The sequence below is a fragment of the Nycticebus coucang genome, chromosome 3 (genome assembly GCF_027406575.1).
Source record: "Nycticebus coucang isolate mNycCou1 chromosome 3, mNycCou1.pri, whole genome shotgun sequence".
Classification (NCBI taxonomy): Eukaryota; Metazoa; Chordata; class Mammalia; order Primates; family Lorisidae; genus Nycticebus; species Nycticebus coucang.
In genome coordinates, this window is record NC_069782.1 from 75426876 (window position 1) to 75571054 (window position 144179).

The window sequence follows — 144179 nt, forward strand, 5'->3', positions numbered from 1 at the left end:
AACCTGAATGGTTTCCTCCTGAGATCAGGATAAGACAAGATGCTCAGTCTGATATCTGCTATTTGACATTGTATTGAAGTTTCTAGGCTGTGTATCTATAATGGAAAGGAAGAAGTTGAACAGATTCTGTCCTTACAGATGGCTTGATTTGTGTGGAAAAGAAATTTTTTTTAATGCTTGATTCTCTTCTTTTATTTTCCAGTTTTCAATATAATAAATTGGTTCCCTGTAATTCTCCAAAGGTGATCACTTTTTAAAAATATCATTATAAAGTCATGGATTTAAACATATATGATACATTTTGATTATTTTTATTAAATCATAGCTGTGTATTTTAATGCAATCATGGGGTACCATGCACTAGTTTTATATACAATTGGAAATATTTTCACCACACTGGTTAACATAGCCTTTCTGGCTTTTTCTTAGTTATTGTGTTAAAACATTTATATTCTACATTTAGTAAGTTTCACGTGTACCCTTGTAAGATGCATGGTAGGTATGGTCCCACCAATTTAGAAAATTTGATGGAATCTGTTAAAAGCTACTAAAACTAATAAGTATGTCAACCACATTTGCAAGATACAAGATAATATAAAAAAATCAATTGTGTTTCTATATACTAAAAATGAAAAATAAAATATTAAAATTTTAAAACAGCACTATTTGTAATAGAACCAGAAATATTAAATACTTGGGGATAAATCTAACAAAAGATGTGGAAAAACCTGTATTATTAAAAAGTAGAAAATATTGCTGAGCGAAACTTTAAAAAAACCAAAATAAGCAGAAACGTATAACTTGTTCATACATTAGAATGTTCTGTATTGTTATGATGTCAATTATTTCCAAATTGATCTGTAGATGAAATGCAATCCCAATTGAAATTCAAGAAAAAAAATTGATAGAAATTTACAAGCTGGTTTTTAAAAGTTGTGTGAGTGCAAAGGATCTAAATTCACCCAAACATCATTGAAAGCGAAGAACAGAATTAGAGGGGAATGCAAACTAATTTTAAGACTTATTATAAAGGTACAGAAATTAAACCAGTGTGGTTGGCAAAAACATTAAAAAGTACATCTGTGTAACAGAATAGAGTCCAAAAATAGACCAACACATGTACAGAACAACTAATTTTGACAAAAATGCAAAATCAATTGATTGGAGAAACAATAGACTTTTAAACAAATGGTGCTGGAACAAGTGGATCACTAAATGCGAAAATAATGAGCTTTGGTTTATATACAAAAACTAATACAAAATCTCCAGATTAAAATATTCTGGAAAAATACAGAAGTCTTTGTAATATTGTGTTAGAGATTTCTTAGCTATCACACCAAAAGTATAGTCTACTTTAAAAAAAGTTAAATTTGACTTCATCAATATTTAAAAAATCTGCTTTTGAAATACACCATGGAAAGAACAAAAAGACAAGCCATTACTGGGTGAAAATACTTGCAGAGCAAATACCCAATAAAGGACTCGTATCCAGTTATAAAAAGGACTCTTAAAAGGTAATAACAAAAACTACCCACGGAAGAATAGATAAAAGATTTAAACACCAAAGGACAAATTACGCAAGAAAAGATGCTCAATATTAGCCATTTGTAAAATGCGAATGAAAGTCACCGTGAGATAGCACTATGCCATTATTAGAAGAGCTCATACAAAAAGAACAGCCACTCTAAGTGCTGATGAAGCTTCAGAGAAGCTGGACTTTCATGCTTTTGCCTGGGGAGGGGGGATATGAAATGGTACAATTGCTCTTGAAAACAGTTTTTTGTTTCTTAAGTTAAACATGTGAAGTTGGACAATTAAGTTTGTGAACTTGTCCTAGAAAAAGTGCTACATTCATGCTGAATATTACTATAGTCACCAGATGTCCAAGGGGAGTACTGCAAAGGTGAGTGTAGTGATATTCAGCAATGAGGTAATGTAGTACTTTTTCTAGGATGGGTTTGCAAACTTAATTGGCTGACTATTTGCTTACCAAAGGATTTGGCCATTTCATTCCTAGGTATTTGCTCAACAGAAATGAAAGCCTATGTCTGTATGAAGACTTGCATGTGAATGTTGATACGGCTCTTTTGGGTATTAGCTGAAACTTGGAAACAATCCAGCTTTCCATCAACATGTTAGTGAATAAATAAATTGTGACATATTCATACAATAACACTACTCTGCAATAAAATGAAATAAAATATTAATACATGCAACACCATGGATGAATGTCAATATAATTATTCTGAGAGAAGGAAGCCAGACTTTAAAAGGGAACATAGGGTAGGATTCCATTCATATAATCTCTAGGATATGAAAACGAATCATTAGTGACAGAGAGATGATCAACTGAATTGCCTGGGTATGGGGCAGAGTAGAGGGATGAGTTACTAACTGGTGTGAGTTCTCTATCTCAACGGTGGTGATGTCTTCATGAACAAATGCATAGGTAACATTTATCGAATTGTATACTTTCCAATTTGTAGCATGTGAATCATGCTTAACAAGGAGGTTAAAAATTAAAACAATAATGAGATACCATTATACACCTATGAGAATGGCTTACATACAAAACAGTGACAACACTAAAAGCTGGTGAGGATATGGAACAACAGTAACTCTCATTAACCGCTGGTGGGAATGCAGAATGGGACATCCACTTGGGACAACAACTGAGCAGTTTCTTACAAAACTAAATGTACTCTTACCGTATGATCCGGCAATTAAGCTCCTTGGTATTAACCCAAAGGAGTTGAAAACTTAACATGCACAAGGAAACCTGCACACAGTTGTTTACAGCAGCTTTGTTCATCATTGCCAAGACTAGGAAGCAAGGGCAACACCCTTCAGGAGATGAATGGATGAATAAACTGCACCAAGACAATGAAATATTATTCAATGTTAAAAGGAAATGAGCTATCAAATCATGAAAAGACATAAGTGAAAGAGGCCAGTCTGAGAAGGCTGCATAGTGGGTAATGCCAACTCTATGACATTCTGGAAAAGGCCAAATTGTGAAGACAGTAAAAAGATCAGCGGATACCACCAGGGGTGAGGAGGGGCGGGGGATGAGGTGGCACCAGGGGACTTTTAGGCAGTGGTGCTGTTCTGTATGACACCATAAAAGTGGATAAAGGTCATTAAAATTTGTTCGAACAATTGGGAATTTAAAATACCAAGCGTGAAGCATTCTAATGCAAGCTGTGGAGCCAGGGTGATAATGCTGGGTCAGTGTGGATTCATCGGTTATAACAAACGTACCACTCTGGGGATGCTGATGGTGAGGGAGTCTGTACATGTGTGGGGACAGGGGTGTGCAGGAACTGTCTCTACTTTCTACTCACTTTCTCTGTGAACCTAAACTGCTCTAAAAAATAAAGTCCGTACAAAAATAAAGTAAAATAAAATGAAATAAAGAGAGGAAGGAAGAAAGAAAAGGAGAGACAAGGAACGACAACAGAGGAAGAGAAAAACAGAGAAAGAAAAGAAAGGAAGATGGGAAAAGGTGAAGAAAGGGCCCTCACTGGATTGGGGTGGATTAGCGGTGATTAGAGGACTAGGAATGTTCTGGAAACTCTTGCACCTAGTCCACAGTGTTCACGTCTGCATGACCCATACATTGCTGATGGAAAGCAGCTTGAGTCCTAAGGAAGAAGGGTTTTCCCATTTCCAAAGGCTCTGCCCCTATTCCTGGACAGGCTTTTCCAACATTTTTATGGCCTCAGAAGAAACATTTCATTGTTACTTCTCTCTGTAATATGTCCACACCATGGCAGAGAACTTTCTTTTAGTTCTTAGCGTGGCCTACCAGGCCCTGAATAGCGAGATTCTGCTCACTTCTTCAGCTCTGTCTTCTGTCTGAAAGTGCTCGTTCAATAGGCTCTGACCTTCTCTCTTCACCTAAAACCAGCTGAGCTCATTTCTGCTTTAGGACCTTTGCACATGCTGTTCCTATGCCTGGAATACTCTCTCCTCAGCATTCCTGAGTCTGCCGAGGTCTGAAGGTCTAAGGCAGTGGTTCTCAACCTGTGGGTCACAACCCACAAGAACTGTATTAAAGGGTCATGGCATTAGGAAGGTTGAAAACCACTGGTAAGGTGAAGGTTACTGACTAAGGAGGCTTTCCTTCCCCACCCCCCAACTAGATTTGATTCCTTTACATCAGTCACAAATTTGAGTTCCAATCCAATATTAATTTAGAATCACAGAGCTTACCTTAATAAAATAGAAGATGAGGGCAGTGCCTGTGGCTCAAAGGAGTAGGGTGCCGGCCCCATATGCCAGAGGTGGCCGATTCAAACCCAGCCCTGGTCAAAAACTGCAAAATAAATAAATAAAAATAAAAATAAAATAGAAGATGAGGTTTGCCTTTTTACTTCATCTCATTTGCAAAACCACTTCCAAGTTCATATGCACCTGTGTGTACAAGCAGACACCATCCTGCCAGCTTGTCAGCTCCTGATACCCAACACCCTCATGGGTCCTAACCCTAACCCTAACCTCAGCTTCCTTCCTCTGACAATGTCACATCACCAAACACTAAGCTCCTAGCAAGTCACCTGTTTGACACAGCTTTGAACTCGAGGATGTGGAAGTTCTCTAGATTCCCTCCTGACTCACACAGCTTATAACCAGCTGCTGCCCGCTGTATTGTAATGCAACAAGAGCCTTAAGTTGGAAATCTGAGAGCAAAGAGCAGTGACCTCAACCATGAACACAAATTCAACACAATTCCCCATTGGAGCTTGTGGGTTCTTCTCCAAAACCCACAGGCTCAGCTTCCCAGCTTTGCCTTGAGTCTGTCTATAAATTACTTTTATAGGAACATTATCACGTAATTGAAAAGCAGTAAGGCCCTCCTAGACGTGCAGCTCTCCTGTTTTTGTAATCTCGCTGTGAGTGAGCTTCCACTCTTGCTTCTCCCATCTCCATCCAAGCTACTCAAGCCCCTTAATACCACCAGATAGATTTTTCCTGTGGTTAATTTTTAGCTTAAGAACATAGAAATCTACTCTAAATGGAATAACGTTACTACCAGATTATTCTTATAGCTAAGTATCTGTAGGGAGCTAACGACTGGGCCAAAGAACGGGAATAACACGCACGTGGATTTTATTTGAGTGAATGCTTATCAACAGGGAAGCTACTGCCTCCTTATCTGAAGTCTCTTCGCGTTTTATGGACACATTGCTTTCAAATGCATGAGCCCTCAACTGGGCTTCAAACTTTGCAGACTGCTTTGCTCTTAGTTCTGATAACTGGAAAGTAGTCCCAGAGCTGGGCTCCCGCTCCTGCCCCCTAGGGGCGATATGGTCCCCTGCAGTGTGGCTGCAGAGCCCACCTGCCTCAGGGCATCCATCCCTCCCTGCTGGCTGCTCCGGCCTGCAAAATACCTTCCTCTGTCATTCTCGGGGATCTTTGGGCTGTCCGCTTCCTATCTCCATCCAACAGTCCAGGTCTTCTCTGTTTCCAAAACGAACTGAGACTAAATCTGACCCTGTCACTCCCTGTCTAAAATCCTTCAGGATAGCTGTTGTTGTTCACAGGGTGAAGTCCCAGATCCCTCCCTGGGAACCAGAGGCACAGAGCCTGGCCTGCCTCTCACACTGGTCTCCTGACCTTCCCCGTCTTCTCCTAAGGTCTCCCTGATCTGTGACCCCCAGCCCTGTGTCAGAGTCCCCCCCACACATGTCAATGGAGCCATTTCCTTTCCTTTATTGCTTTTCTCTCCCTGCCTAACTAGCCTTCAGGATCTGTGTGAGTGTGTGTGTGTAACATGGGGGTGAGGGGTGCATAACAAGTAAACTTGTAAATCTCTTACTCCTTTAGATTTTTCTGGATTACAAATCAGGCAATATGATAGAAGAGCCTGAGCCACTAGACTTCTGTGTTCTGTTACAAAACAAAACCGGTGTCTCTGATCTGAGTTATCTGTGGAGGTGATAGATTCGTTCCATCACTTTTCTGATCACACACTATCCCCTCTCATCTGGGGAGAGACAGAGGGGGAATAAGAGGAGGTGGGAGCTGAAAATGCTCAGATGTCTAAATAATGCCCAGGGCAGGAGAGCCACCTTCCCATGGCTCTCTCTCTGCAAGGAGAATTTATGGGGCTAGACCTCCTTTTCTTTTTAGAATTTTATATTACTGTTTAAACCCATAGCTAAAATTGTATTTGTTTATTTAGTGCAATGTAATATTTTGAGCATTGTAGAATGACTCCATCTAGCTGATTGGCATGTATGCATTACCTCCCATGGTTATGGTTTTTCTGGTGAGAACACCTCATCCTCACTTTTTCCTCCTATCTAACTGAAATTTTCCTTTCACCCTCATCTCCTTAGCAGCACCCCTCACAGCCACCCCCCTCCCCAGCCACTGGTAACTATCCTTCTACTCTCTGCTTCTACGAAACCAACTCCCTTAGATCCCACAGGTGAACTAGTATTTCTAAAGTGCTTAGAATAGCATCTGGCACAAAGATGGCTGGATACAAATGTTAAATAAATAACTAAACAAGCAAAGAACAAAGAACATTAACCTTGACTATGTGAAGTCAAGTGTGAGCTGGTAGGTCTTGGGTGGTGGCAGAGGGGAAGGTCAGGTAGGGGAGAGGGGGCAGACACAGATTGCCTGGAAGGGCCTTCAAGAGGGGCCAATGTTAGGTCCAGCTCTCCTAGGCATTCCTAGCTTTCACAGTGGGACACCAATCTTCTATGCAAGCTCCTCACCACCATTGCCTTTGCCATGGTGCAGGTTCAATGCACTCTTTTCCCAAATGCAAGAAGGACAAAGAACTACAGCAGCCTGTAGGAGGTACCATGCCTTACAGAGCCATGTGGTACAAGGTGGCTGCGGCTTCCTCTCTCTCTGTCCCCAAGGTCTTCTTCCTGACTCTATATCAATCATGTGACTGAAAAGTCACGTAGACAACCTATCCCCAGGCAAAGCAAAAGGCAAAGGCCACTTTCACGCAGGTTCCAAGGCCAGAAGTTTCTAGGCAGGAAGAAGTAGATAAGAGAAATAGGCAGATGCACCAGGAAAATTGTGAGGCTCCAGAACCAACCATTGTAGCCAAGAAACCCTCGTTCCCTGCTGCTGGGAGCCTTGGACCCCTCTAGGATATAACAGGGGTATTGGGAGGGGAGGGTGACACCACTGACCCAGGCTCCCTCTTTGTGGAGATGTGTCTTATCTCAGCCAGGAAGTCCTCCTCCTTTCTCTCCTGTGACGGAAATTTCACCCAAAGGAAAATTTCTATCCTGTCTAAGAAACTCCTTAAGTCTTCATGCTGGAATAACCTCTGGATAGCAGGCTCTGCCTTATGTGGTCAATTCAGTCTTCCCAAGTGCCCCAAATACCATTGTTTCTTTTAGTAAGATCTAAGACAGAAGTGCCCTCTCCATCTGTATTGTGGTGAGATCCAGGCATAGGGCCAGCTAGGAGCTTTGGCTCTGAGAAGGACTGAGTGACCTTGGGTTGCCCTGTGAGTCCATTAGGCTTCTCAAGGTTGCTGGGCTTCACAGAGAGGGATGAAAGGGACCACCACTGGCTGAGGTTCCTTTTTATTCAGCCGGCCTTATTTTGAAATAATGTAAGTTCTTTATAAAACTTTCATTGGAGAAAAGAATGATAGGAAAGCTACTATAAAAACACCCAGAGTCTTGTCAAAGTGAGAACCAAAGACCTAATCCTAGGGTCTGGCTCATTCCTTCCCCTGTCTGAAACCTTATACAGCTGAGGGCATGTGTGTTGGTGGGGGTGGGAGCTTTGGGTGACGCAGGCATAACAGGGCTGAAAATTCCCCCATGAAAGGGAATGCGAGTGACAGGGAGCTTCCCATATCATGAAATGTTGACTCTGGAAGTTTATGGATAGCTAGGCCCCGAGTTCAGGAGTGAGGGAACAGTTTGGACCTGGATTTCTCAGTGGGGTATGTCTGCCACTGGCCCTAAGACTCTGTACTGTCACTGTGGGAGGCTTGGGACCTGGGCTCCTTGCCCGCCTCTGCACTTGCTGTTAATGACAATGGACAGGTTCTACCGTGGCCTGGCCTCTTGCTGCAAGTTCTAGAGGGCAGCCCCTGGTCTCCCTGCTCTGTGGTGTGTAGGTGGGGGACTCTAAGAGGGTCTTCCCTGGTTCTTTTTCACTCCTTCCCCAATGAAAGTGTCCCTCAGTGACCTACCTGCCCTTCAGTTTCAACCCAGTGAGCATGCAAACAGTCTTTGGTGAATGACACAGTGTGTGAAGAGGTGAGTGGTGACCTTGGCTAGTGCCTATGTGGCCCTGTCAACCTAGGTGAGGTGAGCAAGCAAAGCAGTCTCCTTTCTCCCCTTTGCTTCTCTCAAAGGTAGGATGAGAGGGCAGAAAGGTGAAGAAAAGTCTTAGCAGAGTAATAGGACTTTCTATATGCAGAAGGGGAATCTTCTATACTCAGTCTTGGGCTAGAATCCTTATGTCTCTCCGCGTAGTAGCACGGGGCTCACCTGCAACCATTGGAGGGGAATGGGATTCAAGCCAGGCATATGGAAATGTCCTCCTGACCTGGGTCTGCTCACCTGACCCTCCCACATGACAACTCAGTCCAGGGCCAAATGAACTCAGGGGCAGGAACGTTTGTACTTAGAAAGTGTAGATAATGTCAGGAGGACACAGGCTGGGTGTTTCTGTGTAAGAAGGTGGGTTTGCAGATGGAGCCATTATTCTGGGGGACCACGGGGAGGGAGGGCAAGGCAAGACCCGGGAAGAGGATCTGTTGTACCTGGAGTGTTAATTTGTCTGAGAATAACTTTGAACTTGACCATGAATTTCCTGTTACCAGTTCATGGTACTGGGCTGGGTGACTTCATGGCAGAAGTAAAGGACCACCCACTTATCAATGAGAGGGTGTCCATGGTGCAGCCACATGGGACCTAGGAAAAATGAGGCAGAGCACGAGGAAAAGGAAAAGTGGAGTAGTAGGAGGCAACAGCAGGCGGGAAGAAATGGGATGGCCCCAGTGTCACACTTCCTCCAGGCCCCACTTCATGCCTCACTGGGTCCTTGTGGAGCATAGCTTTGAGCACAAGGACAGCATGAAGGTTGTTGTTAATGACATTGCCATATTTGGGGAAGGTGACCTCAGTGCCTTCCTCCAGGTACACTTGATGTTAACATATCACATCACGTCCTGGGCACAGTTGGCACATCAGGGTTGGGTGATCTTCACACACTTGGCAGAGCTGTGGCACACCTTCTCCAGGGACACTGGGGCAAATGAACCACAGTTGGGTCCTGATTCTCCCTCTGAGTGGTGAGGGGATTTTATTCAATTTTATTGAATTGGACACAGTCAAGGGCATCCAATGGCCTTCCATGCTCTTCCTCTGAAGGGCCCAGCTGGACAGCTGCTCACAGAGAAGATGATAAGGAGTCAGAGCCACCAAAGGAAGAGGAGAATGTGCCTGTGGGTCCCCTTGAGTGGAACCGCCATGCACAGCCCATGACCTGGGGACATTCAGGGCCGTGTGGCCCTGTGCCGGCTCCTGAGCCTAGAAAAGCATCTGCCATGAGACAAAGTGGGGGCAGCTAATGCAGAGGTTGACCTCTGTGTCTCATCCTTTAAGTCTATGACAGATCCACCTGCAGCGTAAATTTCCTTCTCCCAAATAGAAGTTCTGTGGCTCCTCATTAATTAGTATGTGAAAAAGCTGGGAAGAGACCTCCAAGGGTCCAGTTCCCCTGCGTAGTATTTTCCTGAGTTTCAACGACTTCACACCACCACAAAGTGGTGGCTGTCAAAGATGGGGTGGCTGGTTTTGGGTCAGGAAGAAAGTTGTTCCAAATGCCAGGTTTTGCTTCTCTTCAAAGATCTGGAGCCTGAGGAAATGAGAAAAGATTTATATGCAGGGGGCCAATGAAGGGTCAAGTTGTGTCACCTTATATATGTATTTTAGCCCTAGCTGCCAGTGCCCCAGAATATGACCCTATTTTAAGAGGGCCTTCCCAGAAGTTACCAAGTGAAAATGGGGTCCCTGATCCAATATGGACACGGAGACCCACACGGAGGTGTGACTATGTGAGGAGACACCGGGAGAAGGTGCCCATCTACACGTGGAGAGTGGCCTGTAAGGAAACTGACCCTTAACCTTGTACTTCCAGCTGCCAGAACTACTAATAGACTTCTGCTGTGTAGGCCACCTGGCGTGTGTCCAGGTGACGTCAGCCTTAGACATGAATATGGGGATAAGTGGAGAGACCCATGAACGCAAATGTGCAGGTGGAGAGTACGGGAGTGAACGTCCCCACCGTGTGCCTACCCTGCTCCCAGCAGTTTCTGTGCAGTCTTTTCTTACATCTGCTCATGAGGAAAATCAGTAGAACTCATAAAAGCATGGATTTCATTAGCTGAATATTGGTGGGAAAAATGAGAACATGATCTGACTAAACTCTCTCCACAGGCCTGTGTGCTCAGCCACAGCTCACCGTGTGTTCACTTTCCCTGTGCAGAACTCGGTTTCACGGGCAGCTACAGATGCTGAACACGAGGGAAGGGACCTCAAGTGGTGCCCAACACCAGGTCTCATGGCCTACATCCAGTTTCAGGGAAGTCTGAAGGATGGCTGTGCCAGCACCTGTGCTGGGCCTGCTAGGATCACACATTTTTCTCTGTCTCCAGGCTCCATGTAATGGGCTCTTCCTTGCAGGAGCAACACCCCAGGCAGGTTTTACTTGTTTTTTTTTTTCTTTGTTTTTTTGTTTTTCCTTTTGAGACTTACCCTTGGTAGAGTGCTGTAGTATCATAGCTCACAGCAAACTCAAACTCTTGGGCTTAAGCAATCCTCTTGCCTCAACCTCCCAATAGCTGGAACTACAGGTGCCTGACACAATGCCTGGCTAGTTTTAGAGATGGGGTATCGCTCTTGATCAGGCTGCTCTCAAACTCCTGAGCTCAGGAAATCTACCCACCTCAGGCTCCCAGAGTGCTAGGAATACAGGCATGAGCCACTGAGCCTCATCTCCAAGGCAGATTTTAACACAGAGAACTGCGCTAGCATGGGTGGGGGAGGCAGCTCGGTCCCACAAAGTTTATGTGGTGGAAATATAACCCACATTGTAACAGTGTTCAGAGGTGCAACCTTTAAGAGGTGATTTAGGTTATGAGGGCTCTGCCTTCATAAAAGATTGATGTTATTTTTGTGGGTGTGGCTTAGTTAACTCAGGAATGGGGTCCTGACAAAAAGGAAGGATTTGGCTCAATTTTCTCTCTCTCACATGCGTGCCTGTCTTCCACCATGGGGTGACCCTTCCCAGATGCTGGCACCATGCTCTTGAACTTCCCAGCCTCCAGAGACATGAGCCACATAAAATTTTATTGCTTATAAATTACCCAGTCTATGGCACTCTATTATCACAGCTGAAACTAGACTAAAATGGAGTCTTTTCATCAAGAAATTTTATTATCCCTGGATGTCATATTGGAAATGAGTTTCTTATTTTCCTGGGGTCACAAGGACGGGTTTGAAGTCCACTGAGAGGTTCAAGAGGGCATTTCTGGGACATGAGCCTTCTCACCTGTCTCTGAAAATCAGGGTAAGATCCTTTCTGGGAAGAATAAAGTCGAGAAAGGGCTTGGTTATCATTTATGCCTGGTGTGGTAGGTGTGTGCATGGCCAGGGACAGAGGTGATGCTGTGCCTCTGCAAGGATTCCCACTTACCATGCCTTATGTGATTCAGAACCGGGATAGGATCATTTACCAAGATGCTCATTTCTGTCTTCTCTCTGTCTTCCCTTTTCTTATCCAGGAAGTTCCAGGCTTTTGGTCTGGGGTGTGGGGTTGTTAATAGCTTTTAGGTTTCATGGCCCCAAACAGAAGTCAGGAGATAATGTTTACATGTTCTGAGGCAGCATCCCACGTGGGAAGGGAAATCAGCCTGGAGTGCTGGGTTGGAGAAGGAGGGGTGTCCAAGGGCAGCCATGGCTCAGGGACTTTGGAACAGGAGGGAGAAATTCTGGGCCACAGCATCAGTGTCCTGCCCGGACATTCCACAGCCAGTGTCTGTTTTGGTCCAATTGGGCTGCAGTGACAAAATATCAGAAACTGGGTAGCTTTTAAACAACAGAAATTTATTTCTCACAGTTTTGAAGTCCAAGATCAAATTGTCCACAGATTCAGTGCCTGGTGAGAACCTGTTTAATAGGTGACTGATATTGGGCAGGTCTTCCCACCCCGGTAAATAAAGACATATAATTTAATTTCAAAAAATTAAATTATGTGATATTTCTCTCACCTTACCATTATATATTAAACCAAATTCATAGGGTTTATAGGGAAGTGGGAGGAGTCTGGGGGGGTGGACGTTTGACAGAGGAGGGAGGGCATGAGGCTGGATCTCCCATAATGTGCACATTGTGAGGGTGTATAACATGCCCCCTGCAGGAGGGGCTCTCCTACAAATGAAACTTTACCCTGGAAGGGAGAACAATGCAACCTAAAAATTGTACCCACATATTAATTTGACAAAAAAAAAAAGAAACTAAAAAAAAAAACCAAATTCATGCTTTTTTTATTAATTACATCTTTTAACACTCACAAGTCTTTGTAGTAGGCATTTTTGAATCTCCTTTTACAGAAGGGAAAACAGAGGCACAGGAAAGTAGGCATACACTCATTGCACTAGCAAAGAAGGAGTCAGGGACAGAGAACCCCGGATATTATGACAGAACATTTAATAGAAGTTACGGAAAACGCTGTATAGTGACTCGTGTGGATGACAAGTCTGGGATGAAGTCTGCAGTCGAGCAGCTGGGTTGAAGCAGAGACTCAGATCGTGTCAACAAGACTCAGTTTCCCTAAGTCTCTCGCCCTCTTCTGCTGTGCCGTTCATTCTCCAGCTTGCTGTGAACATGCCTGTCAGCTAGTTCAGCGTGAGGTTACCTTGGTGCACGTTATAGCCTCAAATGTGATGTCTCCCTCCTGAGACTGTCACGCAAAAGCCTTGTGGCTCCTTACAGGTTCTAGTTGGGTCTTACCCATCTCTGAACCAGTCGCCAAATTAATTTTGCTTAGTAGAACTAAGCAAACTACGCTTGCTTTCCCCTGTCTCTCAGCTAGCTGTACTTCTGCCTGGTTACCAAACATTTCTTAGTTGTTTTGAACTCGAAAGAGATATCATGGTACACAGTCAAACGACTTACAAGCCAGATTATCTGTCAATGCAGGGAATATATAACATAGATACAAAATGGATTCTACTTCTATAATTCATTTTAGAGAGATCGCCAATACGGTCGGGCACAGGGCCCACTCATTGCTGCCACCAGTGTGGAGTAACTTATCTGCAGTAGATGAACATGGCCACAAACAGCAAAATGGAAGATGCCAAGTTAATAAAAAAGTGGGAGAAAGAACTAATAGAGATTGAACAAAATTACAGTTCTGTTTACATTTGAGATTCATGTTTGTGAGTAAAGAAAGATGCTTGGGCTGAAGCCCCCACGAGGTAGGACCACGTCTCTGGCCACACATTATTAGCTGCCTGTCAGGTGAATCCATTGGACATCTCAACGGATGACTTCTCAAACTATTAAAAGATTATTCTTAATATGATATAACCATATCTGTTACAGAGAAACAAAAGGAACACTTGTTAGCAATCATATTTTACTTATTAATGATGAGTAAAATGTGTCTTTTCACTTGTTTGAAGGAATCAATGTCTCCCCCATGAAGAGGCAGAGAAAAGATGTTGAAATTAACTTAGATGCCAAAGGGGTGCATCTGCAGGGCAACAGTAAGTTGCATTTCACTGACTGAACACAATTAATGTGCATTTTTATAGGCAAGAATCACTTACATTATTGTCAGTTTCTCATAATTTACAGATTGGTAAACATCTCCAGGCCAGTGGGGGTGAGTTATCCTCTCTGCCTCCCATCGCCAAGTCTCCCACATTCCTCTGACACTCTGACATGCTCAACGAGCATCCCATGTGGCAAAAGCACTTCTGACCACTGCTCATGCAATGCTGTTATGTTGGATCCCAAGGAAAGCTTTCTCTGCACCGCCAACCCTCCCATGGTTGTTAGTGGGCTTTTCTCCTTGTCCTTGTCTGAATCCCTCTCTTGTTAGAACTGAGTAGTTCACATAGTTCATGCCAGTCTAGGGAGCACCCACCGCACAGCACTCAAGGTCACCTCTCCCTGCTGTCCTAGACCACCGTCCTTGCCCTAGGTGGTCACATTTCCCGCTGTGTGCTTGATTTATTTTTTTATTTTTTTCTCTTGATTTTTTTTATTAAATCATAACTGTGTACATTAATGCATTTATGGAGGACAATGTGCTGATTTTGTATACAATTTGGAATGCTTACATCAAACTGGTTAACACAGCCTACACTTCACTTAATTATTGTGTTAAGACATTTATACTCTACTCTTTTTTTTTTTTTGTAGAGACAGAGTCTCACTGTACCACCCTTGGTAGAGTGCCGTGGCGTCACACGGCTCACAGCAACCTCTAACTCTTGGGCTCACGTGATTCTCTTGCCTCAGCCTCCCATGCAGCTGGGACTACAGGCGCCCGCCACAACGCCCGGCTATTTTTTTGTTGCAGTTTGGCAGGGGCTGGGTTTGAACCTGCCACCCTCGGCATATGGGGCCGGCGCCCTACTCACTGAGCCACAGGCGCTGCCCTATACTCTACTCTTAATAGATTTGACATGTACCCTTGCAGTATACACCACAGGTGAGGTCCCACCAATTACCCTTCTTCCACCCAACCTCCCCCTTACCTCCCCCTCCTCTTCCCGCCTTCATCCTAGACTATAGTTGTGTTTTATCTTTCATACAGAACTGTGGGTGATTATATATTGGTTTCATAATAGCACTGAGTACATTGAATACTTTTTCTTCCATTCTTGAGATACTTTACCAAGAAGAATATGTTCAAGCTCTTTAAATGGAAATGTACAAGGCAATATCCGCAGGCCTGCCACTATTCAGTATGCAGCAAGCAGACTTAGGCTCCAAGGTGGGGTTCTGTCTTGCAAAAAAAAAAAAAAAAGAAAGAAAGAAAGAAAGAAAATAATCCAAGATTCACAATATGAAGAAAACATAAAAAAATTGTTTTCAGTAATTAGAATGCATAGACTATAAAACTCTGTCCTTATATAAGAAAAAAAGAGTGAAACGAGACAATGGGATCCCCAACATCTTGTTGGTCTGGATAGGACATTAGTTCATTATTTGTAGGAAAAATAGCAATGGCCATTTATCCATTCTCACCCATATGCCAGTGCTCTCTTGGGAATTGCTACATGTGTTATACTTAACCTTCCATGATGCCAGAAGGAAAAAATATCATTCACATCTTGCAAATGAAGATAACCATGGCTTAATGAAGTGGAAACGTTTGTTCAAAGCCACAATTAGTAAGAGGTGGGTCCTGGTTTAGTGCCGTCTCAGAGTCTACCATTCAGTCTTCACACCCTTCAGTAAATACTTGCAGGGTGAATTCTCCTGCGTTCCAGCTGGCAGAGTGAGAGACAATGACTGTTTCTGCTGTAGTCTAGAAACCACTGCTCTGGAAGGTTAGCCCGAGGAGCCTGCCACTAAAGCAGAGCAGGTGTCCCAGCTGACTGCTTGCAGTGGGGGCAACTTGCATGGGGTCAGGAGGGAAGCGTGGAGGCACCGCAGTGAGCAGAGGGTCACCCATGTCCAAACACACATTGCTGTGGGACTCTGCCACTTTGCTGGGAGGGATCCTTGTGGAGCAGAGGGCAGATGAGGGGTCAGAAAGAGCCCCAATTGCATAGGCAGTGTTGCCTGAGGCTAATGTTTCAGAATAACTCCTCAACAGACCTCTTCAAATCCAACAAGCCCCTGGTCTGGTCCTCATCCCAGTCCCTAAAGTGTTAGGAACTTCAAGATGTGACAGGAGAAACATTTGGGGACAAAATGTGCCCTGGGCGAGAAGGAATCTGATGCTGCTATTGGAAAAAAAAAATGGTGTGTGTGCAGATGGTGCCCTGAAATTAAAAAAAATAACATGCCCTACCACAGCTTCAGTGTGTGATGTGTCCAACCCCTGTTGAGAAGGCCACATCATGTGTTTGAAGCCGAGACCTAGAGAGGTTTCAGGCATTTGCCCAAATATGCCCAATATGAAGGCCTGGGTCAGAGGGCAGTAATTCCTCAAGGACAAAAACAAACCGTGCAACCCAGCGCACAGCTGGGGAAACTCTTTTGAGCCTGGGATTGCCCTCTTGGAGAGCAAAACTCTCTGCTGGGGCTGGACAAAGAAAACAGGTTCATCTTGTAGTGGTGACATTATTTTTTGCTCACTGGTTTCTTTATAAAATATGTGTAGAGGATCCTTGATTGGGGGTTCCAGCCCCTGAGCCTGATGTGGGATGTCGGCATGCACGGGGCCCGGCTCAGCCTGCTGGGGGACACTGGCAAACTCCGAGCCCCAGCCAGCTGGGAAAGCAGCATTCTGGCCTGGGCAGGAGGGAGCCAGGCCAGCTCTGCAGAGGTCAGGCTGGGAAGGCAACATGAGAACCCCCTGACCTTCAGCATGTACCTTAATCTCCATAGACTTGTTTCCTCTTGTAATTCAGGATAATTGTTCTTTCATCAAATGTGTGTTGTGAGGTTTAAATAAATTTATATATTCTGATCTAAATACCAATATAAATATATATGAATAGAATATAAAAATAAATACACTAACATTATGCATATGCCTAGGAAATTATGAATTATATGGCGAAGTGTATTATAAACTGATACTCCACTTAATGGAGCCTAACCCCTTTGATGGATGGGTAGTGGTGGGGCTGGGATTTGAACCCTGGAAATCAGGATCCAGGGTCTGGACCCTTGGCCTCTCAGTTCTGCCCCAGCCCCAGGCTCTCCATGTCAGTATGAACTGCAGACAGGGAACAGGAAGGTGACTCAAAAGCGGCTGACCCTTGGCCACAGTCGGCACATGCAGGCGGGAATGGGGGCTGCATCCCTTGATGTAGGTGTGCAGCTACAATTCTCTCTCTGCTGCTCCCCAGAGCAGAACTTGCATAAGCATCTACATATCCCTGCCTTGGTCTCTTCCCGTGCCTTGGGCATGACCGCACCCACCCTGGAAAGCCTGGCCATGGTCCTGGGGTGCTCGTGTGCAAGGTAGGGGCAAGCTGGACACACGACCAGTGCTTGGTGAGTTCCTGCCCAGCAGCCTCCCTGCCTCCCAGCATCGCTGCCTCCCCACATCCTGCAGGAACAGGGCTCTTCATCAGTTATTGTTTCCTACATTTTTTGCACAGAAAATAACTTCAGAGTCCCCTTCCTCATTTCTCTCATCTTCCTTTCCTCATTCACAGCTTCCTCGTCTCTTCATCAGTGACCTCTGCAGGTTGCTCCTCTCCTGTCCATCCCTAAAGAGTGGAGTTTCTCTATGTCCCGCCCATGTTCATCTTCTTGGTCCCACCCTTCATACCGTCCCCTCAAAATCTGCATGTCCATACAGGGTATCCATAATTTTTTAATTGCACACTAATTTAAATTGCACTCGAACCTTCTGGACACCCAGTATGTCTATATCCAATGGCTCCTAATTCTACATGCTCAGCCCTCGTCATCCTCCTGAGCTCCTGATCCATATTTCCAAAGACCACTGCTGCTCTCATATCTTACTGGCGCAGGACTAAATTGGGACCCTCCTTTTCTTCCCTGTATTAAGGTTCTCCAGAGAGGCAGAACCAATGGGAGATAGACACATAGGGGAGAGAGGGTTTGTTAATGGAATTAGCTCACTCAGTTACAGGCACTGACATGTCCTACAATGGATTGTTTACAATCTGGAGAGCGAGGAAAGTAGCAACAGAGTTCAGTCCAAATGCAAAGACTTCAAAGCCAGGGAAGCCGGTGGTATAACTCAGTCTGAGGCTTTATAACCTGAGGAGCTGCCAGTGCAAGGCCTGGAGTCCAAAGCCCAGAGAACCAGTAGCCCTGATGCCCCAGATCAAGAGAAGAACGTATGTCCTAGCTCTAGAAAAGAGAGAGAATGTGCCTTTCCTCTCACTTTTTGTTCGATGTGAGTGCTTACTGATGGGGTGGGGCCCACACACAGTGGGTGAGGCTGGACTTCCTCAGTCCACTGATAAAACGCCAATCTCTTTGGGAAACCTCCTCACAGACATATCCCCCGTGATCTCCATCTCCCCATTGCTAGCTTTGCACCCTCTCTTATGTAATCTTTGAACAAGACCAAGTGCACGTGTGACTCTCCTACGTGGAAATCTGTCTGAGACCTGCCTCCATCCAGTCTGAAATTCCTCGTGAAGTCACAAGGCCTTGTCACCTGGCCACTGCATCTGTAATTGCTCTGTCCTTGTCCCTCAGCCACCTGCTCCAGATTTCCTAACTAGGTTTGGTCCTGCAGCGTTCTTAAATTTTCACCTCTGCGCTTACACCCAGGTTGCCCGAAAATGTTCTTTCTCCTCCTTGTGCACTTGGCAAACTGGCCTCCATCCCTCTGGATTCAAATCAAAGATGGTTTTCTCTCTGAAGCCTCCCATTTTATATCCATAAAGAGATGGCATCTCCTTCATCTTTGAAACTCATTCCCTACCTGCCACCTTTTTGACAAATTATGAAACATTTATTTTGCAGAAAAGGAAGCTGAGTACGGGAAATGAATGTTATGACACAAACTCAAGGTCACATTACTGAAAGAGTCTACGCTGGTATTTAAACGTTGAAAGCATGAGTCCCAAACTGCTCTGTAATTTGAAATTCAGGAAAACAGAAAGGTATGTTAGTCTGGGGTTAGCCCACGGTGGACAAGAGATTGCTATATTCTCCCAGTGTGCTGGGAGCCTGCAGCAGTGAGGCGGGCAGACAGGTGGAAGGCCGGCTTCAGGGACAGCCAGGACAGCTGCATGGGGTCACGTCTCAGAATGCTGTACTCTGACGAACTTGAAATCCTTAATAATTTTTTTATTTTTTTTTTATTGTTGGGGATTCATTGAGGGTACAATAAGCCAGGTTATACTGATTGCAATTGTTAGGTAAAGTCCCTCTTGCAATCATGTCTTGCCCCCATAAAGTGTGACACACACCAAGGCCCCACCCCCCTCCCTCCGTCCCTCTTTCTGCTTCCCCCCCATAACCTTAATTGTCATTAATTGTCCTCATATCAAAATTGAGTACATAGGATTCATGCTTCTCCATTCTTGTGATGCTTTACTAAGAATAATGTCTTCCACTTCCATCCAGGTTAATACGAAGGATGTAAAGTCTCCATTTTTTTTTAATGGCTGAATAGTATTCCATGGTATACATATACCACAGCTTGTTAATCCATTCCTGGGTTGGTGGGCATTTAGGCTGTTTCCACATTTTGGCGATTGTAAATTGAGCTGCAATAAACAGTCTAGTACAAGTGTCCTTATGATAAAAGGATTTTTTTCCTTCTGGGTAGATGCCCAGTAATGGGATTGCAGGATCAAATGGGAGGTCTAGCTTGAGTGCTTTGAGGATTCTCCATACTTCCTTCCAAAAAGGTTGTACTAGTTTGCAGTCCCACCAGCAGTGTAAAAGTGTTCCCTTCTCTCCACATCCACGCCAGCATCTGCAGTTTTGAGATTTTGAGGTGTGGGCCATTCTCACTGGGGTTAGATGATATCTCAGAGTTCTTTTGATTTGCATTTCTCTAATATATACAGATGATGAACATTTTTTCATGTGTTTGTTAGCCATTCGTCTGTCATCTTTAGAGAAAGTTCTATTCATGTCTCTTGCTCATTGATATATGGGATTGTTGGCTTTTTTCATGTGGATTAATTTGAGTTCTCTATAGATCCTCGTTATCAAGCTTTTTGTCTGATTGAAAATATGCAAATATACTTTCCCATTGTGTAGGTTGTCTCTTTGCTTTGGTTATTGTGTCCTTAGCTGTACAGAAGCTTTTCAGTCTAATGAAGTCCCATTTGTTTATTTTTGTTGTTGTTGCAATTGCCATGGCAGTCTTCTTCATGAAGTCTTTCCCCAGGCCAATATCTTCCAGTGTTTTTCCTATGCTTTCTTTGAGGATTTTTATTGTTTCATGCCTTAAATTTAAGTCCTTTATCCATCTTGAATCAATTTTTGTGAGTGGGGAAAGGTGTGGGTCCAGATTCAGTCTTTTACATGTAGACATCCAGTTCTCCCAACACCATTTATTGAATAGGGAGTCTTTCCCCAAGGTAAGTTCTTGTTTGGTTTATCAAAGATTAGGTGATTGTAAGATGTTAGTTTCATTTCTTGGTTTTCAATTAGATTCCAAGTGTCTATGTCTCTGTTTTTGTGCCAGTACCATGCTGCCTTGAGCACTATGGCTTTGTAGTACAGACTAAAATCTGGTATGCTGATGCCCCCAGCTTTATTTTTGTTACAGAGAACTGCCTTAGCTATACGGGTTTTTTTCCGGTTCCATACAAAATGCAGAATCATTTTTTCCAAATCTTGAAAGTACGGTGTTGGTATTTTGATAGGAATGGCATTGAATAGGTAGATTGCTTTGGGAAGTATAGACATTTTAACAATGTTGATTCTTCCCATTCATGAGCATGGTATGTTCTTCCATTTGTTAATATCCTCTGCTATTTCCTTTCTGAGGATTTCATAGTTTTCTTTATAGAGGTCCTTCACCTCCTTCGTTAGGTATATTCCTAGGTATTTCATTTTCTTTGAGACTATGGTGAAGGGAGTTGTGTCCTTAATTAGCTTCTCATCTTGACTGTTATTGGTGTATACAAAGGCCACTGACTTGTGGACATTGATTTTATATCCTAAAACATTACTGTATTTTTTGATGACTTCTAGGAGTCTTGTGGTTGAGTCTTTGGGGTTCTCTAAGTATAAGATCATGTTGTCAGCAAAGAGGGAGAGTTTGACCTCCTCTGCTCCCATTTGGATTCCCTTGATTTCCTTGTCCTGCCTAATTGTATTGGCTAGAACTTCCAGCACTACGTTGAATAGTAAAGGTGACAGAGGACAACCTTGTCTGGTTCCAGTTCTAAGAGGAAAAGCTTTCAGTTTTACTCCATTCAGTAAAATATTGGCTGTGGGTTTGTCATAGATAGCTTCAATCAGTTTTAGAAATGTGCCACCTATGCCTATACTCTTCAGTGTTCTAATTAGAAGCATGCTGGATTTTATCAAATGCTTTTTCTGCATCTATTGAGAGGATCATGTGATCTTTATTTTTGCCTCTGTTAATATGGTGGATAACGTTTATGGACTTGCGTATGTTAAACCAGTCTTGCATCCCTGGGATGAAACCTACTTGATCATGATGTATGACTTTTTTGATGATAAGCTGTAATCTATTGGGTAGGATTTTGTTGAGGATTTTTGCATCTATATTCATGAGTGAGATTGGTCTGAAATTCTCCTTTTTGTTTGGGTCTTTTCCTGGTTTTGGTATCAGGGTGATGTTTGCTTCATAGAATGTGTTGGGGAAGATTCCTTCTTCCTCAATTTTTTGGAATAATTTCTGCAGTACAGGAATAAGCTCTTCCTTGAAGGTTTGATAGAATTCTGGTGTGAAGCCATCTGGACCAGGGCCTTTTTTGGTTGGAAGATTTTTTATTGTTTCTTTGATCTCGGTGCTTGAAATTGGTCTGTTCAGGAGCTCTATTTCTTCCTGGCTAAGTCTAGGGAGAGGGTGTGATTCCAAATATTGATCCATTTCCTTCACATTGTCAAATTTCTGGGCATAGAGTTTCTGGTAGTATTCAGAGATGATCTCTTGTATCTGTGGGATCAGTTGTTATTTCCTCTTTATCATTTCTGATTGAGGTTACTAGAGATTTTACTTTTCTATTCCTTGTTAGTCTGGCCAATGGTTTATCTATTTTATTTAAAAACTAACTCCTTGTTTCATTAATTTTCGAAATGATTCTTTTGTTTTCAATTTCAGTGATCTCTGATTTGATTTTGGAGATTTCTTTTCTTCTAGTGAGTTTAGGCTTAGATTGTTCTTCTTTTTCCAATTCCATAAGATCTCTTGTGAGATTGTTGATGTGCTCTCTTTCTGTTTTTCGAATGCATCTAAAGTGATGAATTTTCCTCTCAAAACTGCTTTTGCAGTATCCCACAGGTTTTGGTAGTTTGTGTGTTCATTGTTGTTATGCTCAAGGAAGTTAATGATTTCCTGTTTTATTTCTTCCTGCACCCATCTGTTATTCAACAGAAGATTGTTTAATTTCCATGTTTTTGGGTGGGGTCGAGCATTTTTGTTAGAGTTGAGTTCCACCTTTAGTGCCTGATGGTCTGAGAAGATACAAGGTAAAATTTCAATTCTTTTGATTCTGTTGATATTTGTTTTGTGTCCCAGGATATGATCAATTTTGGAGAATGTTCCATGGGGTGATGAGAAGAATGTATATTCTTTATCTTTGGGGTGGAGTGTTCTATATGCGTCTATCAAGCACAGTTGTTCTAGGGTCTCATTTAAATCTCTTATATCTTTGTTTAATTTCTGTTTAGAGGATCTGTCCAGTTCTGTAAGAGGAGTGTTAAAGTCCCCTGTCATTATGGTATTATCAGATATCATATTGCTCAGACTGAGTAAGGTCTGTTTCAAGAATCTGGGAGCATTTAAATTGGGTGCATAGATATTTAGAATTGAAATGTCTTCTTGTTGTATTTTTCCCTTGACCAATATAAAGTGACCATCTTTGTATTTTTTGACTTCAGTTGCTTTAAATCCACATGTATCTGAAAATAAGATTGCAACTCCTCTTTTCTTCTGAATTCCATTTGCCTGAAAAATTGTCTTCCAACCCTTGACTCGGAGCTTGAATTTGTCTTTTGAAGCCAGGTGTGTTTCTTGCAGACAGCAAATGGATGGCTTGTGTTTTTGAATCCAATCAACCAATCTATGTCTCTTCAGTGGGGAATTCAAGCCATTAACATTTATTGAGATAATTGATAAGTGTGGTAGTATTCTATTTGTCTTATTTTGTGAGAGTCCATTGCTTAGTTTTATCTTTTGCATCAGTGTGGAGGTTAGGTTCTGTCCTTTAATTTCTGAGTTCTTACTTTGCTGCTGATTCATTGTGGTGGTCAGTGTGCAGAACAGGTTGAAGTATTTCCTGTAGAGCTGGTCTTGTTGTGGCGAATTTTCTCAATTTTTGTATATCCGTAAATGATTTGATTTCTCCGTCAATTTTTAAGTTTAGCTTAGCAGGGTACAGAATTCTGGGTTGGAAATTGTTCTGTTTAAGTAGATTAAAGGTAGATGACCATTGTCTTCTTGCTTGGAAAGTTTCATTAGAGAAGTCTGCGGTCACTCTGATGGATTTGCCCCTGTAGGTCAACTGGCGCTTACCCCTGGCAGCTTGCAGAATCTTTTCTTTTGTCTTGACTTTGGACAGGTTCATCACAATGTGTCTTGGAGAAGCTCGGTTAGAGTTGAGGCGACCTGGGGTCCGATAGCCCTCTCAAAGCAGTGTGTCAGAATCTTTGGTGATATTTGGGAAATTTTCTTTTATAATATTCTCTAGTATGGCTTCCATTCCTCTGGGGCATTCTTCTTCCCCTTCTGGAATTCCTATAACTTGTATGTTGGAACGCTTCATAAAGTCTCATAATTCTGACAGTGAAAATTCTGCTTTCTCTCTCTTCTTTTCTGCCTCTTTTACTATCTGAATTATCTTAAGAACTTTGTCTTCTACCTCTGAAATTCTTTCTTCTGCATGGTCTAACCTGTTGCTGAAACTTTCCATTGCATCTTTAAGTTCCCTAATTGACTGTTTCAGTTCCTTCAGCTCTGCTATATCCTTTTTATATTCTTCGTATCGTTCCTCTCATATTTGATTCTGTTTTTGGATTTCCTTTTGGTTATTTTCCACTTTATTAGCAGTTTCCTTCATTGTTTCCATCATTTCTTTCATTGTTTTCAACATGTGTATTCTAAATTCCCTTTGTGTCATTCCTAACATTTCTGTATAGGTGGAATCCTCTGCAGTAGCTACCTCATGGTCCCTTGGCGGGGTTGTTCTGGACTGGTTCTTCATGTTGCCTGGAGTTTTCTGCTGATTCTTCCTCATGAGTGGTTTCTTTTATCTGTTTCCTTGCCCTAATTTTCCTTTCACTTCCTCTTGCTCTTTAAGTTCTCGTGCCTGTGGACTAAGGGTTACAGGACCAGAAGGGTGAGAAGGGATGCAAAAAAGGGATGAAAGAAAGGAGGACTGAGTGATAAGAAAAGAAAGAAAAATAGAGAAAGGAGAGGGGGTGGGTAAAAGGAATATTGACAAAAAGAAGAGAGGCACAGAAAGAGGGAGATAGAACAATATAGGTGTACAGTAGGTTACTTTGACACAACCTTAAAAAAAAACCACCTTCTGGGGGTGCCCAGTTGGGTGGTTCCCTTGAGGTCAGCAGCTCTTTGCTAACCTGATCAGACACAGTACCCCACCTCCACCCAGTAGAGAGGAAAGACAAAAATGCTATAAATCAAACCAAAACAAGCAAACAGAAAACTTTACGCGATAAAATTGGGTGAAAAACTAAATAATAGCAGTAGAAACACTAGCAAAAATGAAGTTCTAATTATTGAAAAAGACAGCAATGGGAAATTATAATTAAACTACAAAAATTGAGAAAGAAAAAGGATCTGTATGGAAAAGGTTGAACTTATAAAACAAAACAACATCAACAACATCAAAATAAACAAACAAAAAAAAACAACCAAACCAAAAAAAAAAAAAAAAAAAAACACAACCAAAAACAAAGCAGTATGTATATGTTATTGAATATTGTCTGGGCAACACATGGTCTTCTGGGGTATGAGATGTTAATCACAGTTCTGATACGACTGGAGGCTGCTGATTTCTCAAACCCCAGCAGGTAGGCACCCTAAATCTCTCTTCAGCCCACTTAAAAGGCACTTTGAACTTGTTCACTTGCTGAGCAGAAGCTTTCCCAGGAAAGTGCTTGTCGCTGGATTCACTGCTGAAGTGACTATCCACTTACCCAGTGTGCCAAAACCGGTCTCACTCTGTTCCTGAGGGTTAGGGCTGCAAGGCGGCTCAGACCCCGCTCTTAGGCTACTTGGTTGCTGGGTTACCAGCTCCCACCTGATTCTAGCTCTGCGACCCTGAGGGCGGAGCTTGCCAGGGCAGATCGCTCACAATGGCTCCCTGTGATCCACCGCCAAACACCATTAGCTCCGTCTGGCTCAGCGGCTCAGACTGGGGCCAAAGTTCTCCACATTCCCATTCAGGCTCTCCCCAAGGCAGTTCAACTGAGTTCCAAATCCAAAGACACCAAAATAGTTCACAGGTAAGGCCTTTCTGGTTTGCAGTCTCGCTGCTACTGAACTTACAGTTACGGGCGGGTTTAGATGGATTGAACACACGCAACCACTTGTCATTTTTCCACTGTTTTAGTCCTCCTCTTGGGGTCCAGAAGTCTCTTGCTGACTCCCTGTATCCGCACAGGGGTGATGATAGGCAGATCCCACCAGCCAGAGATGCCTGGAGTTCTATCTCCCCAGACTCACGGTGCCCAGATGCAAGAAAGCTGTTACTTGGCTGCCATCTTGCTCCGCCTCGAAATCCTTAATAATTTTATCTTCACATTTGTGATTTGTAAGTGAAGTCCAGTAGGTCACCGACCTTGTGCTTGAGCAGAGACAGGAGACAAGCCGGGTGTCCAGATCAGACAGAAGGGAAAAGACACAGGGAGCACACAGCTACAACACACAGCTTGTACAGCACACGGCACTAACATCACAGAGCACACAGCACACATAGCACCTAGTACACAGCACATAGTACACAGTGCACACAGGACATAGTACATAGCTGACACAGTATGCAGAAAACACACAGCACAGCACTAGCATCACACAGCTCACAGCACACACAACTCACCCAGCTCATAGCACACACAGCACACAGAGCTCACATCACACATAGCACGCAGTACACACAGGGCTCAGGACACAACAGCACTGGTGGCAGCCTCTGGGACCTCCGAGAGAGGAGGGGCTCCATGCAGAGGCAGCTCTGGGAGGCTTTCGGAGCCTTTTAATGTTTTGTTGTGTAGTGATTAGAAAATACCACTATTTCCTCATTACATTTTATGAGTAATAAAATGTTTTTAAAGGGTAAACTTTACAGCTTTTCATTTTTAACTGCATTTCTTTTCCTGCATTTTGAACAAGGGGCCCTATATTCATGTTGCTCCACAAAATCTGTGGTCTGCCCTGCAGATGGGACTTGAGAGCACAGCATTTTCAATTTAGAAATACAGAGTCCAAGCAGCCAGGAGCTCAGGAGATGACATGAGAACACAGAGAGAGGTGGGAAAGATCAGATGGAACTAGTGGAGAGAAGTAAAAGTTAGGCAGGTGTGAGAGGGGAGGGCTGGTTCTCTATATAATGGACATAATTTTAGTCATAGTGATAAAGAAAGAAATAGCTGCTAGAACTCCAGGGTCAGCAAGTAGCCTATGAAATGAAAGGAGACAGAAGAATTGCCAAGATAGCCTGATGTGTAACCCAGAGTGTTGAAAAATATATTTCTTATTTGATTTTATCGGGCTGGGTGATATCTAGGACGTAGGGAAGATGAGTTATTAATACATAGCAAGAGATACTTTCATTGACAAGAGAAACTTGGAAAAGGCCGAGAGCCCTACTGCCTATTAGTTGGAGAGAGGGAGAGCCGAGGAAAAAAAGAAAAAATGCTTAAAATGCTTATTTTATTTATTAAGGCATCTTAAAAGATCTCAAGGATATAAATATAGATACAGATACAGATATAGAAATATGTACCTACACAAGTGTGTACACACACGTGTAAATGTGTAATTCAAAATTAAATAGATGAAAGATATTCTGCTAGCCTTTCGTATCCATGGGTCCCACCTCTGTGGATTTAACTAACTGCAGATCAAAAATATTCCAGAAAAGAATTTATCTGTACTGAGCACGTACAGACTTCTTGTCATCATTCTTCAAACAATACAACATAGCAACTATTTACATAACATTTCCATTGTATCAGGTATTACAAGTAATCTAGAGACGATTTAAAGTATAGGGGAGGATGGCACAGGTTATATGCAAATACTGCTACTCTGTTTTACATCAGGGACCTGAGTATCTGCAGAGTTGGGTGTCTGTGGGAGGTCCTGGAATTCATCAACACCCCCCCAGCCCCCGCCCAGAGACACTGGGAAAGAAGTGCATTTAAAGTTATATGTGTTATATGTAAATACATGATCTATACACATGCTATACATATATATCTATACATATCTATATCTCTCTATAAATATTTCTATACAGAAAACTACCTTGAATCTATAAAATTCAGACTGGCGCATTGCCCCAGATGGCCTGTGGAGGTGAGATGTGAACTCAGGACTCTGTGGCTCAGAACTGAAGGAGTTGGGCGTGAGGAATCAAAAGACACACACAGATCATGTGGAGAGCTCTGAGGAGCTCCGACCGAGTCCTTCTTTTAAGCACTCCTGGAAGGATGATTTATAGTCTCTAGAACAAGGCTCCCATTTGGGGGCTGAAGCCACTGTGGGAGTCAGTTCCTCAGGTGCGGGCAGAGGTGGAAATTTACGGTCTGCTTGACCTGGAGGAATTGGTTTCCGCTCTGCTGGTGTGGCCTCAGCTCTTAACATTTCCTGCAAGTCATTTTCTACTCCAGAGGCATCTCCTTTAGTGTTGGAGATTCCTAATGGCAGGAGAGCTGTCCTGGTAGAAACAGGAATTCTCTGATCCTTGGTGGTGCGCAGCTTAAGTATACGACCCGCCTGTGCCGACAGAGCTAAGCCTGAGGTTCCTTTGCCAGGGAACTAAGAGCAATGTTGCTATCCTGTCAGTAAAAGCAAAACTAAAGCCTTTTCACCCAGGGAGCAATCAGCAACTTTTAATGGCTGCTGGGGAGTGGCAATGTACAAATGTTGCTCTTTAGAAAGTTCTTGTTCCATGCGTTAAAGTCCCCTATTGTACTCAGGGAAAGGGAGACTCCCCTTCCTGAGGGTATCTCTGGGCTTCTTACCTTGGCTGATGGATGTCAGAGTTTTCCCTGAAATCGCTCTTCCTGTGCCGTGGCCTGGTCAGGTTGGCCTGATAACTGTTCTGATCACGTTAGGGTCACCAGATGAAGGAGTTGGTCACTAGGCATGAAGAGCCTGGCACAGATTATATGTGCAGAGGACTCCAGCAGAGCTCCTCAGTCTTTACCCACTAAATCTTACCCACCAACACTGTCAGTGTCCTCGCTCCTGGAGCGGAACTCCTTCACAGAACCTGTGCATTTTACTCTGCCTACCCTGTTGCCTCACGGGGGTCTATCTCCTTTGAATCTGCCATAGGAATTCTGCAATATTTTAGACTGATTATATTGTTTTAGGATGTATTTTGAAAATTTTAAACAGAAGATTTAAAATATTACTTTATCTAAGGTAAGCACAATCCAAAATATTATTTTAAAAAATGAAATAGGTCTCAGCATTAGTAAAAAACTGAAATGTCTGAACCAAGGCATGTGTCTATGAGTTGTACGTACCACCAGGAACAAGGAAAAGAGATTAAAAAAAAAAAAGATCTGAATGGGTCACAAAGGAAAAGGCTTCCTGGAAAAGAGAGAGAGAACAGGATGATTGAGACTGTGGGGCTGTACAGTGCATGAGACAGAAAGGAGCCTGTCTCCAAAGCGGTCAATATAGAGATTTTATAAGCACGGACCCACGTCCTTCTCTCTCCTCAAGGACAAACTTCATAAAAATTTGATATAACATGTTATCTCCCTTTCTTCAGCTCTAATTCACTCTTCAATTCACCACTATCTGATTTTGTCCAAAAAAATCCACGGAAATTGCTCTTGTCAAGGTTTCTAACAATTCTTATAGGGCGGCGCCTGTGGCTCAAGGAGTAGGGCGCCGGTCCCATATGCCGGAGGTGGTGGGTTCAAACCCAGCCCCGGCCAAAAAACCACAAAAAAAAAAAAAAAAAAATTCTTATAAGGTCAAGTTCAATGGTCCATTTTCTGCCATCATCTTTTATGTCATGGCAGAATTTGGCAGAGCTGGCTCCCTCTGCGTTCTAGCGATGTTCTCCTCCTCCAGCTTTTATGATGTCATACTTACAGCTTTATTTATATGGATCTTTTTTCATCTTTATTCTATTTCATAAAAGATTCTATCTATTCCTGTATAATTAAAGAACATCTACATGTCAGTGATGCATAATTGTAATTCCTTCATAGCAATAATCCTATTTTAGGATTTATTTATTATGACTTATCTTTTCTCCATTAAAGTGTCGGTTCCAATAATCATACAACTTTGCAGATTTGGTCATTAAGAGGTAAAATAAACAGGTTCAAGTTCTCAAAATTAGTAAATGATAGAACTAATACTTGATCACAAATCTTCCAAATTCTAGAGCTGCTGTTGTTGTTATATGTGACTGTGTGCCTCCTAAAACAAAAATTGGAGGCGATAATTGTGTCTTAACATAACAGAATAGCTTGAAGTAGAGCAACATTTTACCAAGAAAAATTTTAAAACCCAAATACAATGTGAAATAGGCAGAAGTTGAAAGCGTTAAACAGATGACAACACAGATAGGAATTAAGTTGAGGAAATCCCTGAGAGAAAGAAACCACATACAATAAGCTCAGTACTTGGTGGTTTTCCCCTCAAGGTATTTCCTGAAATCTATATCTATATCTATATATGTATATGTATATATATATATATATTTGAGGATTCATTGAGGGTACAAAGAACCAGGATACATTGATAGCTTGTGTGCACTGGTCTGTTTATCGCAGCTCAATTTACAATTGCCAAGATGTGGAAACAACTTAAATGCTGACCAATCCAGGAATGAATTAACAAGCTGTGGTATACGTACACCATGGAATACTATTCAGCCACTAAAAAAGACGGAAATTTTACATCTTTTGTATTAACCTGGATGGAAGTGGAATACATCATTCTTAGCAAAGCATCACAAGAATGGAATCTTTTTTTTTTGTTTTTTTGCCAGGGCTAGGTTTGAACCCGCCACCTCCGGCATATGGGACCGGCGCCCTACTCCTTGAGCCACAGGCACCACCCACAAGAGTGGAATCTTAATTGTAGAAATAAAGTGGGTAAGAAGCAACGAAGGAAGCATTGAATAATAGCAGAACATGCAGTGCTGCTATCAGACTGAGAAAACAAAAAATTGTTGTTCACTACTCACCAAAGACGAGGAGTTACAACTCGTATCACAGGAACTAGGAAAGACTAGGGAAAGGTCGTTAGAGACTACTATGACTAACTATACACAAATAAATTGAAAAACCTAGAACAAACAAATCAACTCCTGGACACATACAGCTTACAAAGATTGAACCCATGAAAAAATAGACAACCTGAAAAGCCAACCATGAGTAATGAGATTAAAGGATAATAAAGTCTCCAACCAAAGAAAAGCCAAGGACCTGATGAATTTATTGCTGACTTGTAACAAACATTTAAAGACGAGCTAATACCAGGTCTATTCAAACTACTTCAAAAAACTTGAAAGGAGAGAATACTTCTAAACTTATTTTATAAGACCAACATTGCCTTGATACCAAAAACAGATAAGGTTACAGTGAAAAAGAAAACTATAGGCCAATATCCCAGTCAATATTGATGCAAAACGATAGCCGATTGAATTTAACAACACATTAAAAACATCATTCACCATGGTCAAGTGAGATCCATCACAGGGATGCAAAGGGTTCAACATATGAAAATTAATTAATTAATCATTTCAACAGAACCAAGACAAAAATTATATGATTCATCTCAATAGGTACCAAAAAAGAGTTGATAAAATTCAATGTCATCTCATGATAAAAGCTCAGCAAATTGGGTATAGAAGGAACATAATTCAATATGATAAAGACCACATATAACAAACCATATATATGTGGTTTGGTCCTTAAGAGGTAAAATAAACAGGTTCAAGTTCTAGAGCTGCTGTTGTTGTTATATGTGACTGTGACTTTCTTATGCTGAATAAGAAAAAAATTGAAAGCCTTTACACTAAGATCTGGGAGAAAACAAGGATGCTCACTTTTACCAATTTTAGTCAACATAACTAGAAGTCCTGGCCAGAGCAATTTAGGCAAGAGAAAGAAATAAAATGTATACAAACTGGAATAGAAGAAGCCAAATTATCCTTGTTTGTAGATGATATCATATACAGAGGCAGAAACTCTGTAAGTTGACCAACCAAGGGGCTCTAACAAACTTGTCAACATACAGAGGTGGTCAACATAAGGAACCAGGCCTACTGAACTGATATGTACATGTGGTGCATGTCCAGTATATGAAAATCAGGTCAGCTTAAGGAGGTGGTCAAGTGTGGGGGTTCCACTGTAATTGAAAATAACTTAAGACTCCATCAAAAAAAATGCTTATAACTGGTAAAAATATTCAGTGGAGTTACAGGATACAAAAATCAACATACAGAAATCAGTAGTATTTATTTGTACTAATAAAAACCAGTCTGAACAAGAAATCAAGAAAGCAATTCCATTTATAATAGCTACAAAAAATAAAATACCTAGGAATCATTTTAATCAAAAAGTGAAAGATCTCTATAAGGAAAATTATAGCACATTGTTGAACAAAATCAAATAGGACACACAAAAATGGAAAACTATCCCGTGCTTATAGACTGGAAGAATTCATATTATTTTATTAAAATGTCTATACTACCCAAAGTGATCTGCAGATGAAATGTGATCTCTATCAAAATACCAATGATATTTTTCATAAATTTCTTTTAAAAATTCAAAAATTCATATGGAAACACAAAAGACCCTGAATAGCTAAAGCAATTCTGAGTCAAAAGAATAAACTGTAGACATTACACCACCTGATTTCAAATCAAATTATACTAAAAACCTATAGTAACCAGAGCAGCATGGCTTTGTCATAAAAACAGACATTTAAACCAGTGGAATTGAATAGAGAACTCAGAAATAAATCCATACACAGCCAACTCATTTTTTTTTTTTTTTTTTTTTTGGAGACACCCTGGGTAGAGTGCTATGACATCATAGCTCACAGCACCCTCCAACTCCTGGGCTCAAGCGATTCTCCTGCCTCAGCCTCCCAAGTAGCTGGGACAACAGGCACCCCCCACAATGCCCGGCTAGTTTTTGGTTGCTGCCATTATTATTGTTTGTCAGGCCCGGGCTGGCTTTGAACCCGCCAGGTCAGGTGTATGTGGCTGGTGCCTTAGCCGCTTGAGCCACAGGCGCCAAGCCTCAGCCAACTCATTTTTGACAAAGGCACCAAGAACATACATTGGGAAAAGAACAGTCTCTTAAATAAGTGGTGATGAGAAAACTGGATATCCATATGCAGAAAATAAACTGAATCCTCTTACATTCCTATATAAAACCCAAATTAAAATCGATTAAATACTTAAATGTAAGACCTGCTATAAAACTATTAGAAGAAAACTTTGATGAAACACTCCAGGAGGTTAGCCTGGGCAAAATTATTTTAAGTAAGACCTCAAAAGCTTAGACTACAAAACCAAAAATAGACAAAGGGGATTACATAACACAGTGAAGAGTCAACCTATAGAATGGGAGAAAATATTTGCCAAATATCCATCTAACAAGGAATTAATTAGAATACACAAGGAACTCAACTCAATAGCAACAAAACAAACAACGTATTTTTAAAATAGGCAAAATATCTGAATGGTAATTTCACAAAATAAGATGTACGTAGGAAAAAATGCTCTACATCACTAATAATTAGGGAAATATAAACAAAACCATACTGAGATATAATTTCACTCCAGTTAGAATGGCTCTTCTCAAAAAAGACAAACATAACAACTGCTTGTGCAACTGTTGCAGAGAGTAATACTATTTTTACTCAAAAGGAAAAATAGAATTGCCATATAATTAGACATTTTGGATTTGTACTGCTGGGTACATATCCAAAAGAAAGGAAATCAGTGTACTGAAGAGATATCTGGACTCCCTTATTTATTGCAGCCAAGATATGGACTCAACTTCAATGTCTATCAGTGGATGATCCATTTCAGTGGATGAACCAATAAAATCCTGTCTTTTGCAGCAACGTGGATTGAACTGGAGGCCATTATATTAAGTGGAATAATCCAGGCACAGACAAACAAATAAAACATGTTCACACTAGTATGTGGGAGCCAAAAAAGTTAATTTCATGGTGGTGAGATGGAGTTGATGAACTTTTCCCTATTTCTTACTCAAAACTCTAGACATGACATAGAAAACAAACATGAGAATAGGCTGAATGGTGGAGAGAAGAAGCAAGACTGCATAGGGCCCTTGAGACATAGTGGTGGCTTCCCTAGGCTTTCTTTTCACCTTTTATATTTCAAGCTGGGTTCTGGGGAAAAAATGGCAACCTAGAAATGCCAAAGGCAATAGGCAAAAATGCTCCAAGAAAAGATGCTTCTTCTATCTAAGGAACAAGGAAAGCAGCAACCTAGCAAACCAGCTAATATAGACCATAACTACTCTGCTCTAGCCAAATGCAATTGAAAAAATTATGGTTACACCCTTGCTCCCATCAGCAAAAGCAAAGCGGGGAACCTATACTTCCTCTCTTATCCGGATGTGACAAGGTGTCCATTTCCTCTCTTGCTGATGGAGGTGGTATCAGTGGGTGGGGGGAGCTGGGACTTTCATCCCCACCCACAGGTAAATAGGCTTTCCCCATCCTTACAGTATCAGTGGAGGCCACTCGGGAATCCCGGACTTCCTCTCCAACCCAGTGGTAAGGAAGATATTTCCCTGCCTCTCAGGGAGTGTCAAAAGATACTAAGTGGGAGGGCGAGATAACCACGCCAAACAGAGGTACTGCTGTGTCCGCAGAGGCCACTTGGAGAATGGCAACAAGGCACCCGTCTTTCTCCCAGCCAGGGCAGTATCAGCAGAACCATAGTGGGAGGACTGATATCCCACCTCTATTCAGAAGTAGTAAGGCTGCCCTCAGGTGTGCTGTCAAAGGCAGTCACATGGGAATCCAGACCTTCCCCTCCCACCTAACAGTCATGAAGTAGCACCTGCTGGGGTAGTGTTAAAGGATTATGGTAAAACACAGTTTAAATAATATCCAGTCTCATAACATAATACTCAAACTCCTGGGCTAAGTAAAAAGTCATTTATTATATTCCAAACCAGGAAAGGGTAGATTTGAATGAGAAAAGACCATCAACAGATGTCAGCCCCTGGATGGCACAGGTGCGGGAATTATCTGACAAGGCTTTTAAAGAAGCCATCATAAAAATACTTCAATGAGAAATTATAAACACATTTGAAACAAAGGGAAACTATAAAGTCTCAGCAAATACATAAAAGATATAAAGAAGAATACAAATTAAACTTTAAATGTGGAAAATACAATAACCAAATTTTTAAAAAATGGATGAGCTCAACAACAAAACAGAACAGAGAAAAGAATCAGTGAACTTGTGAAAAGGACAAGAGATGTTATCCAGTCTGAATAGCAGAAAGAAAATAGAAAAGAAAAAAAGAGAAAACTCTGGAACTATAATAAACCATGTGTTTTGTTGTAACATGTGTGATCTAACATGTGTGTCACAGAAGGATGACAGGAAGAGAGGAGGGCCAAAAAAGTGTTCGAAGAAAGAATGGCTAGAAGTTTCCCTAATGTAGCAAAAGACAAAGGCCTCCAGATTCAAGAAGATAAGTGAATCCTAAGCAGGATTAACACAAAGACATTCATGCCAAGACACATCACCATCAAACTTCAGTAAACTAAAGACAAAGAAAAAGGTCCTTACTGAAAGAAATGAGAGAGAAAGGGCATTTTACTCCCGGGCATAAAAACAACATCACGAACTATGAAGACCAGAAGAAAGTGACACAACATTTTTCAGTGCTGAGATGAAAGAACTTTCAACGCCAGATTACAGAGCCACGAAAAATAGCCTTCCAGAACCAAGAAGAAATAAAGACATTTTCAGACATAGAAAAAAATACCTACCGTTAAAGAATGGCTGGTGAAAGTTTCAAAAACTTTTAGTTTTAGAACATCAGGAAAGAAGAAAGAAGACCAGAAGGAGCAAACATATGGTGACTACAATAGATTTTCCTTCTCTTAGTGAATTTTCCTAATTAGGTTTGATGGCTGAAGCAAATATTGTGTTGTTTGGTGTGATTCTCAAAGATATGAAGAGCAAACATCTTAGACAATTATGAAGAGAGAAGGTCAAAGGCTAGTAAGGGAGGTAGGGTTTCTACAGCTACCTCTGCATCTTGATAGCAGCACCCAGCACAGCAATATGTATCGGTGATAAAACAGCCATATAATTGTACTTGCAATTTGTGCAAATGTCAATTTTCTTGTTTTACTGTACACAAGATGTAATCATTGGGGGAAAGTGGGCAAGAGGTATACAGGACCTGAATTATCTGTATCATCGTGGTATTTACTGTAGATTTTTAATTATTTCAAAACAAAAGTTTAAATAAAAGGAGAAAACAGGGGGAGACAAACACACAGGGAGAGGAAACTTTTCTGGTATCTTCAATGATGAGAATATGTCACCAAAGATTCTATAGTTATTTAAATGTTTATAAAGTGTTTTTATAAACGACATGAAACTGATCATTTTGGACATCAGACGCAATGGACATATTCCAAGAAAAATAGAGTTTTATCCCAAACCGACATACACTCATAATCTAAGTAGTCCTATATCTGTTTTAAAAGATAAAAACTGAAATTTAAAAATTTTACAGAAGAAACATTTCAGGACCAGATGGCTTCCCCAGAGACTTCTTCCACACTCAAGAAAGAAATAGACTGATTGTATTCATCTTTTTTTTTTTGTATTTCATAAAACAAAAAAAGATACACTTTCCAACCCATTTCATAAGCTAGTAAAACCTTCAAACAAAAGTGTGATGAGATTATAAAAAAAGGGAAATCTGGGCCAGTCTCTTTCATCAACTAGGCATAAATATGCTAAACAAAATACTAGTAAATTAAATCTAGTTATACATTGACAAGCTGATTCTGAAATGTATGTGGGAAGACCGCTGTGCACCAGGAATTGTAAAGGCAGTTATGAAGGAGAGAAACAAGAAGGGTCTTGCCAGACATCAAGACGTTTTACGACTACAGCTATGAGGACCATGTGTTATTAGTACAAGGACAGAGTAATAGATTCACTCAGCAGAACAGAGAATCTCTAAAGAGTCCAAACATATAAAGGAGCTTGACTTACAAACAAGTTAACATCACGAATGCTCTGGGAAAAAAAGAATCTTTCCAAAAAACCAAGTGGAGTCAACTGGTTTATATTCCATATACATGGAAGATAAATGCATCTTGATCCTCACCTTCTATCTAGGCATTGCATCAAGTTTAGAGGCAAGATTTACAAACAACCATTGTTGTTTCTGGAAGAAAATGGAATTAACTTCATCATAAAATTATATTGGACAATATCTCATTTCCGAAATGCATTGCAAACGTTGCTAATAATAAAACAAAAAAACCTAAATTGGTCTACATAATATGATTAAGAATTTCTGTTTATCAAAATACACCATTCAGATAGAAAAGCCACAGTGTCAAGAAAATTTTATTTATATTCTGAACCCAGAATATATAAAGAAATAAGTATATTGGGTGGCACCTGTGGCTCAGTGGGTAGGGTGCCGGCCCCATATACCAAGGGTGGTGGGTTCAAACCCAGCCCTGGCCAAACTGCAACAAGAAAAAAATAGCCGAGCATTGTGGTGGGAGCCTGTAGTCCCAGTACTCAGGAGGCTGAGGCAAGAGAATTGCTTAAGCCCAGGAGTTGGAGGTTGCAGTGAGTTGTGTGACACCCCAGCACTCTACCGAGGGCAATAAAACGAGACTCTGTCTTTACAAACAACAACAACAACAACAACAAAGAAATAAGTATAAATAAGAATACTAACTTTTTTAAAAAATGGACAAAAGTCTGAAAGAGACACTTCACCAAAAGGAAATTACATAGCCAATGGAGATACAAAAAAAAAAAAAAAAAAAAGCAAGCTCAATCTCATTAGTCATCAGGAAGTGTAAATTAAGGTCACAAAGACCATAAAGTGCTACCAGATGACTTACACTAGAAGAACAATGATATCACTTCTAGGTGTAACAAAAATGCATATTTATGTGCCCAAAAGGTATCCTAAAAAATATCACACCTGTGGTGCATCTTACAAGGGTACATGTGAAACTTAGTAAATGTAGAATATAATTGTCTTGACACAATAACTAAGAAAATGCCAGGAAGGCTATGTTAACCAGTGTGATGAAAATGTGTCAAACTGTTTATAAAACCAGTGTACGGTGCCACATGATTGCATTAATGTACACAGCTATGATTTAATATTAATAAAAAAATATTTATTGTAACATAATCTGGAAACAAAATGTCCATCAACAGCAGAATGAACAAGCTGCAATAAACTCATATAATGAAATGCTATATAATAAGAAGAAAGAATGACGTAATTGTCACATGCCACATTGTGCTTGCATCTCACAAACATAGTGTGTAGCAAAGGAAGCTGGACACAAAAAATACATATGGTAGGATTCCATTGTCCTTGGAAAGGGGAGAGTAACTGGGAGGAAGGCTTCTGGGCTCTTAGTGACATTTCACTTCTTTATCCCAGTGGTGGTTATGCAGGTGTGTTCACTTTGTGAAAACTCAGTGAACTGGAAAGTTATAATTTGTACACTTGTGGGTATGACCTTCTTTAGTAGAAGTTTACTTTGAAAAGCATAGCAAGTATCAGAGGTAATAGGGATTGATAATATTTTATCCAAAATCTGAAGCCCCTGTGAGCAAAGGGCCAATCCACATCCCACAGGCACATGCAGACGGCTCACCCATTCCTCAGGGTAGACATGTACTGTGGGTAAGTGTGTGTCTTTGAGAATATGAGTTAAATCCTAACAATGGGGTCTTCTCAGTATAGCTCAACTGCAAATGGTCCCCAACTTATGATGAGTTTATCAGCATATTAAATAGATTTTCAATTTATAATATTTTTGACCTACAATAAATGTGTTTGGAGGCAACCCCACCAAAAGCTGGGGACATCTGTGTGCACTCGAGCCTTGTAGCTTTCTGTTTTCGTTTTCTGAGAAGAAAATGACTTGGGCTTCATCAAATTAATGGAATCCTTTCCAACATCATAGAGGGGAGATGACACCTAATTATTTCTTTTTACTTCTTCCTTTGAAGCCGCAGGAGGAGGGCAGGCTTTTTCCCTTCAGAGGCTGCTTGTTCTGTATAGAAAAATGACACAAAATGAAAACATGGCCCTACTGTCAACTGACCCCAGACACAGTCTGCTGTGTGCAAATGAAATTCCTTTTCACAGGTCAGTTTTATGAAAATCTAGGTTAAAAATAACTTTTCCAGGCTCTGGGAGGCTGAGGTGAAAGGATCACTTGAGCTCAGGAGTGCAAGAGTGAGACCCCGTCTCTACTAAAAATAGGAAAACTAGCTGGGCCTTGCGGCAAGTGCCTATAGTCCCAGCTACTTGGGAGGCTGAGGCAAGGGGAATCACCTTAGCTGGGGAATTGGAGTTTGCTGTGAGCTATGATACCATAGCACTCTAGCTTGGGGCCTAGAGTGAGAATCTGTCAAAAAAAAAAAAAGAAAGAAAGAGAGAGAGAGGTAGAGGAAGGAAGGAAGGAAGGAGAGAGAGAGAGAGAAAGAAAGAGAGAGAGAGAGAAGGAAGGAAGGAAGGAAGGAAAGAAAGAAAGAAAGAAAAAGAAAGAAAGAAAGAAAGAAAGAAAGAAAGAAAGAAAGAAAGAAAGAAAGAAAGAAAGAAAGAAAGAAAGAAAGAAAGAAAGAAAGAAAGAAAGAAAGAAAGAAAGAAAGAAAGAAAATAACCTTTCTACCATCCATCTTTGTGGTCAGAGACTTTGAGATATGGGGCTGAACATGCCTAAACTCACGAAAGCCTAGGTGGCCAGCAGCTCTTCTTATAACTTAGACTTGAGGGCTGAGGGTTCCAACACTTCTGTTCTTGCATCTGGGACAGGGTGAGAATAACTAACGGGCTTTCTGTGTCCAGCTGTTTCCTGTGACTTTTTCTAATGATTTACATGTTAAATTCTGGTATCTGACTCTCTGGTCTGAAGCTTGATTCACTGGCTTAGGCTTCATGACCTTGAGGTGCCTCCTTAACTTCTTTCTGTTTTCTTACCTATAAAATTGGGAAAATACACAATACAAGTGTACCTGCTTCATTGTTATAAGAACTTAAAGGGTTCAGTATCTGAAAGTGTTTCATATCATTATTTCCACTGAACAAAATTCTTATCCTGGAAGTTAGTAACAAAGATATGAATAACAAAGAAGAGAATTAAATTCAAATTGTAACCTCATCAGAGGTGGCAAAAGTTTCAGGAACTTTTTAATCTTGGGGCAAAGACCAAAATTGTTAACAGAGTCTATAAGTTCCTATGTTGGGGAGGAGCCTTGGAGGTCACCTGCAAAGGTCATGGGGCCGGGAGATGAGCCTCTCTTCTTACCCAACTATCCCTACCTGCCCCTGGACTAACTAGCTTCAAGGGCTTGGTTACAGCATTGATCCAGATCTGGTTTGATTCTGGGTGGTTTCAGGCCCTATGACTTTATGCGGATGCTGGGGTGATCACCCATCCAACATGTCCTGGGTACTTTATAGGGTGATCAGCTAGTTTGACCCTTAGCATTCTGTCTGTACCATTATCTCCAACTCACAAAGAAGTAAATTGAGTGGCAGTGATGGATCGATCCTCCAACAAAAAGCTGAGTAAAGAAATTCTAGATTTAAATCTAACCATCCAGCATTTACATTTAGCAGACATCTACAGAACATTTCATCCCAACAAAACTGAATACACATACTTCTCATCAGCCCATGGAACTTACTCCAAAATCGATCACATCTTAGGTCACAAGTCTAACCTCAGAAAATTTAAAGGAATAGAAATTATTCCATGCATCTTCTCAGACCATCATGGAATAAAACTTGAATTGAGTAACAACAGGAATCTGCATACTCATACAAAAACATGGAAGTTAAATAACCTTATGCTGAATGATAGCTGGGTCAGAGATGAGATCAAGAAGGAAATTGCCAAATTTCTGGAGCAAAATGACAATGAAGACACGAACTATCAGAACTTCTGGGACACCGCAAAGGCAGTTCTAAGAGGGAAATTTATAGCACTGCAAGCCTTCCTCAGGAGAACGGAAAAAGAGGAAGTAAGCAACTTAATGGGACATCTCAAGAGACTGGAAATGGAAGAAAACTCCAACCCCAAATCCAGTAGAAGAAAAGAAATAACCAAAATCAGAGCAGAACTAAATGAAATTGAAAACAAAAGAATAATACAACAGATCAATAAATCAAAAAGCTGGTTTTTTGAAAAGGTCAACAAAATAGATAAACCTTTGGCCAACCTAATCAGGAAAAAAAGAGTAAAATCTCTAATCTCATCAATCAGAAATAACAAAGACAAAATAACAACAGACTCCTCAGAAATCAAAAAAATCCTTAATGAATATTACAAGAAACTTTATTCTCAGAAATACGAAAATCTGAAGGAAATTGACCGTTACTTGGAAGCACGTCACCTTCCAAGACTTAACCAAAATCAAGTGGAAATGTTGAACAGGCCCATATCAAGTTCGGAAATAACATCAACCATACAAAATCTCCCCAAAAAGAAAAGCCCAGGACCAGATGGTTTTACATCAGAATTCTACCAAACCTTTAAAGAGGAATTAGTACCTATATTACTCAACCTGTTCCAAAAGGTAGAAAAAGAAGGAAGACTACCCAACACATTCTATGAAGCAAACATCACCCTGATCCCCAAACCAGGAAAAGACCCAACAAGAAAAGAAAATTATAGACCAATAGCACTAATGAATATAGATGCAAAAATATTCAACAAGATTCTGACAAACAGAATCCAGCGACACATCAAACAAATCATACATCATGACCAAGTCGGTTTTATCCCAGGGTCTCAAGGCTGGTTCAATATACGTAAATCTATAAATGTAATTCAGCACATAAGCAAATTAAAAAACAAAGACCATATGATTCTCTCAAATGATGCAGAAAAAGCTTTTGATAACATCCAACATCCCTTCATGATAAGAACACTCAAGAAAATTGGTATAGAAGGGACATTTCTTAAACTGATAGAGGCCATCTACAGCAAACCCACAGCCAATATCGTATTGAATGGAGTTAAATTGGAATCATTTCCACTCAGATCAGGAACCAGACAAGGCTGCCCATTGTCTCCATTGCTCTTTAACATTGTAATGGAAGTTTTAGCCACCGCAATTAGGGAAGAAAAGGCAATCAAGGGTATCCACATAGGGTCAGAAGCGATCAAACTTTCGCTCTTCGCAGATGATATGATTGTATATCTGGAAAATACTAGGGACTGTACTACAAAACTCTTAGAAGTGATCAAGGAATACAGCAGCGTCTCAGGTTACAAAATCAACATTCATAAATCGGTAGCCTTTATATATACCAACAATAGTCAAGTGGAAAAAACAATTAAGGACTCTATCCCATTCACAGTAGTGCCAAAGAAGATGAAATACTTGGGAGTTTATCTAACAAAGGACGTGAAAGATCTATATAAAGAGAACTATGAAACTCTAAGAAAGAGATAGCTGAGAATGTTAACAAATGGAAAAATATACCATGCTCATGGTTGGGAAGAATCAACATTGTTAAAATGTCCATACTACCCAAAGCAATATATAATTTCAACGCAATCCCCATTAAAGCTCCACTGTCATACTTTAAAGATCTTGAAAAAACAATACTTCGGTTTATTTTTATTTTTTTTTATTTTTTAGAGATAGAGTCTCACTTTATGGCCCTCGGTAGAGTGCCATGGCCTCACGCAGCTCACAGCAACCTCCAACTCCTGGGCTTAAGCGATTCTCTTGCCTCAGCCTCCCGAGTAGCTGGGACTACAGGCGCCCTCCACAACGCCTGGCTATTTTTTGGTTGCAGTTTGGCCGGGGCTGGGTTTGAACCCGCCACCCTCGGTATATGGGGCTGGCGCCTTACCAACTGAGCCACAGGCGCCGCCCAATACTTCGTTTTATATGGAATCAGAAAAAACCTCGAATAGCCAAGACATTACTCAAAAATAAAAACAAAGCAGGAGGAATCACGCTACCAGACCTCAGACTATACTACAAATCGATAATGATCAAAACAGCATGGTACTGGCACAGAAACAGAGAAGTAGACGTCTGGAACAGAATAGAGAACCAAGAGATGAATCCAGCTAATTACTGTTATTTAATCTTTGACAAGCCAATTAAAAACATTCAATGGGGAAAAGATTCCCTATTTAACAAATGGTGCTGGGTGAACTGGCTGGCAACCTGCAGAAGACTGAAACTGGACCACACCTCTCACCATTAACCAAGATAGACTCTCACTGGATTAAAGATTTAAACCTAAGACATGAAACTATAAAAATACTAGAAGAGAGTGCAGGGAAAACCCTTGAAGAAATTGGGTTGGGCGAGTTTTTCATGAGAAGGACCCCCGGGCAATTGAAGCTGCTTCAAAAATACACTATTGGGACTTGATCAAACTAAAAAGCTTCTGCACAGCCAAGAACACAGTAAGTAAAGCAAGCAGACAGCCCTCAGAATGGGAGAAGATATTTGCAGGTTATGTCTCTGACAAAGGTTTAATAACCAGAATCCCCAGAGAACTCAAACACATTAGCAAGAAAAGAACAAGGGATCCCATCGCAGGCTGGGCAAAGGACTTGAAGAGAAACTTCTCCGAGGATGACAGGCACACGCCTTCAGACATATGAAAAAATGCTCATCATCTTTAATCATTAGAGAAATGCAAATCAAAACTACTTTGAGATATCATCTAACTCCAGTGAGACTAGCCTACATCACAAAATCCCAAGACCAGAAATGTTGGTGCGGATGTGGAGAAAAGGGAACACTTTGGCACTGCTGGTGGGAATGCAAATTAATACATTCCTTTTGGAAAGAGATATGGAGAACACTTAGAGATCTAAAAATAGATCTGCCATTCAATCCTGTAATCCCTCTACTGGGCATATACCCAGAAGACCAAAAATCACATCATAACAAAGATATTTGTATTAGAATATTTATTGCAGCCCTATTCATAATTGCTAAGTCATGGAAAAAGCCCAAGTGCCCATCCATCCACGAATGGATTAATAAATTGTGGTATATGTACACCATGGAATATTATGCAGCCTTAAAGAAAGATGGAGACTTTACCTCTTTCATGTTTACGTGGATGGAGCTGGAACATATTCTTCTTAGTAAAGTATCTCAAGAATGGAAGAAAAAGTACCCAATGTACTCACCCTTATTATGAAACTAATGTAGGACCTTCACATGAAAGCTACAACCCAGTTACAACCTAAGAATAGGGAGAAGGGGGAAAGAGAGGGGAGGGAGGAGGGAGGTAGGTGGAGGGAGGGGGATTAATGGGATTACACCAGCGGTGCATCTTACAAGGGAATATGTGAATCCTAGTAAAAGTGGAATGTAAAGGTCTTAGCAAAATAACTAAGAAAATGCCATGAAAGCTATGTTAATTAGTGTGATGAAAATGTGTCAAATGGTCTATGAACCAAGTGTATGGTGCCCCATGATCATACTAATGTACACAGCTATGATTTAATAAAAAAAATAAAATAAAAAATAAATAAATATATCTTCCAATAAAAAAAAAAAAAGAAGTAAATTGAGCTTTAGGAAGGCCAAGTAGCTTAGCTAGGGAAGAGTAGGACCTGGGTTCTAGCCCAGACCTGGGTAAGTCCAAAGCCAGCAGTTGCTGAGGCACTGGGTGGAAGATTGGCTGGGTCGTTTCCTAGCCCATTCCTTCTCCCCCTCCTTGCTGTCATACTTCCTGTATTCCTTAGAAAGACTGCTCAGTGATGACTTAAAGTATCATAAAGATCTCATCTCCACCTGACGAAACCTGCTCAGAGAATTTATAACAGTGCTAGCTGTGGGCGGCCTCGCCTGCTGTACAGAGGCAACTCTCAGACCTGACATTAGGAAGCACCAGGATTTAAAACACGAACTGGGTGGGGGGAAAAGGCTACATCCTTGTCCTTGCCAGGAATATTACAAAATGTTCCAATCATCATGCTGGCTCAAAAAACTCCACTTACTTGCCAGCAAGATAGCTGTGGGGGTCTGCTGTCCTCAAGGCAGGCAGTACCATAACCTTCATGCAGAGAAGGTGAATGCAGCCTGGTGGCAGGCTGGTCACCAGAGATGGGGTAGGGAAGGACGGAGTCTCAAAAACAGTTCTCCTGCTTCTCCCCAAGACCGTGGCCCTGGGAAATCTGCTCTAACCATCTAACTAGTAAATTTTGTCCCAGACTCCTAACATCTGTCCAGCTGTGTGGCTGCCAGGGCCTCCAGCTGTCACTCAGATGGGAACTTAAAAGGCTACGTGACCTCCAGATAAACAAAGCAAGAGTTGAGGTAACAGCAAAATTCAGGCAAATATTTGCCATAGGAACTGCCTTTGAACTTTCCCCTGTGGTATAGGTCCTCGTTGGCTAACATAGCCTGACCTCTGCAACCCACCCTCTGCTCAGCGTTTGAGATTATTGATAGCAGAGGTTTTCCAGAGGCTCAGTAGGAGTCAACAAGTGACTTGGGCCCCAAAGCATGCTATTTGGGGCTGCTGTACAGGAAGCCCAGCCTGGCTCCTGGGCAGGCCAGTGATGGTTTGTCTTTGCTGCTCTGGATGAAGTATAGCTAGATACTTTAGTTCTGGTACCCATGTTTTAGAAGGATGCAAACAAAACAAAACAAAACAAAACAAACAAAAAAAGCTAGAGAATAGCCCCAGAACATTTTGTAGCCAAGACAGCTCATACAGATGAGTTACCATAAAAACTAATCCATCTCCTAAGCCCGCAACTTCTTGATTCATATGTGACTTTTTTATGGCTGATGGGAATGATCTTGATGCTCGGAAGGTGTGGATTTCCTATGAAGACTATTAGTAAGAAAAAGAGGGAGGAGATGGGAAGACAGAGAAAGAAGGCAGAGGAAGGGAGGAAGATGGAGGTGGAGGAAGAGGAGGGACAGGGAGGGACTGGGGGAGGAGATAGAAACAGAATTTATACATACCAAGTGCTCACTGCATACTGACAGCTTTGCACAGGTTATCTTATTTAATCATCGAAAGAGTCACATCAGGTAGGCACTAGCATTTCCCAGTTTTCAGAGGAGAAACTCAGGCCTGGAGAGGTTTGCAAACTTCCCAAAGGTCATGCAGCCAGCCGTGGTGGGGATTGAACTGGCCCAGGCAGGACAGTGTGACCCCAGAGCTCCACCCTGCCCTTTGCCTGTCCTAGTGGCCTGTGTCCACCCTCAAGCTGGATCCATTGGCCTACGTTGGAGGATCAATACTGGGCAAATGAATAGCACAGTGAATAGCACATAGAACTCTTTAACTTCTAGCCTGTACCTAAAAGGGGAAGGCTTAGTACCCAGAACCCTCAGCTAACAGGATTTTTATTCAATGAGAATGTTTTTGAAAAAAAAAAAAAAAAAAACTTCTAATACAGTCCATAATAAGTAAAAGACATTAGATTAAATCTTCAATACTTTCTGAATTGCTAGACCCCATCCCAAGGAATTAGAAATCATATTCAGAATTGTATCTCCAAAGCTCCACCAAATAATATAATCATTAGGGAAACTTGTAGGGAAGTCTGAGCCCTGAATCGGGTTTCTCAAGGGTTCTGTTCCTTGTTCTGCCAATAATTAGGCAGGCGGCCTTGCAGGGGCCACTTTCTACCTTTCGGCACTCCCTTCTACCCAGTGGGAGTGTAAACGACTCCTATACCCTATGAGAGAAGATAATTACATTTCAACAAATGTTGAAACAGAAAGGATGGTCACGTGACTGTCCTAAATGGCCAGCTGACTTGAGTGTGGTGAAAGAGAGAGGTGCTCTTCTGCAGGCCATGGGTGGGAGGTGTCTCTGACTGGTTTGGGGGTGAGGAAGGGGCATTCAGAGAGAGTGGTGATGTTTCTGCTGGAAGTGGAGGAGCAGGTGAAGGTGAGCAGAGAACATTCTAACCAGAGCAAGAATGAGGCCCAGAGGCAGGAGGCAAATGGCCATATAAGTGATTGTGGGAACTGGGACATGTCAAGAATCACACCGGGCCCTCAGGCATGAGCTGGAAGCTAAGACAGTGACAGGCAAGCCAGGATGGATGGCCCTCATCATCACAGGCAGTGTGAACATGTCTGCTTGTCATCCCCAGAGAGACGTGGGATCTTTTACAGCCTACCTCTATTTATTTATATATTTACTTATTTTTTCACGGGATGTTTATAAGTTTATTTTTATTCTTTATCATTTACATCTTGCAAAGTTCACAAATGTCAAATTCATAGCTTCATGGATGTCTACTGCTTATATACGCAGGTGACAGTCACCGGTATCATGGTTCAGAACATTTCCAGATGTGCAGAAGCTCCCTTTAGCCCCTCTCAGCCTCCGCCTCCCCACCTCAGGGGTGGCTCCTTTGCTGTCTAAAATAGATAACTATTCTAAATTGCACACAATTTATGGACCCCCTGTATGTGACGGAGGTCCTGTGAGATTATAACATATAAATAGGATATAAAAATATAATACCGTATTTTTATTGCACCTTTTCTATGTTTGGGTATGTTTAGACACACAAATCCTTACTGTGGTGTTACAGTCACACAATGACATGGTGTGCAGGTGCGTGGCCTGGGAGCAACAGGCCACACAGGTGTGCAGTGGGCTATACTACCCAGGGCTGTATAACTGCATCCTGTGATGTTTGCACAAAGATGAGATTATCCCGTGATACATTCTTCAGTACATAGCCCTGTCGTTAAGTGATACGCAGATGTAATTATTAGCTGGGTGAAGAAAAGTGACCCCACAAAGAGGCTGAGTGGACCCCAGAGAAATGGGAAGACATAAGGAGAGTGCGGACCCCAGAGTCAGGGCAGGGAGTGCACACGGAGGCTGAGGGTGGGGGTGACCTTCTCCAGCAGGGGCGACTCTTACTGAGCTGTTGTGAGGTCCAAATTTCACTTTGCCTGGGTCCTGTCTCCCAAATAATGAGGAAGTTTGGATAACAGGAGTGGAGTAAGTCTGCAAAGCACTGTGGAACCTCTGTGTCTGTGTTCTCAGACTCATCCCCCAGCCAGGGGGGCTGGGTGCAGCTGGACTTTTTGAGGTCAAGGTCTTCCAAGGCAGGAGGGCCACTCTTCTGAGTTAGCCATTGTGGGACCCCCAGTCTTCTGCCCTCGCGGCTGTCTGGTGTCCCTGAGATCATCAGTCCTGACTTCCTGAGTGGCCAAGGTCACTTTCCTTTTAGAAAAATGGAATAAATGGAACAAAACAAAACAACAGACAATGATCCTGGTGAGATCATCATCAGGTGTGATAATAGCAACAATTCTCCATCAGCCGTCTGTTTTACAGGCTTTGCCCTGTTCTCACAATGGCCTTGAGTTAGAGACTCCCAATGCTCAGATGCAGGTTCTGAGGGCTTGTGAGACTGACTGGAGACGGGGCCCACGTTCCCCCCCAAACAGGCCAAATCTCAGGAGTGTGCACACGCCATGGAAAATCAAACCCTGTCTTCTAAGTGCCGACTGGGGTGAGTGGGTATGGACTCATCTGTATAAGTAGTTACCAAGCCCTATTATGCCTGGCATGTTGTTACAGATGGACACTGGGGACACAGAGAACTGGGCCGGTCATCTGAGAGAGAGTGGGCAGATGGATTTCAGAACTTGCTAAGTGTTTTGAAGGAAATAAGGGAGGTGACCCAAAGTGAGCAGACCATTAAGGCTGAGTTGTCAGGGTAGGTGTGCAGGAGCCCAGTTCCAGGGACCCACCCAGACACCCGGCCGGGTTGGAGTGGCCTTCGGGCTGTATGAGTTGCCTGTGTTCAGATTCACTAATGCCACATTCTGACACTATGGGCCTAGGTGGTAGCTGAGGACCTAGGTTCCCTCACTAGTAGTGTTTGCCAGCTTCAGGGCTTGTTGATGAAGAATTGGGGTCCACACATACTTGGTCCTTGTGTGAAGCTTGGGCAGGGGCTTCTGCTGTGGTGAGCCTCCTGAGCATTCAAGTCCCTGGAAAGATCCTTCATTTCCTTGGGACTGGAGATCTCCCCAGCCAGGCTAGGGAGTGGGAGCCCCTGGTCCAGCCTGCCTAAGGGCTGGGGGCTGGCTGCGTGGTGGCAGACACCAGCCGGTGGGATGTGAAGACTCCCCTATGGCAAGAGCGGCTGGTGCTCTTCAGGGGCTGGGAGTCTGCAATGTCCATCCCTTCCATGCTGGTGAGTTCTCTTCATGGATGGTGTGTACGGCCCTGGTGCAGGTGGGAGATGCTGAATATAAACTCCTCGCTGGGACCAGAAGGTTTTAGCAAGTTTCAGGAAGAGGAATCGGGCACGAGCTGGCAGGCACTCTGTGCTTTGGGAACATGGGGAGAGGCCCAGCAGTATTCCTTGGAGAGTGACGGCTGAGACCAATGGCAGTGGCTCTTGGACATGCTGCTAGGTCTGATTTCCCAGGGGCTGCCCCACCTGCTCAAGGGTCTTTCCATGACAGGAAGCACCTGGGGACAGGAAGTTTAGCCACCTGGTCTGGACAAATGTGTGTGTGGCCCCAAATGTATCACTCACTTGCCTCTGCTCTTCCATCAGGTGGCAGCCCTGGGAGAGATGGGATGTGGCAGCACAAAGCCAGGTTTTCGGTCTCAGAGAGCCCAGGCAGTAGCCCGACACCACCCTACTCCCTGTGGCTCCTGCAACAGCAGCTCCTTATATAAAGTCTTGGGGCTGTTCTTTGTTAAGGAAGCACTTCACAAGTGGACCTGTGTAGATATCGAGTCACTGGAACATTATCCCACCCCCGCCCCCATCATCTGACTGGTGGTCTTGCCCACTGCTCCTCCGGTCAGCTCTCTCCCAGACCCCGGCATCTCCCACCTCACTGCGCTGGGGTAGCCGCTCCTTTGGGTCCGAGTGCCTCCCTGCGTGCATCCAGTGCTCTTGGATGTCAGCCCGCCCCTGGTCCCTGCACTGGGGTCCTGCCTCCTCTCACTGGCCTTGTGCCTTATTGCCCTGGGAGGGCTATTTCCCCAGATCACAGTGTGATCTTGAATGCACATCCCCACCCCGCAGCCTCTGGTCCAGTCCCTTCCAGTCCAGAAGAGAGATCCAGCCGCAGTCCTGAAAGGTGAGACTTTGCTCCCACCTCCTCTTCCTTCTCCTCCCAGCTTTCACGGATCCACACACCTCTGAGCTCTTGCTGTCTGTCTGCTGGGTAATTCATTTGACACTTCACACACACTGTCTTGTCCCCTTCCTAACACGGAACCCCCTCAAGATGGGGTTCCTTCCCCTCAACATGAAATCCTCTCATCTTTATGTCATCAGCTAATTCCCCTGAAGCACATCTGTGGCACTGTCAGGAGAATCTGAGGATCACCAGGAAAAAGGAACAAAATGTGCTCCAGAAAGTTGAAAATTAATGAACTAAGATCCATATCGAGAAGCTAGGAACATTTGTAAGAGGAAGAAAATAATAAAGATGAGAATAGAAATGAATGAAATAGAAGAAAAGAGAAGATAGAGATCCTAGAGAAGATAAGTAGAACCAAAGTTGTTTTGAAAAGACTAATAAACATGTCGCACGTCGGTGAGACTGATGGAGGGATAAGTGGGGCAGCTCTTGATGGCTCTTAATCCAAATGACATCCAGATGTTGGGCTTAATTTATCAAAATAAGTCTGAAATCCCTAAAACGACATTCCAGTCTGAACCTGTGGGTACTTAGCATGCCTCTCGGGCCTCTGCTCTCGTTGCCCAATGTCTCAGGCCCCCAAATCCAGGGCCCTATGGAGGAGGAGAAAGAGGAGGAGTGGAAGAATGGGCAGAGGTCTGGAGCACATAAAGCTCTGCCCTTTCCTGGATTCAGAGATCATAAGTGACTTGTAAGCTAGAGATGCCGTTCCCAATCCCCTAAATGACCACAGGTCACTCGAGATCAGAGAAGAGCCAGCAACCTTCAGGCAAAGAGGTAACTCAACCCCACACTTGGGGACACATGCACAGCATCCCAGGAAGCGGCTCGCCGAAACTCACCTCGAGGACAGCACCGCCTTTGAAAGAGGAAACTAGCAGCAGATTCACAAAGCCTGCCGCCAAACTGAAATAATTAGTTCCAACTTGCCCAGTCTGTGCTGCCGACTTTCAGAGCGGCCTTGTGAATGGGTAACTCACATTATAGGGGCACGTCCGCGCTCCGCTCGGCATTTATTAGCACACTGTGAGCATCTATTTCAGGACTAATGGAAATATTTATTAGTTTTTTAAGAGTGAAATAAAGTTAAAAGCATCTTCAGGAAAGAAAGGTTCTAGTAAGCCTCTCAGAAGTGGGTAATATCCGAAAGGGAAACGTTAGCTGAGGCCCTTGCCCTCCTGTTGGGAATCTATCTACTCAGCCAAGGAAACCTGTGGGACCATCTAACCCCCAAGGACATAGAGGAAAGACCTTTCTGAGGCTTTGTCATTAACTGCTGTCTTTCATCTGGAACCAGGACATGTTGCAATTCAGTAGAAATCTGCTGAGGACCTCATGTGTACCAGGCATTAGGCTGGGATCTGGGGACACCGTGTGAATTAGGTATAAGTCCTGCCCTGAGGGGCCATGGTCGAGATGGGAAGGCAGTCATCTTAACACAGAGGGCATGGTGGGGTAACAGGTGGATAGTACACAGAGGTTCTCCATGAAGGAGTGAGTGAATGAGGACAAAATTCATAGCTAAAGATGCTAGTCTTTATAATACTGGAAACTGAATTATTAATTACATGTATATACAAATATAATTTAGTGTTTCTTATCAGCAGCAGTTGTAATTCTTAAATTAAATTGTCTCATGCTGCAAGAGTAATGAACTTTGTCAACTTTGTCAAACTTTGTCTCTTTAACCAGGTTATACTAAGACTTTTGTCATCCATGGACTTTTTATTTTCTTTTGTTTCATCTCATCTCATCTCAGAAAGTGAGTTTTTTTTTGACGAAGTCCAAAGTTTCTCCTTCAAGAAAAGTCAAATTCTCTCGAATATAGATTTCTGATAGCTTTGGAGTTTATATACCATCTGAATAAAACAAAGCAAACTTCAAGATGTTAATAAGAAAATTGACATGTCCATGAGTATTACTAACTCAGCCTCAACCAGAACAGAAATTAATTACATGGTACAGAATTAATTGTTATGACTTAATGTTTGAAACATTGCTGATTCTTCCTGCTTTTCCATCTTTGAAGGTATCTATGGCTTACAACAAAGCATATATTTGTAAGAAAAATTTGAGGCATTTATTTTTCTCTGTACTTGATTTATGTAGAATTTGAAAACTGTTTGTAAGCATTATTAATTTATGGCAATACAATTATTTGCATAAGTGCAAAAAAAAAATAAAGATGCTAATGGTACGTGTGATGTGCCTTCTCCAAAAGTTCTCTGGCTGTCCTCTCCTACCAAAGGCATATTGGATAAGGTGAACATAATGATTGCCACTTACACACTTTTTAATTTTATTTTACTTTTTTGTCACTCTGTCACCCAGGCTGGAGTGTAGTAGTGTGACCATAGATCTCTGCACCCTCGAACTCCTGGGCTTAAGCCGTGCTCCCGCCTCAGACGCTCAAGTAGCCGGGACAACAGGTGCGTGCCTCCAAGCACAGATAATTTTCTTTTTCTTTTTACTTTTTGTAGAGATGAGGTCTTGGTATGTTTCCCTGTTCTCAAACTCTTGGCCTCCCAAAGTGCTGGGGCTGCAGGTGTGAGCCACTGCACACTTCTCAGTATGAAAGGGAAACCTATGGATGATCAATTGCACAAGGACAGAAGGACAACAGAGGTGAACCAGGGTTGTCCTAAGCAAACTGGGAAACACTGCAATTCTAATATGGGCAAGACAGAACACCATAGTGTGAGAAAAATGATTTATTTTTCTTCTAATAATTATTTTTTAGAAGTTTAAATTGTGGTAAAACATATGTAATGTAAAATTCATCATTTTCCCCGTTTTTAAGTGTACTGTTGAGCAGAGTTAAATATATTTAAGTTTTTGTACAATCTCCCAAACTCTTTTCATCTTGCAAAATGAAAACTCCATACCCAGGTAAAATTAACTCCCCATTGGCCCTCCCTCCAGCCCCTGGCATCCACCATGGTACGCTCTGTCTCTATACATGTGACTAATCTAGGTACCTCCCATACATGGAATCATACAGTATCTGTCCTTTTTCGTGGCTGGCTTATTTCATTCAGCATCATGTCCTCAAGGTTCTCAGTCTAGATAAGTATTATCACAGCCTAGAATTCACACTCGTAGTGACATCATTGAGAACTAAGAAGTGTGTGAGTCATTGTGTCATTGCTATTCTCAGCTGGTGAGATCTAGCTCGGGCTTTGCTTACTTTTGTTTGCATTGGGTCAGCTACATTTAAAGAATTCTCGGACCCTTGGAGTCTAGGTTCCACTGTGGACAAACAGAAGTTGTTCAGGGCTCCGAAGGTCATATAATCTGACAGCTACTTGAAGAATGGCCACCAGGCCAGGGCTCCCTGCAACTGGCAGGCCGACTCCTTGACATCTTATTATATCACAGGCACTTAGTCTCTTCAAGGTTCTTTTTTTTTTTTTTCCTTTTGCAGTTTTTGGCTGGGGCTGGGTTTGCACCCACCACCTCTGGCATAGGGGGCTGGTGCTCTACTCTTTTGAGCCACAGGCACTGCCCTCAAGGTTTTGTTAGTTCAGAAAATCCTAAATTTGGGTTTCTTGGCTACTTTATAAGTCTATGTAATACTCAGTTTTCTTATAGATTGTCTAACTGTGTTTGATGTGAAATCATGTCATTCCAAAGAGTAGATTGCAGAGCAGCAGCATACACATTATGTGGGAAGGTAGGTTAAGTAGACAGGTAACTATTATGACTGAAAATGCCCTTATAATTTCTAAAGCTACAGTCCAACTAAAACATATTGGATAAGGTGAACATAACAATTGTCACTCACACATTTACTTAATTTAATTTTATTTATTTTAGAGACAGGATCTTATTCTGTCACCAGGCTGGAATCTAATAGTGTGATCAGAGCTCTTTGCACCCTGCTCAAGCAATGCACACCTCAGCCTCTCAAGTACCTGATGCTAGGAAGTGGAATTTCTTAAAGACTTCATATGATTTGATGCTGCATTTAGGAATAATTTTATTTATTTTTTTGCGGTTTTTGGCCAGGGCTGGGTTTGAACCCGCCACCTCTGGCATATGGGGCCGGAGCCCTACTCCTTTGAGCCACAGGCACCACCCTCAATAATTTTGCAGGGTGTTGCCTGTGGCTCAAAGGAGTGGGGCGCTGGCCCCATATGCCGGAGGTGGTGGGTTTAAACCCAGCCCTGGCCAAAAACTGCAAAAAAAAAAAAAAAAAAATTCTTTGCAAAGCCATAATTTGGAGCACAGGGCTCACTTACCCTTCAAGCCATTCAGTCATCTGTTCATTCACTTGTCCAATTAGCCCACAAGTTCTGGATGACTGAGACTATTGTTGATTTCAGGATGTAGCAGAAACAGCACAGGCAAAACTGTTGCACTGGCAGAATTTACATTTAAAAAGAGGGAGAGAAGACAGATAATAAACAAGCAAGCACCTAAAAACAATAACTTCTGAGAGTGATACATGAACTTGAGACAATAAAATACTTGAATGGGGTACAGAGGGGGAGGGATGTCAAGGATGGATGCTTTGGATAGTATCAGGAAAGAACTTTCCCAAGACACCAAAGCAGAAGCAGCAAGTACCGTGTTTCCCCGAAAATAAAACATCCTCCGAAAATAAGACCTACTTATAGGTTTCCTTCTGGGTGAAATATAAGGCATCCCCCGGAAAATAAGGACCCCCTTGGCTCTGTCTCAGAATGAAAATTAATTTACCGTAAACTGGTTGCTAGGGCTGCCCAGACTGGCGTCTAGCAGCCAGTGACTTTACGCGGAGTCCTGACGTCACTGTTGTGTGGAGGCGGAGCGGAGGTCGGAGTGAGCGGTGAGTGCGGGGTGGGAGAGAGGAGGAGACTTTCGCAGATGCGTGTAGAAGAACAGGAGGATCAGAGCAGATGGGACGCCGCGAAGGTGGTGAGTGCTGGTCTGTCTCTGGTGACACTGCCTGGTGCTCGCGGCCGCCCTCCTGATGACTGAAGGTAGGATTCACAGTTTGGTTTGTGTTGACAACTACCGTACTACCGTACCATATACAGGTAATAAATTTCCTTTATTTTCATTTAACAATAAATGTGTACCGTATTCTTCTTCATGGAAAATAAGACATCCCCTGAAAATAAGACCTAGTGCATCTTTGGGAGCAAAAATTAATATAAGACACTGTCTTATTTTCAGGGAAACAGAGTAGATGGAGACCTGGCAGGGGCTATCCCAGGAGGGCAAAGTAGCACGTCTAAGGTCAGAGCTGGAAAGGTTGGCATAGACTGGAACAAGCAGGGGAGGAGAATAGTGAGGAGACCTAGACAGGAATGAAGCCTCTCTAAGGGATTTATGAGGTGAGCAAGAGCTGGCAGTCACTGGGCTCTGGGCCGCTAAGCACATAAATGAGTGTCATGTAGTAGAAGGTACCTTAGAGACTGGGGGCCCAGGGAGAGGACCGCTTCCTGGTCCTCCAATAGACAAGACTGAAACAAGAGTTCATGGGCTTTTCATTCCATGAGTGTGGTGTTCCCAAGCTTGCTGTGCCATCCTGAGGCACACAGATTCCATGGACTTGAATGAAGTGACCTCCTGGGAGCCACGCAAGGCTGGGGAGGATGACGGTGTTGATGGATGTAGTTGAAAAGCACTGGAGATCAGTCTGAATCCTGGCTCTGGCTGAGAAATCACCTATTCATGATGGGCATTTCTTATATAAAGTGCAGGAGAGCATAGTATCTACCTCACAGGGCTGTGATGAAGTTTAAATGAGCCAGGTGCCCACAGTGCCAGCTGTTTGCTTACTCTGAGACCCATTTCTCAGCAAGCTAACCCCATATGGGGCTCAGACCAACAGGTGACCCTGACAGAGCTTGCTGGGCGACTGTGAGGCATCATAATTACTTTGTGATGTACTGCTCATATTTATTAGTTCAATGGTTCCTGAGAAACTGAAGGCAAACGGTCACTAGAAACCTCGCACTGAAGAAATTCAGATGGGAGCCACTGATATCACAGAGTTACTGTGGCAATGGGCTTGACTTTAAACTTGCGTGTTGTTTTCTTTAACTATGCATTCCCAGTGGCTTCTACATTGCTTTAATATTTCTGTTCCTAGTGTATTTGGGGCCGTCACAGAAACTAGTTTCTGCTCACCAGGGAAGGAACTAGGGTTCCAGCTGTCTCTTGTGTGTGGAGAAAAATGGAGGCCAACGAAAGGACTGTCCATAGAGGGTGAACATTGACAGGAGAGGATGTCCACAGAGAGGGGAGTGTCCACAGGAGAGGATGTCCACAGGAGAGGAGAAGAGGGGAATGTCCACAGGAGAGGATGGTCTTAAAACCCAGCCCTGGCCCTAAACTCATGCTCTTGATGGTAGGTCACATGTCTAAAACTTGAATACGTGCACAAAAGGACCAAAAGAAATTACACCTGAAGGGGACATAAAGCATATGAAAATTCCTGGGGCATCATGAGCACTGTCCGTAAAGAGGAGCTGAGGGGTTAGTCCTAATCCCCCGCCCCCGGCATAAGCCCCTGCCCAGAGACGGGAGCACGAACCCACGGTGGGCGGTGGTCAGGCAGTTCGCATGCCATCTCTCTAATGTGTCTGCATGGTGGAAAATGCTAAGTGAGGAGGTTTGCTGAGATGAGGTTGTCCTGGTCTCAAAGGTCCCCAGGACAATGTGGACAAAGGGCTCTGAGCATGGGTACCAGAGTGCTGGCGTTCTTGTTTTGCAGCCCTGCTTCACCTCCTGCCCCCACTCTGAAATCTTAATGCTGTTAACACAGCTCAGAGCCTCCCTGCATGCCCCACTGTCTGATGGAGCTCTGCTCTCTCCCAGTATCAATGCGCCCCCCAACCCTCCCTGCCAGCCTGCCCACCAGCTCAGTCCTGCACTTCCTCAGACTTACCTGGGTTTCTCTCTCCTTCCTTCCTTCCTTCCTTCCTTCCTTCCTTCCTTCCTTCCTTCCTTCCTTCCTTCCTTCCTTCCTTCCTTCCTTCCTTCTTTCTTTTTTTGTGACAGAGTCTCAAGCTGTTGCACTAGGTAGAGTACCGTAGCGTCATAGCTCACAGCAACCTCCAACTCCTGGTCTCAAGTGATCCTCTTGCCTCAATTTTTCTATTTAATATTTGCTCAGGCTGGTCTTGAACTCATGAGCTCAAGCAATCCACCCCTCTCAGCCTTCCAGGATGCTAGGATTACAGGTGTGAGCCATTGTGCCAGGCCTGGTTTTCTCTCTTTTACTCCCATAGTGTCTTCTCATGTAAATCAGATCTAAACTGTATCTTCTACAAATCCCATTGTGAGTTTCTACCCTTGCAAGTGCCTTCTGATTGGAGAATCTCAGTAGACCTGGTTTGATTTCTCCAGTCATTTCTAGCTGCTCAGAAACACCGAAGCCAGTAGCATTGTTTTTAGTGGCTGCCTTTGTCATGGCTTTCCAAAACTTTCAATTTAATTTTCATAGCAACAGCCACTCTCTTTGTGCTCAGAGTTCATCAGTTTGCTTAAATGTAGTTTAAATGAAATAACTTTGAAAACAAGTATAAGAGTTAGAACCTTGACAACCATCCAACTCAAATTCTGAAAGGTGGAGCAAGAGAAGCCCAGGGAGGGGGCTCTCCACACACCTTGTGGACATCTGCAACGGGGGTGCACAGGGGATGCTGGAGTCTAGGGAATTGGATGGGGACAGCTGGTTAAGGAAGCTGCAGAAACACCCGTGCTAGTCTGCCTTCTCCACCACCGCTCCCTTGACCATCTTTGCCTACTTCTGTATTTATTCTTCAGTGTCTACGATATCTCTTCCATTCAATCTTTCCTATCCTTCTGCCAAGACTGCCCTTCCTTGAAACTTCAATTACAGCCAGAATTATCCATTAACATAGAGCTTAAAACACCATATTGCAATTGTTTTTCCATTTTTTATCTCTGCTACTAAATGTTAATGTCCTTCAGGTCAAATCCTGAGCCTTATTTGACATTATTTACTCAGAGCCCAGCAGAGTATGTCCCATAGGAAATACAAATGTTTATGAAAGAATAGACAAACCTAAAAAGATCCAGTCCTACTCAGTTCTAGGAAAAAATAAAATAGACCCACAGAATCTAGATGAAGCTTTCAAGGTTCGTCCTTCTTGCACTGACACCTCTAAGTCAACCTGAACCACACAAATACCGCGCACCCTGCACTCAATACAGGCAATGCGGCTTACAATTCAGAACCTTCTCACTGGGACTCGGAACTGTCCCAGGACCACAGAATTTTCTCTTCACTTTGGAATTTATCTGCATGTCCACTGGGTGACCTCCAAATCCTCCCCTTAAATGTGGTGTTGGGTCCCCTGGGTTCCATCCTCTGGCCTTTCCCACCTTGCTGTATTTTAGGTGGGCTGTGCTGCCTGTCTGGACCTTCAGGATTCCCCCACTCCTGCCCCCAGCAGCTGGCCTAGCTGGTGTCAGCCTGGGGAAGGAACAGTTATAGGTAATCTGGGGGAGTTCTTCAGTAACACCAAGCCTACTGATCTCACACAAGTGTCCCAGAAGCAAGTGTGGTTGCTTAATTGAGGTTCTTTAATTTTCCAAGGTGGTCCCTCTCGATTCTTAAACCCAAAGTCCTAAATGACCAAACAGGAGTTTCAAAATTCCCTGGACTTTGCCTGCCACAAGGTTGAGAAACTTGTTTGCTAAAAAGATTACTTGTCTCCTGTCTCCAGTGGTGTTTCAGGTCCTCACCACGACAGGTAGACGCAGTAGGCAAGTTCCCCGTGGATGGACTGATGAGATACCTTGAGGAAAACAGGCACAAGTTATGCAGGGAGAGTGGCTTGTAGCAAAGAATAAGGCCTAGAAAGTGTTGTTTCTGTATTATCCCAGCTGTTTAAATTTGATGAACTTGAACTACAACCTAGGACCCTTCAAGTTCCCAACAGGCAACTTTCCTTCTACACACCCACCAGTGTGTGTGTTACTGACTTCCCCGTATCCGTCGTGTAGCATACAATTCCAGTATATGCTAGTCTTTACTTCTTAGATTAGTATTTTGCTTAGGGGTTGGCCTCAGGAAGTTTTAAATGCCTGTCTTGTAATATGATCAGGTAAGAATATGGGAAATATTTTTAGGTTTTTAATTAATAATGGTTATGCAAATAATTCTTGGCTCATACACTCAAGCCAAGATTCCCATTCTCATTTGCATTGTGTTTATACTTCACATTAACCTAGGAACACGCGATCTGAGAAGTTTCCCCCTGAGCAAGGGAGAAATAACATACTTCTGGGAAAGAATCGAGCCTGGTTCACTCTCAGGGAAGGGGAATGGCTTCTGATCTTACTAATTCTTGCTTGAAACATTACAGTGCCAAACAAAATAGAATGCACCCCACACACACGCACAGGGGATGACAGTTAACTACAGCATCCACAGCGAGAGCCCCACTTCAAAGAGCAGAGTTGAAAGATTTATGAACCTTGGGCTAGAGACAGCTGCCTGATTTTTCCATCATTGTCTGTCTTGCGTTCCCCAGACTGAGCTGTGGGAAGAACTATAGCATCACAGGACACCAGAGGCCAACCCAGCACCATGGCCACAGTCACAGCCATGCTGCATGACAGCAGCTGTGAAGAGAACTGAGACCTTGGGAGAAACAGACGTCTTGGGTGGTGGAGAATTTGGGGCTTCAGGAAGCACTGCCCAGGGCCGCTCCTGAAGGTATCACCGTGCTGTCTCCATTAGCATCTCCAAAGGTACCAACCCAGGATGTTCCTAAAATTAAGATGTACTGGTACAACTCCGAAGGGTTAAAGAGAGAGAATAACTCCTTACCTTAAAGTAGGAGAAATCAAAATCTTAATATTTTGGAGTCAATAATAGAAATAAATACCCACACCAATAAACAATAATTTTTTCCTGACCTGTGTTTTGTGATTGTTTTTATAGTAAGTGTGATGCTCCCTCATCCCTGTCCTAAATCTTCCTCTTCCCCCTCCTGAGAAGCAGTGCACACTGGGGAAGGTCTGAGTCCTTCCTCATCAGAAGGTTCTGGAAGCTGGTTACCATTGGCAGACAGGGTGGCCTTGGTCAATCTCGTCTCCCTGGACTGGAGCCAGGCCTCGCTGTTGCAGTGAAATGGATCTGTGTGGGTGTCCTCAGGCTTCTGGAGAGCTCCCCTGTAGACTCACTCCCATCCCTCACTGCTTGCCTCCCCCTAGTCCTCAGTTCTCTGTAAAGACCAGCCCCAGCACTCCCTAGCCACCCTTCCTTGGGGCTCACCCTGTGGAAACAATAGTCCTGGTGCTCAGCTGAGACCAGCCATGGGTCTCATGTCCTCAGTCAGCCTCATACCTGACCAAGCTGGAGTGCAGGGTGGACCTCGGTGTGTGTGGGCTGGTCGGGGAATGCACGGGCAGTGAGTGTGAATCCCCATACCCAATGAGGGAAGGAAGAAGACCCCCTCCTGGGCTCAAGGTGCCTGTTTTCTTAAAGTAGCTTAAACACACCTCAAACAGTGAGCATTTTTTTTTTCGTTTAAAAAACATTTATTTTCAGATAGTTGAAAGTTGCATGTAGTTGTAGGAAATAATGGGGATATTCACTAATAGAGAGATTCCATTCCTCTACTCCCCCAGTAAGAACATCTTGTGTAAAGATAGCTGTTAACCAGAAAATTGACATGGATCCAACTATCGATCTTATTCAGTTCTCACCACTTGCGCATGTGCTCGTGTGTGTGTGTGTGTGTGTGTGTGTGTGTGTGTTTGGTTCTACCCAATTTTTTCACCTGTCAATTCGTGCGACTTCCATTGTCAAGAGACAGACAGTTCTATCAACACATGCATGCCTCCTGTCACCTTCTGCACTTTTCCTCTCAGCCAGGTGTGTGTCAGCTGAGACATGAGAGGCACGGGGTGTGATTGTATCATATAAGTAGTGTCAGCACACGCAGTGGGCAGAATGTTTGTGTCCCCAAATTCATATGGTGAATGTCATAATCCCAAAGTCGTGGTATTTGGAGATGGGGCTGTTGGGAGGTGATTAGGTCATTAATGAGATTAGCCCCCTTATAAAAGGGACCCCAGAGAACTTTGTCACCCCTTCTACCTTGTGAAGACACAGCCAGAAGGTGTCATTTGTGAACCAGGAAGCAGGCTTTCAGAAGACACCAAATCTGGAGCCTGTGGCTCAAGGAGTAGGGCGCTGGTCCCATATGCCGGAGGTGGCGGGTTCAAACCTAGCCCCAGCCAAAAACCAAAAAAAAAAAAAAAGACACAAAATCTGCCAGCATTTCTGCCTCTGGAATGCTGAAAAATAAATGTTTGCTGTTTAAGCCCTTGAACACAATCATAGTATTTTTGTTACAGTAGCTTGACCTGACTAAGACAGCATATGACATCTCCTATCTTCTCCCTGAGGGAGATCTTTGGGGTAGGGAGCCAAATAGTCAATATCAACCACCAAAGAAGGCACAGAGGAGGCAAATCAGGTTTGCCAGCTGACCATCCCCCTCACCGGAGTTTGCCATGCCACATCCTTTGCTTGTGGGAAAGTCATGTGACTTCCAAGTCTGTTTCCACAGCTCTAAAGTGAGGATAAGGCTGCGCCCTACAGCAGGGCACATGGCTCCTGGGACCATGAGGGACCTGTGGGGCAGAGCAAGGTGCTCAGGCAGCCATCAGGCTCAGCAGGATGCCCTCTGAGCAGCTGAGCCCTGAGCCCTGGGCCCTCCCAGGACAGATCCAGGATTCAGGGACACTAGGTCCCACCTTCACGAGTCAAGTGAAGGAGGCAAGGACCAGTCAGTCATTCCTGGTGGTAGATGGCTTTAGGCATGTGCATGTTCACATTGACCCAAGGCTTCCCCAGGTCATGGGGGCCAGAGTCTTCAGATGGTGACAGGGGCCACGGAACCTATTTCCAGTGTGAATGTGGGGAAGTTTTTCTCCTGTCTGCAGGCTCCTTAAACCTTTTGACTCCCATGATGACCTTGTTGTCACAGGCTGGAGGCTTCTTACATTAGGAAACACACCAGCTATGTCCCCTGGCTTCATGGGTCTTACAGGATGTCAGGCCTTTGGTTTTCACAAATCCTCATAAGGTTTGGTTTCTTTAAGTCCAAGGAGAGGGCCCCAAATTGGCATTATCATCCACAGTCCAGGACACAGGTGAGGTCACTTCCTATACTTATGAACTTGGGGTTGAGTTAAAGACTCACTCTTTACCTCGGTAAGGCCCTTGCTGGGTCCCCAAACACTGGCCCATGGGTTACCTAATCTGGCCCAACCTAAGTAATTTAGAGATGCTCAAGATTGTCCCAGCATTGTCACAGCGCATCAGGTGCCTGACGGTGACCTTAAAACTTTCTGGGAAAAAAACAACAACAACACAACCTCTTTGGAGGAAGAGCATGCTTGTATGGTTTCCCTGGAGGCTGTGGGTAAATAAGATGCCACCAGCCATTGACATTACATGGTGACAACCATCTCTTACTTGGCCATCGTGCCAAGACAGCTTCCCTGGCTTGGGTCTTATTCTGGTCATCCCCCACCACCTGCGCCAGCTCATGGCCTCTCATAATCTCCTGGTGTTGAATTCTGCTCACCAGGCAGGACCTGATCTGCAGTTTGGTTTATTACTTATCTGACCCTGTGCTGATGAAGATGCAGAGCCGTCTCATAGCAGTTAAGAGAAAAAGAGAAATACCAGAAGTGGGGGCTTATTGTTGTTTTTTGAGATAAGCTGTCACTATACAGGGCACAGTGTTCCACGGCTGCCTTGATTTCCTCTTTCCTTGCTATCTAGACCTGTTTGGGGACCAAGCATAGCCCTTTCACCCGTTAGCACTTCCAATACGATTATCTTTGTCAGATTTTTCATGTGCTGGCCAGAAAGAAAAAACCTGGTCAAGAGCAATAGCCAAGAAGATAGCAGGAATAATCCCATCAGGACACAGGGTGGCCGGATACAAGCTCTGCGTGCACACGCCTGTCTGCTGGTGAGGACAGCATGTGTAGATGCATACACGCACATGTCTGTGTCCACGTGCACATCTGCATATGGCTGTGGGACTCCACTAGAGTCAGTGTTGACTCCGTGTCCAATCTGCCCATTCTTCTAGAGCTCGTCCAATATAGTAGCCACTAGCTACAAGTGACTACCAACATTTAAACTTCAATTGGTTTAAAGCAAAATCAGTAAAAACTTCAGTTAAAAATACAGCCACCTAGATGAATTCCAGGTGTTCTATATTCACAAGTGGCTGGTGGTTACCGCACTGGGCTCTGCACATCCGGGACAGTTCATCCCTGCAGGAAGTTCCCTTGGACAGCACGGCTCTAGGAATTTCTCACTAAACACAAAGAGGTGCAGCCTCTTTGGCTTGGGCCATTTTCATCTGAGGCCTGGGAGGGAAAAGTTTTGTGCCTCTTGAGTTTTGAACGCTGCCTTTCCCATTAGTGCCTCTGTCCCCAGTTGTCAGTAATCTCAACCGTCTGGGTTGCCCAGGGGTCTCCACGTCCACTCACATTGGCATGCAAGTGTTGCCTGCGCTCACACGTCTGAGCTGTGTATTTAAAGGCATCTTAGGGTGTAATGGGTGAGCCCAGCTCCAGACTTTACATTAGGTGATGCAATCCCAAGTAGGGAAAATTTGGAACAGAGGATAAGGGGTGTTGTCACCTACTCATCTAGGGAGAAAAATTCAGGCCCACATATAAAGTTGTTATCTCTCCTAGTAAAAGTACTCTTAATTTTTGCTATTTCTGTGGCAAATGCTCTAGGGGTCCCCCATCCCTGGTGATTTAGGCCCCCTGAAGTGTTTGCAGCTAGGTCCCAGAGGCCAGCTCCCACCTTTGCAAGCTACCTGCCATTCTCAGGCCTGCACAAGCCACACCTTGGCCTGTGTCCTGACTCTGTCTCTGACTGCAGCACGGTGACAGCATGGTCTGAGAAGCACCTGGTGTTTGGGCTGGACCCAGGAAGCACCAATGGCTCCATGGTCTGCAGGCCCAGGGCCTCCTCCCCTGCCCACCAAGCCCAGGCCCCAGATCAGCCCTGCCCTGTCTCTGAATCTATCAACGTGAAACTTAATCTCTTGCACTGGGGATGTAAGGGCCAGGCTGTGCTGTGTTCTAAGCTGTTTCTGTGTGTTCTCTCAATCTTCACAGCATCCCAACCAGGGAGGTGCTGTCATCACCCACATTTTGCAGAAGAGGAATCTGAGACACGGAAAAGTTAATCAAATGATCCCAAATTACACGGCTAGTAGAGAGGGCTTGACTCTGGCTCAAATCACGTTAACTAATTGTGTTACAGTAGTGGTTACCAATTGCTTCAACTTTTTATTCAAAATTATGTCTATGACACTGGCTTTTTTTTTTTTTCTCCTGTTGACAACATCTTAGCCTATGAGTCAGAGTTGTGAGAGAAAAATAAACGAGAGAACTCTGTCACCCTTCCACCGCATATCCTTTGATGATCTTAACTCAGGGCAGAGTCTGAAGGGCAGCCCCACTGGAGCAGAGGTACCACATTCTCAGGGCAGGACTCCAAGCCAGCAGCCTGATTGCTCACCAAGTGTGCTCACCTGGCCCAGAAGCAAACAGCGAATATTCTTGTTGGAAGTTTCTCACCTCTCACTTGAAAGCCTTTGGCAGGACTCTCCTGCCTGCCCAAGCCCAGCAGGCCAGGCTGTGCCCTGGGATAGGAAAGGGCTCCTTGGCTGCCTGCAGAGGAGAGATGTGTTTCGATGAGGCCTAGGGGGCAGGGCCAACAAGCCCACGCAGGCTGGCTGCTGAGCACAGTCCTACTTGGGAATCTGTACTTCCAACAGCCGCGGGATGTGCTTAGAGAGGGATTTTCAAGATCAGAGTTGCCAGGTTCAAGGTGGATAGATGGAGCAGAGACTCCTGGATAATCAAGGCTAGGATAGGGCACACAGAGGTTCATGGGGTGGGAAGTGGGGCTCCAATCAGCCCCAGGGTATCTGGACAGTGTGAGAACAATGATTCCCACTGAGACACAGGTTGGCCTCAGAAAATCAAAAGCAGATGGGAAAGAAAGTAGAGTGTGGCAGGATGCCTTAGGTCGGGGCTTTGGTCTCTCCCCGCACATCTCTGTGCATCTGTCTCCCTGTCTATGGGTGCCGGGATGGAGCCCCCTTCCAGCGCAGTGACTTGGGAGAGCACAGTATGGTGACTGTGCCTGGTAGCCCCATCTTCTCATCACGTGATGGGGTGCAGTGTCTGCCCTGAAGATCAGGGAGAGCTTCTGCCCTGGGATCAGAGGAGCAGTGGATGGGGAAGCCTCCCACCCCAGAGAACCCACTTTCAGAGCTGTTCTTGCAGCTCCACCAGGCGCCTCGACCCAAGGCTTCACACATATCACTGCACGGAGGGAAAAAGCAGGACCCCAGGGTTGCAGGAAGCAGACGATCTCAGGGCCTCTTCACTTCAGCACTGGAACCCTGGCAGGTTTCCATCAGCCCAGTAAAGCAGTTGAGCTCAGGTTAGATTAAATCCAGACACATCCCGAGTTCAGTGCCAATTACTCAGCGCCGATAGGGGCAGACGAGGGGTCTGGACTGTGTCACCTCCTGCCTTCTGGCAACTGACTGCTCCCTCAAGCTCAAGGTGGACTGACCTGAAATAACAATAGCCGTGGCCCTGGCTCTGTTTACCCCGGAGCTGGCACTTTGCTTGCATCTGCGGCTGCTCAGGAGGACAGCGTCTCCCTGCCCTGTTTGCTCACAGTGGAGCAGTTGAGCCCCTCTGTCTCTGCCACTGTGTGGCTGGGTGGAGGTGGGGCAGGGACGTGAAACTGCTCTTTTTAATCATTTAAGCACAGTCATGGGCAGGATGTCTGGCCTCCGTTTACCCTCGGGGCTCCCCACCACCTCCTGGGCACAGCCTGAGAGAAAGGCAGGGCAGGTGGGATGCAGAGATGATGCCGTTTGCCATCGAGTGCTGAGTTCACAGCCCGATTGAATGGCGTCACTTCCCACTGTGAAATGTTTTAACTGGAGCCAAGGCCTCACACCCAGGGACGGGAAGCCACAGCTGTGCCCTCTTCAGGGCTGTGCCAACCGTGGCCTCCACACAGCCTCAGCTCATGCTTCTCACTGGAAGGCACAAGCCTGGAGGAGCCAATGTGAGAACAGCAAGGCCCCCAGAGAGGGGCATGCAGAGTGGTGAGCCTGGTACCTGGAGTGGAACAATATGAACCCGAACCAAGGGAAGACGGTGGGGAGAATCTTGGAAGAAACCAGGAAGCAGCAGGGCCCGGAACAACTGGAAAAGACACACATGGTCGACCACATGTCTTTTCACACCCTGCAAAGGAGGGCAGGGATCCATGGATCCCCATAGTGTAACTGAAAGTGTGACAGAGACCCAGAGGAGAGCTCTGTCTGTGAGAACAGGGATGGAAACAAGACACTTTTGCTGGGAGTTTTCTTATTTTTCAATGCAACAGTTAATAACAATAAACTGTTATTAATTACTCTCTTCATAAAGGCAGTGCATTGGCTGTTTGTTGCTAGGTAACCGATTGCCCCAAAACATAGCATCTCTAAACAGCAAACATGGATCATCTCACACAAGTATGGGCCAGAAATCTAAGAGAAGCTCCGCTGGTTGATTGTGTCTAGAGGTCGCAGTGAGGATGTCAGCTGGAGCAGCATCATCTGAAGGCTATACTGGGGCTGGAGGACACATTTTCAGGATGGCTGCCCATATGGCTGTTGGCTGGAGGCATTGGGTCCCAGCTGACAAGAGACTTCATTACCACCCTCATGGACGGCTCTGGAAGGCTGCTTGAGTGTCCTTGCTGTATGGTGGATGGCTTTCTCTAGAGCGAGACCCAGATGATTTAGTGTGCTGGGCAGAATTCTGAGATGGTCCCTAGATTATGACTTAGTGTGCTGGGCAGAATTCTGAGATGGTCCCTAAATTCTATCCCACTGCTGTACAGACCCCACCTAATCCCCTCCCTGGGTGGTGAGCTGGATTTATAAATATGATGGGCTCTTACTCTCATGATTACGTTATATAGCAGAAGGGGCATTATAATTTAGATCTCTGAGCAGTTGACTTTGAGTTAATCAGAGGGAAGATTATACTGGGTGGGTCAGATGTAATCGGGTGATCCATTAGAATAGATCAGAGAGATTTGAATCCAAGGATGTTTCTGTTGGCCTTGAAGGAGTAAAGTGCTATATGGTGGAGGGGCCCAGGTGTCAAGACCCCAAGAGTAGCCTTTATTAGGAAAGAGTGTCCATAGCTGACTGCAAGTGAGATAATACAGACCTCAGTCTCACAACCTTAAGGACCTGAATTCTGTCGGCGTCCTGCATGATCTTGGAAAACAACCCAAGATGTCAGCTGAGATCTCAATCCTGGCCAATAGCTTGATTTCAGCCTTGAGAAACCCTGAGAAGGGTGGCACCTGTGGTCAAGTGGGTAGGGCGCCGGCCCCATATGCCAGAGGTGGCAGGTTCAAACCCAGCCCCGGCCAAAGAGAAACCCTGAGAAGACCTACTCACACCATACCTGCACTCCAGAACTGTGAGATAATACATTGTAAAATTTAGAATGAGTTTCTGATAATTCATCATGTAGCAATAGAAAAGTAATAAACTCATTCTCTGAAGTTATAACCATTATCTCTGCCTTTTTTGTGTTTGCCAGAAGTGATTCACTAAGTTCACCCCCCTTAAGGGGAAGGGTACACCCTTCAAAAGAATCCGGTGACCTCTTTTAAACCAGCATAGGTCTGCTGCCAGCATCATGGGGCCATGATGACCCACATAGAGACGAACAATAGCTGATGGCTTGTAACGTCGTCGTTAGAGAATCCACATGGGGTGACTACAGGCTTAGGCAAGGCACGTGAGAGTTTTCTTTTAGGAAGTGACAATCCCAGTTATAATGTGGGAGGCTGGTGCTCTTTTCCCACTTTTGATGTTCCCTTGCGAGCAATCTACGGTGTGATTGTGTAGAAGTAGGATGAGGATGGAGCATTCTTGGCTTTAATTTGAAAGTTACAATGTGTTAATCAGCCCAGGCTGAACCTTGCAGGAGTGCTAAATTTGGGACCTGTTAGTAAGCATCTTCCAGATGGAGCAGGAGAAGGGCACATGGGTAGAGTTCAGATGACAGCCTGTAGGCAGTATCTTTTGGGACATCTTTCACAGGACAACTCTGTCTCCAGAGCTGCATTCCACTTCAGTGCCATAAAACTCCTGGCTTTTGGATTAACACTTGCCCTCCTGTCAGTCCTTGAAGCAGCTGGAAATTTTCTTGATTTGCTTGGACCTTCCTGCAAAGGCACAAATGCTGCCTGAGAAGTTCTTTAATTTCCACAAAATTTTCTATCACGTGTTGACACAGATGAAACAAAAAAGACACCTCTACACCCTAGCCCTCCTCTACTCTGTGTTCTGTGATCCTAAGGGTTACGTGCCCCAAGGGATAATATGGGCTGGGTGGGTGACAGAGCCCAGAGAGCCAGCCCTATTATAAAAGATGAGGGCTACATGTCAGGGGCTTTATCTTCCCACGAAGCAAAGAAGAAGGAAAAATAAAAACCAGATAAATTAAGACCATGTCAGCAATTTGGCAAAAGTCAGAGAAGTCAAAAAGTCATATGAGTTCATAAATAAACCACAGAGCCTGGCTGGATTTAGTAAAAATCCCTGAAGGCTTTGCCTATTCACAGCAGCTCAGTTCGGTTTCGTGTCATCTTGGCTGTGGCTGGAGGCCTGGATGGAGTGGGGCAGGTGAGTGTGGGTGGGTGCAGGGCCCAGGGGGTCTTGGGGGCAGATGGGAGGACCCCCAGAGGGCTCAGAGCAGGAGGAGGCTACCTGGGCTGTGGTTCACATGGAGTTTGCGAATGCCGCTACATTATCACGATGAAGGTGGTGAGGATAGCGAGTGTAACTGTCAGACATCCCAAGAGAAGAGGGCTTGGGGAATAGGACATGTACTTGGGGCCTACCAGGGGCCCACCCAGGGCCTTGAACACCTATTCCTGCTAGGTCATGGGCACTTTGGAATCCACTTTGGTGCAGAATGGAGTGCTAATGTCCCTGACAACACCCTGTGCTGGCCTATTCTTTTGCAGGTCCTGGTATCTTTGTATGTTAGAAACCCAGGGAAGAAATTTTGCATTGTGGGTCATCCACCTTCTGTTAGAGGAAAATTTCTTGCTGTCTGCACAGAGAGCTCTGATTTTTGCCACTTCCTCAGATTGGGTAGGGATGGGAAAGTGCCCATTGAACCTGGCTGGGAAACGGGACAGCTGAGCCTCAACTGATCCTTATTGCTCCATCCATAGCCGTGTCTGGACACCTGGCTGCCTGTGGCCTCCTGTCCTGGGATGTGCCGTCCATCCACACCTGGCACCATCATGCTGAGCTAGGGAGCAACGTGCATGCGTTTTATCAAAACCCTCACTGAAGCCCTCACAGGTGGAGGTTGTTCTTGTTCCTTATGCAGATTAGAAAACCTCTGCAAGGAATCTGACCCCTGGACAGAGATCAAGCAAGTGGCAGGATGGGCACTTGAACCCAGGCCTTTCACTGCCTCATGAGAGCACCCTCCTACACAGCCACGCGCGTCCCCAAAATAGGGTTCTGGGTCTTTGGCTTGAGGAACCTCTAGGGACAACCCAGCTCACAGATCTTGAACTGGCCTGGTAGGCACACGAGGGAGACAGAACTGCTTAGAAGAAGTGAAGGCAGGTGACGCAGCCCCTGGCAAGAAGGAACACAGCTTATCTGGGCATTGACTCACGACCAGACTTGCTTGTTTTAGGGAGCTGCTTGTGTGGGTTGTGTTTCCGACACCCCCTCTAATACCTGATACCTGACATCTGTCCTCAGCTTCATCAATACCATAGGGGGGTGCAGTGAGGTGAATTATAGCTCCTCAAAGGTATATCTGCATCTAATCCCTGAGACCTGTAAATGTTGCCTTATACAGCAATGGATGAGATTAAGTTAAGGATCTTGCAGGGAGGCACTTTTTCTAGGTCACCTAGGTGGGCCGTAATGTCACCATGTGCCTTGTCAGAGAGGAACAGACTTACACAAGGGCAGGCTTTCGAGTGATGTAGCTGTAAGCCCAGGGATTCTAGGGCAGATACCAGGAGCTGGAAGAGGCAGGAGGAAGCTGCCCCAAGAACTCAAGAGGGAGTATAGTCCTGTTGACACCTTGATTACAGACTTCTAAGTCCTGTTGTTCAAAGTCACTGAGTTTGTGTTCTTTTGTGGCAGCAGCTGTGAGAAGCTGATGCAGCAGTTAAAGCCCCTCTCCATGGTTTCTCCCAACCCACGACCTGTGCCTAACCCGGCACAGGAAGGGGGATGTGCTGGTTGACAGCTAGCTACATGCTCACACCTGAGGGGAGGAGTAAATGAGAGAATGAAGAAATAGTCACCCCTGCCAGCTCCAAAGGCCAACCCCTGGGGAGCAAGCTGCCCTGACAGATGACTACAGGTGCTTCCCGGAGATTGTGCCCAAACCTCACACCTGGGGGCTGGAAACCAAGACACCCAGGTGAGGGGTCTGGGAGGAGACTGGGGAAACAGGGTCCTTCTAAACATACTGTCTTATGGCTCCCTCTTTAAATTAACATTATATTTGCTCCTATTTCCTTTCTAGCCAGAGAAAAGCTGTCTGATTCTTTGTATTGGCTATAGTGTAGCTCACTGCAGGTGCCTTCAGAAAGAGGAAAGGGGAAGTTTTGTGCTAAAGTTGGAGTTCAGGTTAGAATTAGGATTCCCAGCTAGTGTGGAAATATACAAATTGGCCTAACATAACAGAATGACAGCCTTTTGTCCAAGAAGAAGGTATATCTCATGAAAATTGGAGAGAACATATTTTGCCCAGAGAAACAGTGATTTAATCAAAGTGACATTTAACTGAAAACAAAAGCACCTAAGGAGCCAAAGCCCCAGACCACACGTATAAGGCAGTTACCCAAGAGCATATTAGGTGATGTGCCTAACTAACAATGGCAGGAAAGGAATGTTCAGAAATTCACAGGGAAAAGAAATGATTAGGAACAGAGTTTGAAATAACTCTCAACCCTCAGGTGTACATGGGCCCACAGGGAGAGCTGGAAAGGGAAGAAGAGGCCTGAGATCTTAGTGCAAAGATCAAATGGGAGTCCAGACATCCCTGAGACCTGGTGGGGCCATGTCTATACCAGACCTGAATGGTAAGGTTGGGCTGAGAGCTGGAGCCTGCATGTCTCTGGGGAAGGTGAATGGGGAAAGATCCTGCTCGAGGGAAGGGACTAGAAGCCCCTCTGTAGCGTACCTTCCCCAGTCCCACTTTGCACGCTGGGGCCGGGGCTCCTTGGCAGAGGAGGGAAGCTGAGGCTCTGCTGCAGATGCTTGGGTTTGTTGTTCCGGCGACTGTGGTCCCTCTCGGTCCTCCCCATGTAAAAGCTCTATGTCGTGTTCCTGCCCTTGCAGCATTGCTCCCTGAGGCTGATCACAACTCCCCTTCATATCTGTGACATCTTGAAAGGGGCTTCTCAATGCTGTCTGCATCCAAATTATGACAGCTCTGTGAACTCTGCTGCTGTTGGTCCTCAGAAGGCCTCTGAGGACCGAGTGTGTGGTGGCTGTGCCCAGGAAACTTCTTGGATTATTAATAAAGCAAACAGTTTCTATTATTCTCCTCTCCTGCTCCCCATTTTCTGCATTGTTTAATCTTTGTGGTGATAAGTCTTATAAAAATAATCAAAACACTATGAACAGAAATGTGACTGATTTCACCCAAATGGCTTATCTTCCCTCTTTAACTCATTGCCTTCCTCCTCAGTCTTACCTCCTCTCACTGAAGCATGCTTATTTCATCAGGAAAGGGATGTGATGAGTCAGGGGAAGGAGACAGGTCTCTCTGAGCATACAGTCCGCATGGGAGTCACTGAACAGAAGTGAATGGAAATGCCTTGATGAGTCACATGAGTGGCCACAGGAGTGAAACACACCCCATTACGGTGCCCTGGGAGAGTAGGAATCTCTGTGATCCTATCGTGGCCTTTCCCTGCTCCCAGAACCCCCCATCAGCATCCAGATTGCATTTATATGCATGCACTGTGGGTTTTAGGGTTTTTGTTGTTTGTTTTTGAGCCAGTCTCACTTTGTTGTCCTTGGTTGAGTACTGTGGCATCATAGCTCACAGCAACTTCAAACTCTTGGGTGGTTTGAAGGCAAGTGATTCTCTTGCCTCAGTTTTTCATTTTTAGTAGAGACAGAGTTTCACTCTTGCTTAGGCTGGTCTAGAACTTGTGAGCTCAAGCAATCCACCTGCCTCAGCCTCCCAGAATGCTAGAATTACAGGCACGAGCCACCATACCCAGCCTTATACACTGTTTTATGCAGATAATGTATAATATGCATGTTCTATTGAAGTATAGTTTTTCACTAAAGACCCAACTGAAAATTTTCCATTGCAATTCATATAATCACCCCATCTTAGTCTTATTATTTCATACACTATTCCATTTTATTCCAGTGCTCTATCCTAGCATGATTTGTTGATGCCATCCACTCTCAATGGAAATTGGGGGTTTTACAAACAGGACTGTATTATATCCCTTGTACATAAATCTTTATGTACTTGAGAACAGGTTTCTGTATTATAAAAACATAAAAGTGGGATCTTGGTCAAAGGGTATATTTTATTTTAACAGATTTGATGACATTTTCCTTCATAAAGTTTGTCCCAGTTTATAGCCCCACGGATATCATATGTGAGCATTTCAGCCTGGCCTTTGCAGAACTTCAGAAACTCAATACCAAGGCTTAGGAATTTGCCCGAAGCAAACAAGACCATCAAGATACTTGGACAACTCATGTAACAGGGGATTGTCCTAAGGGAACTGTAGGATTTCAGGACTGAACAGAGACTGGGAAGAGCAAAGAGTGGAAGGATTGAGTGACTCAGGCCAGAAACCTTTAGTTAGCTACCACTGACAGAGGGAAAACACACACTCAAGTCAGTTAATGAAACCAAACTGTATTGTTTGTCTTGGCATTCTTTGCTTCCTCTTTGCAGCAAATCTTTCTAGAAGGTAGTCTTCACTCTGTCCCTCCTAGAAAACCAATATCTCACCTGGGAGTGGCACACGGATTCCCCTTTACCCACCGATAGTGGATTCACCCACCAGATACCTTGGTATTTTTATAACTGTTTTTTAATTTCATTTCACACATGCTAAAGAGTTTTTTTTACTTTTTCATGTGTCTTTTATTAAAATGATTTCTGGAAATCATGCTGAGCTGTGGCTTTTGGAAACAATAGGGGCGGAATGCCGCCTGCCTCACAAAAACATGACCAAAAGCACGTTGATGAGCAAAATATCAGGGCTGCCAAGGGCTGGCAAAGTGCAGCCTTGGAGAGGGTTCTTTTGAGCAATACTGGGATGATTCTGTTGGACAACATGGTGTTGGTGAAGCAATAGAAAAGCCATGCATTTTCTCGAGCCCATTTGAGACGGACTCCTTGACAATCTTCTTTTACATACTGGCTGCTCCATCAAGAATCGTGTGCCGGAAATTGTGACGTCTTACCGTTTACGCTTTGTACGTGCTTCCCGGACTTGGTGAGTGCTTCCTTCTCCATTTTCTTCTATGAACATCTGTCAGTGATCCATAGAAACAGCTAAATGCAATCGAGGAGCCAGGCCAGGAGGGGAATAAAGTCTCAGGACTTTGCCACTGGCACACACAGCACCTTGGCTGAGGCCAAGCGCACTGCCAAGGCCCCTGCTTGGCTGGGCTGTGAGGTTCCTTGGATGGGTCTCCGGGACTTAAGTCAAATAATCTAAAATGTGGCACCTCCTCTCGGCGTGCATGCCAGAGCCACGTCTCCCACTCTAGGCCGCAGGAGAGGCCAGCACGGAGCATCCGTGCGAGATGGGGACTATCAGAGGAGCACGGCTAAAAGTCTATAAAGGCAGCAAACCCAAGTGGGGTGGGCAGAGGCAGGAGGGAAGTGGGTGACAGTGCTGAGTGCTAGCAGTGGAGAAGCAGAAAGAGAGGGAAATGTTTCGCTGGGTGTGGCAATTAGTTGGTTACTCAGAATTGGCCAAAAATGTCCTCAGCCAAGTGGCAGAGCAGGAGCCAGGGCTCCCTTTGCTGCAGTTTGCTCCTCCACAGTTTTAATGGCCATCCTTCCTTCTCCCCCCACGGAGCCCTCCTGGAAGGACATTTGGCCCCAGAAGAGCTTGGCTTATTGGCTTGTGATACAGGATCCCCTGGGAGCCCAAGCCTGCCCTTTGCAGGTGACTGCAGTGGGTGTGGAGGTCCTTCAGGCCTTCTGCCCATAACAGCGCTGGGGTGTGGGTATGTCTCAGGTGGGAGGTAAGAGCTCTGCACTGCCCAGCCATGGCACTCTGTCTGACTGCTTCCTCCCAGGCTGCAGGGCCACCTGTGCTCTGTTCCCTCCTCTCTCACTCCTTTTCTCCATCACCCTCTGGTCCTCCTGCCATGGAGGAGCCCATCCTCCCCCATTCAGATTTAAACTGGCAAAGAGACCGGATGGAGGGTGGCAGGCTGCCCAAACACGGGTTACCACGCTGAGGATGCAGGCTGGCTGCAGGGGCATGGGGCTGCGGCCCGCCTGTCAGCACAGTCCACATTCTGCAGCTGGCAGGGGCCGTGGAAGACAAGTAGGAAGCTGACAACAGCTGAGATCATCGAAGGGTCCCAGAGAGGAAATACTAACAATCACTATACTGACGTACATGGTCCTCAAGTCCTCACATGCATTGCACAGCTACATCTCACAATGGATAGCCAACTATGTCATTTTCCCCACTCTACACGTGGGGAAAGTGAGACACAGGAAAGAAAGGGACTTGCCGGAGGTATCCCAGCAGCTCTGTGTTCCCAGGGATTTCACCCCATAAAGCGCCACAGAGGTGACAGAAACTTTGAAGCCAAACAGAAGTGAGTCCCTGCCTGTATTACACAACTTGCTATACATGTTATGACATACACAGAGATGTGGTTTACATGCTGCATGTCTCATCACATGTATGTGATCATGCAAAATGTAAAGACTTGATATATCCCCAAATGGATGTATATTTCCACATATAAATCGCCCATTTTTACTTTTTCCCATCACCTCTTAGCCTGTACTTGTGGTGTGGTGTGAGTCTTTGCAGGATGTTGGGTGCAAGTGTTTATGCTGAGACCAGGGAAATGCAAAGCCCACCTCCCTAGGGCTGTTGGCAGCACACCTGCTCTGCAAAGGCCTCATATGTGGCTCAAATGCAGATGACCCAGACTTAGGTTTTTGCTCCCAGCTTTCCCCCATGTCCCAGACAAAGGACGATCAGTGAGAGGTATTAGACAAGTTGATATAATTGAGTCGTGTTTCGAGGAAGCCCAGCTTCCTTTTATTTTACCAGCACCAGCTTGTGCCCTGGGGGAGCTGACTCCTCACAGCAAACTGAAATAAACTCCCTAAGTTGGCCATATCCCTGCTGGGGACCACAGGCAGCCAGGAAATTTGTGTCACACCTCTTGCTGTCCTCTGAGGAGTTGCAGCCCATGTGGCCTTCCACCTCAATTCCGCACCCTTCCTGAGGCTGCTGGCCCTCTCAGCCTCCCATGGGGGTCTGTCTTTCTGGTGTCTTCGATGGTGGAGCTCTCTGAAAGCTGCTGTGACAGTGATAATGCAGTGTCACTAAAAACGAAGCTGCTGGGTCTCTCTAAGCAGAAGATTCTGAAGGACATAGTCCGAGCTTCATGAGGTTAGAATCACAGGCCCGGAAACCAGGCAGGCCTGCTAGGCAGACACGGCCTCCTAGTCTCAGCTCTGCCTCCAAACCTTTCTGTGACTTGACAAAATGGTTTTTCTTCTAGATGTTCCTTTCTCACGTGTAAAATCAGGGGCCCAGGCTGCAGCCATTCTTGCTCTTAATGTGAGCATTCTAGAACAGCAGTTCTCAAAGTTGGACAGGCCTCAGTCACCCAGGAACTTCCCACCTAAAGTTTCTCATTCAGCTCATCTCGAGTAAAAGTTTGAGAACACTAATTTTTGGCGATTTCCTGGATGAGGCTGATGGTTCCAGCAAGGAACCAGTCTGAGAAGCAGCCCCAGGGCAATGTTACACAAAATATTTTACATTTAAAATAAAAAGAGAGTGACATCATATCTTCTGGTTGTATGGTAATGTCTTTGCTCCATCTTCACAAGTAGCCACACACTGAATGTGAATCTCGAAAGCTAAGGGACTTTTCCATAAATGGGTCTGGAGCTATGTGTTAGCAATGGGAAGGTCAGTGGTGGTTATCCAATCTCTTAACTACCCTGTGATCACTTTCTAAGTTTTAAATCACAAGGTGGATATAGGAATAAGTTGAATTTTTAAAATTCTGAATATTTATTCTTAACTTTATCAAAGCAAATCATGAGTATATCTAGATTTGGGGTGTTTGCTGGTACATATTTGGTATGTTACATACATTGACTCCCATTCGCTCTTTATGCCAGCACTGTGAGGGAATTTCTATTTTTCTTGTCTGTGGGGATCCTGGTGATGTACAGTGGGGCTCATTAAGGTCCAGTAACTGCTCAAGCGCACACAGTGAAGAGGTGATGAGGATGGACACTGACCCCACGTCTGGCAGACTTGGTGTGGTGTTTCCCCAAGTGTGTCCCTGACCAGCAGTGACGGCATTGCCTTGGAATTTGTCAGAAGTGCAAATTCTCAAACCCCATCCCAGACCTATGGAATGAGAAATTCACATTGAGGGGAGCTGCAGGTGACTTGGATGTGTGGCTAAACTTTGAGAATTGCTCATCAAGCTTTACCACTATACAGCCCACTATCCCAAACACATATTCTGTGGGAAATAAAATAATGCCTAGTTGTGGTGCTTAATGAATCACTGAGCTTCTGAAGGCATGAGCAGTTGAAAGTATAAGCTGAGCCCACCTTCTTGGGTTGGGGTTTCTTGTATCCTGCTAAACAGACCAATGCAACCTTCTGTCCTCTGTGTCCCGCCAATCACACACCTGACTATCCTCAGAGCTAAGTTGGTTATATTTGACCCAAGTACATGGGCAGTTATTTGAATCCTGTTTGACCCTGCCAGTATAGATAAGATTCATGTCCTTTTCTTCTACTTTGATTTATAAATATTTAAGAGTCAGTCCATTAACCTAATGTGACCATCACACAGAGCAACCAACCAGAGAAGAAAGAGAGAGATTAGAGATACAGCTGTTGAACAGCATTAAAAAAACTTGCTACATCAATAAAGCAATTAACAGCAAAATGGGTACTGCAGAAATAAATTCAGTAGTTCAGCTTCATAAATTAATTCAGAGCACAATTTTGAAACAAATCTGAGAGAAATTAGATAAAGATGGTAAAGCGTACTCTCTTGCTTGCACCTCGCACTCCAAATCCTGAAAATTATGGAAAAGATACTTCATAAAATCAATAATTGAGCTACAATACAAAAACATGTCTCCATAGTAGACTAGAAACCATGAGAAACTCTCAAAAGATGAAAAGTGGGGAGGGGCAGGGACAGGTTAGGGTGGAGGGAGGGTAAATTGGTGGGGCCACACCTACGGTGCATCTTAGAATGGGTACAGGTGAAACTTACTAAATGCAGAATTCAAATGTCTTTATACAACAATTAAGAAAATGCCATGAAGGCTATGTTAAACAGTTTGATGAAAATATTTCAGATTGTATATGAAACCAGCACATTGTACCCCTTGACTGGACAATGTACACAGCTATGATTTAATAATAAAAAAAAGATGAAAAGTGTATGGGATCAGTTTGAAGATGGAACCTATAAGTGAAATTCACATAGGAAAGAATTTTTGCAAGATGTAGGTACAGCTCCCCAGGTGTTAGAAGCCCGAGGTGCTGAATGAGGAGGCAGGAAAAGAGTCTGTGGAAATAGTAACAAAACAGGACCAGTCAGGGGAACAGATGCTTCCCATCTCCTATTTCACTGATCTGTCGTTGCTGGGGTGGTAAGGTGTGCACCTGTGCCCAAGAGTCAGGGTAGTGACCTGAGCATCTGGAAATCCCCAGGAAGAGCTGGGTGCTGCTCACCCTGGAGAATGGAGAACAATAAGAATAATGAGTGGACACTGGTCCATTGGCTCATCTCAAACCTCAGCTAGGTCACAGCAGATAAGTTGTGGCAGACAGTGAATGCCAGATTCAAAAATGAGCAGATGCTTGGACCACCAAGCATTTAAGGAAATCCAGTAACAGTAAAAGAGGCACGAGGGTGAATAATCAGAGCATGTGAGAATTTGTGTTGGGATAATTCACATACTCAGAGGGATCTGCCATGATGTTGATCCCCATGAAGCAAGCATAGGGTGTTATGTAATTGGCTGAATAGCGTACCATGGCTCACACCTGTAATCTCTGCACTTTGGGAGGTTGAGTCAGGAAGATGCTTAAGGCCAGGAGTTGGAGATAAGCCTGGGTAACACAGCAAGACCCTGTCTATAAATAAATAAATAAATAAAATTAGTCAGATGTGGGAGCACATACCTATAGTTCCAGACACTCAAGAAGCTGAGGCAAAAGGATCACTTGAGCCCAGAGGTAAACTATGAGTGTACCACTGCACACTCCAACCTGGGTGACAGAGTAAGATCCTGCTCTAAAAAAAAAAAAAGAAGAAGAAGAAAAAGAAAGGAAGGAAGAAAAGGAAGAACAAGATTGCAGTCTTCTTTGTTGGGAGCTTAATGCAGCCCTGAATGAACCCCAACTTCTTCTCTTCCTAAGACAAAGGAAACAAAAGACCTGGTTAGCCCCACTCCCCTGAGAACTTCCCATCTAAGGACCCTAACTTTCCAGGCAAGCTATATTTAATTTGCCCACTTCCTATGGCCCCATATAAGAAGGGTCTGTAACTGCTCCTGGACTCAGGTTCCACCTTTGCACTGCCCAGGCAAGTCACCTTCCTCTTTCAATAAACCTGACCTGAACTCTGCTCTGGTCTCCACTCTGGGCACCACTGCTTACACCTTTCACTCTTGGAAATAAGTATTGTATGTATGTAGGTGGTTGTGTGTGTATGTACATGTGTATGTGTATGTATGCACGCACCTAATATTATAACTAAAAAAAAAAATACACAGCTCTGGTATACTATACAGTATGCTACATGGTAATTGAACATAACTATAGAAAAATAAAGCTAAGTAATTCTTCATGATCAAACAAAAGGGGCAATTTAGGCATACTAATTTAGTGGTTAAGGAATGTGAATAGGTATCTAAGTCCTAAAATTTATCTAATAAAATTTCAGAAGGTAAGAACATAGAAAATACAGAAGGCAGAATATGAAAATCAATAATAGAAAAACGTTCTCCAAAGCTAAACAGAAAAAAAAGTTTAGATTAAAAGAACCCATGAACATCCATTGAATGAAAAATTTGATAGATTTCATGACATCAAAATTGTAATCTCTTATGTGACAAAAGCAAAAGGAATGCAAATAATCACAAACTTGCCATAAGCTGCATGCAGACAATTCACAAAGAAAGGAACCCAACTTGACAAGAGATGTGAAGAGACACACAGCCTCCCCCATAACCAAGGAAATGCAAATTCTAACAGCAATGGCAGACCATTGTTTTACCCATCAAATTGATAAGCAGGAAGAAAAAACTGGCAGTAGCAAGGGTACAATTGGTGGGGGTATCAACTGGGAAAACCTTTTGAGGAGGAATTTGGCATCCTCTGTCACATTTTAAATGTACCTTTCTTATCCTGACATTTTAAAGAAATCTTATCCAACCATTTTAGAGAAACATTACATACCTAGACAAAGAGCCGTGCATAACGATGTTCACCACAGTATTGTTTAAGATGGAATAAAAAAGAGGAAATACTTGCAATGTCCGCCAGCAGAGACAGCTGCATGGAACCGGGGTGTGTTGGTGCTGTGCACTGCGGTACAGTTGTTTACAAAGGTTAAGGATCTCTCTGTGGTATGATCTGAAAATGTCTCCATTCGCTTAAGTGAAAAATGATCTTTGAAGAACATGTGTGATCTGATGCTAATTATATGAAGAAAAGAAAATTGCATGTTTTTTGCATGGGAAAATTTATAGGAAAGGCTAAAAATCAACACAATAACCCTTGAGGATGGGGGCCAGGATTAGAGTAGGTCCGAGGACATTTACCTAATGTGTAATTTAGAATAGTTCAAAAATTATGTATTCAAAATAGTATATTCATGTCTTTATATGATTGCCTTAAAAATGATGGAAATTATAAGAGGAAATGTCAGCGACAACAAGATGCTCTGGCATTGCTGTTCTACCTGTGTCCAGGAGCAGGGCTGAGCCGGGGCCCTCCAGGGGTCTCTGCGAGGTGCGCCTGCACTCCCAGCTCCTGGCTCCTCTCAGGCTCACCCCCGCATTTCCTCCCTGCAGGTCCCCTGCTGTAACAGCATCTGCCTCTGTGCTCCCTGAAAGAATGTGGCCCGCAGGAGCAGGTCCTGGAGAGATATGTGGTCACTCAGAGGCCTTTTACTATGTCCTCCAGATGGAAATTTTGGTCTGTCTCAGGTGTCCCTCAGCCAAGTAATACCAGATTCCTGAAGGCTTCATGTTGTGATGTGAGAGAATAAAAAATGCTCCTTTGTCAACTAAGACCTTAAGGTTAAGGAAACAGAACTTGCCTAGGGGTGCAGGGTGTGGGGCTCAGTGGTGTGGCAACTTCTTCCTAAGTGCCTATGGCGTATGAGAAAAACCACCCTCTTGTTTAAACTTCCTAACAACAAGAGCTATTGGTAAATATCAGATCCTCCTATCTGATTAATGGCCAGATCCTACAACTACGACTGGACAGAGGACCTGGTTTACAAATATTCTTCCCTGAGAAACAATTGCAAACCTTAGGTAGCTTTCAGCCCAGCTGTGCACAAATTGTCTTTGTGTTCTATAGTTCACCTTTTGACGGGAAGAGCCAGATTCCACCTCATTGTAATGCTAAACGCTGCCCCAGAGTGAACATAGGATGAGTATTACATATGTGTTTACCCATAGCGTGTGCACTAGACTCCCCTCATAAATATGCATAGCTTTCCCCAACCTGCTGAATATGTATGACTCTATTGTGTAATGTGGATCCTAGGAGGCATAACACCCAACCTGCCTTTTCCCTCTTTGAGGTGAGAGTGCTTTGGTTCACGCTGGGACTGTTCTCTCTCGGTTTGCAAATTTGTATCACCAACAAAACTCTCCTTTCTACTCTTTTGCCATCCTAGTGGTCTTTTGGGCATCAAGGCCATGAGGGAGAAACACGGCACAGAACAGACTTGGAATCTGCAGGGAAATCCTTAACCTGAGCCCCAGCCTAGTCACACTTCACCCCACCTGCTTTCTGCTCTCCTGTCCCCAGGGAGAAGGTGAGTCCTTGGACTCTTCTTCCCCCTGCATTGTGTATCCAGCCCCCTGCTCCCAACAATCAATCCCTAGTCCTGTCCCCTGAGGCCACCTTTTGTGTCTTGCATCTGCCGTTTTTGTGACATTTGACGGGTTGAAATTCCACTGTCTTCAGAAAATAAGCAAGTTCACTCTGAACTCATAAGACCTGGATGTGGGGCTATGATATTGTGAAAAATATATAGTCTTGCACCTCATAATGGTGATCCCATAAATGACAGATTGACCACATAGACTACAGTGGTCCCCTAAGATTTTAATGGAGTTGCCCCATACAAGTGGGCTATTTTTAATCTTTTATACCGTATGCCCTCTTTGCCTTTTCTCTTTAGATACGTTTAGATACACAAATCCTTACTACTGTGTTACAGCCGCCTACAATACACATCATAGTACCATGCAGTGCAGGCGTGTATCCTGGGAGCAGCAGGCCATGCCACACAGCCTGGGTGTGAGTAGGCTGCACCACCGAGGGTCGTGTAAGGGCACTCCACATTGCTCACACTATGATGGGATTGCCTGACAATGTGTTTCTCAGAAGGTATCGTATATCATAAAGCTTTGTGACCTTAATGTCTCAAACTGGAGTCACCTGTGCCAAGTAGCATCGAGCCCACAGTGAAGCTGTTCAGCCCCTCCCATGGATGAACACATATGCAAAGGACGAAGGTGAGAAGACCATGCCCGCTTCTGCCTTGCACCACCTGAGCTCTGAAAGGAATCAGTGGAAAGTGAAAGGTGGCTCAGATAACGCACACGCCTGGGAGGATCGCGGCAAAGACAAGGGCTTTTCGCACAAGCCTTTAGTCTCTCCGCCCTGGAGAACTCTGAGGCCTTCTCCAACTCTGCCCCAGGGAAGCACTTGTGCTCCCCTCCAGGGACTTCCTGACCTGCTCTAGGACAGACCTACTTGCCTGTTGGTTGGTCTCCTGGGCCATCATTGTGGTTCATTATCCCCTTCTATGTCTGCCGGTGTGTTGAATATGAATTGCATGATCCATGGTGGGTGAAGACCTCACAGCAAACCATGAATTCAAGCATGTACAATTGGCTACGGAGTCATCCCGAGACCTCTAGGCTTTGGTGGGAGTTAGCACACTTAGCCTGTGTGCACCTAATTAACATAATAAGGTAGACCCTTAGTTAATCAACTGTTTGATCTTCTTCCCCTCTTCCTAGCTGGCAGACCTGGCAGACCAGTTCTTTAAGTCCTGGGGTCCTTCCAGAGTGATGAAGCTACCTTGTATGCTAACAAGGTGACTGGAGGCTGGCAGTCCCTAGGCAGCTTCAGGACAGGAGCTGGCCCCAGGAAGACCAAGGCAGGATGAGAGGGTTGAGACTTGCAATCTGTAGGGAGGGGAGAGAGGCTGAAGGCAGAATTGATTACCAATAGCCAATGGTGTAATCAATCAAGCAAATGTAACGAACCCCTCTAAAATCCCAAAAGGATAGCATTTCAGGTTCCAGATTGCAGAACATACAGAAGTTCCTGGATGGCGGGACCGTAGAAGGCACAGATGCTCCCATCCAGCCCCGCGTCGCTCCCCGTGCCTCTCCTTCTCTGCATCCTCGGGGATGTCCTACAGAACAAACCGGTAACCCCAAGTGTTTCCCTGCATTCTGTGAGGCGGGGGTGTGGGAACCGTGATTTACGGTTGGTAGGTGAGAAGCACAACCATGTAACCTGGAATCCATGATCAGCTTCTGAAGTGGGGCAGCCCTGTGGGATGGAGCCCTCATCCCATGGGATCTGATGGTGCCTCCAGAAAGACAGTGTCTGCCGCAGAACTGATGGCTCCCTTGGTGTTCTGGGAAACCCCATGCATGTGGTCACAGAAGACTTTTGGGCTGATTGTTGAATGAGCGAATTAAAAGAACACTTTGGGTTTTGCCTCAATTTATAGAAGGGTCTCAATCAACTCCTGGTGCAATTCGTTATAAAACCATCCCTCCAATATATTTCCCCAAATATGAGGGGTTTGGTTTGCACTTTCTGAAAGAACACTTCTTGTTGGGCCTGGGAAGACAGGGGCCTGGCTGGATTTCAGCCCTCTCGCCTGGTCGCTGCCAGGACCTGCCCAGATGCAAATGCATCTTATCGTCCCTGCCAGCTTTCAGTGAAAGACTCCTGATTGGAACACACAGGTTACACACACCCATCCTGCATGAACACACCCCCCACACCACACTCCGACCCACACCATGCACGTGACAGCACGCACATAGCCAGTACATCACACACCAGCACAGGCCGTGCACAGCCAGCATCCCAGTTATACACGCATACCGGATACACCAGACGCCACGTCATGGACACGCGTCATACACTGTACACATGCGGCACGTCACAAACATACACCACACGGACAGCAACCAGCCCCATCATCACATGTGCTACCGCATGTTATGCTACACACATACCAGACACACCATGTACCCTTCAGACATATCACACCATACCCATACATCACACACACATCACGTTATACATCACACCACGTTATATGTGCTTTACACACGCATGGCATCACATACAATCACATACAGACATAACACACACACATACTCGCCCAGCACACCACACTAGACACACTGCATATCCATCACAGGCGCACACCCTCGCCAGCATGAATGCCACATCATGTTCCCACACGCTACGCATTTCTCCACAGAAGTCACACAAACACACATCACACCCATTACAGACCTTTGACACCATAAGCATAGATACATACGCCGCAAACATACTACACATCCACGCACACGGCATATACATACCACGGACATGAATGCAAACCACATGCACGTCACTAAGTGCACATTCCAAATGCCCAGCATGGACCATCTATGACCGCAAGCACATCCTCACATCATACTCCACATGTCCAAAACCAGTTTTCATAAATAGTGCGATTCAAACCTGCACCCATGAAAAGAACAAAGTAGTTCCAAGAGAAACACAATACTCAAGCGTGTTCATGGCATGCATCCCCAACAACAGCATTTTTGTTGACATGTGCTTAGCTTATCATTTTTCTTTCTTGACTAGGATCTCTGTGGCTCAGACAATTTTCCTTCAGTAAAGGGCAAATTCAAACGTCGCCCAGGGCCGTGATTCCAGCGATGGGGTAGCCAAATCTGATATGGTGATGGAGGTGGAGGGACGGAAAGACAAGATCTGTCTTTCTCTTCCAAAACCCGTTTCATGGAAACCATTTCATTTTTCCCAATTATAGCAAAATAGGAGGTCAATGTTGTTTTTGTGTTGCATTTTGTTTTTAAAAACTGAAAGGTAACCACTGGAATACAGAAGTTGGATAGGTAACTTGCCAAATTCTGAACCAACAGAAGGGAAGACTATCTCTAGATTCACCCACGGGAAACAAAAAGACATAATAGAAGTGTTAGAAATGTAAAAGATAAAACAACAAGAATGTTACTGAATGTATCAGTTATCAAGATATATCCGAACAATAAGTGGGCTAAACATCCCTGCCCTAAGAATGAATATCTTAGAGTTCTTCAAACACCAAAACCTAGGTATATCTAAAGTGAATTAAAGCAGAAAGCTTGAAACTCAGGGAGGTAGGCAAGAATCTAACAGAAAAATCAAATATAAACAAAGCCAAGGAGGAAACATTAATACCAAACACAGAAAAAAAAAGCTAAAAATAGTAAATGAGCAAAAAGATCATTTTAATTATTAAACTATATAATCCAGGGTGGCGCCTGTGGCTCAAAGGAGTAGGATGCTGGCCCCATATAATGAAGGTGGTGGGTTCAAACCCAGCCCTGACCAAAAACTGCAAAAAAAAAAAAAAAAAAAAAAATATATATATATATATATATATGTAATCCACAATTAAGACATTATAGTCATAAACATTTGTATCTCAAATAGTAGTCTCAGAAGAAATAATGCAAAAATATGCAACATATAAAGGCTTGATGCAAGTGTTTACTCTTGAAAGGTTTTAACACATGGCACAAAATTTTGCAGCTCAAAGAGATAAATTTTTTTTTTTTTTTTTTTGTAGAGACAGAGTCTCACTTTATGGCCCTGGGTAGAGTGCCGTGGCCTCACACAGCTCACAGCAACCTCCAACTCCTGGGCTTAAGCGATTCTCTTGCCTCAGCCTCCCGAGTAGCTGGGACTACAGGCGCCCGCCACAACGCCCGGCTATTTTTTTCTTGCAGTTCGGCCGGGGCCGGGTTTGAACCCGCCACCTTCAGTATATGGGGCCGGCGCCTTACCGACTGAACCACAGGTGCCGCCCGAAAGAGATAAATATTAAAAAGGGGATAGAAGGCTTAAATAATACAAGTAACAAACTTGACATACTAGCTCACTAGATAAAGATATAGAGTAGGTTCTTTTAAAATAGAGATGCATTAATTCAATTTATTTAATTTACAAATATTGATAAGGGACTAAGCCTAAGAAATCTTCCTAAGCTCTAAACTCCATTGAAACCAAGCAGAAATTATTCTATAAGCCATATTCTTTGACTGTAATGTAATAAAATTAGGAAGTCATGATAGGAGGATAACCAGTATTTTTAATCTCATAAAAGTAAAACTACTCTTTCTACCAAAGAACCTCACCCCTAAGGAGGGTTTTAAAAATGCCTATTGCTGCTTACCCTTCTCTGGATCCCTTATAAATAAGTTAGGTCATAGGTGACTTTATCAGACATTGGTGGAACAGTTAAATTTGACAGTATTTTTAACGTCCCCAAACACAGAAAGTTTAGAAATTATCTCAAACTGCTTATAGAAGGCTAGTGTCTCATTCAAACCTGAACTTAACAAAGATAATAAAAAGACATCTATAGAACAATTGCATTTATGAGCACAGATGTGGTATTTATTCATAAAATATTTTCACATTAAACCCAGAATTAAATTCAAAGAATAACATGGACTAGCCAGGTTTATTCCTAGGAATATGTTAATTTATAATATTATTATATATTGTTAGCACAGAATAATTTATTAGCATGAAATATGTTAATACGATTTCTAACAACAATTTATGAAAGAAGAAAATCCAAGTGCTTATCTCATGCATTACTCTAAGAGGCAGATCTGAAAATTCAACAATTGCTCCTAACTGTGTTTACCCCTGATGTGAACAGTAGTTGTCAGGATAAACTTTGTGGTTGTCTCAGTGTGCATGAGAGGGAGAGAGAGGGGAAGGAGGTGCCAGCCCTTTTTAACCATCAGTTCTCTGGGAACTGAAGGAGGGAGAGAAGGTATTCCATTCCAGAGAAGGCATCAGGACAGTCATGAGGGGTTCACCCCCATAACCCAAACACCCCTGCTAGGCTCCACCTTCAACATTGGGAATCAAAATTTCAGTATGAGATTTGGAGGGGACAAATATCTAAACTATATCATTGTTGAAACACAAGAGGGATCCATAGTAAGACTGGGAGTCCAGTAAGAATATCACCTCTCAGTGTCACCTCTCAGCATTGCAATGCAGCCATGTCCTAGCAACGCCAAGGAGGAAAGGGAGATAAATAAATTGCATAACTACTGGAAGGAAGAAACAAAATGTGTGCTGTCTTTAGATAAAAGAACTGTGATGAGTTATGATCTAATAATAATAATAATAATAATGAAATACTGTGATGATTCTCTGCAGAGCAATTCCTAAATATAACAAGATGCTAGTTCACATCCCAATAGTTTGTATTGCAAAGTTCATCTGGAAGGAGTGAGCTAGCCATCCAAGCCCTGGGGACAAACCCAAGGCACAGAGGGGTTACCTTAACAGGTTTCCCACTCTCATCAATGCCTTCTGCTGGGGTGGAGGCACGCACCAGACGTGTACAAGGAGATATGTCTCTTTAAATCTGCGGGAAGAGGACTGATTAGTGGGGAATGTGTTGTGACAACTCTACTAACCATCGTAGGGGAAAACAGTGTTACATTCCTCCCTCAGACCTCACATGGAAATGGATTCCAGATGAGCTCGATATTTTAATATTTAACAAAAAGAAATCGTAAGGGCAATGAAAGAAACGGAATATAGTGAAAAGTTGGATGACTATCTGGGTGTGAAAGTTCTTGCTAAGCGTGCAACCCAAATCGGAAGTGATATCAGGAAAAGATGAATAGATGTTAATTCATTTGAAACAATGAACATGTGCTTTGAAATGAAAACCTGTCACTTACCAAGTTAAGAGAGAGGAAAAACTGAGGCAAGTTTGGGTAGGAAGGGAATGGCTGAAAGCATGTAAAAGGATTCATATTGCTGTTACATGAAAAGGTCTTATAAAATGGTAAGAAAAAGGTAAACACACCCGTGTTTAAAAGCAAGGAGAGAATACAAACAGGAGATTCAAATAAAATGAAATACAAATGACCAATAAATATGAAAAAGCCTCAGCGAGGCATAATTTACAGCCCCACGTCAGCCTAGATTAAGAAGATTGTTGAATGTTCGCAAGGATTATGGACATTCTTGCTCATAAGTTGCTGCTGGGAAGAGAACGTCACCAGCCACATGCAGGACAAGGGACTCTGCCAAGAGAAATCCTGCCTCAGAAACCTGTTCTGAGAAAGGAATTCTGCTATGCACAGCTGTACAGTCAGGCAATAGTGCTTTTCAATTTTTTTAATTAAAAAAGGAAAAGAAAACTTTTAAATGGCTATTGACAGGGTAGTAAGGAGAACCTGCAACCTCTGTTCTACGAAATATTACACAAAAATTTGCATATGACTCATATCTTTGCTTACTAACATGGAAATCTATCCATAATGGCTACAAAATAAAGATACCTGGTTAAAGAATAGTATGAGTGATTAAAAAGTGGGATGTGTGGATCTGTCTGTCCTGAAAGGTGTGACCCAGAATATTACCATTGTTTGAATTATAGCACACCCCTATCCATACAAGGTAACACAGCCTTACATGGAACGTAAAATCAGAGGTCAAGTTGGATATAGAACATAGCCTTTAGCTACATCCAGCCCCAATTTGTCTCTATTATGCCATATAGAGAAATATGGATTTTTTAATTATAATAAAAACCACTAAAACAGTAACTGAAATTGACTCTGAGTGAAGCAATTCAGAAAAATCATTTTCTCATTTTAATTTGTGTGTATTTTTTTTTCCAATTTTCCATGGCAGGTGTATTGCTTTGCCAGGAGCTCTATAACTAAGTATCACAAACTGGCTATCTTGAGAAACAGACATTTGTTTTCTCACAGTTGTGGAGGCTGGAAGTTCAAGACCAAGGTATATGGCAGGGTGGTTTCTCCTGAGGCCTCTCTCCTTGGCTGTCATCTCACTGTGTCCTCACGTGGCCTTTCCGCTGGACATGCATATCCCTGGTGTCTCTTTATTTCCAAAACTTCTCTTTTTATGAAGTTACCAGTCATATTGGCTTAAGACCCATCTAACAGCTTGACTTTTAGCTCAATAACCTCTTTACAGGCCATATGATAATACAGCCTTCTGAGGTTCTGGGGGTTAGGACTTTGACATAGGAATTTGGGGGTGGGCGGTGCATTTTAGCCCACAGCAGTGGGGATGTGCTAATTCTATAATCTGAGGACAATTTTGAAACAGGAAAAGAAGGGAGAGATCGGAGGGTCAACGTGGGCCCCTCCTGCCACCTGCATAGGATGCCCCACTGCAGAACCATGTGCCCGCGAGTCCTGAGCGGCAGTCCACAGTATTTCAGGACCCAGAGCGGGCTCACTGACTGAGCCTGCACCATGCCACGCGTAGCATTTCCTAACACCCCTACCCACTGCTGGCTCAGTTCTGGTGGCCTGTTCCAGCATATACCAAGAGGACTGACCGACCCTTTGAACCTTGTCCCTAAGAACCCTTGGCACTTTGGAGAGAATTCCCAAAGCATCCTTCTTCACAATCCAATGATGAGGGGGCCAGGTCTTTAGCATTGTCAGTATTCAGGGTAAAATCTTTGAGTGGATGGCAAAATATGTTTTTAATCCATCCCCAAAGAGTTGTTCTGCGCCACATTACAACCTGTGCATTAAAACTACTGAAATGTTCTGGACACAGGCTCTGCTGATACTGTGGGATTTTGCTAAAGTAATTTGTCTTCCCTGGGGACATCAATAAAGTCCATCAGCGCTAGGGAGGCTGTGGATAGAGCTGCTTCCCAGGGGAGTCTGGCAGGAGGATGAGAGACTTTGGGGGGGACCTGTTGGCCCTGCAGCACTCCCCTTCCTCCCTTGAGGTGATATGCATGTGCCTGCCCCCTAGATGCAGGAAAGGAGGCCAGGATCTCACATCTCCCTAGGGTTCCATGAGGTTCTGGTGGGTGAAATGAAGCCATTTCCCCAGCAGACGTAAAGGGAGTGCGTGAGTTAGAGACAGGGATGAGCCTGAAAGAACATGTTTAGCCAAAAGCAGAGCTCTTGAACCTTCCCATGGTGTTCCCATGACACCTGATAAAATAAAAATCACAGCATTTTAACTGTATGCTGTGAGTCCTTGTGTTTGTATCATTCTCCAGGGGACTCTGAGTTCTGGATGGCAAGAGCCATCTCTGCAGCAAGAGAACATGAGCCATAGTTTTTTCATTCTTTGAGCTCAAAGAGATCCATTGAATGAATGAATGAACATGTGCATAATGATATAAAGAAATAAATGGAGGTGTTTTAAGTACTTGGACATCACAATGCAAATCAAGCATCACTGTCGGTGTTGTTATTACAGCTTACCTCATCAGATATGCATCTGGCTACTTTTTGCTTGAGTAGAAGATGCCTAATTACTGGAAACTAAATGACTCAGCGTCTTGCCAGCCTTAGTGACAGACATGCCCTCAGGCCATAGCCCTGACCCTGCTCCCCAGAATTAAGAGTGGCCAAAGGTTCTGAGTCACTGGAACTGGTTTACTGACCTGTCTGTTTTTCTTGACTTGAGATGTAGCTGACCTTGCTGTCCATCAGGTCAGCACTGGAGTTACGATCCTCACGGCTGTATGAGGATCTATCATGATGCCAGAGTGCGTGTGTGTGAGTGTGTGTGTGTTCATTTGCATTCTATCGTAGAGAAAGAACAGCCGATGGAACGGCATGTCATTCACAGCCACCTGCTTCCCGCTTCCCAGGACCTAATTAATCTCTCTGTGTTGGAAATCTATTGGGCCTGAGCCAACAGCAGGAGAGAATGGTGCCAGCTCAGCCAGCCAGGCAGTGGACAGTAAAAGGAGGGAGGGAAATGGAGAGCCTGGAAAGTTCCTGGACGCCTAGATGGACTAGCAAGTGCCAAATGGGGGATTCTTGAGGGAAGAGCCAACCCCGAGATGTTTTGATGGCTCCTGTAAGGAAACAGTAAGGCCTGTGCAGAAGGAGGCCGGGACAATGTGTACGTCTAAGGCAGGGCATCAGGGAACTCTTTGGAGATACCGAGAAGTAGATGACACGTTGCTGCAGAGGGGGCTCCATGGACCCTTCTGGGTCAAAGCGCTCAGTGTGTCTGTAACACAGTCATTCAAAAATGCCTGTTAATGTAGCACATTGATGAGGCAAATGGCATCAGAAAATGCACCAGGCCAAGCCGTCTATCGTATCCCACATGGCTGCTTGGCATCGTTCCAGCTTTCTTGTATTACTCCCACCAAATAAACTAAAAAATTAAAAAATAGGCATTTTTAAATAATCAAGTGTTCTTTTCCCTGCTCCCAACCTACCCCCTCCCCATCTCTTGATTCCTGGAAAAGCCACAGCCCAGGTGCCTCCCTGCTGAGAGGCTTAGAGTATTTCTGAGGAGGTGGTAGAAGAGAAGTAATCGGATTATCCGCCAGAGTGGTCATCTGCAAAGGGCATCCGTGTTCCTGGACGCACTGCCCCTGCCGTTCCTGTCCACCACCAGCACTTGCTCTATGTGGCAAAACCGTTTTAATAGATTATGTGAAACCAAGTATTACTAAAGAAGTTATGCTAATTGAGAGGCTCTGCCCAGCTGGGCCTTGAAATAGCTCCGCTTGGAGGGGATGGGAAGATGCCTCCTGCCAGAATTATGATGTGACCTTGGGCACAGTGTCAGACTCAAGATGTTGAATCTTCCTGAGTCTCAGTTCCTCTTGTGTGAAATGAGGAAAACAAGGTAGTTTTCAAGGTTAAAGGAGCTGATAGGCATAAATCCCTTAGCGTGGTGTCTTGTCTCTACGGGAGCACTCCGATGGGCTGGCTACTGTTTGTTATTGTTATCACTGCTGCCCCAGACTGTCATGCTTTGAGCAGGGCTCTAGTGTAAAACATCCTTTACCTTGGCTAGCTTTGTTTATCGACATCAAATATCTGGAAAAAATAACTATAAAATTTCCAAGTCAAAAAAAAAATAAGATAGCAATTCCCAGAGGAAAAAGTTAGAAATGGGTGCTGTATAAGAACAGATCCAGGTCTAGAATAATCCTTCTTTTCTCCAGTTTATTAGTATAAACCAAGGCTATGTACAATAACCATTTCTGGTGTAGTCAAGGTTTTACTGCAAAGCCAATAAAGGGACTGGAATGCAACCACCAAGAATATTAGGGAAAAGATTGGATTGAATTTTATTATCAGTAAATTAGAGCATTTTACTCCAGGGAGACAGATAATGATGAAATCCCTCCCTTTGCCCCTTTAAAAATCACAAAGCATAACTAACTTTGGTTCAGATACACACATCAAAAAAGCCAAACCTAAGAACATTTCTGAGTTGTGTGACCGCGTTGACATGAAAGGAATCCATATAAAGTGCTCCTTCCCCACACACAGGGCCCACGGGGTATCCATCCATCCCCTGGAGTGAGGATGCTGTCGGATGCAGATGGCAGGGACAAGACAGTCACACTCAACGCATCACTGCACTTCTCCAAGGATAGATCAGAGTTGCTACCTGCCTTCTGTGCAGACAGCAGCATGGTACTTATGCCTTGTTTTGCCTATATGGTCTGTTTTGTTCCGATTTCATCCCATTTTAAATCTATGAAGGAAGTTGAATGGGGCAGCTGTGGCTTCAAGGAGCTGAGTGACTTGCCCTGAGAAAGGCCCTTTTGGAAATTGGCCTTCATTCTCTTCTCTGGATCTCCTTGACTGGCCATGGCAAACACAGACATTGGACTTGGAACTTGAGCAGGAGGCTGTGGGCTAGTTTGTAATTGGCACTAGTACAGTCCCCAGCTGGCCAAAGCTGGGATGGCCAAGGAGACTTGAAGAATAGGGTGAGAGAGAGAAAAAGTAGAAGAGCATGCTGAGAAATGAATAACCCCTTTTAACAAAGAAGAGCGTCCTGTAGGTAGAACTAGGGGTAAAAAAAGATTAGTGCATTAAAGTTACGATATTACCACAGAAGTACTAAAAATGATCTAATGTTCAAGCACTTCGAAGAACAGAAGAAGGAAAAATTTGGTTTTCAGGGAACCAAATCTTCCACATCCCTGACAGGATGTGGATAAATGGAGCAGTAGGGATAAAATCTATTATTTAGAGTTATGGATGTGTCCCTCAGAACAATTACCAACACAAAAGTGGAAAAAAATCTCTCTTTTGTGGTTTCAGGCTATGGAGGCATCTGGTTAGAAACTGTTGCTTTGTGTTATAAGCACTTCCTTATACTGTATTTAATTTGTTATGAATGTGTGTTGCTTTAATTTAAAAAATTATATAGAATCAATTTTCCGGCACAGATATAATTGCAGCCTTTTCATAAAGAACATTTTATTTTATTTATTTATTTATTTATTTATTTTTTTATTAAATCATAGCTGTATACATTAGTATGATCATGGGGCACCATACACTTGGTTCATAGACCCTTTGAGAAAGAAATTTACGTGCAGAAATGATAAATAATATGGTAACCTTTCCTGACTCCCAGGATTATGATTGCTCACACCCTCTGTTTTAAAATGGCAATTGTGTTAACTTAGGTGTGGTGAGGCCAACAGATGGGAGATGAAGGCTCTTGGAAGAGAGTTTGTTACTCACAGATCCCAAGAGGAGGGGCTATACCATGTCAGGGGGTGGGGCATGTGGGAAAGCCAAGGTTGGTCAGAAGGCAGAGGGAAGGAACCACTGTAGCAAGAGCCTTTTTTGCATTTTTTTTGTGGGAAGGAACTGGCAAGGCAGGCTTACAACCCACTACTCTGAATAATTTCAGTGGGTTCTGGGGCATACAGCTGTCCTCAGTGGTCTGTTATTTGGCCCTGGGTGATCAAGGCAGGTGGGTAGTGGCCTTGAGTGTGAAAGCCCAACAGAGGAGGTGGTTGGGAGGGCTCTGGACTGGTCGGTTTCCATAGGAAAGCATGCTTGTGGGCAGTCATTTGCCCCTCCTCGTCCCAGCTCCAGTTTACATGGCTCTGCTATCGGGAAGCCCTAGGAAGGGCAGTCCCTTCATGGTCAGCAAGACTCTGAGATGTCAAAGCATCAGGACAGAGAAAATAAAAGACATGGTGAATACACCTTTTGAAATAGTTTCTCCTGTCAAAAAACACCTAGCATCCATTGTCTGCAATGACAAAATAATATAACATTAAAACAGTGATTGCTAAATGTTGCCTCCCTGGGTAGTGGTCACAAAGCCCATTAGCTCACTGACCCTCATTGACGGGTGTTGACACTTCTGTTTACACTTCTGCTGTTCTTTCAGCATATCCCATTGATCTGCCTTGGTGCCAGAAAAACACGCACAGCCCATCCAGTGGGCAGTATATTCTTAAATGAGTAACTTTACTGGTCCTAAATCCTTGCATGGCAGACACTTAGCCAGCCCAGACAAAGAGAACATGCCGATCCTACCCATGGTGGCATGAAACTGCTCAGATGTTATTAACAATTGATACTTTGGTTATATATGAACTTGGTGTGTTTTGATTATCAAGAGCTCTAAGTAGCTGGCCCCACCTACTAAGCTTCAGCAGCCAGACTGATAATTGATTGCTGCCTCTTTGATGTTAATAGTTTCAGTCAATCATATGGCAATATGCTAATTAGTTAAAACCTAGAAATAGGGACTAGTAAAGGTCTGGAGCTTGAAGAAGGAAGCAGAGTGACAGATTACCTAGTTAGCTTGGTTGAATTTTCATAACACAAACAAATACAAGAGCACTCTGCTGTTTAAAAGTAAAGAAAAATGAAAAACCTGGGACCCATCAGCTCTCTTCACTTTTCCAACGAATGGTTGGCAGAAATCTTCCAAACTGTTTACTTAGTAATTTGTTTAAAAGTATAGTTTTGCAGCTGGGTGATTTATTTGTCCTTTTTTCCTCCAACAATCAAGTGTTACAACCAGGAATTGCTTGTTATGATGGAAGCTGTGTGGATGATTTGGACTTTGATTAATGCCCCCTCCCTGGTCTGCAGGCAGCTCGCCTTGGAGGGCTGTCCTGGCGCCCTCTTGCTGACGGCTGTGCCCCTCCTCGTCCCAGCTCCAGTTTACATGGCTCTGCCATAGGGAAGTCAAATGGTGAAACATAAACAGTTGAGCGGCTCCATCAGGTACAAATGGGTGTCGTGTTGCTGTTCATTTGGGGATTGCTGGCTGCCTAGAAAAGTGAAATAAAGTGAGTTTTGTAACAAGCAAAGTCCTGTGAACTATTGCCTCTTTTAATCATAAACAGACAATTTATCCAGTGAAAACATCATGTGGCTCAAAGTCAGAGCGCCTTTACTAGAGTAACCCATGCAGTTTTATATTAAAGAGAGAGAAAATGAGTGAGTCAGGGTTCTCCAGAGAAATAGAACCAATAGGACATTATGGAGATGTATAGATGTGTTAGGAGGTGTTTTTTTCTTTTTATGGGAATCAGTTCACTCACTTATGTGTGCTGAGAAGTTCTAGGATATACCTATTGCAAGCTGGAAGCCAGTGGTGTAATTCAGTCCCCGTCCAAAGGCTTGTAAGCCTGGGAACAGCTGGAGTGGGTGCTGGCCCAAGAGTCCAGAAGCCTGAAAACCAGCAACCCTAATATCTGAGATCAGGGGAAAATGGATGCCCCAGATCCAGGAGAGAGAGAGAGTTGACCTTTCCTTTGCCTTTTGCTCTGAATGGATTGGGTGATACCCACCCACACTGGTGAGGATGTGCTTTCTACACTCAGTCTACTGATTCAAATGCTTATCTTTTCCAGAAACACCCTCGCAGACACAAGCAGAAATAATGTTTTACCAGCTATCTGGGCATCCCTTAGGCCAGTCTAGTTGACACGTTAAATTTAACCATCCCAGAAAGCAAGAGAGAGATAATAAAAAAGAGAAAGAGGCAGAAAAAGATAGAAAGAACACAAGTGCCAGCCAGCTCCTCATGTCCCATGAGAAGGTGAAGGTGTGCACAGGGGAGTTTCAGCACCCCTTCCACATTCAGCCTCCTGGTCTCATTCCACTTGGTGTAGACTTAACACAGCCAATCTCAGCCTGCAGATGAAAGCCTGGAGCTGCCTGCACACCTCTGTAAGCTGGTGTCCCCCAGGGTCTGCTTGTCAGCAGCAGCTCCTCAGTGGCAAAGTTGGGGGGCAGTTTGGACAGAAGGACTGAGGCAATATCCCTGTTTCATGAAGCTAAAACATGCCTAAAGAGTGTCCTGTCATTGCTATGAAAGGCTGGCTGGCTATTATAACTGAGAGGTACCAGAGGTTTGGCCCTGGAAGGTAGGGTGGTTGATTCATGTCATCCCTTTTCTACTGTGGGTCTACTGTGGGACCTGAGATGACTGAATTTGCCAAAACTGTGGGAGGCAGACGTTGAGTCTGAGAGCACCGCCCAGTTGTAGCCCACCTGAGCTCACCCCTGCAAAAACCTGCAGAGGAATTTCTGCACTATGGTGCGTAATGGTGAAAAGCCACCGTGGAAACCCGAGTGATTTGGCACCCAAAAGATGTTTTTGGTATCCAAGGCCGGTTTGGCTTCTCTTTGTCACTTAGCAACAGATGCACATGGGGTCCTGGCATGTTCAATTCTGAGCAGCTGATTCCCCAAGGTGAGGGACAGCCCCCCACTGCATGTGGTATCCACGGTAAGATAAGGGGAGTAGATGTGCACAGGCCCTACAAAAGATGGGGGTGGTTAGGAGTGGGGTTAGAAACCCCAAACACAAAGTGGAAATGTGAGACATGCCAGGACTGTGGTTCAGCTAGTCTTCTGATGCATGGGACAGAGACAGGGAAAGGGGGGCCCCAGTGTCCTCCAGAGGAGCCTGGCAAGTAACGGTTGCAGCCCCTTCCAGCCATCCTCCTTCCTAGGGTCAGCTGTCTGTCACTTGCAGGGCTTTTCCTCTGTGCCAGTGGCTCAGGTGGGCATGTTTCTTCTTCCTGTGTTTTGGCTGCTTTATCAACTTCCTGCCAAAGCCAGCTGCCTTCCCACCCTCTGCACCCCACCACCTCCCGCTAATAACACCACCAGCCCGGGCCCAGTCAGCTGGCCTTCTGTGGCTGGGAGAGTGCCCTCTACTGGCTTTGCCAGGCCCCCAGGCAGCTGGAGGAGGATGCCACCAGGCTGATCGTCTGCCCATGTGTGAATCACCTCATTCCATCCATGGAAAGCAGCCTTTCAGCCTCTGCTTGCACTCTGTCTGTGCTGGGGAGCTCATTAGCAGTCCATTCCATTGCTGTCAACGCTGACCATTAGCAATAGCTTCCTTATGTTGGGCCCTCCGTTGCTGGTTCCATTTGCCCCACCCCTGCCCTCTACCTCACCCTGAGCAATGTCTGTTCTGCTTCCCATGACAACCCTTCCAGTATTTAAACCACCTATGTCCAGCCCTTCCCCTCCACCTGAACCTTCTTCCCAAGTACCCCAACCATTGTGGTGTGATGTGGCATCACCATTCAGAACTCTCACTTGCCAGCGCAGGCTGTTTCTCAAGTGCCCCCTCTTCACTGTGATGCCCAGAAGTACCCCTGCACCAGTAGGTAGGGTCTGACCAGTGCACAGAGATGACCCTAGCAGGTGGGGTCTTAACTGCTGGCCTTGGAATGAGGACAGAGGTCATAGCAGTTGATGTGCCAGAATCTTTAGATTTTTGGTACATTTTGAATTTATGTTCAATTTTAATTCATTTTTACATATTCTACTAATTAATTTCATCTATGCATCCAGCCAGTAAACATTTAATGCCTACTACCCTGTTTCCCCGAGTGTCTTATTTTAAGGTGTGCTCCCAAAGATGCTCTAGGCCTTATTTTCAGGGGACATCTTGTCTTTCCTGTAAGTAGGTCTTATTTTCGGAGGATGTCTTATTTTTGAGGAAACAGGGTGTGTGCCAGGCAGTTGCTATTATTGCTGTTCAATCTAAGGGTATACCATCACCATGTCTATATTCAATTTCATCCTGGCTGTATTGTGTCTGTAATTCTCACTTACACAGATCATAGGGGATGTTGATGCTTTTATATATCTCATATATCTGTAATCCCTTCCAGAGTGTTCGACAGGCAGCCTTTCTACATCCTCAGGCTTATGAAATCCCACTGTCCATCTTCATGGTCCTTTAAAGAGGCTGCGCAGCTCCCAGAAGGCTCCTTTGGGTAGATGTCCACCACTCCCCTTAGCCAAAGAGTCCTCAACCAACTGCTAAGACTTTTACAAGGATCTTTCTGGAAGGATCTGGCCCTGTCACTTTTAAATTGGTCAACAATTATCATGTCACCCTGTCACATGCCCTACAGAACTGCAGAGACACAAAGACTGCCACATTTCCCAGATGTGCAGCCTGGGAATTGCCTCAGTGTCCGCCATGCCCTGCTGTGTGCTTTGATATAATGCCCTTTATGGCCTCTTGTCGTCTCTAAGCCTGGTGTGCTGACCAGGCTGGAGTCTAAGGTCCCACCGCTGCATGCAGAGGCACCCTCAGCTCTGGCGCAAACATCTGCTCCAGGCACTCCCAACTCAGAAAGCAGCCTGGGACTTGAGGTTTGTCTCTGAGCATCCCCTGCAGAGGGAGGTGCTTGTTACTCTCCTGCGTTTAGCAGTACTTGCCCAGCGGCAAAGTCTCCAGCCATAGGGTTTCCCTGAGTCCCTGGAGAGGTTATTTCAGTCTAATAATAGATGGCATTCATAACAAGGACTTCCTGAAATTAATCATAAATTGTCCTGCACTGATCTCACACTATTATTCCCTCTTACACCTTTTGTTTTTAGTACAACTGAGAACCCACCTCTTCAAGCTGTGTAATGTGTGTGGTATGTAGACTTAAAAGCTCACTGAAGCGGTGGCTGAGGCCGCAATGTGTCCTTGAGGAGGAGGCGGCTTGAGCGGGAGCAGGAGGCTCCCTGTGGGCAGTGCACCTGTCCCGCTCTGTGGCCCTGGCTTCCTAGTTTATGTAATGAACATCTGGGACTGGATGATCTCACAGCATTCGCAAGTAATCACTCACAATGCAGACCCACTGTCTCAGTTCTATAACTGATGTCTCTTACGGTGTTACTACTAACAATGGTGATAGTAACCAATGCTCACAGGGTATGTGTCTGTGCCTCTGGGTTCAGCAATTCACTTAGTTCTCATTGCACACCTGGGAGGTAGTGATAGTACTCTCATTTACAGATAACACAGCCTGAAGTCTGGTGTGCTCAGGACACTTGCTCAGATGAACACTAGTAGCTGGGGAGCCAGGTGTGCCTGAATCCCTGACATTCCCTGGCCAGAGGCTGCAGAGTGGGGCTCCTACCTGAGGAGGCATTGGCTCTAGAACTGTGCAGTCCAGTGTCCAGGATTGAAGCCTCTGGCCACACATGACTCCTCAGTACTTGCAATGTGGATGGTCTGGATTCTGATTGCTGCAAGTGTGAAATACACACTTGGATTTCACATAAATGTAAGATAACTCATTCACAATTTTTACATATAGATTATGTGTGGAAATGATATTGGGGGTATATTAAATTGAATCAAATCTACTATGAACATTAATTTCACTGCTCCTTATTTTGCTATTCTTGATGAGGCTACCAGAACCTTGGGAATGACAGATGTGCGTCCCATTGGTGGCTCACGTGATATTGTTATCAGACGGCGCCTGCGGAGGGCACATGTAGAACTTGATCTCCCCTTTATTCTTTGGCTTTTCGAGATAAGGAAGGCAACTAAAGAAGAGATGCCTGGGGAAATGTTTTCAAAAAAACAGAGAAAAAGTTTATTTGTATAACTTAGTTTCTTGAGTCCTTTGCCAGGGTTATTTCACAAGGTACATTTCAGAAACTTTTAAGAAAAAATAATAAACCATTTACAAAGAATGAGAGGAAGAGAAAGAAAAACTTAAATGCAAGGTAGCAAAATAGAAAGATTGAATATTAAAAAATAAACCCTGAGAACTATATTCACATTTACTTCATGAACCCACAGAGCTCCCCCGGGAGGGGTCATGAGTTCTTTCTCTGCTGAACTCTAAGACACCTTGGACCTGCATGGTCGACCTTCCCAACCAGCCTTCTCCTCCACCAGGCGGGATTGCTTCATCACAGGCTCTACACTTCAACAACTCCCAAAGAACCCAAGTGTCATTAAGCAATTTTACAACAGTCAGTGGCTGACTGATCAGAAGTAGCCCAAGAGTTACTTTCCTGTTCAACAATTAGAAAAGAGTCAAAGACCTTGGGGGCCCAGCCCAGGGCCAAGGGCACAAGCACAATGTCTTGCTGAGCCTTGGGGCTCAGAGAGAGAGCCACTAACTGGAGAGAGTTGCCCATGCTCTGATGCTCCAGAAGAGGGAAACCCTGGAGAGACCACCTGAGGCTGCACTAGTATGAGGGTGCCCTTTGGGCTACTAGAAAAAATTAGACACCTTCAGCTATAGTAAAAGACCAACACTTTGTGGAAACTGCATGAAGGTAATTCTGGGGTATGGGGGTGTGTGTGTGTGTGTGTGTGTGTGTATGGGGGGGGGGATGCTCCAAATTAAAACAATAAGAATACTGAGGTATCATGACTACAAGAAAAGAGAGGTGATTTGTGGAAAGGACTCCTCATATAGAAGAGATGGTTCAAAATGCACCAGAGGTGTGGTCCTACCAATTATCCTCCCTCTGCCCATCCTCCCTACTCCCCCCTTCATCTTGGGCTGTAGTTGTGTTATATCTTTCATATGGAAGTGTGGGTGATCATATATTGGTTTCATGGTAGAACTGAGTACATTGAATACTTTTTCTTCCATTCTTGAGATACTTTACTAAGAAGCACAAGTTCCAGCTCCATCCATGTAAGCATAAAAGAGGTAAAGTCTCCATAACTGTAGAGTATAAATGTCTTAATATAATAATTAAGAAAGTGAAGCGAAGGCTATGTTAACCAGTTTGATGTAAGCATTCCAAATTGTACATAAACCAGAACATTGTACCCCATAAATGCATTAACGTATGCAGCTATGATTTAATAAAAAAAAAAATAGAAAGAATGGTTCAGTTTCATGCTCAAGACAACTCAGCTTGATTAGGGAGAAGTAAGAAAGGAAAGATTAAGAATGATTTTCCTCCCTTGCCAATGCCAAGGGCAGCTCTGGGGCCATGTGAGGGAGGTCACTTAGAAAGGTACTCCTGCTCAGAGTTGGGTGGGTGCAGGGTTGGCTCCTGAGAGTGTGTCCCCCCCAAATGTGGGGCCCTGGGAGGGTGGTGCCTGGCTGGCTGCACTCTAGTCTCAGTGCTAACCAGGGGGTTGTTAAGGACCTCCTGATGGTGGCATATTTAGTCCACATAAAAGCTTTATTTTTAAACAATTGCTATCTCTGCTTTAGAGACAGAAGAAAGTGAGGCTAGGGTTCAAAGTTGCACAGCAATAAGCTCACACACACAGCCTCACTTAATTTAGTCCCTAAAATCTGCTTGAGACCATTTCAGATTCTTCTCCAACAGTAAAACACCTCTGGAGGGGGGACTGATGAATCTACTCAGAGTCTTGGCTCTGCCACTTACTGGCTGTTTGAGTTGAGGCCAATTACTTTATCTAAGCCTCAGGTTTCTTGGATTTAAATTGGGGGTAGATAGATTTGTTACAAGGACAAAATGAGAAAATGCACGTAAAATGCTCGGCAAAGTGCCTGGCACATGGTACAGACAGTAAACACTGATGGCCCCCAAACAGCAACAAGAACAAAGAGTTGCTCACTCAGCAAACTGTTTCCCTGCGCCAGATGCCTCCAGCAAGCAACTGTCTTCCAGGCCCTCATAATCTGGAGGTAGCATAGAAAAAAATAAAGCCCAATAGTGAACAGCATGAGAAGAGGCTTGTGGGAGTCAGAAGAGGAAACTTCTCACAGCTGAAAGGAAACGACGAAGTTACCTTGAGGAGGTGACTTTCAAAAGTAGTCTCCAAAGACAACTCCCAGTCTCCCAGGCAGGAAGAGAGCCCAGGGAGCTGCATTTCAGCCTGTGACCCCTTCAGGAAGCCTGAACCGTCCTCACAAGGCCTGGGGCAGAAGGAGGGAGGAAGAGACAGGAGAGGGCAGACAGAGAAGGTCTAGAACCCAACTGAGGAGATGGTTATCAGGCTGCGAAATGATTCCCAAAAAGGTTTTAAATGGAAGGCTGATGAGGTAACATTTGGGTTCTAAAAGATGTACTGGATAGGGAAAACGTCTTGTCATGAGGGCTTGGCTAACCCAGATGTGTGGTCCTTTTGCACAGAGAGAGAGAGAGAGAGAGAGAAAGAGAGAGAGAACATCTTTGAAACAAGGAACGGTTTTGTTTCATCCTGGCCCAATAAAACCAGGAATGGTGGGAGTCCAGGGTGAATACCAGAAACTCCTTTTACTCATTCCAGGACATAGTCATTGTTCCCTGCTGTGTCTTTTTCCTGCAGAAAAGGGTCCCTCATATCTCAACATCCCCCCACCACAATTTGCTTCCTATGTTTCCAAACATGTTGTGCAAAACAAGGGCAGACTGTGCCCTGTTGGTGGCAGCCTCCACCATGGATTCACTTCTGAGCTATCCTGGACTTCCTGGTCTGCAGGGGGCTGGGGGGTGGGGGGGTGCAGCAGGGGGTGAGTGAGGAGGGACCAGTCTAGGAGGAAAAGGCACTAGAGAGGCACACAGGAGTCCAGTGGGCAGGAGCCCCCTGAGCCCATCAGCCTGATCTCACAATACTGGTGGCCAGACTGAAGCAGGGAGCTGACTTCTCCCTCTTGGGAACCAAAGAGGGGGCAGGATTACCAGTAAAATCATTATTCTTATCTCCATTTTTCAAGTAAAGAGATTGGAATTCAGTGAATGTCTGTTGTACTTGAGATTACCCAGCTCACAGGTGACAGAGTAGGGTCCATGCTCAATTTCTGCCACCTTGGAAGTCGAGCAGCGCTGAATGCTACCTGCAGCCTCTCCGTCATTGAACAACTGGCATCAGTTTCCCCAGATTTCTGCTCTTATTTTCAATGATCTTTCTACCCTCCTTGCTCTAATGACACCAAGGAAAGTGAGACCAAGCTCCAGCCACTGCCCACAATGACAGAGAGGGTTCTGCACTTCCCCACAGGAAGGACTTCAACCTCAGTGTCACTAACAAGAGAAAGAACAGACACCAGTGTAGGCAGAAGCAGAAATATTTATTGAAAGCAGGGTACGCTTTTAAGAAAAGGCGAAAGAGTGAAGGATCAGGACCACCCCAGGGTCTGGGGTCTGTCCTTTTATGCTAATCCCTGATACTATGCCAAACTGGGGGTGGAATCGTCATGAATTTTCTGCAAAAAGGGTGGAGAAGTTTCTAGGACAGGAGCCCTTACCTTCCTTGACCTTCTAGGGTCTCTTCTAGAATTGCCATGGTGTTGGTGGGTGTATTTTTTTAACCAGGCCAGTGAAGATACTTCATTTAGAGAGATTATCACCTCAACTGTGCATATGCTCCAATTAAAGGAATTTTACCTTAGATGAAGATATTAATGGCTACAGCAAAATAACTACAGATTCCCTATTGGTTATATTTATCTTAGCTAAGGATATTCACACTCTTGTAGCTTTCTTATCCTGGGTGGCCTCCTCCTTCTGACCACTACCCTAACTGCCTTAGGATATCTGACTCCAGACTCAAAAGGAGGGTACTTATGTAGGGCTCCTCTGTCCCATTCACTTCCTCCTAATCACCTTCTTTTTGTGTTGAGACAAAATTGGTCTTAAGACTCCCTCTAGCCAGTGGTTCTCAGCCTTCCTAATGCCACAAAACTTTAATACAGTCCAAAGGGGTTGCGACCACAGGTTGAGAAGGGCTGCTTAATCAGTCACTCGGCAGCTGCTCCTCCCTCTGGCCCTGGCCTGGCCCCGCCCACTAACCATGGCCCCACCCACTGGCTCAGGCCCCAACCTCCAGGCTCAGCCCTGCCCATTGGCTGAGGCCCCTCAATGCACTCCCACTGCTCAGGTGGCTTTGCTGCTGGTGACCCCAAAGCCCTTCAGAACTCCTGACCTCTTCTCTGGACATTGCTCCCTGGAACCATGATGCTGTAATGAAATGGAGGCAGAGACCATCCCTTTCTTTACTGCCCCACACATTTTAAACACCCCCTCAAAAGGAAGTGGGGTCTAGCAACTTCTTAGACCCTGTGGGGGAGGTGGAATGGTGAAATGCCTGTAGCTTGCAGCCAACAAATAAAACTGAATCTATATAAGGTCCTTTTCCAAAGCATTCAGCCATCCTGTGTTTCTGGGAATTTCTCACTGAGTCCATTTCTCCTAAGTGGTCCATGTACCTCTCCCCTTCTCCATCTGTCATCTCTGGCCCCCTGGACACCCACATTCCTTGGTAGTTCTCAGTGTGTTTTTATCTATCTTTTTGGTTTTCTCTTTCCAAACTTTATCTCATCATTCAGATTACAAGATACTTTGCTAAACAAAGACATTTACTCCAGCAAGATTGCTCCACTAACTCAGATGCCCAAGTCAACCTGCACCTCTGGGTGTTTACTCAGTTATACACTCACAGACACAAAGAGGCACTTTGCTTTGGACTGCATTTGATAAGGTCCAGAGTATCCAATATCCAACGTGTGTCCATTAGTGCCCTTGTCCCTAATTCTGACACAAAGGACATTGCTGGCCCAGTCCTGGTGTATCCTGGAATAACAGGCAAGAAAAAGCAAGTTTCTGTATTTTCTGAAGCCTTTTGCTATTATCGTGCCAAGACCTATGGCCATTTTACTTCTGGTCATCATTTTAAGAGGTCCCCTGGCTCCATTTTTTAAATGAGGCAGCTGTGAGCATTGTAATTACATGACATGCCTCCGCAACTTCTAGATTTCCACTTTTAAAATGTTTTTTCAATTATAACTTGAGTTTATCATTTCAGGATCAAATCACTTAATATAAAATGTTACATTTGGGTCTCATCATGGATAATCACTCCAAAGAAAGGGTTTTATTCCAGTAAAGGCTGAGTTTAATAAAGCCTTTGGTGAACTTAAGCCTTGTGAAGTCAGCTGCCTTGGCAGGCTGAGCAGCTGAGGTCACCCTGGCTGGGAGGGGCTGGCCACTGGATCTCTCCACCTCTCTCAGTGCTCTGAGCCAGGCACCCTGTGTCTCTCTGTCAGGAAGAAAAAAGTGCTTTCATTTTCAACATAGTGAAGCCGCTGCACCCAGCCCTGGAGGAGAGGGGCCATAGGCTCCATGGGGCTCTGATAGGTGCTGCTTTCTCCTTGCAGTTGTGAAGGGAAGCAGGCCTGTGGATACCCCTCCTCCATCTCACATTGTTGTCTTTGCCGGTTCTCCTCTGCCTCAGAGCACACTGCCCATTCTAGGCACACTTTTGCTTACCTGATGTCCCAGTTCAGTTTATGGAACCATTGATCGCATGCATTTTGCACCCAGAAAATGAAAGTCAGAAATCCAGCTCCAGCTCATTTGGTCATGCAGCTGAAGGTTAAACAGACCTCTGTGTTGCCACCTGATACATCTTCATCATCCACATCCTCCTCCTCAGAGGTGCATGGCTCTTTAAAGCCTGCCAGGCATTTTTACGTTATTATTCTTATTTGATATTCTTATTTGATTTGATTAGAAATTAAAAGCAGATGCAATGTTTCTCATGTTATGGAGGGAGAAATGAATGCTAAGGTGGGTAAAATGCTTTTGTCAAGCAAAGAAAGAGGTAGATTTTCTGGTATCTGCTCCAAACTATCTCAACTATACCAAGGTGTATCAAAGAGAACCTACTCGTCTTTGAGTCTATTAAATGCTAAGATGCTATTATATAGGTTTGAATATATTATATAGACGTAATTGGGAAAGTTATCCTCTGGAACGGTGATGACACAAAGACAGCTTCAAACAGCCCTTGAGGTATGAGAGGACTAAAAAATGAAAACTAATTAGTAGTGAGAACATGTAAAAAGTCTGCCATACAACTTGATAAATGGCATCTACAAAAACCCGCACAGTACCATCATACTTGTAAAATACTGGATGCTTTTCCCCTAAGATCAGAAACATCAGGATGTTTGTCTTGTCACCTCTATTCAACATTGCACTGGAAGTTCTAGCAGGGTGACAGTTAGGCAAGAAAAAGAAAGAAAAGGGATCCACATGTGCAGAGCAATTGAAACTATCTCCATTAGGAGATGTCACAACGTTGTATATAGGAAATCCTAATAGAGAAACTATTAAAAGTTAGCCGGGCATTGTGGCGGGTGCCTGTAGTCCCAGCTACTCAGGAGGCTGAGGCAAGAGAATCGCTTAAGCCCAGGAGTTGGAGGTTGCTGTGAGCTGTGTGAGGCCACGGCACTCTACCGAGGGCCATAAAGTGAGACTCTGTATCTACAAAAAAAAAATAAATAAATAAAATAAAAGTACTAGAAAAAAGTTTTGTTAATGTTTCTGGACACAAGATCAATAGCAAAAATTGATTACAATAGTTTCTCATTATACACAGATTCACTTTTTGCAGTTCCAGTTATCCAAAGTCAGAAAATAGATGAGTTCAGTACCATAGGATATTTGAGAGAAAGAGAGAGACTACAGTGATATAAATTTTATTACAACATATTTGTAGAATTGTTCTATTTTATTATTTGTTACTGCTGTTAATCACTGTGCCTAATTTATAAATTAAACTTTATGCTAGGAATGTGCATTCAAGAAAACACAGAGTGTATGCAGAGTTAAGTACCAGCTGAGGTTTCAGACATCTACCCATAAGTTGGACATCATCAAAATTAAAAATGCATGCATCACAGGACATCCTCAAGAAAGTGAAAAGATAAGTCACGTGAGAGAAAGTATCTGTAAGTCATATATCTGATAATGGTGTAGCATCCAGACAAATTACCCAATTTAAAAATGGGCAAAGAATTTAAATAAACATAGTCAATGAGCACATGCAAGGAAGCTCAACCTCATTAGGTAACTGCAAATCAAAACCATTTTACACTCACAAGAATGCTGGTGATAAAAAGACAGACAATAACAAGTGTTGGTAAGGATGCAGAGAAGTCGAAATTCTTGCGTGCTGCTGACGGGAAGGTACCGACCCTGGTGCAGCCTTTTGGGAAAACAATTTTTTCAGTTCCTCAAAAAGTTAAAGTAGAGTTACCATATGATGCAGCATTTCTACTATTGGATAGATAACCAAGATGATTTTAAGATATATTCTGAACAAAAACTTGCATGGGAATGTTCATAGCAGAATTGTTCATGCTATCCCTAAAGTGAAAACAACCTAAGAGTCCATCCACTGACAAATGAATCAACAAAATGCATTATAGTCATAAAACAGAATATTACTTTGCAATAAAAAGGAATGAATTACTGATACACTATAGATGAGCCTTAAATAATATGAAAAAAGTGAATGACACTGGACACCAAACGCCCCATGTATGTGTATGTGATTTTTTTTTGTATACAATGTCCACAATAGGCAAATTTATAAAGACAGAAAATAGATTACTGGTTACTGTGGGTGGAGGTGTTTGGGGCTGGTGATGAGCATAATTTTTTTTTGGGGGGGGGATGATGGAAATGTTCTAGAATTAGATTATTGTTTAGTGTTATTAAAAATAACTTGGTAATTTGTCAGTATTACTAAATTTCACACTGTAATAGGCTGAAATTTCTGCTCATTTTCTTTTTTTTTTTCCCCCCTTTTGCAGTTTTTGGCTGGGGCTGGGTTTGAACCCACCACCTCTGGCATATGGGTCCAGCGCCCTACTCCGTTGAGCCACAGGCGCCTCCCTCTGCTCATTTTCTTAAAGGGTTTTGGTCCTGGTTGTCTAAGAGAAGAAATTGTTCAGTGTGATGACTGGATGCTATACTGGTCAGATAATTAAGCTTGTGAACTCATCCTAGATAAAGTGCCACATAGCCCACTGTTGAATAACACTACAGTCACCAGATGACCAAGGGGAGTACTTCGAAGGTGAATGTAGTAACACTCAGCAATGAGGTATGTGGCACTTTATCTAGGATGAGTTCACGAACTTCATTGTCATACCTTGTACAATGAAAGTACATACCAAAAAAAGGTTCAAAATTATTTTGAAGAGTGGACTAGGCACTGGCATCAGTGCACAGCTTCCCAAGAGGAGTACCTCAAAAGTAACCATAATGATATTCAGCAGTGAGGTGTGTAGCAATTTTTCTAGGATAAGTTCAAGAATCTAATTTTATAGCCACGGGTGAGCTAACCTTGCAGGTGAGCAAGGTTCTCATTTGTGCACTGTCATCCCTGACAGTCTACTGCCACAGGACTGTGGATATTATTACCATCATGGTCAAGCAGTTATCCCTGGGTGGAGCTTCTCCTGTAGACAACATGCAGCCCTTCTGTCACCACAGGTGAGGTGTAGAGTTGTAGGCTGCAGACAGGATATCTCAATGCTGGCAAGACCAAAATAAAATTCATTTAAATCCAAGACTCCTTGGCAATGTTAGTGCTCCATCTCCCTCGGATCATGGAGAATAAATCGTCCGGGTTCAGAGGCTAACCTTGCCATGAGTGACTGTGGACTGTTTGAGAAGAAGCTCATCCCCTGAACCTTGTTCAACAGGAACCCTTGGGGGCCTCCTGAGCAGAGCAGAGTAGGGTCAGTCTTGCTGGCCAAGGATAGAGGTCATAGGGCTCCCTGCCCACCTTCCAGCACAGCCTAGCCTATTTCCATGCCTCAGCTTCCCTCTGCTGTTCCTCCCCTGGTGACAGCTCCCCCTTGCACAAAGCATGGTTTTTGTTTTTTGTTTTCCCACCTTACTAAGTCTTCTTTCAGGTACCAGACATCAGGTAATGTGCCCACAGGCAAATATGGGAGGACAAATTCTCTTCCAAGCCCTGGTGCCTTGTGGGTCATGAGGTCATGTTTATTAGTTAATACATGATCAAGCATTTACACTTATTTTTTTGAAAATTTAATTTTTTTAGAGTAGTTTTAGATTCACAGAAATCTAAGAGAAAGGTACAGAAATTTTCCAACTCCCCTCTGACATGCACAGCCTTGCCCATTATCAAGCCATCAGAGTGGTGCACTTGCTACAATTGATGAATTTGAATTATATTTCATTATCAACCCAAGTCCATAGATTTCATGAGGGTTCATTCCAGTGTAGTATATTCTAGAGCTGAATGTGCTAGCTCAGATCTCTCTTCCTCTTCTTACAAAGCTACAGCCCCACTCTCATGATAACCCATGAATCCATTAACCCAGTGATCCATTAATCCACTAATCTATGAATGGATTAATCCATTCATGATGACTGAGTCCTCATGACCTAATCACCCTTTAAAGGCCTCATTTTTTAATTCTGCCACTTTGGGGATTAAGTTTAGACTTGAGTTTTAAAGAGAAAAAATATTCAAACCATAGCAGTTCTTGTTTTTCTCTTATCTATTTATCTTTTAGTGCTTTCATTATAGCTTTATAATAGGATTCTTGCCTTTTCAAATGCATAATCTCTCTTTGTTTTTCCTTTTCAGAATTCTTTAGGCTAATCATTTAACTTCACTCTTCCACTAGGCAGGGAGACCAATAGCAAGAGAGGAAGGAGTTTGTGGACAGTTGGGAGTAAAACCAAGAAGTGCTTGAGAAGTGGTCCTCCCGGAGGGGGATGAAACTGCTAAACACTCTGAGCTCTTCAGATCCCTTTCTCAGGCTGATGTCCCAAGCGACTTGTCCCCAGCTTTAGTGGGCTGAAGATCTTACCATGTTGGGCAGCAATCTGACTATGGGAGGAAGTTTACACTTCCTCTCCTCTAGGTCATGCCCTTTCCAATGGATCCGGCAGTAGAGTTCATGGAACCTCCCCAGATTCTTGTGTTTCTTTCATTTACTGCTGCCAATACCTCCCACTGAATAACATTCAGTTATTATCTAATTTAATCCTTTCAATAACCTTGTGAGTTACACATTCCTCATTTTATAGACGAGGAAATGGAGGTTTAGAGAATGTAAATCACTGTTCCAAGATGGCACTGTTTGGTAGTGTAGCTGAACACCAAGCCCATGCTGGTCTGACTCCTGATCACACATGACACACGGGATTATTTTCTCTCCCAGCTAAGTAAGAGTCACAGAGCACAGGGTTTGCTGTCCTGGGTGTCTAGGTCTGAAGACAAAGGACTTATCTAAGGGCGTTGAGTCTTGGGGGAGGGGAGTGATCCCAGGGACTTTCTGACAAAGATTTGGTTAGGTCAGGGTGAGGAAAGTGTGTGGCAGTGCACAAACTTGGAAAACAGTGGTGTTGGTAGCAAAGAGGTTGCTGAGAGACTGAGTTAGGTGTTTCCTGCTGGCTTTCTTACTGTGCTGGGTTGTGTTCCCCCTCCCCCCAGAGCTCAGATTCACCTGAAATCTCAAAATGTGACATAATTTGGAAATAAGGACTTTATAGACATAGTTAAATTAAAATAAGGTCACATATCCTAATCCTACTATATCCAAGGACCTGTGTCCTTAGAACAAGAGGACTCGGAGACAGATACAGAGGGAAGAATTCCATGCGGCGATGGAAACAGGTTATGCCGCCACAAGACGAGCACTGCCACAGACTGCCATGGACTGTCAGCAACCACCAGAAGCCAGGAGAGGAGAGGAGGAATCCTCCCTGGAGGCTTTGAAGGGCGTATGGCTCTGCAGACACCTTAATTTCTACCTCTGGGTCTCCAGAAGTGAGAGAAAGAGTAAATTTCTGTTGTTCTAAACCACTGAGTTTGTGCTACAGCCCTAGAAAAGTAAGAAAGAATGCCTCCATTGAAATAATTGAAGTGAAACATACAGATAGCACTAATTATATATTCCTTTGATCACCTGATGTGTAGTGTAATCTTTGTTTCTCAGCACATGAGATGTAAATGGAACAAAACCCTGGTGCCACAGTTGCTTTTCAGTACATTTGGTTTAGGCTCTGATGAGCTTCTTGAAATGGGCAGTGCTTGGCATATGGAAGACCCAACGTAGGTACATTGGTCAAATAAATGAATAAATTGTGAATGGGGGTGGGCATCGGAGGCACCCCTGTGTGGAAATGAGACTTTATATTTTTCTTCGGCAGAATTGCTTTTGAAGGACAGTCTGGTTTGCTGTAGTGATAGAAAATGGACATGAGAGTGAGACAAACTAAGAATCGGTTACCAGAAACACGGCCTCGCTGAGCCTCGCTTTCCTCACCTTTGAGTGAAGGACAATGTCTTCCATGAAGGGTTAATGAGAGAATTTGTCATCTGAGCACCTGGTATATCACATGAGGGTGTGTGGTCACAGCTCTAACAGTGTTAGATCCACCCACCCCCTTCTCACGTGGCAGGTGCATAATGGCAGCACCCACAGAGGTTGTAGGCAATGCTCTGTGGTGTACGTGTGTGTTGTGCAGTGTGTGTATATTTAAGTGTGAGGTATACACAGCTAAAACTGAAAAACTGTGACCACCTCAGGTGGTTGCTGAATTTAGCTCCAAAAACATCAGTTTTCCACGCAGTCCTCCTTTGAGAGTAAAGCATCAAAGAATTAAGTCACATAGTCACACATTTTCAATCTCCGTACCATTTCCCTCATTCATCCTGGGACTGTCAACACAGCTGTTACTAGGTCTAGGTGTAGACAGCTTTCTAAACGGAGTGGTAAGTCCATTGGTTCTGGTTTAATAGACAAGGTATTAGATGTTTTGCAGTTTTGGCTACTGTACTCAATAAATCATCTTCTCCAGAGGAAATAAAAAGAAATGAAAAAGGAGAGGGAGATGAGAAAAAGCATCAATCTTTACTGATAATGATCCCAGGAGCTTCTCTCCCAGGGAAGAGTTTGGAAGAGCAAGAGGGCAATGTTATTAGAGGACACAGTTAACCTGTCCTGCAATTTGTCCGTCACCTTTCCTAACACTGAGCTCTGCCCCTGGGAAACACACTCCCAAGATGCTTGTAAGGAGCAGGGAAAGTCTAAATGCTGAAGACAGTGGCTCCAGGTACCTTGGAAGCAGATGTTAGCAAACAATTACGCTACAGGACCTGGTCCCCAGCCAGTTTCTTAAGCTTCACCAGATCTTATAACCAGAGCAAAGTAGCTTCAAGTTCTGCTCGGCTGATGTTAAATTCAGACACATACATAGTCTATTAGAAAACACTGTGTTGGCATTTTTTATGGCTTTGTGAATGCTTAATGTCTTGAATACCTTGGATGACTGTGTGGATGGAAGGAAGGGAGAGCAGGGATCATATAAACAGGGTGGCATCAGTAAGGAAACTAGACCATCTGCCTCCAATGCCTGTGCTCTTTCCACCATAGAGCACCATCTTAGAGGATGCAGATGTTCAAGGCCTCCGTCGATCTGCCCTCCGATTCTTTCTGTCATCTAACTTCCCATAAATCTACACTTGCCTTCCAGGTCTCCAGTCACATTGAATTCCTTGCCTTTCATGGATGCACCACTAATGTTAAGTCAATGACTTTGCATTTGCTGCTCCTTCCTTCGATTTAGAACATTCTCTGCTCAGAATAGCTTCCGTCCTCTTGGCTGCCTGACAGATTTCTAAATAAAGGGCAGCCACTTTTCAAAACATTCCTGCAGCCCACTTTTTCCTACCTGCTGGCTTCTCACAGCTCCCATCCCCACAGTGCTGACCCCTGCATCTCATGCTGCCTCCCTCACCAACCTGGCACATTCCCCCTTGTAGGTCCTAACTTAAAGCACTGCGGGGCTCTAGTGGCTTTGGCAGGGGCTGTGTATAGCATGCAGGAATTAATGACTAATAGATACAGTGAAAGTTCCCCAAAACCTTGGGATGAGGTGAGCTATTATCATGTCATTATATACATGCTACCTTGACTGAGCCAGCTGCCCCTGAACCAGACTGCACACTTCTTCATGAGAAGACAGAAGAAGCCCAGTTGGATTATAAGCCAAACATCAGAAATAATTAGCACTGCAGACATCAGCTGGTGTGGCCAATTATCTCATATATCCAAGGAGGGAGTTTAACTACTAATTCAACTACTGGCTTGACATGTGACCTTGAGCAAGTATCCGCTCTTTAATCTTCCCACTTAAAACAGGGAGATAAATACTTTGATCTTTACATCAAGAACTAATGAGGTTGACTTTATGAAAAATATGAACATTCTGGGGAAAAATACTTGCCACAGGTCTTATGACTAGTACTCTCATTTTGCTTGGGGTGTGTGTGTATATATGATGGTGAAGGTGGTCTCCACCCTTCTTCATCAGGTAAGGTAGATAATCCAGACATCATAGTACCTGTGGAGAAGGTGGCCATTTGATAACTCTGAAGAGATAGAATTGATATTTCTTCAATGTGTGTTTTTACCAGCATGAGGTACTAAACGAGGCTACCTTGGTTTTATAGAGCCAAGTTGGAGCATTCATCCTGCAAACTGTGACAAGTTCTGTCTTCCCATCATAAATTTTAGAAGTCCTTTCTCAGCCCCAGAAGAGTCCTGGTGACTACTGTTATCCAGAGTTTCCACCGTTGTGCAAACCGAATTCTTCAAAATTTCCTCACATGCAGGTTGGATAAGTAATGGATGCTCTGTGCAGGGAAGCCTGGGGTCTGGAGCCTGGGTGCTCTGATTTTTGCCTTAATCACAGGAAGTGCCTGGAATGAGCCTTTCCCACTCACCCCCCCAATGACATTTAGATGGTCACTTCTCTCAATTCAAAAAAATAAAGGGACTACAAATAAATTAAGAAGGAATTCTAAAAAATTGTTCTAGTAACTAAAAGGAAAAAAGAGGAAAGTAAGAAGAGGAAAAGTAAAGGAAAAAGAAACAGAAGAAACCCATTAAGATAGGCATATCTTAGGTCATAAAATAAACCTCAATATATTTAAAATAATTGAAATAATATTGAGCATGTTCTGTGACCATGATGCAATCAAATTAGACATGAATAACAGAAAGACAACAGAAAAATCTCTAAACATTTGGAAATTAAAGAAAACAATTATAAATCACCCAGGGGACAAAGACCAATTCTCAAAAGGAAATAAAAATTTGTAAAACTTAATTAAAATGAAAATACAACACATGTTAATCGGTAGGGTACAGTTAATGCAATAATGAGGGGCAAATTTATAGCCCTAAATTCTTAGTTTAGAAAAGCAGGGCAATCTCAAATCAGTACTTTAAGGTCCTATGTCCAGAAACTGAAGTTGGAAGTAAAGAATAAAATAAATCCAAAGCAAACAGAAGAAAGGAAATAATACAGATAAAGAATTCACAAAATTGAAAATAGAGAAACAATAGAAAAAAATCAGTGAGACAAAAAGCTCATTCTTTAAATAATTAAATAAATAAAACAAATAGACCTCTAGCAAAGTTGACCCTCCCCCCCAAATAAAGAAAGAAAAGAAAAAACACCAACATCAGAAATGATATATCACTACAGATTCTGTAACCATTAAAAATGATAAGAAAGAAATGCTATGAACAACTTACACTCCTGAATTCAGGAACTTTTAAGAGATAGACCTATGCTTCAAAGACCACCAACTAACAAAAATCAATGAGGATGAAATAGACAATTAAATAGTCCCAGAACCATGAACAAAATTGAATTTATAATTTAAAAGCTTCCAGGGGAAAAAAAAGTCTTCAGAACCAGAAAGATTCTCTGGAAAATTCTACCCAACATTAAAAGACAAATTAACATCAATTTTATACAATTATTTCATAGGAGAGAGTACTTCCCAATCTATTTTAGGCTAGTATGATATTGATATAAAACCAAACATGGTACTAAAAGGAGAAATACCCAAATTCAAAATTACAGTTATAGTTTTCAACACGTCATTCTCAGCAATTAATAGAATTCCTATGTAGAAAATCATTGATACAAGAATGGAAAATACAATATCTCTCATAAATGTTGATACAAAAATTCTCAACAACATATTTGCTAAGTGAATCCGCTAATGTCTATAAAGAATTATCAACCATAACTAAGTGGGATTCATTCATTCTAGGTAGGTAAGTCTGGTTCCACATTTGAAAGTCAGTCAGCGTAACCCACCATATCAGCAGGCTAAGGTAGGAAAGCCACAGGATCCTGTCAATCAATTCAAGAATGAAGAAACATTTGACCAAAAAGGAAAGTGAAATTTCTCTCCATCAGAAAACAGATTGTGCTGGCTTTCTCTAGCTTTGGCAAAGGAGGAGATGACCAGTCTTTGTGCCCTGGCCTTGGAAAAACAGAAAATGTGGAGCAGGACATAGAAGCAGAGAAAGGTAGGAATGGGCACTTGGATCATGGACTCAGAGAAGCTGAGGCATTTGTTAAGGTCACACTTCCAGGAACTGAGCACCATAGCTTTCAATAGCAAATCCAATGTACATCACAGAACCCTGGAATTATATTCGTAATTAAAGTCCTTCAAATTATTATTTATATATTTACATATAGTCTCAGTCTGTTTTCCCTTGCTGTAATACTATACCGAAGACTTGTAATTTATAAAGAATAGTTTATTTGGCTCCTATTTCTGTAGGTTAAGAAATCTCAGATTGAGGCGGAGCAAGATGGCAGCCGAGTAACAGCTTCCTTTGCATCTGGGCACCGTGAGTCTGGGGAGATAGGACTTCAGGCATCTCTGGCTGGTGGGATCTGCCTATCATCACCCCTGAGAGGATACCGGGAGTCAGCGAGAGACTTCTGGACCCCAAGAGGAGGACTAAAACAGTGGAAAACCGGCAAGTGGTCACGTGTGTTCAATCCGTCTAAACCCGCCCGCAACTGTAAGTTCAGTAGCAGCGAGACTGCAAACCAGAAAGGCCTTACCTGTGAACTGTTTTGGTGTCTTTGGACTTGGCACTCAGCTGAACTGCCTTGGGGAGAGCCTGAGCTGGAGTGCAGAGAACTTTGGCCTTTGTCTAGGGCCCCAGTCTGAGCAGCTGAGCCAGACGGAGCTAATAGTGTTTGGCTCTGGGTCACAGGCAGCCATTGTGAGCGATATGCCCTGGCAAGCTCCGCACTCAGGGTCGCAGAGCTAGAATCGGGTGGGAGCTGGTAACACAGCGACCAAGCAGCCTAAGGGCGGGGTCTGAGCCGCTTTGCAGCCCTAACCCTTGGGGGCAGAGGGAGACCAGTTTTGGCACACAGGGTAAGTGGATAGCCACTTCAGCAGTGATTCCAGCGACAAGCACTTCCCTGGGAAAGCTTCTGCTCAGCAAGTGAACAAGCTCAAAGTGCCTTTTAAGTGGGCTGAAGAGAGATTTAGGCTGTCTACCTGCTGGGGTTTGAGAAATCAGCAGCCTCCAGTCATATCAGAACTGTGATTATCATCTCATACCCCAGAAGACCACGTGTTGCCCAGACAATATTCAATAACATATACACACTGCTTTGTTTTTGGTTGTGCTTTTTTTTGGGGGGGGGGGGGTTGGTTGTTTTTTTTGTTTATTTTGATGTTGTTGTTGTTGTTTTGTTTTTTAAGTTCAACCTTTTCCATACAGATCCTCTTTCTTTCTCAATTTTTCTAGTTTAATTATAATTTCCCATTGCTGCCTATTTCAATAATTAGAACTTCATTTTTGTTAGTGTTTCTATCACTATTATTTGGTTTTCCACCCAATTTTATCCCGTAAAGTTTTCTGTTTGCTTCTTTTGGTTTGATTTATAGCATTTTTGTCTTTCCTCTCTACTTGGTGGAGGTGGGGTACTGTGTCTGATCAGGTTAGCAAAGAGCTGCTGACCTCAAGGGAACCACCCAACTGGGCACCCCCAGAAGGTGGTTTTTTTTTAGGTTGTATCAAAGTACCCTACTGTACACCTATATTGCTCTGTCTCCCTCTTTCTGTGCCTCTCTTCTTTTTGTTAATATTCCTTTTACCCACCCCCTCTCCTTTCTCTATTTTTCTTTTTTTTCTTAACACTCGGTCCTCCTTTCTTTCATCCCTTTTTTGCTCTTCAACCTTCTCACCCTTCTGGTCCTGTAACACTTAGTCCACAGGCACGAGAACTTAAAGGGCAAGAGGAAGTGAAAGGAAAATTAGGGCAAGGAAACAGATAAAAGAAACCACTCATGAGGAAGAATCAGCAGAAAACTCCAGGCAACATGAAGAACCAGTCCAGAACAACGCCACCAAGGGACCATGAGGTAGCTACTGCAGAGGATTCCACCTATAAAGAAATGTTAGGAATGACAGAAAGGGAATTTAGAATACGCATGTTGAAAACAATGAAAGAAATGATGGAAACAATGAAGGAAACTGCTAATAAAGCAGAAAATAACCAAAAGGAAATCCAAAGCAGAATCAAATAAGAGATGAATGATACGAAGAATATAAAAAGGATATAGCAGAGCTGAAGGAACTGAAACAGTCATTTAGGGAACTTAAAGATGCAATGGGAAGTATCAGCATCAGGTTAGACCATGCAGAAGAAAGAATTTCAGAGGTAGAAGACAAGGTTCTTGAGACAACTCAGATAGTAAAAGAGGCAGAAAAGAAGAGAGAGAAAGCAGAACGTTCACTGTCAGAATTATGGGACTTTATGAAGCATTCCAACATACGAGTTATAGGAATTCCAGAAGGGGAAGAAGAATGCCCCAGAGGAATGGAAGCCATACTAGAGATTATTATAAAAGAAAATTTTCCAAATATCACCAAAGATTCTGACACAATGCTTTCAGAGGGCTATCGGACCCCAGGTCGCCTCAACTCTAACCAAGCTTCTCCAAGACACATTGTGATGAACGTGTCCAAAGTCAAGACAAAAGAAAAGATTCTGCAAGCTGCCAGGAGTAAGCGCCAGTTGACCTACAGGGGCAAATCCATCAGAGTGACCGCAGACTTCTCTAATGAAATTTTCCAAGCAAGAAGACAATGGTCATCTACCTTTAATCTACTTAAACAGAACAATTTCCAGCCCAGAATTCTGTACCCTGCTAAGCTAAGCTTCAAAATTGATGGAGAAATCAAATCATTTACGGATATACAAACATTGAGGAAATTCGCCACAACAAGACCAGCTGTACAGGAAATACTTCAACCTGTTCTGCACACTGACCACCACAATGGATCAGCAGCAAAGTAAGAACTCAGAAATTAAAGGACAGAACCTAACCTCCACACTGGTGCAAAAGATAAAACTAAGCAATGGACTCTCACAAAATAAGACAAATAGAATACTACCACACTTATCAATTATCTCAATAAATGTTAATGGCTTGAATTCCCCACTGAAGAGACATAGATTGGTTGACTGGATTCAAAAACACAAGCCATACATTTGCTGTCTGCAAGAAACACACCTGGCTTCAAAAGACAAATTAAAGCTCCGAGTCAAGGGTTGGAAGACAATTTTTCAGGCAAATGGAATTCAGAAGAAAAGAGGAGTTGCAATCTTATTTTTAGATACATGTGGATTTAAAGCAACTGAAGTCAAAAAAGACAAAGATGGTCACTTTATATTGGTCAAGGGAAAAATACAACAAGAAGACATTTCAATTCTAAATATTTATGCACCCAATTTAAATGCTACCAGATTCTTGAAACAGACCTTACTCAGTCTGAGCAATATGATATCTGATAATACCATCATAACAGGGGACTTTAACACTCCTCTTACAGAGGTGGACAGATTCTCTAAACAGAAATTAAACAAGGATATAAGAGATTTAAATGAGACCCTAGAACAACTGTGCTTGATAGACGCATATAGAACACTCCATCCCAAAGATAAAGAATATACATTCTTCTCATCACCCCATGGAACATTCTCCAAAATTGATCATATCCTGGGACACAAAACAAATATCAACAGAATCAAAAGAATTGAAATTTTACCTTGCATCTTCTCAGACCATGAGGCACTAAAGGTGGAACTCAACTCTAACAAAAATGCTCGACCCCACCCAAAGGCATGGAAATTAAACAATCTTCTGTTGAATAACAGATGGGTGCAGGAAGAAATAAAAGAGGAAATCATTAACTTCCTTGAGCATAACAACAATGAAGACACTAGCTACCAAAACCTGTGGGATACTGCAAAAGCAGTTTTGAGAGGAAAATTCATCGCTTTAGATGCCTACATTCGAAAAACAGAAAGAGAGCACATCAACAATCTCACAAGAGATCTTATGGAATGGGAAAAAGAAGAACAATCTAAGCCTAAACTCAGTAGAAGAAAAGAAATCTCCAAAATCAAATCAGAGATCAATGAAATTGAAAACAAAAGAATCATTCAGAAAATTAATGAAACAAGGAGTTGGTTTTTTGAAAAAATAAATAAAATTGATAAACCATTGGCCAGACTAAGAAGGAATAGAAAAGTAAAATCTCTAGTAACCTCAATCAGAAAAGATAAAGGGGAAAAAACAACTGATCCCACAGACATACAAGAGATCATCTCTGAATACTACCAGAAACTCTATGCCCAGAAATTTGACAATGTGAAAGAAATGGATCAATATTTGGAATCACACCCTCTCCCTAGACTTAGCCAGGAAGAAATAGACCTCCTGAACAGACAAATTTCAAGCACTGAGATCAAAGAAACAATAAAATATCTTCCAACCAAAAAATGCCCTGGTCCAGATGGCTTCACTCTAGAATTCTATCAAACCTTCAAGGAAGAGCTTATTCCTGTACTGCAGAAATTATTCCAAAAAATTGAGGAAGAAGGAATCTTCCCCAACACATTCTATGAAGCAAACATCACCCTGATACCAAAACCAGGAAAAGACCCAAACAAAAAGGAGAATTTCAGACCAATCTCACTCATGAATATAGATGGAAAAATTCTCAACAAAATCCTAGCCAATAGATTACAGCTTATCATCAAAAAAGTCATTCATCACGATCAAGTAGGCTTCATCCCAGGGATGCAAGGCTGGTTTAACATACACAAGTCCATAAACGTTATCCACCATATTAACAGAGGCAAAAATAAAGATCACATGATCCTCTCAATAGATGCAGAAAAAGCATTTGATAAAATCCAGCATCCTTTTCTAATTAGAACACTGAAGAGTATAGGCATAGGTGGCACATTTCTAAAACTGATTGAAGCTATCTATGACAAACCCACAGCCAATATTTTACTGAATGGAGTAAAACTGAAAGCTTTTCCTCTTAGAACTGGAACCAGACAAGGTTGTCCTCTGTCACCTTTACTATTCAACGCAGTGCTGGAAGTTCTAGCCAATACAATTAGGCAAGACAAGGAAATAAAGGGAATCCAAATGGGAGCAGAGGAGGTCAAACTCTCCCTCTTTGCTGATGACATGATCTTATACTTAGAGAACCCCAAAGACTCAACCATAAGACTCCTAGAATTCATCAAAAAATACAGTAATGTTTCAGGATATAAAATCAATGTCCACAAGTCAGTAGCCTTAGTGTACACCAATAACAGTCAAGATGAGAAGCTAATTAAGGACACAACTCCCTTCACCATAGTTTCAATGAAAATGAAATACCTAGGAATATACCTAACGAAGGAGGTGAAGGACCTCTATAAAGAAAATTATGAAATCCTCAGAAAGGAAATAGCAGAGGATATTAACAAATGGAAGAACATACCATGCTCATGGATGGGAAGAATCAACATTGTTAAAATGTCTATACTTCCCAAAGCAATCTACCTATTCAATGCCATTCCTATCAAAATACCAACATCGTACTTTCAAGATTTGGAAAAAATGATTCTGCGTTTTGTATGGAACCAGAGAAAACCCCATATAGCTAAGGCAGTTCTCTGTAACAAAAATAAAGCTGGGGGCATCAGCATACCAGATTTTAGTCTGTACTACAAAGCCATAGTGCTCAAGACAGCATGGTACTGGCACAAAAACAGAGACATAGACACTTGGAATCAAATTGAAAACCAAGAAATGAAACTAACATCTTACAACCACCTAATCTTTGATAAACCAAACAAGAACTTACCTTGGGGGAAAGACTCCCTATTCAATAAATGGTGTTGGGAGAACTGGATGTCTACATGTAAAAGACTGAAACTGGACCCACACCTTTCCCCACTCACAAAAATTGATTCAAGATGGATAAAGGACTTAAATTTAAGGCATGAAACAATAAAAATCCTCCAAGAAAGCATAGGAAAAACACTGGAAGATATTGGCCTGGGGAAAGACTTCATGAAGAAGACTACCATGGCAATCGCAACAACAACAAAAATAAACAAATGGGACTTCATTAAACTGAAAAGCTTCTGTACAGCTGAGGAGACAATAACCAAAGCAAAGAGACAACCTACACAATGGGAAAGGATATTTGCATATTTTCAATCAGACAAAAGTTTGATAACTATGATCTATAGAGAACTCAAATTAATCCACATGAAAAAAGCCAACAATCCCATATATCAATGAGCAAGAGACATGAATAGAACTTTCTCTAAAGACGACAGACGAATGGCTAAGAAATACATGAAAAAATGTTCATCATCTCTATATATTAGAGAAATGCAAATCAAAACAACCCTGAGATATCATCTAACCCCAGTGAGAATGGCCCACATCACAAAATCTCAAAACTGCAGATGCTGGCGTGGATGTGGAGAGAAGGGAACACTTTCACACTGCTGGTGGGACTGCAAACTAGTACAACCTTTCTGGAAGGAAGTATGGAGAAACCTCAAAGCACTCAAGCTAGACCTCCCATTTGATCCTGAGATCCCATTACTGGGCATCTACCCAGAAGGAAAAAAATCCTTTTATCATAAGGACACTTGTACTAAACTGTTTATTGCAGCTCAATTTACAATCGCCAAAATGTGGAAACAGCCTAAATGCCCACCAACCCAGGAATGGATTAACAAGCTGTGGTATATGTATACCATGGAATACTATTCAGCCATTAAAAAAAATGGAGACTTTACATCCTTCGTATTAACCTGGATGGAAGTGGAAGACATTATTCTTAGTAAAGCATCACAAGAATGGAGAAGAATGTACTCAATTTTGATATGAGGACAATTAATGACAATTATGGTTATGGGGAGGGAAGCAGAAAGAGGGATGGAGGGAGGGGGGTGGGGCCTTGGTGTGTGTCACACTTTATGGGGGCAAGACATGATTGCAAGAGGGACTTTACCTAGCAATTGCAATCAGTGTAACCTGGCTTATTGTACCCTCAATGAATCCCCAACAATAAAAAAAAAAAAGTTGGCAAAAAAAAAAAAAAAGTCCTCACAAAATCAAAAAAGAAAAAGAAATCTCAGATTGAGGAGCCACCTGTGGTGAGAGCCTTCATGTTCCATCATCCCATGGCAGAAGGTGTCACATGGCAAAAGAGCAGAGAATAGGGGCTGAACTCATCTTTTTACCAGGAGCCCTCTCCTGGGATAACTACCCCAGTCCCATAAGGATGGCATTAATCCATTCATGATGGTGGAAACCTCAGGGCTGAATTGCCTCTTCCATGTCCCGCCTCTTAATACTATTGCAATAAAAGTTAAGTTTCCAACACATGAACATTAGAAAACATGTCTGTGTGTGTGTGTGTGTGTGTGTATGTAAATACATATACTGAGTATCCCTTATCTGAAATGTTGAAATGATTGGGGCTGGAAGTGTGTTTCAGATTTTGGATTTTTTTCAGATTGTGGAATATTTACATTATAACCACTGAGTGTCCCATATGAGAAAATACCAAATTCGAAATGCTCCAATGTGCATTTCCTTTGAGTGTCATATTGGCATTCAAAAAATTCCAAATTGTGGAGCATTATGGATCTCCAATTTTTCGGATTTGGGATATTTGACTTGTATACATATACATATGTATTTATGTATATATCACAGAGGTGAAAATTAATGTTTCAAGAGAAGAAGACAGTGAACACAGAAACTTGAAATCCTTCCCATAAAGTCACTAGGGAACTAGTACTTTTATTCTTAACGTACAATATTTTGGAGAAATACATGGCATGACAAAACTCTTTCAGAGGCCTAGTTTTTTAATAATGAAATTGAACTTCAGAACAACTATTTACCTGAAGCCACATAGCTGTTTAGTGGCAGAGGACAACGTAGAATTAGTTTGCTGTTATGTAGGAAAATGTTAACTCTGAATGTACCATGTATATTAATTATGCAAGAGAACCATTTTGTTGTTATGCTTTTTTTTTTCAAAGGGAAATTTTATTTAGGAAGAACAAAGAGATAGTTTAGAGCACTTCTAAAGAGAGTTGAAAGCAGGTCCCTCTCCTGATGGGAAGAAGGTGAGAGAGACCTTGTTGCTATACTTTAAAAAATATATTCATGATGGGTGGCATCTGTGGCTCAGTGGGTAGGGCACGGGCCCCATATACTGAGGATGGCTGGTTCATAGCAGCCCCAGCCAAACTGCAACAAAAAATGGCCTGGCATTGTGGCAGATGCCTGTGGTCCCAGCTGCTTGGGAGGCTGAAGTAAGAGAATCTCCTAGGCTCAGGAGGTGGAGGTTGCTGTGAACTATGTGATGCCACAGCACTCTACCGAGGGTGATAAAGTGAGACTCGGTCTCTAAAAAAAAAAAAAAGTATTCACGTTATGTAAAAATACAGCCTCACTGTGTCATTAATTGGAATGATAAGTGTAGCATTTACTGTAAACTGTCTCAAATTCTTTCAAAATTATATGGGAAATACTTTGTAAACACATAGAATTAGATTTCATGTATTTGGTCCCTAAAATGAACATTCCAGCAAATATGGTAAATATCCAAAAATATTTCATAGTTAAAATCTGGTCCATTTCAGAGGGTGTGGAAGAAACTGATTTGGAGGGATTGCCCATGTTATTTATAAAGCTGTTCATAAAAATGGGAGCAATGTCTTATTTTCTCTTCAGTACATTTCCTCAAAGCAAACAGCTGTTCAGAATCCTCCCGAGGACTGTTCTTTTCTCAGGAATTATGGCAGGCTTTTCTCAGTGATCCAAATTTTGAACATTTGGAGGAGAAAATACTCGTTGACTCTTAATCTTACTAACATTAATGACAACTTTGTACATATTTTTTTAAATCTCCAAGACAATTGTTCAAGGTTAAGTATAGTGACTATTCCAGTTTTACAGGCAAGTAGACCAGTTGCTCACTCGATGTGACGACAGATGCATGGGAAAGCTGGTCTCAAGATCATGACAGATGCTGACACAGGAGCCAGTGCCCTCTCACTCTCACTCCCAGCCTCGGGGGTCATTGTGAAGCTGACTTCGGAGATATTACAGAGGGAAAGTCTAAAAGGACAGTTCAGAAGGAGGGCGGACTGGGGCAATCTTGATGTTCCATCCCTGGGCTGATGTACATGTCCAGAAATTTGTCCAGATCTCAGGAGCAGCCAGTAACCAGGATAGCAGTAGCCAACTATGACCTGGGAGTTTGGCTGAAATGAATCTCATGCACCTTGCAGATCCATCACAAGCAGCCAGGTACACACCACAAATGTCCATGCTGAAAGGGATGGTCAGTGAAGCAAGAGTGCTGACCCACCCCCAGGTTCCCCAGCTGCACCTGGAGTTGGATCTCTCCTCCACCAATGTCCATTCTTTTGCTCCTTCCTAACCTTAAAGGAACAGGTAAGTGATTAAAGGGAAAATCAGCCAGATCATTGAGGGAAAAAGCTTAAAGAGCAGGGGAGATTGGTGGGAAAACGGCACAGCCAAGGAGGGAGTGTTACCCAAGGAGGAAAATTACTTGAGATGTTTTTCAAGAGGGACAATGCAAGAAAATATGGTTCTGGCCAAAGACTGGTGGCACAAATCCTGAGTTAGGCTCACCTTCCATGTGACCCTGAGGAAGTTACTGTTTATGTCTGGGACTCCAATAACCCCTGACGTAAGGGAGTTTTGGAGAACCAACTGTGGCAATGGACCCACAGTGCTCTGTGAATCATAGTAATTCTGCGCCTGCGCAGGGTCCTGAAGGATGATGGCCATCTCCTATTTCCTCTTTCCTGAGGTGATGCCATGCAGAAAAAAAGGGTTTTTGTTCAGAAGGCAGGAAACCAGCCAGCCCGGGAGACGTGTTCTGGCACTTCTGGAGAGAACGCAGTCGGGGTGGTACCAGGGCACCACAGAGCCAAATGAGACTGCCTGTGTCCATCCCAGCTGCTATAACAAAATATCACAAATTTATGAACAATGGACTTTTGTTTCTAACAGTTCTAGAAGCCAGGAAGTCCAAGATGGAGGCATCAGCAGATTGGGTGCCTGGAAAGGACCAGGTCCTCCTCAGTGGTGTGGTGCCCTCTTGGTGTCCCCACATGTGGAAGGGCAAAGGGCAGGCAGGTTCCCTGGGCCTCTTTGTAAGAGCCCTCATCCCATCACAAAGGCTCCACCCTCCTAACCACCTCCCCTACCCCCCACAGTCCCCACTTTTTTGCTGCTGACACCTTGAGTGTCAGTTTTCAACTGGGTGTATTGATTTGGGAGGGACACAGACACCCACAACACAGCAGATACTCCAGGAGGCAGAGTGGGCCCCGGGGGTCAGAGCGCATTGCCCTGTGAAAAAACCTTTTGGGGTCCCCAGAGGAAAGCTTGACTCCTGGGCTGCAGGTGCCACAGCAGCATGCAGGGGGCATGACCATGGGAGGTCGAGGTCAGACTGAGACACGGGTTTCACTCTGCTCCAACACTCCATGTTTCTGCTGCCTTCTTTATAGATTTTATGATATTTTAAATACCCCACAGGCATAGATTGATGCAAACTGGCAGAGTGTGACATTCCTGCAGTGTTCTCAGCTTTAGAGCTGTGAGCAAGGTACAGCAACTCTCCTGCACTGTCCCCCTGGCTACGTGGAGCACAGCATGCACGTTCCCAGAGCTGCCCATGGCCTTCACCAAACCCACTTGACTTCTGGGAATAACCCTTGGAACCTCAAAGACATGGAATGCTATATATGTGGTGCTGCTCACACCAGGAATGGGGGGTGAGGGGCGGTTAAAGAAAGGTGGTCCATCATAGGGCAGGATCCTGTACAGGAGTTAAAATGCATATTTTTCTAAGAAACTTAAATAATATGAAGAAAATGCTTCTGTTAAAATGGTAAATGAAAAATGAATTGTACATGAAAACTATGTATGTTTGTATAACACTATATAAATTATGACCTCAACTTTGCTAACCGTATATTTAAATGTAGGCATCTATGAAAGAGGATTCACTTACTTGTTAGCGTGTATTCATTCGAGTTGTGGAAATTTAGAGAATTTTTATTTTCCCCTTAACACTTTTCTATATTTTTGAGATTTCCTGTAGTTGAACTGACATTAATTTTATAAGCACACAAAGGGTGTTATTCAAAAGGAAGAATAAAGTACTTCCATACCCTCCTATCCACATGTTGCTTCTGCCATTTCAGATACTTCGGGTGAACCAAGGTCTGAAAACATTAAATACAAAATTCCAGAAATACACAATTCATGAGTTTTATATTACGACCCATTTTGAGTAGTGTGATGAAATCTTACCGCGTCATGCTCTGATATGCAGGATAGGAACCCTCCCTTTGCCCAGCACATCCATACTGCGAGGCTACCCACCTCTTAGTCCCTTACCAGCCATGTCGGTGGTCAGATCCACAACCCTCCTCCCCAAAGGGTGAGCACATAGTCAGATCGTATGAGAGATAGAGACCATGTTCACTTAACTTTCATTAAAGTATACTGTTAAACATTTTCCGTTTTATTATTAGTTGTTATTGTCAATCTCTTACTGTGCCTAATTTATGTATTAAACTTCCCTATGGTTCAAGAAAAAACTTCCCTATGGTTCAAGAGAAAACATAGTATTAATATATGCAAGATTCAATCCAATCCATAATTTGGGGGCCTTAGAACCTGTCCCCTGTGGATAAAGGTGGGACTACTGCAGTACATTTCACAGCTATGTGCTGGCACCTATTGTCTGCCTGATGCAGATCTGTTCCAAGTGAAGATGCAGAGAAAGGAGAAAGGGGCTCAGTGCCTGTAGCTCAGTGGCTAGGGCACCAGCCACATACATCAAGGTGGTGGGTTCAAATCCTGCCTGGGCCTGCCAAACAATGACAACTACAACAAAAAAAAAGCCAGGCGTTGTGGTGGGCACTTGTAGTCCTAGCTACTTGGGAGGCTGAGGCAAGAGAATCACTTAAGCCCAAGAGTTTGAGGTTGCTGTGAGCTGTGATGCCATGGCACTCTACCCAGGGCAACAGCTTGAGACTCTGTTAAAAAAAAAAAAAGGGAAGGAGAGAAGAAAGAAAACAAAAACAAATAAAACTAAGCCTAATGTTCCTCAGAAAGAAAAATAGTGTCTCCTGCCATCCTGGCCTGGGCTGAGCCGGAGAGGAGGAGAGGTGAGATGTGCTGCAAAGGCTGAGTTCAGGAGCTCAAGGCCAAGTCCACTCCATGCCTGGGAGCACGGGACTGGGTCCCGAAAGGCACCAGGGAGGGAGGCAGGCCTCCAGATTCCACGCCCAGCAGCATCTGCGTTTGGGTAACAACAAGCTGTTCCATAACCCTCAGGTCTCCACTATCTTGTCCTTACGAATTCAGACACTGAGTTGTATTCTTTAGGTGTCTCTCAGCCCCGAGACTCTTGTAGACAAGAGAGATTTGCATCCTGCCCCTTAGCATGCATGCCTTTTTCCCAGACCCAGCTGTCCAATCCTGTCATTGCCACTGTCAAGAAGACAAAAGATCAGAGAGGATGACCCATCCATCGGAGCACGGACTTGCTAAGCTGTGAACATCACCATTCTGAGAACTGGCTGGGGATAACTATTTTCAAACCCTGCCTGCACCCACAGCACCACCACTTGTGTCCCTTCCCTGGGTATCAGGTGATGCCCTCAGGCTCCGAGCACTTGTACCTGCTGCCTCCTTTCTGTGCTGTGTCCTGTCTTTTACCTCTTTGAGTCTCTGCAGAGCCCTTTGCAGAGACTATGTTCCGTCCATTTTGGAACAACCCATGCTGTGAAGGCAGCACCTGCCACATCTGTGTTATCTCTGAAAGCCCCAATAGAGACAGCTCCATGCCCAGATTCCACAGGTCCCATCCCGTGCTGAGGCTCCTCAGCTTTTCAGTTTCCTGGCCAAGGAGCCACTACCTTCTGTCCCTTTGCGTAGCCCTTGGATTATCTAGAAAACAGGAATCATCACAACCACCCCTTCCTGGGTCAGGGGATAAGGAAGGATCAACTGTGCTCTCCTGGGGAAAGGGACTCTGTGATTTTGAGGTCTTGTGTGAGGGTTGGCTGTGGTTATTACTAGCTGGGACACGTTCATGACTTTCATGACTCATAAGATATAAGCAGACGAATTCCTTGCTAAACTCATGGTCCCCACAGCTGCAGTGAAGGAGTCAGAGAAACAAGACACGGAGAGGCCAGAGGGACCAGGGAGCTCCACAGTCAGCACCGCACTGCATGAACTCCCAGTTAGGCATATGGCTCGGTGGCACTGGGCAGGCGTGGGCAGCCCAGTCCCCCAGGTACGTGTGTCTGTGAACTCTGGTCTGTGAGCTCTGAATGGAGCATGGATTTAAGAGTAATACTGGTGGATGTGAAAGGGCTGGACATGCAATGTGGGTGTGAGTCACAGCACTCCATTGTCTGGAGGAAGCTACCCAGTCTCTCGTGCCTCAGTTTCCTCAACTGCAATGTAACCAAAGAATAGGTTTCCTTGGGCTGAGGTGTGTTTAAATGAATTAGTCCTGGGGAGACCTTCATGCAAAGTCTCGCATAGAGTAAATTATTACTATTGTTATTATAATGACACACACAACTTAAATTACACCAGTCCAGGACAGTCCTCAGTTATAATCTGAGCACCTCTGGCTCTCATGTTCCTGAAGTAAGTGCAGCTGTCTTCATGTCACAGGTGGGCACAGGGCAGGTAATAAAAAATTAATCAGGAGGCCCCTGGGGACTGTGCCGGGGCCACCATAGACAGAGGAGTCAGAGACCCCTGTCCTTAGAGAGCCCCATGCTGGTGAGGGCTTCCCATGGTGTCTAGGGGTGGCCCAGGGTAAGACAGGGCAGAGCAGGGGCCCACACATCAGCGGGCTCTTCATTCCGGGTGAGTCCAGTAGCCTGTGGCTGATTTGCACTCTCGGCTGCTGTGTGCCCTACAGCAGGTGTGGAACCTTCTCTGGGCCTCACTTCCTCCTCTGCCTGACCTCCTCCTCAGGTTCTGGGCAAGAACAGAGGCATCTGGAGAAGAGCTTTGTGAACTGCTGTGGCTCCCACCCACTGAGTGCTGGCTGCCTTCTTAGTGGTGGCTTGGACATGGCTTCAGCTTCTTGTCTGGGAAGAAGAGGAGAGAGTAGAATCCTTCAAATCTAGATCCCTCCCCACCACCAAGCTCAAGGGGAGAGCTCTGTACATAGAGGGTGAGAACCCAGCCCAGTCAGCCCTGGAGGAAAACTCTGGAATGGTTTTCTGCATTAGAATAGTGCTGTTATTCAGCCTCTAGGTGGGAAAAAAAAAAAAAAAAAAAAGCTTCTTGAATTGAAGGGGAAGGTGGGAGGCATTTTAGCAGAGTCCTAAGGAGAGCAAGGATTAGGAACACACCTGGGAATATTTATTGGTTCCTTTGCACCTATGAGCACCTAATAGGTCCTGGGTAGTGGGGGTACAAAACTAGGAAATGGTCCCCACTCTCAAGAAGTCCACCCTGAGAGAGCAGACACCCAGCCCAGGGAGACAGAGAGGGCTGGGTGACCATCTGTCCTGTGTGCTCAGTACAGGAAGGTCCTCAGTCCCTTCCAGACAGGAGCAGCTAATCCTCCTGCTCAGGTTTGGTATTATAGTCTGAATCGTGCCTCCCCCAGAATTCAACGTTGATACGGCTGCATTTGGAATAGTTAAAATGAGGTCATGAGCAGGGGTCCTAACCTCGTGTGACTGGGGTCCTTATAAAAGGAGGGGATTGGCACAGAGGAAAGATGGTGTGAGGACTCAGGGAGAAGGTGGTCGTCTTCAAGCCCAGGAGAGAGGCAGCAGGAGAAACCAGCCCTGATAGTGCCTCAGTCTAAGACTTCCAGCCTCCACGACTGTGAGGAGGTGATTTCTGTTGTGCCACTTGCCCCCCAGCCTGTGGTGCTGTGTCTTGGCAGCTCTAGGAGGCTAAAACAGTGGGTAGGAAACAAGAGGGGAGAAACAGTCATTCAGGGAGCCCAGTTTAATACAATCCCAACATGGGGATCTTATTCCAGTTAGGCTGGAGATATAGACAGGAGCCGGTAATAAAGACCCTCTGAACCAAACTGGGGACCTGGAAATTGTCCTCAAGGACAAGGGGATACTGGAATGTATGTATCTGAATCCCATCTTGGACCAGCTACACAGAGCATTGTAATTTCACCTTTGTTCCCACTGACATGTGTCTTAGGGAAGTCCCTCTGGCCTATTGCCTCACTTTCCCCATGAAGTGGAACCTTCATGGCTGACCCTGGCAGGTGGGTCCTCCCTCGCAGCTCACAGTGCAGAGAATAAGGAAGCGGTCCCACCAGCTGGCCTCACCGTCAGACGTGAGGAGACATGTCCTCATGCAGGAGTGACAGGACAATGCCACAGTGTCCTCCCCACCTGTGGTGCCTGCCACAGCCTCCTGGCTGCCTCCACTCTGGGGACCACCACATGGAACTGCAGCTGACATACCACACAGGCGCAGACCCCAGACCACCACACAAGTGCAGGTGGGTGACGAGAAGGAGAGGGGATTGAGGGTCAGCCATCTGGTACTCTGAGCCCGGCCTGGAAGCTGAGTGGATGGACGAAGAGGACATTTGAAAATGGAGAAAGTTCTCTGACCCTCAGTCTTGGCTGAGAAATGAAAAAGTTATTGAAACAGGTGGGGAAGGTTCAGAGAAAAAGCAGAGATGTCACTTAAAACATGTAGGGGCCTAACTCTTCTGGGTGGCACCAAATACCACATTGGGATTCCATGGCCTCAGCTGGGGTGCTGGTAAGTGGGCTGAACTGTTGGTTCAAGTCCAAGGGCAGGCAACTATCAGAGACAACGCTAATTCCCTTGCAATTAAGACTAAGGCTCAGGCACCTGCGCTTATAAGTGGCTGAAAATCCATTTGGAAGGGCTTGTCTCCGCCCAACAACTCCCTGGAGGCCAGTGGACCACACACTGATCAGTGGTGAATGGGTCTTTAACAAATATACTTATTAAAGTCTCTAGCAATTTCTATTGGGTGAATTGGCAGGACCTAAGAGGGCTGAAGGAGTCCAGGATCTGGGACTCTGTATCTCCCTGATGCCTGGGTCCCTCCCACCCCCTCAGCCAGGCATCTGTGCAGGGTTGCGTGCAGACTGCTCTGTCCTTCCCCTCCGTCAGCCCTGTGCTCCAACAGTCCCCAGGACCCCCACAGTCACACAGATAGAGCACCCCTTAAACAGCCCTGTGCTGATAAAAATCATCACATCCAGTAAGAACTGCAAAGAGTCAAAAGAATCAAGTTGTTGTTAAATCTGTATATTTGGTGTGTTCGCTAAATTAGTCATTTAGCAAGTTGATTCTTCCCTTAATTAGCTTTCAGTGAATTGGAAGAGCAGCCAGGAGCAGCCCTGTGCAGGAGACAAGGAAATCTGCAAGGCTGTGTTGGGGGGAGAAGGAAGCTCTGGGAATGGGTGGGGCCGAGGGCGTGGGGTGGAGGGAGGAGGTGCAGGGAGAGGCAGGGATCCTGCCACACTCTCCGAGGTGCACAACCTTTCCTAGTCTCCCGTGCTTTATCCTTTTTCTTACTTGGTCCTACACAATCTTGTGATGTAAGGTGAGTTGTCTTTCATTTTCATTTGCAGATGAGTCAGCAGGCCCAGTGATAGGATTTTCCAAGATTATAAAGTTAATGTTTTATGAAACTTAGGGCTCAACCCTCATTTTTGAGACCTTAAGACCGCATTTTTGTCCATCCCATGACAAGATGAACATGAAGGACCAAGAGATGTGGATGTCGGGCTGGGATAACTCAACACCATATTCTCGGCACCTTGTATGTGGTGAGTGCACAGCAAATATATCTTGAGCGGGCGAATGAGTAATAATGATGATAATGAGGGTAATAATACTAAAAATAGCTAATCCATATTAAGCATACCAAGAATTATCTCATTTAATTTTCAACAATGTGTGATAGATTATATTACTAAAGTCATGCTGGCTGCAAAGATGGTTTAGAGAAATCTGTGGGCTTCAGATTGAACCAACAGGCCTTGCAAGAAAGCATGGAGGGTGTACTCTGGGAGGCTGAACAAGACAGAGACGCCATCTCTACTAAAAATAGAAAAATTAGCTGGGTGTTGTGGCAGGCACCTCTGGTCCCAGCTACTTGGGAGGCTGAGAAAAGAGGATCACTTGAGCCCAAGAGTTTGAGGTTGCTATGAGCTATGACAGCACAGCACTCTATCCCAGGGCAACAGAATAAGACTCTGTTTCAAAAAAAAAAAAAAAAAAAAGGCATGGAGGGATGAGATAAAATGCTTGACCAAGCAATGCTTTCCCGGAGGCAAAACGCAGAGAGTTGCTTGGTTGCATAACAGGAAACTGAATCTGTAACCCAATCTCCAGGTCCTCAGTTGATTCCCAGATTCCTGGGCCTTGTGGTTCAAATATTTAGAGAAATTCTAAATAGCTGACTCTGCCTGTGAGCTCTGCTGTGGACCCTGTGAGGAGGGAGGAGGGATCACCCCCCTCACCACCGGGACCCAGGGCTTCAGGCCCCAGTGCCTCCTTCCCCACCCCAGCCCTGTCGCTCCTACCCTCCCCTTCCTCCTGTACCAGCTCAGTTCTACATTACCCCTTCCCAGGAGACAAAGGTCCGCTTTCTCATCACAGTCCGCCCTTCACACCACAGCCTGGATGATCGGCTTTAAGAGTAACTGAGATCATAGCACACTCTTGCTCAAAACTACCCCCTTCCTCAACAAATACCTGGGAGCAGAGGGTCTCAAACTGGAACCTGCATCAGAATCCCTTGGTGGGGATGTGAAAATAAACACAGGTTGCTGGGCCCAATCCCAGAGTTTCACATTTTTGAAAGTTTCCAGGTGACACTGATGCTGCAGGTTCAGGGACCACCCTTTGAGAAGCTTAGTTTTAAATACAAGAAAAAGGCCTCCACCTGGCATTTAGCACTTTTATAATCAGGCACCAGTCCGCGTCTCCTGGGTTTTCTTCCTTGCGTCTCCCCTTGCCCACTCAGCTGTTATTAGTCAGCATTACCACGCGTGTTCCTGCCTCTGCATATCCCGTGTCTCTGCCTGGAATATCTGCCCCCACCCTCCTCTGTCCCCCCCAGCTTTTCTGCACATCCTTATCTGACACAGATTTTTCCCCATTCTACTAGGGCCACCAGCTACAAAAGCCTTTTCTGACTTCTCTTAGCAGGATATGTTTGTTTCTTGCTGGCTCTTGGAATAGTTTGGTATGTTTGTTCCTTGCTGGCTCTTGCAATAGTTTCAGTTCCTTTCTTCTGTCTTCCAATCTCAAATTCTGTTCCTATATATCTATGCCCTACATACGCCACTAGAATGTGGGCATATGAGAGGAGAGCAGTCACAGTGGTTTAATGCACAGGCTGTGGCTCCTGGCAGAGCTGATTTCAGGGATCACTTCTGCCACTTACTGGCTATGTGCACCATCAAGGTCAACCCAGCCTCCGCAATTTCTGTATCCTCATCTGTAAAGTGAGCAAATTCAGACTGTGGTGGTTTTAAGACGTGTTGACAAATTCTTTGATACCCCTGTCCTTAAAAGTGAGCCGGCCTTTGTGATTCTGTTGCAACATATGGAATTCTGGGAAAGTGATGCTGACGCAAGGTCATAAGGGATCAGCTGCTGCCCTGGGGGTGCCCACCCTCTCAGTGAAGGAGCTGAATAGCCACCTGGAGGCCCCGTAGAGGACAACCCCTGCTGAGGTCCCAGGGGATGGCATATCCACAGTGAGTGAATGAGCCTCTAGGTGACTCCAGTCCCCACAGCCACCTGACCATGATTTCAGGAGACCTACAGAGCAACAGCCAAGGCTGAATTGTGTCGCCCCCCCAGGGCCACAGAATGGAGGATGAAATGACAGGAATGGTTGATGGAGTGATTTGTTCTGCAGCAGTCAATTGCAGAGGCACTTCATGCTTATTCCAAAAGTTTAATAAGACAAGAAAGAACTGAGTGCACAATCTCGCACACAGGGATCACATGGACAGGAGCCATCTTGGCCACTGTGCACTCAGCCATCCACCAGCTGAACCCACAAAATTGTAGGTCCTGCCTATAAACCCTCTTTCAAGTTGCCTTTTCTGTCACCTAGATGTTTAGATCCTGTGGCCCACATGCCACAGGTTCTCCCGAATCTCACAGGGATAGTTCATCTTACGGCATGGTCCTATCTGAGACATAGGACAAGTGTGTCCCCTAAGAAGATGCATCTGAAGGCTGTGTGGTGGTTCTGGGGCTCTCAGCATCAACTCTGCTCTTTACCCAGCTCCCTAGACAATTACTGGGAGCCCAGCCTCTATTTGATACCAGTTGTCAAAGGGCTCTTGCAATTTCATGGTGTATTGTAAACCATGGCCCCACTTGTCCTGTCCCCCTGAATCTAGACTCCACCAACAGTGCACAGGGAGTGCCCAGGATACTTTAGCCTTCATCTCTCTCTATGAGCTCTCTTAGAAGTTCCCTTCTCAGGCCCCTACGTACGAGCATTCTCTAGACAAACAGCATTACTAGGGTGTGTATGAATATGCCTGGTTCTATTTTTACAGAATGGGCTCCTGTGATTGTGGATGTGTGTGTGTGTGTGTTTGGTGGCAAGGCCAAAATCAATGCAGTAAGCTGGAAGACCTAGATCCTGGAAAAAGTTGGTGCTGCAAGTTGAGTCCAAACACAATCTGAAGGCAGAATTTCCTCTTCCTCGGGGAATCTCATTCTTTTTTTTTTTTTTTAATTGCTCCTTCAACTGATTGGGTAAGGCCCATCACATTATTGACATCAATCTGCTTTACCCAGAGTCTACTGAATAAAATATTAATTTCATCAAAAAAAAAAATGCCTTCACAGAGACATCAAGACCGATGTTTTTGGCCAACTATCTGGGTCCCATGGCCCAGTCAAGTTGATACATAAAAGCAATAATTGCAGACCCTCTTCTGATGCTATAAGACCCAAATCACACAGAAAGGGAAGGAGGAGGTGCTGTGGTCATCCTTCCACCAATCTGTGGCCCAGCTTGCCCATCGTCCAGCCCAGCTGCCAGCCCCCACCCTCAGCATCACTCTGGAGCATGCAACTCTTTCCAGACCCACCTCAGAGATCTGGGACGGGAGACTGGGCAGCCCGCTCTGCTCTGTCAGCACAGTGAAATGGTGGTGTTTTTGTGCCATTACATTTTGGATGGTTTGATATACTGTAATGCATAACTGGACTTCTAAATCTTTAGGAGAAAAACCTTGATGCAGACCTCAGACGTACTCCAGGGAGGATTTTGCTGGCCTAGAGGAAAGTTTCAGCTCCCCAAACAATCCTTATTAAGCCAAGTCATGTAACTTCTCACCTCTTCCTATCTCACCTTTCTTTGTTTTTCTTTCCCAGAAATGAAACCCTCTCTGAGCCAGTCCCCAGAAGGAGTCTGAATTTTAAAGCATTAACTCCTAGTTTTCCTCATTTCAGCTTCTCATATGTCACTGAATTCTCAACAAACCAGGCCCTACAGGATGGATCAATGACAGCTTACAAAGAAATCCAATTATGTATGGACTATGGAATTTTTATTTGTTAAATAACTTAGCTGAGGGTACACTGCTGGGTGACTCCTTTAGGATAAAAGAAAGAAGCATCATAATTACTGGAGTTTGTGAGTGATTCTTTCTGTCTTCAAGGGCTCTCTTGTGAATTTTGAGGGTTAACCTTGAGCTGGCCTCAGCCTGCTGTAATGAAGGGCACCAGGAAAACACACACACACACACACACACACACACACACACACACACACACGGAAGTTTCTTTGGAGGGAAACACATTTACTTAGGAAGAAAAGAAAGAAACAGGCTATTCATTTCCTAGTCTACATGCCCCGGATCCGGGGCCTCATTGGTTGAGGCGCGGGAAACTCAGCTCTTTCTCTCTCCATCCTGACTCAGAAGGACTCTAGGTCTAGCCATGCCCTTCTCTGTAAATGTTTCTGGAAAAGAATGTTTGGGAAACTGGCATTAGAACCTTGTTGGCATATCTCTAACATGTAGAATCACCCATGGGTTTCATAGTAGGACCCAGAAGGCAAAACAGTACGTCATTTTCCTCATTTGGTAAAACCAATCTCCAACAAGGGATGACTGTTAAACAGGTACGATGATGGGGAATCCCACCTACACCTTTCCCCTAGGGGACCAAAGAACCCTGTGTTCTTAGTCCAAATTAAATTCTAAAAGGGACCCGAACCATTTGAATGGTACAGACGAAAGTTGTGGAAATGATCAAGAACTTCTAGACCAAAGGGAAAGAAGGGAACACAATACACAGAGTTTGCAGCAGGCCCTGTCAGCCAGGTCTCTCCTGTCTCCTGTTGGCAAGGGGAAGAGCCAGCTGCTGGAGGGGAATGGAGATGCTCACTGAGATCAAGCTCGTGAAGCTGGGGAGGCATTTCAGACACGTTGGGTGATAAACCAAGAGCCAAAACTAACTCGCCCAACCCAGAGTAATGGGCAAAATTTAATGAAATGAAGGTCTAAAGAGGAAACTTCTGGGCTTGAACATGGTCTCCCAAACTCTATTGCAGGGGAAGACAGGTGAGAACCTGAAAACCCCAGGCATCCCAGCAACAAGTTAGGAAGGTTAATGAGATCCTATAAATGACCTGCAGTCCTTGGAATGCCTACAAGGTCCTCTGCCTCCCCAGGGCACAACCCTTCCACCCCTGCTTTCCAGGGACCATGGGTCTAAAGGGCAGGACCCCCAGTGTCAGGGGAGGGCAGTGCTGAGCCTCAGGGCAGGCAGGGCTGGAGAGCGGGGAGGATACTGCCCACCAGTGGATCCTGACTGGGGAGCTGCCCAGATCTAGCTGCCCAAACAGACCTAGTCTCTCTCTTTTTCTATAGAGATAGCTTCAGAGCACAGCTCTTTGTTGCATTTAACTTTCTGTATTTTCTTCCAAGGTAGGCTTGGAAGCATTAAATTAGTACAGAATCCTCTGAATTTTGTGGACATTGTTAAGTTGCTCTTGAGAGTTTCTTGGGGAAGAATCTTGAGATTATGGGCACAGGGTAGAGGAGGGGGAGGTCAGTGGTTAAAAAATTACTTGCCTTGCACTTTTAAAAGTCACCAATTTGTTCTTACAATCAGCTCCATACCCACCACTCGTTCTGCCTACAGGGTGGCTTTTTAATGCAGGGTCACCCAGAACCTGACAGAACGCAAGGCGTGCTTTCGAATTTCAATAAAGTGGGGAAGGAATGAGCTTGGATTTCAGAGACTTGAAAATAGACAGACCTTGCCTGTGAAGTCTTAATTATTATACACAAAATGTTTATTTTTAACTCCTGATTATTTTTAATGACCTGGAGCAATGAACCCAAAGTTTTAAAACACGAAAATTGCTCAGCTGGGAAGGGAGTCGTTGTGCGTATAGGAGAGTGATGCCTTGTGTCTGCTGTGGGATTTGGACATGCTGAGCTCCTTGTCACACGCTGCTGAGGTGGAGGTGTGGACCGCAGATGAGCTCTCCTTATGAGAGGATGCTGGTGAGCTGAGAGGAATAACTTCCCTGTCAGCCATTCATTGCACACTGTTGATAACACAACTGGGCCAGCTGGGAGGGCCCTTGTGTTGAGACCCTGCCATCAGGGTGCCATGGTGCTGCCAGGATTCACCATGTCAGGTGGGTACCATCAGCATAAGAGTGACTAGTGCTGGGCACACAGAAAGTTACATGGACATCTTTTCAAAAAGAGATTTCAAGTATTTGTGATCATGGCCCTACACAGTTCGTAGGAATTGAACATGTCAAGAAATAACTCTTCCTGTAATCCTAGCAGGAAGAGGCCGAGGTGGATTGCTTGAGCTCAGGAGTTCAAGACCAGCCTAAGCAAGACTGAGATCCTATCTCTGCCAAAAATAGAAAAACTATCCAGGCATTGTGGTGGGTGTCTGTAGTTCCAGCTACTCAGGAGGCTGAAGCAAGAAGATGGCTTAAACTCAAGAGTTTGAGGTTGCTGTGAGCTGTGATTCCACAGCACTCTACCCAAGGTGACAGAGTGAGACTCTGTCTCAAAAAAGAAAGGAAGGAAGGAAGGAAGGAAGGAAGGAAGGAAGGAAGGAAGGAAGGAAGGAAGGAAGGAAGGAAGGACCCTTTAAGCAAAGACCAGCACAGGGCAAGGAGCCCATGAGAAGCCTAGCTGGAAGCTAAGGAGAGATCTTCCTGGGAAGGAGCTGGGCAGGGACTTAAAAAGTTCTAGAATGTCAGATTGATGAGCCTGTTTAGGCTTTGGAGAACACTTAAAAATGCTTCAATGAGAGCCTATTTCACATTACTTTATGAGATGGTCAGTTAGTATAGCCACATGAGAAGATCCAGGAGAAGCTCAGGAAAACAATCTATTATTCTCATGGGTCCTGGAGACGGGAGCAGTGGCAGGTCACATGGGGCGCCCCTGGGAAGACACCAGGAGGGGCAGGAGGCTGAAGCCTAGGAGAGGGGATGTGTGGGCCACAGCCGTGATGGGGGTTTCCCTGGGAAAGGCAGGGTGGGCAGTGTAGGGTTGGCAAGTGTGAGAGATTTTGGTGGGCTTTGGGCTTCAGGGGTGGTCTCTGGCTTTCTCGGTCCCTTCAGGCTGCTATAACAAAATCCCACAAACTGAATGGCTTATAAACAGCAGAAATTTATTTCTCACAGTTGGGAGGTCCAAGACTGAGTTGATGGCAGATTTGATGTCTGGTGATGTCCTGTTTCCTGGTTCACAGATGACACTTTTTGCTGTGTCCTCACATGTTGGAAGGGGCAAGGGAGGTCCCTTGGGCCTTTTTTCATAAGGGCACTAATCCCAGAGCCCTGATGTCTCAGAGGCCCTACCTCCTAAACTGCCTTGTGGGGTTAAGGTTTTAACATATGAATTTAGGGAGAGAGGGTGAGAACATCCAGACCCCAGACGGGAGTCAGAGCTTCCAAGGGTTAGTTTGCACTTCAAAGGCAGGCTCTAGAGTTGCCTGGCTCTGGGATGGGCAGTCTCTTCCAGCCCAGCCTGAAAGGGCTATTAAAACATCAAAACAATGTAATATACAGAAAATTAAATGTATGTACCACACTGTCTCAGAGGACAAGAGCCTGTGACGAGGAGCCTGTGCCCTTGCTGGGCAGCTGGGGAGCCATGAGGCTTGACAACGGCAGCTCCCTCCACTGTGGCACCCAGGCAAGGAGTTCCAGCCTCATATAGGTGGCTGTTTGGGGTTTTTGTTTTGTTTTTTGAGACTGAGTATCATTTTATTGCCCAGGCTAAAGTGTAGTAGCCTCAACCTAGCTCACCACAACCTGAAATTCCTGAGTTCAAGGGATCCTCCTGCCTTAGCCTCAGCAGCAGCTGGGACTACTGGTGCCCACTACAGTGCTCAGCTAATTTTTCTATTTTCAGTAGAGATGGGATCTTCTTGCTCTTGCTCAGGCTGGTCTTGAACTCCTGAACTCAAGAGATCCACCTGCCTCGGCCTCCCAGAGTGCAGGATTACAGGTGTGAGCCACTGTGCCCAGCCTATCCCTTTTCTTATCCTCCCTAACTGAGCATGAAGCTCCCTGTCCTGCATTCCTGGGGTTGAGACCAGGTTGCACCAGTAGACACAGCGAGGCCCTCTTCCTCAGGAGCTTAAATCGCCCATCTTGCCATACTCCACACGTGCCAGCCAGCTCCACAGCCACCAAAGTCCTTCTCCTTAACTTTTTTTTTTTTTTTTTTGTAGAGACAGAGTCTCACTTTATGGCCCTCGGTAGAGTGCCGTGGCCTCACACAGCTCACAGCAACCTCCAACTCCTGGGCTTAAGCGATTCTCTTGCCTTAGCCTCCCGAGTAGCTGGGACTACAGGCGCCCGCCACAACGCTCGGCTATTTTTTGGTTGCAGTTTGGCCGGGGCCGGGTTTGAACCCGCCACCCTCGGTATATGGGGCCGGTGCCTTACCGACTGAGCCACAGGCGCTGCCCTTCTCCTTAACTTTTAAACAAAACATACTTGTATGTTTAAATAGATGGAGGCAATGGAACCTATGAACGAGTTCAGAATTCCCTGCTGGTATCCAGAAAGTTACATACCAAGTAGACATGCCCATCCTTCAACCCTACCACCTCTCCACCCCACGCAGGTGCAGAACACTTACCAAGGGGTGTGCGTTCCATGGAGAGTCAGACTTGGAGCCCAGATGAGGTAGGATGAGGACCAGGGTTGCCGTGGGGGGTCGGGAGCCCGTCATCTTCCTGCTCAGACACCAGTGTCGGGAGGAGCAACATCCAGATGGTTTTCTGTCCTTGCCTTTCTCTTCATTGAGCATCACCCTTCCCAGCAGGCAGGACATCCTTTGGCCCAGCTTGGAAGGCAAAGACACAGTGGGTGGGATCAGGGCTGGTGGGAGGGCATTCGTTAGAATAAGGAGAGGGACGGATGATGAGGAATTAGAAAGCAACCATATTCACTACAGGAGCTTAGAGGCTCTTTCCAGGCACCCCGATCCTGGGTATAATCAAGGGTCAGAAGCCATCAGTGTCCCCGGTACATGGACGTCACTGGGGAGGTTGGGGAGCCCTTGGGCAGCAGCAGTAGCAGCATGCGGGCATCACCGAGGACCCAGAAGGAGGAGGAAAGCTGAGCCCTGGGAGGCACTCACTGTGAAGTGGAGTCCCTAAGTTTATTCTTCAGCCCATTTAACCAGGACTCTTCCTAATTCCCTTCTCACAGAACCTGCTTTGCAAACCACTGACCCATTCTGCAGAGTTGGAGTCAGCTACAGAAATGCAACTTAGGGGTCAACACTGGCCCAGGTGTGCTCCCAGGCAGCTCTGTGCACTGGACAGAGGCCTTCGCTGAGGGAGAGAGGGCACAGACCCCAGACATGGGCCCCATGGCCTCTGAGAAAGGTGTTCTGCAGTCCCCGGGGCCTGAATGACTGCACAGACATTAGCCCACCCTGGACACTGCCTGAGGGGCCTTGCACTGCTGCTGGACGAGGACCTGCCTTCAGCCACCCAAGGAGGAAACTTCTAGGCCATCTGCTCCACAGCAAATGAGACCAGCTTTCTCCACTGGGCCCTGTGTATGGTAAAGGAAGGAGAGCATGAATTGCGTTCCTTAACTCTCGTTTGGAAACACTTTTCACTTCTTTCTGAGAGAACGAAGCTGCTTATCCAGATTGTGGTAGAAAACACTTTCAATTACTCATTTCAAATAAATTTAATTCTGGCCCCAAGCCTTCACTTGCCAGGGAAGATGAGACACCCAGAATCAGTCAGCCTCAGGGCATAGGCACCGTGGTCACAGTGGTGACTCTGTCCTCCCTGCCTTGGCCTGTAAGAAGGGTGGACGGAGCTGGCTCAGGGCTACAGTGGCTGCTCCCCACTCCTCATCCTCAGCCAGGCAGTCCCATTAGTTCCTTTCTAGCCAGGTTGCCTTGTCCAGTCTCTGTGCTGTCTCAGTCAAGAAGATTGGACAAGGGGACAAAAAGCTCTGCTGCTCTCAGAAACTCAGAAAGGACTTTGAGAATAACACAGAATTGAGCAAATCTTCACCATCTTGTCTCCATGCCTCACCTAGCATCTATCACTACTAGACAACACATACTGGATATATTGTTTCTTCTCAGCCTACTCTACTTAAATCCATGTGTCACAATGGCTGGCCTTTGTTTTGTTCACTGCTGTATCTTTAGTGCCTACAATAGGCCTCAGGGAACATTTATGGGATGAATGAATGGGTACAGAATCCTGAGTCCAGTGCAGGCAAGGAAAAGTGGCCACCTGAATGAGGAAGCCCAGGACATAAAGATGAGCCATCAAACAATAAGCAACAACAATAAAACAAGAACACAAAATAAAAGATGAAATAAACACAGTAGAAGAAGTAGAGACAGAGGTGATGGAAAGAGGCTGTCTCCACAAGTGGATCTGTGTGGGGCAGGAGTGGCAGCTTTTTATGCTAAGCTCTGCTGTAACCGTGGTCATTAACTTATGTGAATTGCTTAAGGTAAAGACATTTCTCTTCTCGTGTCAGAGTTACTGAGACTATCTGGCCACCTTCTCAGCATGACCAGCTCTAGTGTAGCAGAAACTCTCTACCTGGGTGTCTGTGTTTGGGGGGTGTGGTCTTGCCAAAGAGCAACAGGGAGGCTGCTGCGGGCACCAGGAGCATTGGGTATTGATTCTACAGGGGGCACAAGCCATGTCTCCCCACCAGTTCTGGCTGCCTTGTCAGAGAGGAGAGCGTAGGTTAAAACACGGAATTTCTGATGAGATCCATTTCTCAATGAAGGACAGTGTTTCTGACTGGTGTGTTTTCTGAGCAGAGTCAGCAGAAGAGGTCAGTGGTAGGCGGTCCCTTCAGAGCAGCTCCGGCTCCTAAGGGTTCCATTTAGGTTAGGTGATTTACATTCGAGAAGCCATGGCATCAGCATCGTCCTGCTCTTTCTGTGCGGCTCCTCGTGGCTCCCCTCCCCTGCTTCTCCTACTGTTTCCTTCCCTTGCTTGCTCTTGTCTCCTTGGGGTTCCAGTCCCTCTCTCCCTCTCTGTCTTTGTCTCCTCCCCATCCCACCCCCTCTCTCTCTGTTGCAGGGATGGGGTGAGGAAAGTGTGCTGTCTGCTTTCCTGCCCCAGAGCTGCTTCAGACCGACAGAGGAACTGTTTGGGAGAAAGAGTGGAGGAGGGTGCAGCACTTATCAAAGGCACATCGTGTCTGGGCGCTGGACTTCCTGTTTATACAGCCCTCCTTCTCCCTCAGGCTCAGCTGAGTATGGCCAGCTGTGGCCTGGGCAAGCTGCCTCTCTCCAAAGCTCAGGACTTCACCAAACTGGTGATAGGCCCGGCCTCGTGCGCTTGGTCCCAGTCTCCCCACACCGGCTTGGCTTCCTCTGGGCATTCCCTCCTTGCACCTTCCCTGTCTTCCTCTACAGGGGGGCCCTGGGCATGCTTGTGCTTCAGGACGAAGGTGCTGGGCACCCCTCTATCCCCACTGCTGGGCACAGAGGGGCCTGGCTGGTAGCACTGCCCTGCCCTCTGTCCTGGAGTCGGAGTCCCCATGTATCTAAACTGGAAAGGTACCTGGTAGTTTCTGCACCAGCCAAGCCCCCACATATTTAGCAACTTCCATTTAGGTATTCAAGACTGAAGTGTTCCCCTCATGCTTCTAGGGCCCTGGTGACAGGAGAAGAGTAAGACAAGAATCTCTGCCCTTGTACTCTTAGGAAGTTCATATAATGAAGAGGAGAAAGCCAGTCAAAGAACTGTCACTCAGTTGTGTGGGGCAACTAGACAGGGGCTGAGGCTGGCTGAGTTGCAGAGGGCCAACTGGTCTCAGAGGGAATTTTGTTAATTTGAGATCTGAAGAGTGAGGGGGAGCACCATGGGCTAATGTAGGGGGTTAGTGCCCCAGCAAAGTGTCCTGGGGAGGGACCAAGCTGCACTTGACAGCAAAGAGAAGCACTCTGGGAGGTTGGGTTGAGGCAGGAAATGGGGGAGGGGGAGCAGCAGAGTGGGAACCTGGCTGTAGAAAGAAGTTTGAATTTTATGCTAATGGATGGGAATGCAGAGAATTTCCCTGTGAGGTGAAGACACAACCAAATTCATGTTTGAAAGACCAAACTCGCTGTCAGGGGCTCTTGGAAGGCTTGCAGGGTCTGGCATCAGAGAGCACCCTGTTGTGTGACCTGTGCTGTGCCACTGGGGGCTGGGGCTGCATTAGTGGTGACCATGAACTGAGCCCTGAGTGTGAGTGCCCTGATCGTCCTAGGACCTGGGCTGTGGATGAGCAGGGGCAGACTGCTAGAGATGGACAGAAGCAGGTGTGGCACAGCCAGGGGGCACCAAGTGCCCCTCCAGCACCAACCTTCAAACCTCTCGTGAGCGTCTCCTTCTGGCCCATCTAGGCTTGAGGAGGAGGTAGCTTGCTTTTTGCAGGCTAGGGTCCTGGACAGCTGCAGGCCGACGCTCTCTGCCTTCACACCGATGACTCTGTACTGTTGTCAGGGAAACTGCTGAACTGTTGCACACAGCTAGCGGAATCGTCTGGCCCTGGGCATAGAGTACTTTGGTGGAGATGGAGGGCAGCAGTGGGTGCCATGTGAGAGGGGCTGTCCCTATGTCCTGTAGGGCCAGTGTGGGGACTCTACCTGAATCCAACTTGGAAAAAGGCTCTTCCTGAACAACAACAAATGTTTAAAACAGTCCTCTCTCCACACTGTGCCAGTCCCCAAGCCCTGGGGTGACTGCAGTAAGACGCTCTTGCCAAACCAGCCACTCGGGCTGCAGCCAGCATTCCAGGGACCTTGTTCGTGGGGTCCCTTTTCCTCAGATATCAGATGATGAGGCCTCACTGCACAAAGTAAACTGTGAGTGGTCACAGATGCCACAACTTCCCGTCACCAGTGATAAAGACACTGCTAGAAGAGCTTCACTGCCCTAAAGAGGACTCACGTGGGCCTCAGGGTCACACAGCAGAGGACAGAGGACAGACAGAATAGGCTCTGAAAACACTGAGACTGGGACAGAGTGAGACAAACATATCTTCCTGCCACACTTGCTCTATTGAAAAGTAACCAGATGCTGCCCTATCACAGCCTATGATACTGTACTGATTCCTCGCTCTTTGTATTGAGTGCTGTTTATAATAATTATGTGAAAATTATCTCCATGTTTTGAGCACTTATTGAGTGTTTATTATGCTAAAGATTTTTCATATGTTATTGCATTTGGCTCTCCCCAAATATAACATCTTGAGACGACAGGGTTGAGGCTCAGAGAGGT